The 103,575-nt window shown below is 41.5% G+C and overlaps 3 protein-coding genes across 7 annotated transcripts; all 3 read left to right on the forward strand.

Annotated features, from left to right (window-relative positions):
• Window positions 1-359: 359 nt before the first annotated feature.
• On the forward strand, window positions 360-78,581 carry LOC117272656 (protein phosphatase 3 catalytic subunit alpha). 4 transcript variants are annotated; one of them, XM_033651655.2, is made up of 15 exons: window positions 360-643; window positions 30,015-30,215; window positions 43,905-44,029; window positions 44,584-44,695; window positions 45,140-45,285; window positions 47,729-47,868; window positions 52,707-52,784; window positions 53,829-53,923; window positions 64,142-64,267; window positions 64,796-64,867; window positions 66,754-66,780; window positions 67,824-67,908; window positions 69,074-69,171; window positions 72,877-72,906; window positions 76,785-78,581. In XM_033651655.2, the coding sequence occupies exons 1-15, from the start codon at window positions 583-585 to the stop codon at window positions 76,985-76,987; spliced, it is 1,599 nt and encodes a 532-aa protein (XP_033507546.1). In that variant the 5' UTR covers window positions 360-582; the 3' UTR covers window positions 76,988-78,581. The 4 variants fall into 4 exon arrangements, with proteins under 4 accessions (XP_033507546.1, XP_033507549.1, XP_033507548.1 ...); XM_033651658.2 differs by lacking the exon at window positions 72,877-72,906; XM_033651657.2 differs by lacking the exon at window positions 66,754-66,780.
• Window positions 78,582-80,739: 2,158 nt separating this feature from the next.
• Window positions 80,740-92,722, forward strand: LOC117272634 (uncharacterized). Of its 2 annotated transcripts, XM_033651612.2 has the most exons (13): window positions 80,740-80,898; window positions 84,034-84,108; window positions 86,954-87,127; window positions 87,230-87,337; window positions 87,646-87,744; window positions 87,967-87,999; window positions 88,122-88,142; window positions 88,488-88,556; window positions 88,669-88,710; window positions 88,930-89,028; window positions 89,177-89,201; window positions 89,292-89,374; window positions 91,855-92,722. In XM_033651612.2, exons 1-13 carry the CDS (start codon window positions 80,838-80,840, stop codon window positions 91,866-91,868), a joined length of 903 nt encoding a protein of 300 aa, XP_033507503.1. In that variant the 5' UTR covers window positions 80,740-80,837; the 3' UTR covers window positions 91,869-92,722. The 2 variants fall into 2 exon arrangements, with proteins under 2 accessions (XP_033507503.1, XP_033507504.1); XM_033651613.2 differs by lacking the exon at window positions 88,669-88,710.
• A 6,849-nt stretch (window positions 92,723-99,571) lies between these two features.
• LOC117272825 (DNA damage-inducible transcript 4-like protein) lies at window positions 99,572-102,068 on the forward strand. The gene is made up of 3 exons (XM_033651905.2): window positions 99,572-99,705; window positions 99,931-100,075; window positions 100,620-102,068. Exons 2-3 carry the CDS (start codon window positions 99,985-99,987, stop codon window positions 101,108-101,110), a joined length of 582 nt encoding a protein of 193 aa, XP_033507796.1. The 5' UTR covers window positions 99,572-99,705; window positions 99,931-99,984; the 3' UTR covers window positions 101,111-102,068.
• The last annotated feature ends 1,507 nt before the right edge of the window (window positions 102,069-103,575 follow it).

Raw genomic sequence — 103,575 nt, forward strand, 5'->3', positions numbered from 1 at the left:
ACACTGGCACATTCTTGTTTCATCTTCTGGTGGAAATTGGCTTTCAAACTGAGAATGTAATTCCAAATACATTTTCAATAGATAATCTTAGTATTTTATCTGCTGTTGCAAACATATTTTGAGTAAAAACAATTCTTTGTTGATATAAATCTGTTCAGTCAAATAGTTACTGTGCATAGCCAGCTATAATTTTTTTTTATAAGGTATTCATACCAGGCCGGATTGACACAGAAACAGCCCTTTGATAAAAGTGAATGTACTAGCATAGCGGCAGCCTGCTGCTCTCCACCAATGGGAAGCCTTGGTGTGAGTTGGGGGCGGGCCTCGTTGGTCAGCAGGTTTGACTGCACACTGCGCTCAGACAACTTGATACAGAGTAACAGTAAATCAGACAGAGCAGCTCCTACAGCACCAGCAGTGAAATTGTAACCCTGTTGCAAGTATTTTTGGCCGCTGATAGGACCGAGTGAGATCACTGCGGTCTCTTTTCTCGGACAGACTCAAGAGTTGTTCGGCAAGAGCAACGCAGGGACCGTTTTCAGTCTCATTTCTGCTATATCTCAATATTATATCACACTGGAAATGTCCGAAAACAAGCCGAATGATGAGCCGAAGTTATCTACGACGGACAGGGTGGTGAAATGTAAGTGTAATTTTTCCTGCCACGCTCAAACGAGACGCTAGCACAGCCTGTCTCTGACCAGCAGAAGCAGACTTGGGAAGAATTCACGGTCGCAGCAGCAGCAGCAGCAGCAAATGTAGACGAAAATTGTTTGCTGGCTATGGAGGAAGAAGGGTGTTAGCCGAGCTATGACAGCAGCAGTCAACTAGGAAGTGAGGGTAACTCCAGTTAGTAGACCAGAGCAAGAATATTTCTCTAAATGTGTCACATTCAGCCTGTGAGGCGTGATACAGCTTGTCTGTACGTACACTGTTTTCATTAGCAACGCATACAGCCAGCAGTGTGCCAGATGCATGATCCTTTGATTCATATACACAGTGTACAGCTTTACAGTATGCATACAGATATTGCACAACCATTGCATTCAACCCAAGGGCGATTTTCCTTCATTTTGCATGCATCACCAAGCATAGTTTTATCAAGGCTCCTTTTTTTCACCATTGCATAATACTACTTGATGTCGCCTGTGTTTTGTAATCTCTCATATGGGGGTGTTCATCGTGTGCTTTAGTGCTCATGCCATATGGGGTGGTTCTTCCTGCCTTCTGTATTTACAGGTCTGACATTCCACCTTTGCAGTCTACCATAAGAATGCAATAAAGATCATAATCAAGTCGACCTACCCCTTGACACACACACACACACACACACACACACACACACAGAGTAGGAGCAATGTAGCCTGCCCAGTTTCATGTCAGCTGACATATTGACTTAAATGTGCTCTGCTTGAGTTGCAGTATTTAAAGCCTATTTCTGTCAGAATCTGAGTGCACTTTGTGTCATTGTGAGATCTCATGTTGGACAGCAAAGCCTGTCCTCTGAAGCAAGATGACAGAATGTGTTTATTTGTGCTTGCTGGTTGGGATCCAGCACTAGTTGCAGCCATTCTCCTCTCCAGCTCAAGTAGGCTACATCACAACAGGCATTTGCAGCGATCACAGTGTGCACAGGCACGGGAGGGAATCGTTGAGTGGTTTTTATTCAGGCTTAGTTGCGAGGGTTCAACCGGTTGAAATGATTAGATCATCGGTGACCATTAAACATTAAGATTTTGTCGAGAAAGGAGGCAAGGCACCGCTACAGTGTTCAAAAGACCATGACTGGAATCATTGAGTATATTAAAGGCAAGCCTGAGCTCTGGCTCACTAAGCTCTGTCGCAAATATAGTTTCACTTCAGTGCTTTCTCAGGCTTAGCTTGTGTTATTTGAGACAGAAGAAAATGTTTTAGCAAAATGATAACTGCAACTCTGGTAAGAGCAGAGCTAACCCCAGTTGTGTTATGGCTACATTTTGCTCAGAAAAAAAGGGGTCCAGTGTTAAAAGAGAGTCCCAGCATGTCTTGGGTGCTTTTTGTGATGAATATTTCAAGAGATCATCCCCCTACAGTCTCCACCAACTTGAAGGGTGATGAAAAATAGATATGACAAGTATGGGTTTTGAAGAGATTTAACATTATCACTGGGAGACTTGGCCAGTTGTGTTATACAGATCTACTTTTCCCTTTGTCACGCTGAGGGGATGCCATTGTATTGCTCAACACTGTATTTGCAGTACTCTGCCTAGTGTAGGTCTGCTATGGCCTTAATCAGGTTAAAATGTATCGATTAGTCATTAGAGAGGCTGTCAGGGAATCTGAGAGCAGCGTTTCAAGGGCTCACACTTGGATGTCGAGATCAGCAAAGTAATTTAACTCATTATTCATTCAAGTTTTGAGAAGTCAGTGTTTTGGTAATGCATCAGTATTATGACAACACGGACGCTGGCTGTGTACAAAGCACCTCTCCAAAATAACTGCAGGCTATAGGTGTGAAGTAATTTGTTTTCAGCTGCCGAGTTTGCCCCGCTACAAGGTGTCAGTCCAACTTATCATAAGTGCTTTGCATCCACCTGTTTTCAAAATGCATTATCATAATGCTCTTGAAAGCCACTGCCGCATAGTAATTACTCATAAGAGTTTAATCGGCTGAGGCAGGAGAAGTTGCGTAATTTTCATCATGTTTTCATCCTCGGGAGGAAGAAACTGAAATATATGAGCAACTTTCAGCATGTAACCATTTCATATGATAAGCTCCATCACATGTATGTTAGTCAGAGTTTGGTGTTGTGTAGAACTCCTGTTTGTTGGTTGAGCATTGCCGCTGTTTTGTGTTAATTTGGCTCACCTGTTTAAGCAGGATTATGTTGTGACTCAAATTATAATCCTGATTATTTAGCCAGATATTGTGGTCATCAGTTTTTACTACAATTACCAGCCATACAGTTTCAACTAATGACTACTTTTGTTATTTATAAATCTTTAGTGCATAAAATGTCAGAAAAAAGCAAGAAAATGCCCAAAAGACATTTAAAAACCCAAAGATGTTTAATTTCATAACATAGAAGATTAGAAAAAAACAGCAAGTATACACATTAGACAACCTGAAACCAGTACGTTTTTGGCACTCAGCTCAGATTAGTCATTATTATGCATCATTCATCAAACTTGTATTTTAAATCACATCATGGTGCAGCTGCTACAGTCTTTTGAATATATAATTATTGCCAGTAAACTGTTCCTACAATTTAACAGTTGTATCCTGAATGACAAATTGCACTAGAGCTACCCTCAGTTAGATATCAAATAAATAGACAGTTCGTAAAAAGGTTGTCATGGTGCGATCGTGACAACCACCATGCTTCAAAGCAGAGCGAGCTCAGTAATGGTGTTTTTCCGTCACCGGCTAAAAAGCAGGGCCCCCGAGCCCCCGATGGTGGGTCCTTCTCTGTGAGTGGGGATGGATAACATCTGACATTTGACTTTTGAGGAGGGGCCCCCATGCTCAGACATGCGTGGGTTGGAGAGATGGCAGTGGTGACAGCGGCGCAATGCCAGCCACTGATCCCAGCTGGATAGCCGAGTCATTTATAGAACAGAACATTAAGTAATGCCACATACTTGATCCTTGCCTTACATGTGATCACCTGCATCCTGCTTCATGTTCATAACCCGGCATGTGTGCTGTCATGGTGGGTCTTTCTTATCAGGTGCAAACACAGTGTAATACATAGATATAAAATAACCATTTGTCAGGAATGCCCCTCGGGGTGATGTCATTCTGAGCAGTATCTCCTCATTAGCATGCATAAACTTCGTCATTAGCTTTATTTTGATGGAAATAAGATTACTATGGGAAAGTTAAATGATTTATAATAACCACTGTGGGTGTTTGTGATTTTAATGCTGTGCCAGTCGACTGTGTCTGTAATTTGTAAAGCTAAAATTTCAGTTGAATTAGTGAGTCTGCCATATTTTGGTGAAGTCAGAAGTCCCTTGCTGTTACTAATTCTGAGGGAATCAATTGTCAGGAAATACATTCTTAGTTTGTTTTTGCCACATAATTTCTTATTTTGCTAAAAGAATTTTAATAGAGTGAATAATAACGCACGTGTGCTGCTCTGTGGGATGGAGACAAAGCCCATTAGATGACATACTGTCTTATGCATTTAGCTTTCCAGTATTCCTGTGTGGTTGCTATACAGTTTGACTGGCGGCCCAGAAACGTAAGCATTTAGTGTGAGGATATACAGTGCATTGTATTCACTCTGTTATGTTGTTTTTTCTCTGATGGATTGAATTGATCTCTGTGAGAGTTTCCTAAGAATTTGATTCATTCATGGTAGATGCTCAGCATTTCTCGACTTAGCTTCTAGAAAGTGTGAATGGAAGACAGGCTCAGAGGAAAACCACTTTGTGATTGTGGCATTATGGTTAATATTAATTCCAATTATTAATCCATCTTTGGGAACAAAATTGTTTGATTTTACCAGAACATAATGCTACATCTGAAATGACAGAAGTGGACAGAAAATATAACTTATTACTGTCAGTAATTTTACAAGCAAAAACGCCAAGAATTTCTAAATTGTGTTGATTTGCCAATTGGTCATCTGTGATGTGGACAAAACAAGCAATTTAAAGATGTCTTATTGGGCTTTAGGAAATTGTTATGGGCATTTTTTTTTTTTTTACATTTTATAGATAGAAAATTTGCTGCAGTTGTGACCACGTATGTGCATGCATCCACGCGTTGCTCCTTTTTGCCAATTGGCATGTAGCCTACATTCAGTCAGCTGTTCTTTGGCACATGAGCAGACTTTCCACAAAATTATGGGCAAGTCTGTGAATCCATTTGGAAGTTATGCATCTTTTTATGATAGGCCACTCCCATTGCCAACCCACCCACCCCTTTTTAACCTTTTTAACACACAGTTGATCTCCATGCCATATTTCAGCCTCCTACGTTAAAAACTGGGGATTCCACAGGTGTACAGGCTGTACAGCTCCTGGTTGCAACCAAAAAATCTCCAGACTAATTGATAATAAAAATAATCATTAACTGCAGCACTTTACAATATTAGTTATGCTAGTATTAAATATTATTATGCTACCACTTGATGCAGCTTAAATCAAATGATTTAGCCCTTAATACACACAGGTGAGAGGGTGAATATAATCTTCTGGCAGCTGCTTCTGTGTTTAGGGAGCAGAGTGGTTAATCAGAGCCTGTGATTGGCCAGACAGTTGACCTGTGAACAGGGGTTACTCGATCTGCCGCATCAGAGCAGGCACTTAAATAGCAAACTGTCAATATCATATCCAATCAAGTTTGTTTGTGGAAGGAAAAATCATGATCACAATTATCATTATTAATTGTGCATCATTGTTTGCTTTCAGCTGTTGGCCTCAATTGATTTTCAGTGTTTTCTTTCCTGGCTTCAACCTTGTCATGAACAGTGGGCCCCGCAAGATATATGTTGGGTGTGCAAGGCTGTTGTGTTTTAAACTTTTCTGAACAGGATAAAGTTAGTATGTCAGTATCATAACTCTTCAGGGATGCCCCCTCCCTGCTTGCTGTCATGTCTCCTTGGCATGTGAAGGAGCCTGGGTGCTGGTGGCTGGCGGGCCGGCCACCTCCTCCTCAGCATCTTTTGACAGCAGTCCACTCAAACAGCTCGACCTGGAAATGTCGCCCACAGCAGAAACTGTAAGTGACAAGAAGATAACCAAACAAGCGATCACAGCCTGTCATGTATCTGCTTGTCTAGTCCACCGTGATGCAAAAGATTCTTCTGGCGGTTTTTGATAACAGCGTATTGCATCATGGCATAGTGGGGAAGACGTGAACTACCTCTGTTGTGATGTGATGCTCAGATACACAGTCTGGTATTTTGAACCTGAGTAAGTGCACCTTTACCGCTCATTAGATTAAAGAGGAATTAGGCTCTGTTGTGGATTTAGGGCACAGCAAAGCGGCGGATTTGGACAGATTAAGCTCCATATAGGGGGATAAAGGCGGCTCTGCTCAGAGGTTGTAATCTGACTCCATGCATTAGCTGCTGCTCTTGCTAATTCATGTGAACAAATGGATGTTGGGTCTTGATAAAGCAATAGGGGGAGAAAAACTGTTTACCTACCATGGCACTTTTAGATTGTTGCTAAGCCTATGAGTACAGTTCGGGGATTTGCAAGCCTTTGAACTCACACTGTTGATACATTTGAACCAGTACAGTTGTGTCAGCAGCAGTTTTGTAGCATATACGTCAAGAGACGGAGTTTCACTGCAGCTGTGTGCTGTTGTTTCTCATCATAAGGTGCCTTACATGCACATTTTCCTCTTTAATCACCACAGAACCATTTTGCAGAGGACCAACCAGAAAAAATTCCACTCTTGATTGCCTGTACCCACAGTGGCATCCGTGAGCCATAGATCATAATACTGCCCTATCGTATTTGGTAAAAATCAGCCTCCGTATAAACAAACCCATAGCATTTCCCATTACATGGCTGGCAGACACCAGCACATGGTCCTTTTGTCGGCTACAGCGGCTAACAAAAGCGATTTGGAACAGGGACAGGAGTCGTATGTCATTAGATCCCTCTCTGGAGCTGGGCACAGCACAAATCAATCAGTACAGAGGCTACAACACAGTAACTACATGTTGGGCACCCAGTGCAGTGAGTGTGGGGGAGGAGAGGCTAACCCAGTGAACTGGGAGCAACTGGTTTGCTGGGTTATGTTTGAGGCCAGCAGGGTAGTAAATCTGCTTTCTCACCTCAAATCCCAAGACATGGGATTTTGAGGGTGTAGCGTGAACACAACGCTCATGTGCACATACATGCACACATTAGCAACAACATGGGTCACTTTTAGTTAATTTAGGAAGTGGATTTTCTTCCGAATTCATATATAGAAAACCATCTGTCACAGGGCTGTTGCCAAATGCTTTTTAGCAAAAACTGAGAGCAAATGCTTTGTCAAGGGCTGTGAATCATTGGCTTAACAGAGACTCAATTCAATTAGCAACTCAGTGGATGATGATTTGGTTCAGGAGCGTTTTGTGTGTTTTTATGCATGATTTAATTTTGTGAATTGCAATCTGATTTGGTAAGTGTTAGCTAAAATCAGCAACGAACATGTAGTAAAACATGCGAGGTTGTCGTTACTGTTTCACGAGGCGAATCGTAAAAAGACAGCAAAATTACATTTGAAACAGTAGGAAAAAAAGGTGTTACAATTAGGTGGCAATTTTTTTCACAGTTTTTAGAACAATGAAGATTTAAGATGAGTCTCTCCCTTAGAACTGTGTCAAGCTGAAAATTTACTTTTAAACATTTAACACCTGACGGCTTTAGTTCTGTTGTACTGTATTAATAACAAATGAAGGTAAACAAATTAAATTTTTTTGCCAGGTTTTGCAAAATGCTTTGTGACATCAGTCCACATGGTCTTCGCTTCACATTTTCATCTCAGCAGTGCAAATAATGTGGTAACAGTAACACGAGTAGTGGCAGTGACAGGACTAATTTCACCTTATTAGTACTAGTCAAGGGAGGGAGTGTGTGTAGGCGTGGGCAGGTTGGGGGAGTGAAAGCAAATACTTGTGGATGAGCAAGCTGGTTTAAAGCATAGACGGTATAAAATAATGGACGTAGCTACTGTGATGTCCCCCACTGAGTTGTGGACTCCTGTTTTGAGGCCTCGAATTTAGCATTTTGGCCATTGCCATCTTGGTTTTTTGGAGCCAGAAGTGACCAAATTTAGACAAGATGGTGGCCACTCAAAAAGCGCCCTGCCCTTAATTATGTGCAACTTTAAGCCTTGATAAAATGTAAATTGGTAAGTTATATAAAAATTTACCCACTGTATAGTTGTCATGAACTTAAACATTTTAACATGGGGGTCTTTTGGGATTGACTTGCCTTTGGAGCTAGCCTCAAGTGGCCATTTGGAGAACTGCAGTTTTTGGCACTTGGTGTTGCCTTAATTTTTCAGCCCTATAAGCTGGCCAATGGTAATACTGGTTCACCTTTACAGATATATATATGTATAGATTTAAGTATTCTGGCAACATAACATTAGTTTTGCAGAGTGAATTTATTTCAGGGACAGGGTAGTGTAGGGAACTCTACATTTTAGGGATGTCTTGGTAGCTCTGTTGATCTGTCATACTTGTTTGTAAAACACAGTGATTATCAGTGATTATGATTATGCAGTAACACCCAGGAAGAAGTTGACCCAGTGAGACAGTAAATGTATCCTTGCTGAAGCCACATTAATTCATTCCTTTTTTTCTTTCAGCAGATTGATGCAGTTAAATCTGCATAATTTAAAATCAATGCATCAATGTAATGAATGAATCCTTACATCTCCTAGCTGTATCATTAGCTAAATAATTGCAGTTTACATTTTAAATTGCCTGAATATTTATTTAACCTCAGCCCACAGGTATGCACACACACACAGCCACCTCAAACCGCACGCTAAATGAGAAACCATTTTAGTGACACTGAAAAATGCTCTCTGCCTCAGTAATGTTTTTATCGAGGACAAACCTCTTCAGTTTGAACACGCGCAGTATTCTGGCCTCAGTTGTCCTGCCATACTCGTTTCTGCTTTGAAGGAGGAGGTTCCTGGTGGTGAAAACATACCTGTGTGCTAAAAGGGAGACTTGGCTTCGTGGACTGGGACAAGCCCCTGCATGCTGCTGTGTGACAGATGCAAACATAGACGCACACTCCGGTGTTGTGCCAGGCGGTGGTTTGTATTTAAATATGGGTAAAATGAGTAAAGCCATCTGCGGGCTGCTTGTAAATGGTAGATTAGTAAGCAGAGAAAAGTCACCGCAGCAGGAGGGATGTTGTAACTCTTGTGTCAGCTCATCGACTCGGCACACGTATAGGGGGGACTGACATGGGAAGGGTGCACAATATCTCATGGTAACTGTCTAGTCGAGATTGCCTCTTCTCTGCTATCATGTAGGCATCAGTACTTGTTGACACACACACACACATTGGAGCTGATGCAAATGCGACCTGTTCCTATGAAGAACTGATGAATATGCAGATTTCTTTCATTTTCAGTACGCGGAGGGAATGTGTGTGAGGGAACAAACAACACAGGCAGTATACAACCTGTTCACTTTATCTGACATTAAAGCCGGACAGGTAAAGTCAAACCTAAGCTATGAGGGAGTTTGTTATGATGACCTCATTGTGCCTTTTTATTACCACAACCCAAGCACAGACAGCGATGCTGGACTCAAGAAAACAAATCTGCTTTGAAAACAGTTGCAGCCATCGGAGCGAATCTTAGGAAAGACAGTCAGTGAGGCCTAATTTTCTCATTTCAGCAACTTCGCCCGATCATTACGGTCGATTTTTTTAGTTTTTTGCGGTGTGTTAGAGCAGAACAGGATTTCTCACGGTTGTCCTCAGGTTGTAGCTCTGCAGCTTTATTTTGGCGGGGCTTTGGTTTGGCCGATCACTGAAGCATAGGCACGGAGAACATCGGCCAACATGGCATCAGCGCTGTGCATTCAGACAATTTGCCCAGTGGTTTCTGGCCAGTGATGGGCTTCAGGGCTTCAAATGCAGTTTGACATTTTTCAGGGCATTTTCAGCACTGGCAGTTTTCGACTATAAACCAGGAGACCTTTTGAAGTGAAGTATGTGTGGGACTTAAAGTGAATGTCATGTGTGCCAGCTTGATGGTTGTTTGCTGCACTATGAAAGAATGCAGGGGAGGGTTAACTCCCCGCATCCTCACCTTTTTATATACCACTTCATTATACCTCATCATTCAGCTGCGTTCCAAGAAATGAATCTACTGCCGGGCAGATTTTATCAGACCGGGGAGATCATGTTGTATGCACAGTTCCTTTTAATTATCAGACCAATCAATACTTTTAATCAAGTGATATGGATACACTTCATTATAGTCTTGAGTAACAGTGGGGGCAAGAGTAAGAGCAATTGAACCACTCATACTTTTTTTGTGGCTGTTTTGTAAAATGTGATTTTGTATTTTTAAGGCATTTAGGAAAAAAACATTTATTTTAACTCTGCTGCACAAAACAAGATTATTCTCAGGTTGTGCTTGGAGCATTTTAACAGTAAGGATCTTTTTTGTTTCTCAGCTCCATTAAGCAAATGAACAAAAATTAGCTTAATTGAGGGAAGCCCTAATTACAGATGGGTAAATAAGCGCATTATATGCCACGTTGTTTTTCCTCTGTTCATTCACCGTTGATCCTGCTTGAAAAGGACGACCCCGGGGGTACTTCTCCTTTCTTTCAGGTGTTGTTAGCTAAAGTACCCAGTGTGTGGACGAGAGAGAAACTCCAGCTATACAAATACAGCTGGAGGTGAGTCGAGGCCCCAAGGTTTATTTACACTCATTCACACGTGTTAATTATAGACCACCTGGCTGAAAATTAACCCTCTTATTCCTCGTGGTGGTGAATTTGGTGTCCGCTTGTCTTGGTTGATGACAAATAGTCTTTTCATTGGTTGTCAGCTTGTTTTATAATTGACCTGACAGGATGTTGTCTCGTGAGATTGGCATTTGTGTAAATAGATGAGACAGTACTTCCTGATGTTGGCGAACATGCTTGTCATCTTCATATTTATTTATTTATTTCCAGAATTTTAGAAATCAGGGCCTTGTTTAAAAATTTGCACTTGCATATTTTCAAGTTTAGGTCTGGATTATGATTTTTGATTTATGCAGGAATCCGTTTTTTTGGCCCTCGGCTAAACCCTTCTCGTGGATCTCTAAAAATGCATCATGAGACGACCAGGCAAACGGGTTAAGCTGACGATGGCAGGCCTCTCAGTCACTTGCGCCCACGTGGAGAGGAGAGGGAGGAGGACCGCTGTCTGGCCCACTCACTCAAAACATGCTCTGCAGAGGCTGTCCAAAGCCAGAGTCATGCCTGAGGTGTGTGTGTGTATATGTGTGTGGTGGGTAGGTAGGGAGTGGACATACTGTAGAGGTTGTGTGTATTTGTATTTGTTACCATGCCCTTGCTGTTTGGTCTGTTGAATCAGGCCAGGGTCAACTCAAAAGGGACCACCAGGTGACACCTCTGGCAGTTGGCCCCCAGCAGTTTTCTTCGGAAATAGTTAAATATATCTCGGTTAAAGTTAGATTGAATTTGCGTTAGAGTTTGCCCACGATGTCACAGTCACAGACAGTCACAACCCCCTGGAAGTAAAGCCGACTCAGAGTTGGGCTCCACAGTTGCCAGGCCAAGGCGACCGCGATGATAGTGCAAACTGATATCTCATCAGTCTGAGCTCACAGTGTGCCTCTGTTAGCCAGATTGTGGAGAGGTTAGTGTGTCCCAGGGCCCCGATTGATTTTGTGCCTGTCCAAACCACACCAGGGAGCCATACATTACAATGACCAATCATTTGAGCTTTAATGCTGTCCTGCTCCCTATCGGACCATTAGGAGGAGAGGGAGGGCTTGTGGATTCCTATTGTATCGTTCTGCTGTCAAGCGAGCCTGCTGCTTATGAGCAGTTGTATTCTGCTTTATTGATTGCATGTAGAGAGATCCTGTTTCTCAGTAGACTGTGGTAGCTGTCATTGTTGTGCGTGTTCATACATGTGTGTTTTCATACGATGACTCTGAAGAATGTCAAACTCAAGGAAGTTGAAGGAGCCTCCCATTCCACTGATTCCATTTTTGTTTGTCTGAAACTTGCTGAAAACTGAATCATGGGAGACACGTTGTTTCAACAAGCTAATCTCCACTCTGTGTTAACTCCTCGAGCCCAAGATGTAGGCCCCATTGTTGGTAATTAATGCCGTTTTGTCACACCCCAGTCCTACACACACGCACACAAACGCGCACTTGCTAGCTGTCATGTTTTTTGGCAGCTTGTTTGTTGCTTTGCTATATCATGCAAGCCTTTAATAGTGGCCCAGCCCCCACAGAAACTGGCAAGGTTGAGGAGTGACACATACTGGCGCTCAGTTACCGCTGTGAACACAAGTACGGGTATGTCCATGACACACACAGTCTCAAGAAGACTAAAGAGTACCATGTCTTTGACAGCTTTTCTACCCAGCCTCGACAGCTACTTACAGTCAGCGCTGTCTTTTTTTTCTGTACTGTAAAAATGTGAGACATACTCTACGAGGCCGCTTATTTTCTTTCTTTTTTTTTCACATGCTCAACTATTTTTTTGTCCCTCTGTCATGTATTCCAGCCACCCTCCGACAATATATTTCTTGTGTTTTTCCTCTGTTTAGTTTTAGCTGTGGTTCTGCCATCCCTGCTTTCAACCATGACTACAATGCTTCCTCCAGGCCTCCGTCTGCCATTCATTCAGCATTTTCTTTTATTCCTTTTTGCACACTCGCTTGCTCATGCTGCTGCTCAACTATGCCAGACCCATGTTGTAAGACCAAAACACCCATAATGCTGCAGGCCCGTCTCCCTGTATAGAACGTAATCCGATCCCCCTGGAGGAATGTGGCAAGCCCTGGGGAAGGCCAAATCGAGGTACAAATCTGCCGGTCAGCCGGCAGATAGTGTATCTCCAAGTGGTATTAAGCCAGTGCTTCGGCAGCAATTGGCATGAGTCAAATCAGTTTAGCATCCCCCCCCCCCCCCCACCAGCCCAAATTCATGTTTTTTTTTCTTTCAATCTTAAACACTTCATGAGAGTAATGTTGGCACACAGTAGTTGTAAGCTGCGTTAAACATTTGTTGAGCACTGTCTGTTTTGTAGACTGCAGTTTAGAGGGCAGGGACTTCTTTTCAGCCTAACAGATGATGTATATAGTACAGAGCTATGCACTCAAACAGTATTAGGCTGCAGAGTGCATGGGATGTCTTTATAAAAGCGTATTTGCTATTGATAGAAGTAAATATAGTGTGTTTTAGAATCTGTCAGGATTGGCAGCGTATGCTTTTGTCTCTGTTTGCATTTGAAGAAAATTGTTATAAACACTTTGTAACTTAAGATAAAATACAGTTCAATACAGCTTGTACTGCATATTCAGTCGTACATGTAATAGTGACTCTTATATAATGGTAATAAATGAGAAGCTCCATCTGAGGCTCAGGAGAGCTCTGCAGAAATAAAGTGGGAATGTCTTTAAAAGTTTACAGAAGTAAGGAAAGAAGCTGAGCAACAGTATCTGGTCTGTGACTGTTGAAAGATGCAGTATGTATTGTACAGCAAGGGCAATGCAGGAGGCCTTTGACCACAGCAGAGGAGAGTCTGGGAGTCCAGATTCCCTTCAGGCAGTCAAGCTGTCAAATGTCCCTTTCTGAGTCCTGATCCTACTCACTGACCTGATCCTCAAGGACACATGACCCTTGTAGCAGGCCTGTTTGGCCAGAGGGGATCAGGGTCTTGACCTCGGCAGTCCACTGCTGCTTGACCCACACTGCCCAGCAGCACCTAAGGTTATATAAAGGCCCTGGCCCTTACTTACACCTCTTATCTTTGATTGGACGCTGAATGCGGAGATGGCTTTCGAATGTGATGCTTTGACTGCCTTTAATCTCACGGCTGCTAGTAAAGCCTGCACAGATGGTGCCTTCAGCATAATACTCCGCTAGTGAATTTTTGAAAGTGCTTTCTCTGCAGTATGGAGGTCAGGCTGGCGGCAGAGAAGGATGATTTACTTTACAGTCACTTTTAGCCCAGAAGGGTTGCATAATAACAGCTACTTCAGGGGTTCCGTCACAGCTTCTCCTGATATATAGCGCTCCTCTGGGGTGGGGGGGCTGGGGCTGGGAATGGCGAGACAAGGAGTGTGTGTGTGTGGTTGGTTTGGAGTTATATCCCTTGCTGACTCAGGATTCCTTTGGTCTTTAGAGAAGTAATTCCTTTGTTGCCCTCCCTCCTGTCCTAGCCCTGTGTCGTTTTTTATTTTGCTTTTCTTTCTTGGCAGTCAGGTGCCCCTGCTGGCAGGAGAACCCACCACACCCGCGCAGTCATGGCCTAGATACAGAGATGGGCTTGAGAGGTGGGCGTGGGCAAGGGGGGAAAAAGGAAGCGATGGCAAAGGAAGGGGACTCTTAGGGGCCTTGTTGTCTTGGCAAGAGGTGGGAGGAGGTGGCTGGCTGCGCCATCCCATTGCCTCACCACCTGTCCCTCAGAAAAACCACAGTCAGTCTGCCAGGAATGAAAACTCAACCATGGATCTCTTGGACACAAATATTTGATGCCAGAAAGATGCTTTTTACAATATTAGATATGTCTTATTATACTTGAATCCTTTAATACTATTCAGAATTAGATATTTCATCTTGATTTATGTGTTTATTTTATCTTTGCTTGCCATTTGTGACCCTCCCTCTTCCTTTTAACACAGGATGGAGGAATGCCATTTCAAATATGTAATAGGGCTATTCTTGTATGGTCGGGAGGGTTTGCCCCAGTTCACAGATCATTGCGATAGTGGCAGAGAGGTATTTGCTTACATGTCAAGCAGGTGACCTCCCCAGCTGAGAGGAGCAAGGGATAGAGGGGTTAATTAATGATGAGAAATGTTATCTACAGTTCAGGCACTGTTTTATTTGGGTCAGCCTCAAGTCTTGTATGCTCCGTTTACCAAGTGTGGGTGCAAATATAGACTGGCCTCATCCCCTCTGTATGCGTCTAGTAATTGCATTCTGGAAATGCCAACATCTCGGCTGCCAACGAGCCCTCCTTGGGAGGTGCGATCACGCCTGTTGAGGCATATTATCTCAGAGGCAAGCTGTGAATGAGTACAGAAAACACTGAAGTCAGTTGGAGTTTGTGCAACGTAACAACATTTTTCTATTGATTTGCATACCATATTGTATCGTATTAGATAATGCGGTATTGAATTAGACTGTGTCAGGAGTTGTGTAATTACCATCTGTCTGGATGTCTAATTTGTGAGTTGAGATGTGGTAGAACAACTTGGGTCAGGACTGGTATTCATAAATATCTATAATTCATAAAGTTTGAGGCATTGTATACGGATGTCATCCTAGATTTTTTTAAGTCATTGTTATAGGCCATGAACAAGACATAATCTGCCTTGATAGTTGGAGCAAATGTGTTCTGCCAGCTGAAATTCCTTTTCATTGTTCTCTCCAGAGGGTTTACATGTGTGGATTGAAATATTTAAAAGGGGCTGGAAAAGAAGGAACCGCAATATGGCTCTTGACAGTTGTCTGTAGCAGGCAGCGAAATAGATAAAATCATGCAGTAGCAACATTAAAAAAAACGAATCTCAGGTGCAAAATGTAGAAATAATTCGCTTAGGGAGCTGACAGTTTTATGACCAACCAACATTTTACAGCACTTCTGCAAAAGTCGCTGCAAGGCTGTCCAGTTTAATTGTGGTAGCATACTGCAATATATTTTTACCTCTCTGTCATGGTATGATTATAGTGTTGAGTTTCACATGTTTGACTTAGTAGTAAAGCATTTGAAGTCAAACTTTTGGTTTTGTGACAACAACTGCAACCCCAGCTGAACTCCACACAGCCGATCTGTATAGTGTCCAGCCACCCGCCTGCATGTCACTACACACTCATAGAACAAGCCACCAACAAGAACGCTTTGTAAAGTGGCTGCCCGCGCTCTGGCGAAGCTCTCCAGGGTTAGTGGGGACATATGTTCTCGATAGACCTGTGTCGTCAGTCCTTCCCAATACAAGCGCCAGTTGACAGCATGATGGAGAGGGGTGGAGAGCTCGCACAAAGGTGGTTCTGTGCACGTGCAGGGCCAGGTTTTTGTCCGGACTGGAATCCAAATAGGCCCTCCTTATAGCTGCCTGACCTTTTCTGTTTACCATCTGAAGGAAAAGGTTGAAATTGTAGCCTTGAAGCTCTGAGGAAAGATGCCGTCATTGTGTCAAAGACCAGATACGTGATAGCACAGACTTCATGGATAGCCAGATTTACTGTCATTTGATTTATGAATTACAATTTAGAGTTGTGATCCGTTGTGTCTATTTGCTTTTAGGGAAGCAATTTAAGACTACTGGATTTTTGCCTGTGTATTTTTTTAATGGCAGAGCACATTCTTGATCTCACTTTGTGCTGTTCAGAGCACAAAGATGAAAGCAGACAGCCAGTTGACCTCAAATGTTTACATAAATTCTGCACATTGCTTTGCTCTGCATTGGTGTTAGCTCATGGTCTTGCTTGAATGGGAGCAATTAAGGATAAACTAGACTAAATTGGTGAAATGACAGATTCAGTGGTCCAAACAGCCAGTCAGATAGCATTTTCTGTCATTTTAGGCTACCAATAAGGGTCTGCAAATGCTTAAACAGTTGGTGTTGGTCATCCTTAAAATGCTCAATGGCAGCTCAATAGCACCTTATAACTACTTGTTATTGTCAGGGCCCAAACTGACAAGTGAAGCAATTAGCATGTCGCCTTCATGCTGTGTTTTTAATGACAGCAGTCTTTTAGGCTTCGTACATAACACTGCAGATAAGTGCGGCTATGAAAGTGTTATGTGCCACAGGTCCCATTTGTGGGAATAGCTTGCATACAGCCGAGCATGCACCCATAGCACCCCGTCTTCCAGATCCTTTCAGCCTCTTCCATTGTTCCGTCTCTGCTATGCTCCAAAGCTGATTACAGCGCCTTCTCTAATGAAAGCTAATCCTGTGTCACGGCATTGTGGAGGAGGAGGAGGAGGAGGGGGGGCAGGCCTCAGCACGGCAAAGCTAGCAGGGAATGTCTTCTTCAGGGCCTGTCAGAGGAAATGCCAGAGAGTGTTAATGTCTCCGCAAACCTGGAAATCTGCAAACTGTTTAACATTGAGATTGAGCTTTTTTTGTGCCGGTCTGTTGGCCCTTAACACCTTGCACACAGCACTGCCCAAACTTGTAATGGCCTGCAATAATTCACTTTAACTATGTTAACTCCAGCCATTCATCATAGCTTCACAGTAGCTGGAACAGACATGTCTAAATTACTTTAGTGATGGTACCTAGTGCTTGCTGTTCTGTTAAACTTCTGGTCTCTCTGACCTGTGTTGTGCCTTTACCTGCACTGAAATTTAACATCATTCTTTCTTTCTTTAATGTATATATAATGTGTTGAGCCAAGGACAAAGCTTCCCACCGCTCTTGATTCTTTGCACTTTTGTTTCCATGTAGTAAAAATGCAATCCCATTCTTTTTGCAATCATTTGAATTTGCCAAAGTCAACACATATCCTGGATGTATTAGCATAGCTTGCCATCTAGCATTTGTTTTAGAGTTTTGTTTCAGTTTTTGTGGCAGCTTGTGTAAAAACTGCAGTTGTGCAGACTTTATAACGGTAAAAACTTTGTCAGAATTGTATTGACACCAAAATAGGTAGATCTCTAGTTTTCAGTAGTAACATGATTTAAGATTGTGTAAATTCTAAAAGCACTGAGGTACAAAGAATCACTGAGACAGAAAGAGCCCGTATGACAAAATGCTTACATATTTCCATAGGTTTCTTTTATTTACTATACTTATCATTTGAATCCTAAATGGATATATGAAACAAAAGCCACCTTTGTTGCTGAGCGTCGTGGACAGTTGGAGAGTAGACCCTTTTAGATTACATCCAAGGTGTGTAAAAGCTTTCTTATCTTAAAGGGACAGTTCACCTCAAAATGAAAACTACATATTTTCCCTCTTACCTGTAGAGCTTTTTATCAATCCAGATTGTTTTTGGTGTGAGTTGCTGAGTGTTGGAGATATCGGCTGTAGAGACGTCTGTCTTCCCTCAAATATAATTGAACCAGATGGCACTCAGCTTGTGGTTTTAAAAGCGCTAAAAAAATACATTTGAAAAACCCAACAGCAATACCTCTTTTCAGAAATCATGACCCAGTTATTCGAGATAATCCACAGACTTGTTGTGAGCAGTTTCATATTGGAACTATTTTCTTTCTACCGAACTACATTTGCCCACCAGGAGGAAGTGTGCATCTACTCATGGACAAGAGGTTTGTGAGATGTAAATGTTAATGGCGTTGTCCTTGTCTGAGCTGTAACATTGGCTAGCTCAGTGGTGCTAGTAGAGCTAGGCAGTAGATGCACGCTATCTTTAGTAAACAGCTCATAATTTCTGGAAAGAGACATTGCTGTTGAGTTTTTTGAATTATAAATAAAACTCTTTTTGAGTACCACTGGCTGAATGCCACCTGGTTCCATTATATTCAAGAGAAGCCAGACATCTCTACAGCTGATATCTCCAGCACTCGGCAACTCGCACTTAAACAATCTAGTTTGATAAAAAAGCACTACAGGTAAGAGGGAAAATATTTGTTTTTGAATTTGGGCTGAATACTGCTCCATTTTGTCAGAGGAGAAATAAGAACTCTTTTAATGGTGTCAGTATTTAAAATGACTTTCTTGACAGTGGACTCACTTGACTGTCTGTCAGTAGGGCATTGCCAATAATTTGCTGTAGACTATAAATTGTGTGAGAATGTTAAATCTGCAGGGACATCCCATCAGTGGACTGGGAGCCAGGGAGTGAATCGTTTTTGAGAGATTGACAGGTGCTCTTTCCCCAGCACACTTCTTCTTTTTTTCTCTTCATCTGGACTCTTGATGCATTTTTATTTCATTGACTGATCTTTTCACTCTCCCTGACTCATGCACCTCCCCCACTCCAGCTCCAAATCACCGTAGTCATTTGCCAGCCGTGATCCAGGTCCCTGCCGGCCTCTCACTGTGTCATCGATCGGCTGTTACATTGATGGCTCGCCTCACGCCCCACCACCCCCGGAAAACCAGTGCAGGGACATCCCTTAGAAAATGCCGATCCACCCCCTCTCACCGCAGCATCCACCGCCTACTCCCATCTATCCATCCTTACATACATACATTTATCCATCCCTCCATTCACCCACGCCAGCCCTCCCACGCTTCAGCCCTAACCTCACTAATTAATCAGGGACTTAGTCAGAGTGCTGTCTGAGCAGCGGTGCATTTTGATCACCTGCTGCTGCTAACACGTTCTACATCTCTCATCTAAAATCTGTTGAGCCAGCAGTCGGATTATCGTTTGCTTGTCACTCACTCTCGCGCTGCTGTCGCCTGCGTCTCTAAAACTCTGCTATGGGCTATTTCCTGTCAGAGCTTGATGATCTTTGATAACCCTGACAGCCATGGCAGGTTGGATGCAGGTCTTGGGTGTATTGTTGGCTTGTTTGGTATACGACCTGTCTATCTTAATAATGAGCATCCCTAGATAACTGTCATTGATGGAAGCCTCTGCGGAGACAGCCACACGTGTTATTGAAGTCAGCAGCTGTAGTTTCAAATGCACCATCACACTCCTTTTGTTTGTGTTCGCCACATTCTTCTAACATATAATATATATGATAAGGCTTCTGCTCAGATTTCCAGCCTTGGATCACGTCAGTGCAGAATCTAACATGCTGCCGGCGACTCATTTTTAAGCCAATATTTTGATGGATGAAAGATTAAGACTGAGACTCTACAGCGCTGTTTCCCTGGCAACCCCTTTTACTCACTTGTATCCAATATCTCTCCTGTTTGTTGATGCAATGTAAAAGCTTATACCGCTGCAGCAGATGATGATGATGGCCAGCAACTCTTTAAAGTAGAGTAATAGTCCACTGGCAGCATTTAATGGAAGTTATGCTCATTACAGTGATAATTAGTGATGAAATTGACCACGGGCTGTTGACTGAAAATAGTGAAAATGTGCAGTTAGAGTCATTTAATATGTTTTCAAATCTCACGGTCTACATGCCAGTATAACATGACGCTAAAGAATAGAAACAGTATTCTACTCTGCAAAATAATAAAATGGGGTCACAAAGATAACGTGTTGTGCCAAAACCTTTAATATATATATGTTTGTTTGTTTTTTTTGCAAAATCAGAATAAAGCTATTAAACCAAAGTGACTTATCATAAATTATAAAGTTTGTTTTTCAACATTTGTGCCCCACATAGCCAAATCTGACCGGCAACAGTGCAAGGAGTGCTGAAACACCATCCAGCGTAGCTCCACAATCGTATAGGCAGTGTGCTATTAATTTAAGGAAATTAATTGAGTAATTTGAAGGCTCAATTTTGTAATTTTAGGGCATGAATTATTAATTACAGGGAGCAAATTAAGTAGTGCAAGAGTACAAATTATTAATGTGAGGGAACGATTGATAATTTGTGTGCACAAATGATTAAATATGTTATTCTTAATATCTGCTGGGCTCTGTAGAACTACTCATCTTCATGGCATAATACCTTTGATGCAGGCCCCCTGAGTTTTTGTTGACAGCTCTGCTCAGTCCCCTTTTGCATTTTTGTTTCCTTTGACGCAGCCAAGGTTTATTTTTCCTCTGTCGTCTTCCTTTTTTCTCTTTTCTTTCTCCTTCTGTCTGACTGTCTCTGGGAAAATGAGTGCCATTGGCTCTGCTCTCCTTCCTGCCTCGACCACAGAGGTAACCACTCCATTCCCATACTGCGCAGATATATTCGGTGGACTCAAAAGCAGTGAGCTTCAAAGCTGTGTCTGTTAAGCGTTTTCTTTCAGGGACGGCTTCTATCCCTGCTAATGCATAGTAAAGAGGTTCACGACAATTTATAAGTGACCTTTTCACCGTTAGCCCTAAAGCCTGCCGGCCTTTCAAATCTCTGGTCTGCGCTTGGTGGCCAGATGGGAGGCTTATACGTTATATAGGTTGACTTCCATTTTAAAGCATATTCATATAACACAATATCCTTGCCGTACTGAGTCACATTACAAATAATAGGTGTATGGTTTCAGCTGTGCTACTGCATCAGCTCAGTGATGGAATTCTGCCTGTTAACTCTCACTTCTCAGGGCTCGACATTATAGCCTGCCTACGGCAAATAAACTCTGTGTTCGGGCAAATGGAATGCCTCATGCAGTTGTCCGATTGGGGTAAGAGAAAAATAAATGTGATTTCTGATGTAACGTTTTCTTAAAATAAACTACGAAGCTTTTTCAGCCGAGTTGCGTGCTCGAGTCTGTCTCACCAGCAGCTGTAAAACAGGACTAATGAGAAAAATCAGACACTATGGAAGTTAACTCTGGAGTCAGTGACATTGTGTATGGCATATCATCACTACATTTTAATATCTCTGGAAAGTTGCATTCAAGAGACTTACTTTTTTTTGGAAAGAAGCTAATGTTAGCCATTGTGATGTTCCTCAGGGGCTTGTTGCAATCATATTCCTTTCAGAAGATTTTTAATCCAGCTTTGAACTACAGCGTCTTTTTGGAGACTTTGTTAAATAAATCCATTATCATACATCCAACACTGAACTTTCTAACTTTGGTACAGTACCTTGAACAATAATGATATTTGACACAGTTTTCGATACCACAGGGGAAAAAAAATTCTTTGAAAAAGTTAATAGAATTTAAAACTTAAAAGATAATTAGAGAGCTCATTTTGGCACTTTTCAGATTAATTTTGTCATTTTATAAAATTTTTCGCCAGTCCTGACATGCGTGCCAATTTTGGTGAGTTTTGGAGCATGTTTAGGGGGTCAAATTCCAGTTTAAAGTCGCGTACGCTGAAAGAAAGAAACAAAGAATAATAATAATAATAATAATAATAATAAACGCTACAAGAACAATAGGGTCCTCGCCCTTTCAGGCCGAGGTCCCTAAATATTACAGGGTATAACATGGCAACAACAAGTTTTCTTCTCCTGCTTAGTAGCAGGAAACAGCAGACTGACTTCATAAGCATTGTTGTAAAATAGGTATTGAAACCATTTCAAATATTCAGAACCGATATGTATCGAGAAATCAATATATTTGATAAAATTACCACTGCTGTGATATTTTTTTTTATCAGTTTTTCCATGTTGAAAAGAGTTATCGTTGTTAGCTGTCCAGTAGCCATCCTGTTGACCAATCAGAGACTGGATTTCTGACTTGTCGACCAATCAGAGGCTGTGTTCCTGGACACGCTGCAAAATAAAATAACGAGCAACCTTCTTGTTTTTGGCTTAAAATGTTCCTCCATTCATCTAAAACCACATTTTCCATTTTGGACAAGTAAGTTTGGCTATAGGCCAAGTAAAACAGGTGCAGTGTAGGATCATTTTGAAGGGCTACCTTCACCCAAATTTCACCTGTCATTCTTAAGTGCAATTCTTAACTTTCTAGTAAGATAAAAATATGCAACACACCAGCCAAAAAAACAATGGTAATCTAGTGGCTGGTAAAATATGGACATTCAGTAGCCATGTGGCTGGTGGACAAAACTAGGTAAATGTTGCTCCCTGAAATTGTTTCTATAACAAACTAAATGTGGAGAATATTGTATTCTGTGCTGACTCAGAGCAGTTTTGTTCAAAGCAGACTCTTAATAAAAGAAGGGAGGGTTTTTGTTTGATAAGCCTAATATTTGTTTCTGTTTTATGATTTCTTTGCTCAAGAATTAAGATGGCAGTCTCTTAAAAGTTGTTTTAAACCTTTAGATATTGTAATACACCATTTCTGCTGTGGACTGTGGGCATCATTCTGCAGCTGGGATTTCCATTGTGTTAATTATAAGTAAGGAATGCTTTATATCTATGAACTCATGAATTATTGATTGGCAGGTTTTAGGCTCCTAGATGGGAGGAGGGGGAGGCGGAGTTGCTGAAAAACCGAGGCGCCAGTTTCAGACCTGACATATAGATATCATGCTGGTGTATCCGGTGTGTGAGGTAGACCATATTGCAAATAATTTATCACCTCATGAGTGTAATGTGTTATGTGGTTCAGCTGCTGCAGTTCTTTGTTGTCGGCAAAGACGGCCATATCTTCTGCATTATGCATGTCAGGTAATCAGCTTCCAAATGGACTCTGTGGTGGTGTAATAATGAAGCAATGAAACTGCTGCCAGATGACATTTGAAGTTGAGGTGCTTTCTGATGTACAGTATGTCCTTTGTTTCCTACCGCCTACAGAGGCTCATGCATTCTGTTCATCCTGGACTCCTAAACATATCCCACTCTAACTGAATGCCGTTGCGTAATTAAATTAACAAACCCTGGCTATCAGCGGAGAGTGACTTGCACACTCTTGGTGCCCTATTCAGCACTTGGCAGTCTTCCTCTGTGCATACACCACACAGAGTTGATGCTTCATCACTCAAAGGCTTCCAACTGCAAAAAAAAGTCTGAGTGTGATTGAATTTCTTTCATTTCTGCACTGTCAATAGAAGATTCATCTCATCATATAGTGCAGCTCCATTATACTGTTACTCTGAAGCATTATCCCACATTCGTCAGTGTGCTTGTGGGTGTTTTTACTCTTTATGTGCATTGCCTATTGCAAACAAATACTGCTGCATGCCACTATGCTGTGGTAGTGCTGTCTTACCTATTGATGGATACTAAAAAGGGCCTACGGGGCACAGGCTAAGGGGCCTCTAGTCCTCACCTGTCGAATGTTCCAGACAGAAACACAAAACAACCACAAAGAGACACAAAACATCCACAAAGAGATGCAAAATGACCACAGAGAGACACAAAATGACCACAAAGAGACACAAAACATCTTCTAGGAGACACAATATGACAACAAAGAGACACAAAAAGACCACAAAGAGGCATAAAATAACCACAAAGAGACAGAGAACATCTAGACAGAGACAGAGAATGACCACAGATGACATGGCTGCGTGGTTTGTCATTGTCTCTTTCAGTCTGGGTGTTTTGCTCCTGCGTAGGAGTTCGGGGACGGGGGCTTTTACATGTCTGTGGCTGTGTGTCTGGGCCCGTCATAATCTGTCTTAGCTGGCTCTGGTGTTTACTTACCATTTGATCAGACAGTGAGTTTCCACTTGATTCATTACACAGAGATCTCGCTTCTGCTGCCAGCCCCTTACCTTGCCTGAGGATAAAGAGCACCGCACCGTCATTCGAAAAGGCGAATGCATCAAATAGTGACTGCTGTTTTGTGTGAGTAAGGAAGTTAAGCTATAGATCAGTATCACCCTGTGGATCAGACACCATACTGCCTTTGCATAATAACGTCTGCCCATGCAGTCAAATTACTTCTGGTATTCTATGCTTATATGAACTGACCTTTGTTGCACTGGCACATAGTTCAGGAGTCTTTGTTCTGCCTCAGATCCCTGTCGGTCATGCTGAGATTTCCACTGGTCATGCTGAGTCTTAGGGGAGGAAAATTGCTGGTGCGGTGGCTTGTCTGGTGGAAGGGGGCGGAGGGTTTGACGTGGGCAGTGACAACCCGAGTCTCGCCCACACTCCGCGAGGACTCCTGCTGCATCATGCACCATCAGCAATTTCTCGGGGGTCAATTCAGCATCTGATGGAAAGATGCTGTGCATCGCAGGATTTAGGTGTCTGGCCCTGGAATTGTAAGAACATTGTTTGGTTTTTTTATACATTTTTGCATTTGTCGCCAACCAGTCTGCTGTGTCTGTACAGTTTTAAAGGAATTCATTTGTTTTATCAATGCCCACTCATTGGCCACAATCCCAACACAGCTTGGGCCGTGCTGATTTAATACAGAGGCAGTTATTAGCAGATAGCTTGCTCTTCATGACCATCTGGGGCAGCCACAGTCAATGTTTGCTATAGGTATTGCTGTGCAGTTAATGAAAATAAACTGCCACCATGGCTGCCAGTCGTGGCACTAGTGAGATATCGATTGACTGACCATATTGTGTGAGTGGAGCTGGGTTATATCAATAATTTCTGGTGCTATATTGCCCACAGTACAGGCATGTTTTGTTGTTTAGAAGTCATTTTTTGCTCAGTTATCTTCTAAATTCCAGAAATCTCTCCTAAATATTAGTGAATGTGACTGTTACATTGCTTTTTTTCCCGTATTCATAATGTAAGGAGCAGCACACACAACTTTCAGACAGCTGTCAAGGCCAAGAAGGAAGATGATATACAGGAATTGTAGACATCTGGGCTGCCAGTTCAGGCAATCGCGGCTGCACTTCGTGTTCTTCACTAAATGAAGCCAGAGGCTGGTCGGTGAGCTCTGCAACAGTCTGTCTCACTTTCTCCAATTAAGCTGATTTGTCCAGCACCATATGACTGCGCACCTCCCGCTGTCTCACTCCTCAGAGAGATCGCATTAGCTCTGAACTGCACCAACCTGAACATTTCAAGCTGCCCGTTTCCCCCACTGCTTCTCAGCAGTTTCAGATGCACCGCGCCTGTTTGATTCAGATTTCTCAGGAATCACACCTGAATGTCTGCTATATTCTGCGGTAATTATTCTCCTCACACATGTTGCATGAACAAAGGCGGCTGCTGGGGGTGATGGTCTAAAGCTTTGTGAGCTCAAGACCTAAGACTCTACGCTAATTCACTGAAGAAGGAAATCATTAAATGTTGCTATAAACCTTGCTGACCAGCTCGAGATTGTATACTTTTATTAGATAAACTTTAAAGTTTATTTATCGCACCCTCCAGACATTCAGAGGTTTAGTGGTCTAGTAGTCTTTTAAGCTAATAGCTGATGGATGGCTTTAATTTGTATGTGGAAATTACAATGCTAATCTGAGACAAAATTGCCACGTAAAGTAAAAACCAGACTGCAGAGTTGTTTTCTGTTTTTTTTTTTTTTTTTTTTAATCCTCTCTGACCCTTTCTCACTCTCGTCATTTCTCTCTCATGCGAGATTCGAGGCTGCAGTGCAATTTGCCCATTATATAACAGAAGGGAACAGAGAAATGGTAAAATTAATGAAGGCAAAAGCGAGCGGCTAATGGAGACCATTTTTGAGTCATACTTAGGTTTCAGGCAAATAGCCTCAGGTCAGTTTTTGCTCTCACTGCTATAAAGCTCTGTATGAAAGGAGAGACGCAACAATTGCTGCGTGGGAATGTTCTCATATTGATGTTTGGGAGGAAAATGGTTAAGACTTTGTCATTTTTGTTCTGTTTTGATTTTAAGTAGCTCACGTTTGAATGTCTAAAGACTGCAGTGACTGAAAGATTTGTTGTTAGAGCAGTATTTGACATCGCCATTTATTTTCTTGCTCAAATAACCGAACACAACCAAAGTTTGATGCTTTTTCTTCCTTTGCTGAGTTGTTAATCCACACTGTGCTCGGGACTTTTAATTTTTGTCATGGGGGTACTGCCTTTTTCTGTAGAGCGTAGAACCTACCATTACAATGTGTCATGTAATGTTTTGGCAGAGGTGGGTGTTAACTCCTTTTAATAAGAGGGCTGTTAGAAATTCCGCAGGGGGAAAGTTCACAGTGTTTCCATTGTCATGACTGTAGGAAATGGAAGGATGATGTGCTGAAAGGATGCGAGTGCGCCAACAACCACAGCTTTCACACAGGTTATTTCTAAAGAATAATGTTATTCTTTAGTGTTTGAATTTTAGGATGTGTTGGGTTCTCTCACTTAGGGCTGTTGCGGTGAAGGAATTTCCCCTGATTAAGGGTGGCATAACAGCGCCATATGTAGTATTGCTGCCATTTTTTGTTGATTTTGCAAATTATTACATTTATCCTGATTTTAGTGCGATACAGATAAGCGTCACTGTTAGGTTTATATTAGGTATACTGTTGCTAAGATGACAAAGATTGTACATTGTTGAATGCTGAACAGAGAGGGAGCCACGTTTTTCCAGCTGAGACGCTTTGGTTACGTCTGGTTGCTATGATACAGAATATCCACAAAAGTAAAGTTGGAGAACTTTCTCTGGATGAAGACAAGGCTGAAGAACGTAGGGAAAGAGGATGGAGTCGCTGGTCTGTGTTGATTCAGTATGAATTTCTTCTCCTTTGCTGTCATTCAGCAATGTGACAGTTGGTCGTCGTGGTAGGCCCTATTTGTCTCACCCCTCCTCCACGGTGATGGTTGGGTTGTAGGTGTCAGTGACAAGCAGCCACGGCGTTTTACCCAAAGATGAGTATTTTTCATCTCTCTGCTATTGGGAAAAAATGGCAAATATACAGCAATCAGCGCAGAATAGAGGCTTAGCGCTTCGTCACACTGCTAGCATTCGTAGCAGACAGCCCTACCTCAGTGGGAGCAGATGTGGTCAACATCCACAGCTATGCTGTTGGTACCTCTGCCCTGTTTGTGGCAGCCAATCTTCTGCAAAATTGCTGCAAACTCAACTCACAGGCTGACATTGTGTTGCATCACCTACAGATGTGCATGTTCAGTATAGCCATGGAGATATTTAAATGGTTTGAGTGACACTGATTGTTTGTCACTGGCACAAAATCCAACTAAAAGGGCACTTGGGAGAGCGCAGACCTTCGCCAGGGCCAACAAGTCTAATCTTTTAGGATCTGCAAATATTAAAGTGCAACCACTATGTATCTGTCTGGATATGTTTTTCCAAAACTATTAGAATTATCAAGAGTCATCGTAGTTCTATAGTTGTCTATGTTTTGTCATGTTTTGACATCTACTGGATTTTAAGATTTATGGCATTTATTCCACCAAGGCTGAATGCCCTATCACGCAATATTACAAAAATGGAAAAATAATCATGTATTGGCCCTGTGATTCGCATCCACCCCAAAATTTAATGGGTTCTCCTTTGGCTTATGCTACATTCTTCCACCAAGTTTCAAAAAATCAGTGCCAGTAGTTTTACCATGATCCTGCTGACAACGGACAGCCAAACAAAACCGAAAACATAACCTCCTTCCTTGGCAGAGGTATCAACTGTTAAAACCATTTGATGTTGGATTTTCCAATGTACCGTCCTTATGAAAGTCAGTGTTGTTACCAGCTACCTGTTCACACACACTGAATATGTTTTTTGCAGAGATAGTTGAAAACAACTTGGTTTAGTCTCTAAAAGTTCAGATTCAAGAGCAGCATGTGGTTGTGGTAGACTGCCATGGGAGTTCACCTGCCATTGCAACGCTTAATTGGCCAACAATATTGGCTGAGGAAAATACTGTACACTGTACCCTCTGCCCTTACCTGACAGTTATATACTTTTACATAGTTTATTATGACAGCCAACTGAAGTCAAAAGCAATAATACTCAGCCATTCATGCTCTTAATCCATCAAGGGATATTTGTGACATAATAATGTTACAAATTCTTGACCCAGCTTGTCACGTCATTCGGTTCAGGTGGAACAGTTTCATAACAGTTCACACGAATGTTCACACTGTCTCTGTGCAAAATCTCAGGGGCCAGTATGGTGTAGTCGCTCAACTCAAAAGCCCCAAGGCCCTGGCCTCGGGCTAGAGTTGCACAGCAGGTGCTCAGGGGAGGCCAACCTCGGGCCTTGGGTAATTCAATCTCTCTATTTCTGAATGCCCCAGATAACTACTGGAGACATTGGGCTGATACTGTTTGAAGAGATTGTTTAAAGGCACATTGAGTATTTGTTTGGCCTGAATATAGTTTGTGTTGAGGGCCCATTGGCGTTAAGTATGCAGATGAAGGTTGCAGGAAAGAGGGAAAGTAGTGTACCGGCATCATAATGTTGACTTTCAGATATCAGAAATAGGTTTCCACTTCATTTGTTGGCTTTAGGCAATGTTACAGTTTAATCTAAGTGGATTGAGCAAGTTAGGACAAGTGTAAAGAAGTCCTCATTGGTCACATTGCCTGCCTCGTGTGCCTCTATTATTTAGACTTTTCAAGACTGGGAACATTCAGGGTACAAATCTGCAAGTCCAGTAAATCTGCAATTTCAACATACACCTGTTAGTAAGCTTTAAATACCGCCGCCTGGATCCCAAATATCGTCTGTCACTAAGCACAGTGTGACACAGATAAAGTGCAGGTCTGGTTACCACTGATGTCACCTTTGGGAAGGATGGATGTTAACAGAAACACTTGAGCACATAGCCACCAACTCAACAGCATTTGCCACTGGCTTAGTGCATTAGTCGCACCCGTGTGCTATGTGCAAAGTCTGCAAGTAGATGTTAATTAAGGGCATGTCTTTTTTTTATAGCAGCTGAATTGAAAAGTCCTCAGGATGTGGTCTTTAATTATGTCCTTTTAGTACCTTTGCTGTCAGTTAGTAATATACTCATCAGGGGGGTGTAAAAAGGAAATATTAACACACTGGGCTTTTGTTTAGGCAGAGGCCATAAAAAGTTCCTTTAAATAATAAAACCTCAAGTTCCTTTTTACCTGCTTGATGTCAGCTGCTGAAATGGCAGTGACATGAAGGCCATTTTAAAGAACTGCATTGTGGGGTTTCTGTTCTTTTGTTTGAAGACCATGATTTCCATTTAAAGTCTGTCTAAAGACTCATTGGGCGATTTGCATAGAAAATGTGCACAGTCTCCCTTTTTTCTGCTGCGATTAGATTGGAAAGTTCACTGTTTTAAATTAAAAAGTATGCAAACAGAATTCAGGCTTTTGAATGCATCTGTTGTATCCAAAATTGCCAGAGAGCACATTGAATTGCTGTGAAAAGCTATCCCTTTACAAGCCACTAATTAAATTGACAGTAACAGAGATTTGTTGTGGATTTGGTTAGTCTAATTTCCACGATGCCTTCAAGACCCTGCGAAATAAACATAATTTTACTGTTTTAAATAATTGTGACTGACAAATAAGTAAATGCACATCAGGCTGGAGATGATGCGTCTCTTCTTCTAATCATACACATAAAACAGAACATGTTTAAATATAGAGATGGTTACATATTAAACACTGCAAGATAATGCTTATATGAAAGGCTTTTTATGTTAATAAACATTTTTATTCTGTGCTTCATTTTCAAAGTGTAATCTCTTTTGCTATGAATATTGCCAAGCAAACTAGAAACTGTGTGGGTCTGTTATAAATATTGAAAACTGAATGACTCACAGATCATAGCAGCAATCTGGTAAATTGTCTCAGAGGGTGGGCTGGAAGCATGGGAGTGAACACTACCTCCCCCTCCTGTGGGGAGTAGATCCCCTGGAAGGTACAAAGTACCTGCTAATCAAACAGCTTAAATGCCTTTTGCTCAGTGATGTGGAATTAACTGCGTATCCTCATAAGCCTTTTGCCAATGAAGAGATATATTGAAGAACTGTAAATATGTTATGAAAGCAGCCATAATAATGCTTTTTTTTTTAACTCTTGCAGCTGTCCCGTTCCCCCCTAGTCACCGGCTGACGGCTAAAGAGGTGTTTGACAGCGATGGGAAGCCCAAAGTGGATGTGCTGAAAGCTCACCTAACCAAGGAAGGCCGTGTGGAGGAGTCGGTGGCTCTGAGGCTCATAGGAGAGGGCGCCGCAATCTTGCGTGCAGAGAAGAACCTCCTGGACATCGAGGCCCCTGTGACAGGTCAGCAGTCTCATGTAGCACATTAGGTTTGTCACCAGAGTAGAGCTTAAAGGGTAAGTTAAGTATTTTTCAACCTGGACCCTATTTTCTCATGTTTTTGTGTCTAAGTGACAAATGGGAACAACAGTTTTTGAAATTGGTCCAGTATTGAGCAAGACATCGGGCAGGCTGCAATGTAACGTTTAGGGGCATTTGTGCACTGTCAATGTACGCCCACTAAAAGTGCTTTTTTTGTACACTGACAGGCTCAGATTGTTGCTCTTTGTGTCTGATAACATTATGGAAAGGATCCTTCAGAGAGAGACCTTTATGTTAAAGAGTAAAATCATTTTTGTTTAACCAGAAACATCCCTGACATCGCTGTTGCCAAACCCACCGGACTCCATTTAAATAAACAAGAATTTTGTCATCATAAGACACACTTCATTTAAAGTGGACAGAAACAAAATAAAACTGTCAAAGCCATGTTGGTTCATCTTTCCACTGTTCCAACAATCATCATATCTGGTTTTGTTAAAATAAACCCGTAATCACCAAGTTTGAAATGAAAAAATGCTGGTTCTAAAATGTGCTAAAATTTCTGTTTATTTTAAGGGAGTCTGGTAGATTGATGATGGTGATTTCAGGGTTGTTGCTGGTCAAACAGTAAGGATCATACTCTTAAGCAAAAAGGTTTAACCTGACCCTGTCAGTAGCAAAAAGGAGCACTTTTGGTGGATATACATCAACAGTGTGAGCATGCTCCGAATAGTCACATTGCAGCCTGTTTGGCTGCTGGCTGCAGTGGTCTCACTCAAAAGGGCTTGACGCTAACTTTTTTCCCAAGGAGCACATGTTCTCCTAAGTTGAAAAAGTAAGGAGCGCACAAAGAACTTTAGGGGCACAATGTAAATTGATCAAATAATGTGTTTTCCGTAATAAATGTGATGCAAATAGACATTTACAAGCAAAATTATTTAATGAATTTGTATACAAAATGTACAGAAAGGTAAAATCATCAAGTTTTGAAAAAGTAGGCCTATTGCAATTTAATTTTGTATTTAATGTTATTATCTTATATATATTATCTTTGCAATATGATGATCTTATATAATGTTATTACTATCCTAAAACATTCTCCAGGTCCTCTGAAACTCTGCAGGACTTAAGCCTCTTTCACACAGAGCTTTCGCAGCGCCCACCGCAGGGTAGGGCGCAGAGGACAGGATTTGGAGGAGTACAGGCTCGTTCAGGAGCTACAGCTTCATGGTGACCGCTTCGCCAAGGTGTCGTCACAGCGCGTTGCGGTGAAATTAAAAAAAATTCAATTTGAGCACAGGCTGGCGGCGTGCAGACACTCGCGCCACTCAGCTCGGCGGCAGAGCGGTGCGCTCTTGCGCCGCGGTAGCACATACACAGTGAATGGGTTCGTCGGCGGAGGTCTGCACTTTGCGCACTCTGTGTGAAAAGGGCTTTATTTCCACCCTGCCCAGCAGCGGTACCGTGGCGAACGGTCCCTAAAGGCCTCTACACATGATCAGCTGTAAAACCGCTTTGCGCTGGCTGTCCCATTGTTTGTCTATGTTTGTCTACCCTTGGCGTCGCGCACCGCTCTGATTTTCCGCCCGAGCGCTGCGCTCAGAGTTGAAATTATTTGAACTACGGGGAGAACGGAGCAGGCTTCCCCGGAGATCCACCCGGTCCATCTCCTCCACACTTTGACTTATTTCCACCCTGCCGACAGTGGGACTTATATTCATTGTGCCGACAGTGGCTTGGAAAACTGCCCATTACCGTGTCACACGGTGAAGAGGGAAGGCTGCTGGAGTTCCTCCAACATTTACGGTTAGATTATCATATTTTTTTTACTGACAAAAATATAGGCTGCTTCGGCTGATTTTTTTTTTAATGCGCACATGTGCCCCTAAATATTTTTTACAGTTCGCACACACCTATTTTTAGTCGCAAATGCGAGTAAAACGCTCGCACTGTCGAGCCCTGCTCAATACTGAAACAATTTCACAAACTGTTGTTCCCATTAGTCACATAGGCACAAAAACATAGTAAAATAGGATCCAGGTTGAACAATACTGAACTTATGCTTTAAAGAATGAACCGATTAGTCAATTGACAGAATATAAATCAGCAGCTATTTTAATAATCAATCATGCAACTTGCATGTCAACTTGCATGATAAACACATTGCAGAAGACTGCGATATTGCACTTTGGATATAGTACTAACATATACAACTACTGTCTGTAGGAGGTGTTCAGTCTAATGTGCACTGTGCTGTTAACTCTGTGGCCCTTGCACGAGTAGAGTGGCCACTGAAGGCAGATGCAGCTTGCCTTGTTTACTACATAGATGAAATGGCAGTTAGTCCAAAACAAGAGAATAAACGCAAAAGAGCTCAGGCTGCCCCCTAATAGTCAACCAAACGTTAGTCAACCAGAAAGGTCATTAGTTGGCAAGATTTCATTGGTCATTTAGTTGCAGAGAAAAAAATAATAATTTGAAAGGACAGACACAGGAAGTGGCCATGCTCAGCTGTCAGACAAGAGTCACGTTAATTTCCAGGGCTGGTACCTGCGGTTATTCCACAGGCTAGTTAATAACATGTCGGGCAGGAAATCCAAAGTGTGGGATCATTTTGAGAAGGTGAAGGACGAACCCAAGGTGATATGTAAACTCATCTTCATTGGTCGACTACAAACATGACGTATCATCTGAAACATGGATGTAGCTACATGCCCATTAGCCACTTAGCACAATCATTACTGCTTTGCCGACAGCATCATTAACAGGCGGCTCGCTCGGTGTGTGACGTGCACTTGTAGATAAAATATAGGCCTATATTAATGAAGGTTCATCAGTACAGTTTTGTATTTCTCTGTAATGTAGCACAGTGTTAACAGTGTTACTGATACTATTCTTTCTCACACCTTGAACAGGTGAGTAGTTGACTAATAGCCCTAAATGACGACTATTGGTGGACTAGGAAAATTCATTGTCTGGGGCAGCCCGAGAAAGAACATTGACTGTGTCTTGGAGAAAAGCATACGTCTGTGTTGAGAATGATGACTCTGTTATAAGGGCAGCGTAGCTCCTTCAAGAATAGCTCAGTACGTAGCAAGTGTGTGGTTGAATGAAAGGGAGAGAGTGGTGGTGGATGCGCTCAGAACAGACAGGCGTTGGCAATCGAAACAAAGAAGAAATTAACAGTGAAGTTGTCAAGTGGAGATAGATGTACAGTGTTTGTCATGAAGTGTGGGGCTGCACACTTCATTGTTTCTAGCAAAGATACTGTGCTTGAGGAAATTTTGACAGAACATTTTAATGAATTGATAAATAAAATGATTGGTGGTTCTGCACTTTAAAGTCCTTTAAACTGTGTTGTATGTGCATTACTTATTGTGATCCTGATGATGCCATTAACTACGATAGTCGTGCAGCTCTAAGGGAAAACTTGACCAGCATTTGTGCTTGTTTTTCATCATTACCTTCACAAATGAGCGGTGATGATTCACTTGAAGAGACAAAAACAGTGTTTGCCTGCTGACATGGCTGGAGAAGCAAATTATTCTCCAACTACCCAGTCATTTTCTTTCATGTTTGTCACTGTGTTTTTCTAAAGTCAGCCTTTTGTAGGTCTACCATGGGAATCAGTCCAAATCACTCACCAAACTGCGTTGTATGTTAACCTAAAATAACCTGTGAGGCTCTTACTTGCAGACAACTCACAGAGACACGTGTTAGATTTGAAACACACTCCCTGGGTTCTTTAAAGAGACGACTGCAGGCTCACATTCATATCAAAACTTCATTTTCTTAATTAAGTGAGTCATTGCGCCTCCAGGGCCACACGTGGGCCACGCGGCTAGCCATAGCAGTGTGTTTTATTTTAGGAATCACACAACTTCAGTTCATCCAATTTGCCAAAACTAACAAGCTTGTTGACACTCACTCAGTTGGCTGCTTCATATATTAAAACACAGCTCTGACACAGAAAAGCTTGGTGGACTTTAAAAAAACCTGCTAACCTTGGAAAAAAGGACATAAGACTAATTTCTCTTTTTTATTCAGGTAAATTAAAGATAACAGCGTTAAAAGTGAAACATTTCTTTACGGCTACTAATTTTTCACAAGATTTATTTATTTATTTTACAGCCGAGCACTTATTCAGTCTCAGAAGCACCCTGGAGCTGGAGTTCATTTATGCCTGCCTTGGTGAAGGAACATACTGTAGTAGGAGGCTCGCTGATGCATATGCACAAATCTAGTGCATCTATTGTTGTCTTTCTTCCTGGTCAAGTGCCCCGTTCCTCCATTAGACTTTCTGATGAGGCTTCTTTGATGTTGTCATAATCAGAGGCACAGATCTACTCAAAGGATCTATGGCAACCCATCATTTCCTAGTGCGAGATCATTCTCAAAACAGAATACAGTCCAGAGAGGCCTATGCTCATATTTGGCAGGCGTTGCACTTACTTAAATTCATGAATGCATGGCTGTTTTGAAACAAAAGTGTGGGTCTCGTATATTTACTGAGGCCATTATAATAATAGAAAATCTTGTCTGGCTATTAGAGAGTGGGGAGAAAAAAGATGCAAGCAGGCTGGACAATCATAAGCCTTATTTGCTGCTTCTGTCTTTGTGTTTCCAGGCACATAAGCAAGGGATTAAGAGCAATCCTGTTTAACATAACGAGATTTCTGATTATTTAGCCACGTATTAAACATAACAAGCTTTTGAGTGATTCATGTGCATGACAAAGTACCGCTGTGGACACAAAGTAGAGGGGTAAATGGAAGAATGTGCACCTGTAGCCATGCTCCAGTGTATTCAAGCGAATTCAATTTCTCACTCAGACTGAAACCCAACCAAATTGTATTGATCTTCCTGTTTAAAGTAAACACCACTAAATAAGTTCATTTCCACAGTGAAACAGTGAGCTATTTATACAACTTAAACACATGTGCACAATAAGGAAAAGCTGTGATCTTTCTCAGAGCGTGTCCTCTCTCTGTGCAGGAGGAAAAACATCTCTTAAATGACAATGTTTATTATATAACACGTTCATTTAAGTACACTTGAAATACGGCAGTAATGGTTTGAAAATATGGCAGTGGGTATGAGGTGACATAGTGAGTTAGTGCGACATGTAAAAAATGTGTTGTGATTTCCTGCCTTAACCTGATTTTGTGTGTGTAAACATGCTGTAAACGTGACACTTCATTGCGGTCACATAGTCATTTAAATTCACAGAAGCTCTGTCATACGCTGGCATTAACAGTTCAAATGATGGTTCAACCAATAAACCTCTTTCTTTCATTGTGTTACATAGAAACAGTGGACAGCTCCTGTTCTGTGTGCAAGCCCAGGATCCTGAGGAGCTGTGTGTGTGTTTGTGTGCACGAGCATGGCAATGAAGCACTTCTTTCCCTCCCACTCAACACCCCTGTCTCAACCCCTCTCCCACTCAGTAGTCCTTTTCAACAAGGATTTCTCTGTTCCGCGTGCTCGTGATCCTGCTGTGTTTCCCTCTCGTGCATGCTCCCAAACTCACGCACCATTCTCTGTAAACATTTCTTTGTTTCTCTCTCCATAGTCCTCTTCCCTCTGTCTGCCATGTTTTTATTCCTCTGTGTCATGCTCAGGAGCTGCTTCTCTCTCTGTCTCTATCTCCCCTCCTAAGCACACCTGCAACTCCAACACGACACATGTTCGGCAAATTAGTGAGTAAATATTTATCATAGATGTAAGGCACCCTGACATGTCAGCCATCTCTCTCCCTCTCTCCCTCTGCTTCTCGCATTCACAGTCACTTCCTGGTTGGGCCAGATGGCAGGTGGGGTTTTCGTGGAGGGAGGGGTGCATGTGACGAACAGAGCTGGCTTAGGCCACTGAGTACAAGCTGCTCCCATGGCCTTCGCACACCCATCAATAGAGCTCCTACAGCCACATCACCAGGCAACAGCGAGCTTTTACACTGTTCATACACCTGTTAGCAGTGCGGGCTCCCGACCCTGTTGGAGCTTTGTCTCTAACATACTAGACTAGTAGAATCTGAAACGCTTCCAAGGCTCTGTCTTTTTAGCCTTAGTTGTTTGTAGTTTGATATTTCTTATGAAATTACGATTTATTCTTAGTAAGGAAACATTCAGACCTTGGTTGTAGAATTTCCTGTGTGCACCTTATAAACATCCTACTAAGACCTTGATTGGAAAAGTAGTTTTATCATTTTAATTGAGTTTTAATGAAGTTTGATTTCTCTGTGCAGCATTGCAAGGCAGCTAAGCCCTTCCAAGAGGTTGTTATACAACAGTCTTTCAATGAGAAATGCACTCAATAATGTGAATGTTTGAGCGAGACAGAAATGGGTTGAAGTCGCACATTCAAGTCTCAGACAAGTCCAAAGTGACTGTGGTGAGAATCAAGCAAGTCAAAAGTCAAGTCATGCAAAATTTTGATGATCTGGTCAATAGCTTTGTTTTTTTGACCAGCCAGTAACCTAAAAAGTCAAATAAAAGACACATTCACACATCCTTCATTGTGGGTTTTGTAGTGATGGATGGAGTTGGATGTTGCAGTGGTCGTGTCACTGATTTTTGAGCCATAGACCTTGTGTGCCGCTTGAATGCATTGCACTAGAAATCACCCAGTGGTATTTCGAAAACAAAATGTGACTGATCAGTATCTAGGAAAATGCAAAAATGTTGCAAAAAAAGTCCTTTCAAGTCATCTGTCTCAAGTCTAAGTCAAGTCTTAAGTCATAAATACCAAGTCAAAGTCAAGTCGATTCTGTCATCAGCGTAAGTCAAACAAGTCTCAAATCCTCAAAATTGTGACTCGAGTCCTCCACCTCTGCAGCTACATGGATAAATAGGCCTTGGTGATATTCGCCCCATGCAGATTTAGTGGCATTGGTAAAATGACGATTGGCGGATGTTTCATTACCAGATTTTTTTAAAAAAAAATTTTAAATCTCAAATATTGATCTTTTTTTTTCGGCCTCAAAAAATGCATTCTAGGTTGGGCTAAAATGTCACCACAGTTTACACCAATTGTTCCAAACCTGAAGGTCAGGACCCTCTAAAGAGCTTACAGAGTAAATCCAAGGAGTTTGAGAAACCATAGATGAGAACAAAAATATTTCTGTTGCACAAAATTGTTAATTTTTTTTTCTTTTATCAATTTTTTTGTTTATTTTTCTAAATGAAATACTGGGAAGATTTACCTCTTCCTGCCTCAAAAAATAAAACTGCTCAGAGCACATATATGACAAAGGGTTGGGGATATTACTTAGCTATAAATGGTCATTGGGTTGGGAGCCCGTGGTTTACACCAACACAGTAATTTAAAGTTGGTTGAGCTCTTCAAAGTCCAACTCAAAAGCAGAACATTTATTGTTGCTGCTGTACCGCTGATAGCAGCTTGTTAAACATCACATACAATTTGATGTTCATAACAGATTGCAAGCTCCACCAACGCATTTGCATAAATGCATGCTCTGCAGGATGTAAGCTCCCAGAGAGTGCCATCACAAAAACTGGGGGTACACTGTTATCATCCAGTCTCAATCAAAACATGATCTGGCACAGTCCGCCTCACCGTGGTTTTCTCTCGCTCAATGAGCCTGGCCTTTGGAGTGGCCTGTGTAGGTTCTGAAGCCAGGTTGTATAATGCCCACCACCCACTCAATAGCTGCTGCCCGCTGATATGCTGCTACTCAGGGAGATCACTTTAGCACACAAGCAGGAGATGGCCAGAACCAATTGTTTCTCACTCCAGATAATGTACTCCCACCTGCTCTTCTTATGTGGGCTCTGGTTCTCACCTCGTTTTTGTGTGTTGTGTGACAAGAGGGAGGGAGGCAAAGCATGTCTGTAGGTGTACTGGAGCAGAGCGATGGATGGATTGTGTGTTTGCTGTGATAAAGCAGCTCCCCGAGCTGGAGGAGTGAGCCATTGTAGCGCTTCTGTTTGTTTCGCATCGACCAGCATCGGCCACACTCTGACTACAATTTACAGTGACCATCACATCGGGTCCTTTTGGTCAGTGATTAAACTCTCGCCATCACCCTGCTGTTTTCTTCGCCAGCAGGTGACAGCTTTCCAAAAGGTCAGCTGGAGATGCAGTCCTCCCACACACAGTGTCTTTGACGTGTGCTTCAGGTGAAATTGCAGCCTCTGACTCCCTCGCCGGACTCCCTCCTGCAGAGCTGACTTCTAAAAACATGAAAAAATTGTTAATTTCCCTGTGAAAACTGTGAGCACTACACTTTCACAATAATTGCTCTCTTGGTGGCCATCCGTCCGGACAGTATTGTACTCTGGGGCACAGTTCTATGTGTTTTCAGAACAATTGCTATAGAGATGAGATGGCTGCCTCTTGCATCCATCTGTGTGTGTCTGCTCAGTAGATACATTGCAATGTTGCCACTGGTGATACTCACAGAGGTTCTTTATCAGGTCAGTAACAGCTTAGATTTGTTTGTTGTTTTCTCCCCGCCCCTTTCAGTGATATAAACTGCCATTGTTAAAAGGATTTGACGATTCGTTTCCATAGCAATCACACACATTCTACATAAAGCCACATGAATCACTTGGACTGCCTTACTGTCTTGTCCCCTTAAAGATAAAGTCACATTTTATTGCATCCTGTCGAGGGCTGCAACTAATAGTTATTTTCACTGTCTATTAATCTGTTGATTATTTTCGTGATTAATCAATTAGTCATTTGGTCTGTGAAATCTTCTGTATGTGCACAACCCAAAGATACTATGTAATTGTCGTAGACAAGTAAAGAAATCAGAAGATGTTCACATTTTCGAAGCTAGAATCAGAGAATTTTGCCTTTTTTTCCCCTAAAAAAATGACTCAAACCGATCAGTTGATTATCATATTAGTTGGCGATTAATTTAATATTTGAAACTGATCAATCCTTGCAGCTTCAATCTTGACATTGAATAGTGCATAACCCTTGATGTGAAGCCTTAATAGTGGCCAGGATGCAAAAAAAAACAAAACAGGATGTTACCGAAAAATACCTGCAAAGAGTTCCTTTTAATATTCATTTTTTTTCAGGAATAGTTACGTTTGGGTTTTAATAGGCTCTAAGGGTCGATGGAGGTCTTTAATTTTCTTCATGGAGTGTCTGACAAATACACAGTTTAGCCCAAAGTTAATTTAAAAAGTTAAATGTGCTTCATACCTCACTGCTCAAGTAAACCAGTTTGTTTGAATCTCAAATTAGATAAACACAGGCAAGTTATTTTGATCGTAAATTAGATAATGTCATAACTCAGCACATGGCCACATAAAAGTCAAAAGGTGAAGCATTATAATTTTGCACAAATTGAAGGCTTTTTTGTTGAACATAAATTGGACGAAAAACAATCAGGGCACTTGAAACAAAGCTTAACCCTTTGTTGTTTCACTGTAAAAGACAAATTATGGGCTATGCTGATCTTCTGACAACAAACTTTAACTGATTTTTATCAAAGAATATGATATTTATTGTAAGAAATTAGAGCATAGATAAAATTTGTCTTCATTGAAATGTTGTTTGAGCCATTTTGTTCCAATAAATCAATTTTCCTGGTACCTTACAACCATTTAGAAGTAACACTACACATCTGTACTGTAGCAGTGTTGGCTTGATTGCAAAAGGGAAAAAGGACATCTTTAGAAATCGGACACAAATAAAAGGCTCCTTTTTTTGAAGTCGGTCCCCACTGTGGATTTAAACAGTACACAGTGTGGGTTTAATAAAAGACAAATGGTAGAGTGGAGGTTTACGATACAGTCAAGGAGAGCTGATTCTCAGAGCTGTCTCACGAGGCTCGTAACTTGAGATAATTGCTCTCCAATGTTGTCCTCCAGCTCCCGCTAATTGGGTATCTCTCTGAAAGCCTTTTTTTTTAACAGGCTCTTATTGTAATTCTTCCTGCTAGATACAGTTCATAAAGCGACAAACAGCCTCGCGAAAAATAAAGTCTGTGTCCTTTTCAAGTTAGATTTCCATCTATTCACTCTGTTGTTAATTAACTAAATTAGCCGATTGCTTGAAGAATAGATAAATTGCGACACTTTGGCATTAAACATGGATGCCACACTTATCGCTGTTGTCGCTGCGATAGGGTTCACATTTTTAAATAGCTGATTGTTGTCTTTTTGTTGTTTGTTTGTGACAGCTCTCAGGTAAAGAAGTACAGAATTTTTTAATGAAGTGGAAAGGCTTTCAGTCAGTCAAGTCTGTTAGTGTTAATTTTTTGATCACACTCAATGTACAGATTTAATTCTGTGTGTTAAATATCTTGGTATTCGTTGCCCACAGTGACAACAGATGTGATGATAGAGGTCATGGCAAAACCTTATGATATAAGACACCATTTGGTCATTTAAATGAAATAATAAGCACCAAGGAAATATAATCAGGGCTTAAAATAGTAATTTAAAGAAGCATTAAATAGTAGTTAGAACGCATTCAGGTCTATTCCATCTCCGAAAACAATTCAAAGCATCTGTAAATTGGCCCGATTAAAAGACCGAGAGAAAGGGCAGTGCGACAGCTGCTGAATATAAATAAAAAGAATAAAAATTAGTTTCAAACCCAGACTAATACTTCACTGCATAATACTGTTTTTCGTGTGTGTGTGTCAGTGTCAGTAAAACTGATTACAATACATTCTGTGTTCACCTGTTGTGAGGTAAGCTATCTTCCCCTCAGGGAACGGCCGCTACAGTAAGGTTGAATGCCAGGAATTTACAAACATCTGCTCCCATTTCCCAGAAAAAATACCTGCGGATATAATATATATACCTGGGATTTTTAGGGGGTCTGGTTCGTGTGTGTGTGTGTGTGTGTGTGTGTGTGTGTGTGTAGGTGGGTGTGTGTGTGTGTGTGTGTGTGTGTGTACTGAACTGAAACAAAGACACCTTCTATAAACCTCATTAAAGCTACCATGTATTTATGGTGATATAACTGGATCTACTTTTCAGCTGCAGGTTTAAGCTGACAGCTTACAAACCAGCTGTGTGGCTAAATATTTTTCAGGACGACCGGTTGAGCTGTCAGGTACTGCCTCAGGTTTCCTAAATAAACGCTTGCACTAAATAAGAGAAAGCTACTCGATAGCAATAAATGCAGATGTCATTGGCTATCTCTGCACACAGGGCAACATATGAACGTTGGGTTTCTTCCACATGTAATTACCACCATAGGTTCATAATAAACAAAAAGGGAGTGCAAAAGCCTAAATACCTGTAGCCATCACACAGCAGCAGATTTAACTTGAGAGGTGCGCTGTATACAGTGGTAACTGTTTGTCTAACCACTTGTCTGGCAGCTGCTAGACACAGATTCCAAGTTTAGCAGTAAAATAATTCGTGACCGAGGAGTCCTGAGATGCGTCAGAGCTACCAAATAACCCTGCAGACATTGAGGCATTGAGACCATTGTCTGAACATCTAATCAAGACATCCTGTGGTTTAAATATAGCTTCAAAATAAAAGTTGTGCCAACTTCCACGATGCTATCTCGTTGTTCTTGCTGAGCATCCTAAAAATGTCAAAATACAACCTTACCATGACAAAATAAACTAATGTTGACCCACACAGGACTCAAACCACAGTCTCATGGGTGATAGCCTCGTGCAATACCCATTCATTCCCCACCATGTATTATCGATTGTGACTTTGTCGCTATTTGTATTACAGCTTACCGACAGAAAGCCCTAAGGGCCACTATTACCACGTGTGTTTAAAGACAGCCTGGATAGAGATTTTTGCGCTTACAACCACCACAGGCTCCAAACAATGAGACAGAAAATTTAATTTACAAGTAGATATATATAAATGGCATAAACATCATTTTTAGATTTAAAAAAATGGGAAATGAATAATACTAGTCTTTGGACTAGGAGTGGACGTCACAGTGTGGCCATTTGACACAACTACACAAATACATTTTCAATTAAAAAAACAAAGATACATGGATTCATAGCAATAATATAATCAATATTTATTGGTTTCTAAGAGAGGGTCAGGATGAACCATTTTGGACATGGAAACAATGGCACCATCTGACCATCTGCCACTTTTGGCCAAGGACACAACATCACCATGCAACCAATGGTTGCTGGGAAACTACTAAGTTGAATACATATCATTACAATGCTAATTTTATAGTATATGTTTTGAATATTCTTTGGTTTAAATCAAGTGTTATTTATATGAGAAATCCCAGCATGGACTCGTTGTCCTAAAGTGGACCCACCAGTTGGGAACCATCACAGATAAGGGGACTCTACCAACCTTTAGAGTGTCTCTGAATTGACCAAAGGCCCTCAAATCAAACGACCTCACATGCACCCTGTCAGTCAAAAGCAGCTAAGCAGCAAATCTCTGCTGGCCTCTGATCCTCTTGTCTCCCTTGAGAGTAATTTAGTATAGGGTCACTCAGGGTGATAGGAAACCAATCCAGGTTGAGTGATATGCGGTTCCTGGGCTTTGACGCGGATGGGTTCGTCCCAGAACGCTCCCCTGACACTATTTAACAGCTGCCTGCAGTTCTGTTGGGATCTGCACAGAGTGGATATGACAGGAGCTATATTGCGGATTTAACTGTGCTGAGTGTACTGGGATTCCTGAGAATACCAGCAGAGTAGCAGACCGCTAGTCGGATGAAATGAAAGTGTTCTCAGCGATTATCTGTTTGTAATCGCTATGACAAGCCAGATTTGTGATTGCAGTTAACAGCACGTGTTTAGAAATGGATACAAGTGAAAGCTTTGCAGTTGTTTCAGCCAATGAACTTTTAGTGTCTTTGGCAAATATAGGTGTGTTTGAATTACAAGCCAGTTGAGACACCTCAAGGTTATAAGGAGGCTGAAAGAGGATGTGGTGGAAAAGCAAGGCATGAAAATGCAACACTGACGCCAGTTCTTTGTGATTATTTGGACTTTATAATGAAAATAGTGCGCAGTGAAGTATTGACAGTTCGGGATAGTTAGGCTTGTAGGGAGATGGCGGTAACACTCTAACAGCAGGTTTGACAGATCTTGTTTGTGATGTGATTCATGACATCTAGCATGTGTCTGCTGCCATGGATACTTAAGGCTAAATGTTTGATACAGGCTGGGTTTGCAATTCCCGTTTTCTTTGAATAGAATGTATTCAGATTAAATGGCCCTATTTTAGTGAATATTGATTTAGGGAAACCTCCTGTTATTGGTCCTATTTGCTACAAACCAGTGTTGTTTTTATGTTTTGAGTCCTTTTCTTTGCATAATTTCCTGCAGCAAGCGTGGGCTGTGGAGCTGACAGGGAACAGTGGTCCGTCTATAATGATGCCTTTTTCAGATACAAATGAGCAGTTTATATGAATACATTTCACATCGTTTAATAAAATAAATGGATTAAATGTGATATAATAAACTGCCAGAGAGAATGTTGCCTCTTTAATTATAGATATCCACTGAAGCAGGTTTTTCCAGGATACTTATACATGCCGTCCTCTGTGGTCCTATATTCAAGGTTTACAGGGATATCATATACTGTCAGAGCTCCTCTCATCTACAGGAAAATATGGAAATAAGCAAATCGCCTCTCACGTTGTCATAGAGGCTTTCATCTGTTGTTTCTCAGCTGTAAAAATAGCAGTTATCCTGATGCGCCTTTGTTCCCTCTTTCTGCCTCATTCCAGTGTGCGGAGACATCCATGGGCAGTTCTTTGACCTGATGAAGCTGTTTGAAGTCGGAGGATCACCAGCATCCACGCGCTACCTTTTCCTGGGGGACTACGTTGACAGAGGGTATTTCAGTATTGAAGTGAGTCTGCATATTTGTTTTTGTCCTCACGAGGGCCTAATCAAGTGCGACACGCTGTATTTATTAATAGCTTTCTTTGAGCGGAGTTCAAATCAGGCTGCAGATATTGGAGTGGCAGTAGGCTTTTGTAATAACTTCAAATGTAGCCTGGATAGCAAATGTCAGGGTGGATGTTAGGGTTATGTAGAGAGGGATTTTTAATATGAAGCAAAATGCATGTATTTAATCTGGGACTGCAGGTTGGAATTTATTTAGATATGTATTTCCTGCCATCTCATCGTCTGAAACATTATACTTTTATTAATAAAATATATTGTAATGGAGTGTGTCGTGCCTGTCCTCTGATGGTTCCTCTGAAGGATTGTCATCTCTCCTAGCAAGCCTGAATCGTGCCACAAAAAGTACTGCATGAATGTTTCATTATAAGCAGAATTGCTTGTATTGTGCCACTCTGTGAAATTGACAAACTCTGACTTGATGGTTCATATTTCCAGTGTTATTTAAAGATGCTGAGCTAACTATTCCCCAATCCTTTCTGTGCTTCTTTGTTTCAGTGTGTGCTGTACTTGTGGGCCTTAAAGATCCTTTACCCCAAAACACTGTTTTTGCTGCGTGGGAATCATGAATGTAGACATTTAACAGAGTATTTCACATTTAAGCAGGAATGTAAGTAATGCTTTGGTACTTTATTTTCTTTTTTACCTTTGATCTAAATTGAGTCTAAGCAGTCTGCTCTGTGAATCTCTCTGCAGAGTGGAAGGAGAATTGAGTTATTCTTTCTAAAAGCTGTTTATTATGCGTCCAGTTCAGCCATCGACCTCAAACGCTCACTTAAAAGTGCCCTCTGGCCTGGTGCAGGATCCAGTCGGATTTTTGCCCTTCTTGATATTTACACATGTCAGAAGTATTTCTGTTGGACTCGGACAGAGAGGGGAAAAAACCACAAAAGCGCTGTGAAATTGTGCTGTTTTTAAAATGTGTTTGGGAAGTTTTCTGGCACTTTCGAGAACCTTTTCCGTCCCAGTCTAGCACACTGCCCCAATGTATGAGAGCCGTGTTGTTTGACTTGGCATGACTCTCCTCTCCCTGCCCTGTTTCCCCCCATGACAGGTAGAATTAAGTATTCAGAGAGGGTGTATGACGCATGTATGGACGCCTTCGACTGCCTTCCCCTGGCTGCACTTATGAACCAGCAGTTCCTGTGTGTACACGGAGGACTGTCTCCAGAAATCACAAATCTTGACGACATCAGGAAAGTATGTGTCTGATTCGAGACCATTTTCTCTGTAATTTCATAAATCTACAGTTTGTGTGTGTGTGTGTGTGTGTGTGTTTAACAGCAGGTGGCAGTTAATGGCTTTAAAAATACAATTGAAACTCCCTGTCTGCCTCATGTACTTCCTGCATTTATTCAGAGTTAATGAGAGCAAAGCTGTATTCGTTTTAGCATGATGTGTTGTGAAAATAACAACTTCAGTTGCAATGCATGAAGCGATTCTCCCAGATGTGTCTCAAATACTGCTCAGGACTTGGACACAAGGGAACGTAAGCACCGTGTCTGGTCCTCACTCTGATTAAAAAACGTTGAAGAGTCGGATCCTGCTTTCATACTAATTCAATAATTCCAAATGGATTTTGTGGCTGCAATCAGAGGGCATGCATAATAGAATTTGCTCTATTGAAGTGTCCATCATGCTACCCATCCAGTAATCCACAAGCTTTTGTTTGAGAAAGAGCTATCCTTGGCTGAAAGCAAAGTCATTTATGTTCATTGCTCGAAAAGAATGGCTGCCATCGGGTTTTTTCATGTCTTTCCAAAAAAAGCCTTCTAGGTACAGAGAGATGAGTCTTTGACACGTCATCCATCCTGTATATTATAAATATTCCCCTTGCAGTGTATCTGATATATCCAATTTATTTAAATGTCATTTTATATGCAATATGGCAAATGACAATATCATCATATCAAGATATTCCCTGTGCATTTTTAGTAATTTATTTATGCATTAAAAGCAGGATATATTTATGTGCAGAAGACCCGCTCTCCCTCTCGCACACAGACACAACACAGTAATCGGCCATGGCCACTAGTTTTACGTCAGACATTGTCCTGAGTTCACGTCAGTTCAAAATGGAGTAAGATCCCAGAGCAGGTCTGTCATCAGGAGGGCGGAACAGACATCATCCTTGGCAAAATATATCATGAAACAATTAATGTTAAAGGAAGTGGTACCAAAGACGAAAGACGATCAAAGTAGCCCCCACATTTTTCTGTGGTACATCGTCTATACTAGGCATTACGGTAAAGGGGTGTAAGAAGTGACTTCAAAATAAAAGTGGCCTTTTGGTGAAAGTGATTTGCATTTTCACATTCATTTAGTCAGTCTGTCAAAAATAACAAATAAATAAAAATACACAAATAAACTAGGGCACTCGGAGAACACAGATCTCTGCAATGGCCAAATGTCCTGTCTGACAATGTAAATAAAAAGGAAAAAAAATGTGTGTCCCCACCCCACAATTTGGATCCATGCCAAAATTTAATGGGTTCTTCCTTGGCCCATGCTACACCCCTCCATCAAGTTTAATGAAAATCAGGCCAGTAGTTTTTCTTGTTTAAAAACAGACAAACAGACAAACCAAACACCAACTGCACCAAAATCATGACTATATAAAATGTTATTTTATAATGTGGTTATAAAATGAAATAAGAAAAACATTCAATAATAAATAATAAAACATCATAATAACTACCAGCAACCATTTCAGAGAAAATTTTTTTAAACAATTTCACTTGTGTAAATAACAAGTCAAACTGAATAGTACAGAAGCATTGTCATCGAAACATTGTGTGCAAAGCGCGCTGAATGCCAAGGCCAGCTCGCAATCTGCAGCAATAGTATTGGTATCTGGTTTATTTTAAAAGCAAGCTGCGAGTGAATCCGGCAAGACATCACACTGCAAATATATTGTAAATGATATAAAATGTATATTATATGTGATTTAAATGATCTGACTGTGATAAATGACAGAATGTGCATCCAGTGCTTTCACATGTCTAAACAGAGCGAAAGAGAGACGAGCAGAGCCACATACAGCCACACTCATACAAACACACACAAGCAAACAAGACAGTGATCTACATATGATTTAAACAGAGCAGAGAACAGATTCACTTGCTGACCAGCGCGGTGAAATGTGCTTCTGGTGGAAATGGCAAGGCAACTGCTGACAAGCTGCTGCACTTCAATTAACAAATCAGGGCATCTGTGTCCAGTGTGAACCTGGCGTGACAGTACATCACCTCAGAGTGTCACTCAGACAATATTAGGACATTTGGATGTTGAATTTAAAAAATAAATCCCTCTAAAATGTAATAGGAGCTGTGTTCCCTCTAAATATACATAAAGAAGGGTTAAATCAAACAAAACATTGTTTTAGAGAAGGTCTTAAAATACCAAGATATATATATTGTGTATGGCGGCATAGCCTTGAATAATATGGAGACATTGTTCATAAGCCTTATCGCCTCCAGCAAACATAGAATTGGGAGTCATGATTTAATTATGATCATGGCAGCAGCAGCCAACACGCCTCACAGAGGGAGCAAAGATGTTTTCTCTGCAGCAGCGTGCGCACGCCACGTGCAATTTCTGCAGTCAAACAGGCTGACAAGTGTCCTGACATTTTCTTCTACAGCTAGACAGATTCAAAGAGCCCCCAGCGTACGGACCAATGTGCGACCTGCTGTGGTCCGACCCCCTGGAGGACTTTGGGAACGAGAAAAGCCAAGAGCATTTCACACACAACACAGTGCGAGGCTGTTCCTACTTCTACAGGTGAGTATTCTGTCTCTGTTGTGTTGGTCGTTTTTTATTGCTACTTTGTGAAATTACATAAAGGCACAAAGACAGATAACAGGCTTTTTTACTACTAGCATCAAATAGTAACTGAAACTTTCGGTCTATATGACTCATACACAGCCAACACTTTGTTTCATATTGGACTGTGGAATTTAAAAAATGATTTTAGTGAACGTATTTCAAAAAGCTTGTATTTTAATTTGGTGCTCTGACTACGTTTAGGAAAAATAAATCACCTTCTGATTAGTTCTGGCTGTACTATCTGTGGAAACCTTATTACCAAAGAGATTTTCAATACAATGAACGTTTTCCAAGACCGAATATTTGAACATAAAGACAGGTATGGATGTCGTTGAAGTGCGTCAGTAATCATCAACAAATGTTTTAAAACAAAAATGGAAAAGAAATAATCATCATCTTGTCAAAGAGTTGATAGATTAAGAGGCCCTGCTGCCAAATTTCCATTTGTCATCTTTTCATTTTCTTACCCCTGCAATCCCTCAACTGCGAGAAGGCGACCAACAGTTGTCAGAACATGGCGTGCATTAAAGTAGTCCCTAAGTCTCCTCCGTAGACAGTCGCCAGTTTTTATGTAACCCACATTACCTTCAATTGAGCTGAGTAACTGAACAAACAGAGGAAATGCTCGGAGCAGGCAGCTCGCACTGTCACAAAATGTAATGAACTGGCACATTACCACAAGGCACAGTCCTGTCTCTAAATGCGTTCGGCGCTCCCTCCGCTCATTATGGCCTGAGCAATGCTTGCTTGGCCTCGGCGTGCCTGGGGCAAGCAAGCAGAAGTACTCACAAATGTCCTGAGGCTCCTGATTTGTATTTCTTTCTTTCTCTGTTTTTTTTAATAGCAGGTGTTTCATAACTACTGACTTAATAGTATTTTAATGTCCGTGCTTGGAAATGAAATGAACTCCCAGCACTGCTGCTGTTGTGGATTTGAGAGGGCATTGTCTGATTGTCTTTACATCTCTATGCGTCATTACACTGCAGATCCACAACACTAATGTTATCAGTTTACTGCAGAGAGCTCCATCAGAGATGTTATGAAATGTTAGGTATGTGGCCTTTTCACCTCAAATGACTTGATTTGACTGTTTGTGTTGGACCAGTATCCTGGTCAGCCTTCTGCCATTTGGTCCAAATTCCTCCGCAGTCTTGTTTTCATCAGTGTCCCTCACTTCATCTGCCCAGGGTATGGTCGCTAATTGGCATCACACTGGCATTCAGGATTTATGAGACAGTCTAAACCAGACTGAGAGAGAGCCATTCCTCAACACCCCTCCCCAAAAAACCATCAGCCTCTTTGTTGCTTCTGTCTTGCAGCAACCAATAATTTCCCCCAGTGCCGTAGGCCCACTCGTAACTCTTTTACAAACGCAACTCAGGCATGAAATTGCACATGTTTGGAATATGGTCGCTTTCATTTTAGCCTCTGCTCAGCAGCATAGATGAATCAGCCTAAAGTGATTTTCCTTACATCTTTTTTTCATTGCTGTTAATCCAAAGCTATTGATATTTAACCAACTTTAAAAGCTTTAATTTTAACATGCAAAGTGCCACTTAGATTGCACGCGATGAAGTCATCTCTTGCACAACCCCTCATGTCGTCCAAGGAGCCCATCAACATCTGTGCCCTGTTGTCGGACAGATGGGAGACGCTCTAAACTCAAAATGCAAAACCGCGAAGGGAAAAAAAAAAAAAACTAGGCCAAAATGTATCTTGTCTACCGAATGCCTCCATATGGCACAGATCTACATCTGCTGCAGGAAATCAAGTGAGAAATAAAGCATTTATTCCTAATTTCTTCACCCCTCCCCCTACAAAAAAAAAACCTCATTGCATTTTTAATTCCCTCTCGGCAACTGCTGCGTCCTCTTCACATCCCTCCCAGCAGATGTTTGTTGTGATTGTCAGGAATGCATGTGTTCTCATGTCTACATGCACCAAGATTGTTAATGAACCTTTCCTGACTCCTTCAATTTCAGTCTCCCATTATGGGTTTTCACACAATTTAAATTTAGAATAATTTACCCCTGCACCAAGCATGGTATCAGATACCAAATTAAATTTACTTTTATAACATTACAAGCCTGCCCCAAAGGACTTTGCATGAAGGGATGCAATAAAGCTGCTGTAATAGTGAAGTCTGTCAATCAAACTTGGCCAAAACTCCACAACAGTTATGAAGAAATGTCAGCAGTGTATCGAGTCGATGATAAAGACAGATTTGTGTCTAAAAAGCAATTTAAAAACAGCCGATTTTGTTGTGCAGTGTTTGCTGAACAAAAAAAAAAAGAAAGAAATATCTCAGTACTTTTCCTGGGAGGTCGGAAGCTGCAATGTATAGTTGGTTTTGATTGCTGCATGTGGGTGTTGTTCATTGCTGTGCTGTGATTTTTGCAGGGGCGTTGAGCTAGGATTACAGAACTTAATACAAAATCATTACTTTTTTTTTTTTTTTTTTTGAACAAACACAATATACTTCTTCATTGAACCACATAGGTGTGTGTTTCTTTTTAACTGGGTAGAGTTACAACCGATGGAAGTGATCAAATGTTTGCCATTATACATTGAAATGGAGACTCCCAAAATGTCATGCCTACACTCTCAGAAATAAAGGAGCTAACTAGAACCATATAGGGTACTTCAGCTTGTCCTCATAGGGGAACCATATTTGCCTCGGGCTTCATGAGGGGAAGGGCTGCGGCTGATGTGGTCCAGCACAACCAACAACACTTACGAGCCACAGTGACGTTTTCAGGGGATGGAGATTTCATGAACTTCTACTACAGCCTTTACTTCTTAAGTGGTGCAGTAGGGTTAGGAATTGAAACTTAGTTCCAAATTACAGCTGTATACTAAATGCCAAGTAGTGGGTACCCACAACAAACAAAAACAGTGGGTTCTTCATGGAGACCTTAGACTTACAAGAGCCTCTTTCACACTGCCTCTTCAAGGCAGGAATTTCACGCCATTATGTTGCCGCACTATTTTGTGTAAAAGGAGAAAATGCAGACTGGTGGGACTGAGTTGTCTCACCTTAAAGCCAGCATTGGAGCTAGTGACAACACTGGGACAGCCGGCAGGACACGGGTGTGGCGTCTTTACGATGCGTTATGTGTGCGACCCATTGCAGGAGCTTTAGGTCCCATTTATTTCAACTGAAAATGGTAAACTTTAGTTGCGTTTTGGCCGATTGTTTACACGACAGTGACGTTTTGGGTGTGCAATTTTTTGTTATCAAGATGTTGTCGTCTAAACGCGGAACTTTTTTCAAAACGAAAATGAGAAACGATTCTGTTTTCAGTGGATCGTTTTCGTGTAAACATAAAGCAGCTGTTAGCAGTAAGCAGCTACCTCAAAGAAGAACAGCAGCCAAAAATGTCTGCAAATTGGGAAATCAATGAGGTCCAGGATGAGATCAGCCACTAGAAGGGACAGTAAATGATTGTTATCCCCACGTTAATACTACTGTTACTGTTAATAGAGCGCTTTCTATGAGTGTGTTATATCTCACACTAGAGGCCAATCTTGTCATGCCTGTCATGCCTTTTTTGCTTCTGTGATGCCAGCATGCTGTCTGAAATCACACACTGGAGTGGCAGCTGTTGTTTGGTTCTGTGTAAAAATGCAAATATAGAATAAAGACAGGACTTCTTAGCGGCCCTTTAGCGCAATTTTGTGTAAAAAGGACTAAAGAATCCTTGAGGCTTCTTCACAAGAAAATGGTTCTAGGTAAAACTTCAACCACTCAGAAAGAACCCTTTTATTTTCAAGAGTGTATTAATGGAGGAGCTGTTAAGTGACTTTTATGTTAATCAGCCAAAAATTCCAGAGATGAAACCACAAAAACAAGTTGAGTTTACCCCCTGTTATTGTTGAAAAAAATCCTCCCACATTCACTAAGTGTTTCAGATGTAATGCAAAGGTGCCAGTCATTCATCGTGAGCTGTCACTCACTTTGTTCATTACACAGCATCCCACGATTCACAAATCCTGGCGTCCACTGGGGTTTTTAATCATGTTTGTTAGAAGAAACGCTCAAAAGTGTTGCGTTGATGCTGTTTAATAACATCTTGTTTAACAGATCAAGAGATTTTAGTTAAGAAATGCTGCTTGCCAGCGACTCGTCTTCTGCCTCTCTCATTGTGAGCAAAGGAAATTTCCAGTGGAAGCTGGTGCTGGAGACTGAAAGGTTGTAGCATGGAAAACTCCAAAACCATACGGCAGTTTTGATAGTTGGCAGTAAGGTTTTTGGTCTCTCTGCACACAGACTGAATACATCAACTTGAGCATAAAACATGCTTTAACACTCCCCAGCGATCGCCTTTTTTTCTTGAAGAGACAGTCTGTTATGAATCACGTGTCATACTTGACATTTTTTTGAGTTTCATTCTGAAATAAAAATCCACCATTTGAGAAGGATCACACCCTCTCCCTTTACAGTATGAAAGCTTGTTTAAAAGTAAAGGCTTATTTTATGTTATTATTTAGATTATGAGTCATCAAACTGTTGCTGGCAAAAGTGTTTTAGATATTAAAGGGCAAAGTTAAGAATTGATATGAAAGCCTTCACTTACAGCCAACCTTTCAAGGCAATATACCTCTTTCTAAGCCACAGTTGGTTTGAGAACAAATTTAGCTTGAGCCCAGTGTTGTGTATCCACTGTTTGTCTGAGCACAATCAATAATACCCATGACTTATTTAGTTATTTCTATTGATCGTTCTTCTTGATCTTACTGGGATTTTTCTTGATGTATGACTAAACCAAATGTTTGTCTCCTTTATTCAACAGCTACCCTGCAGTCTGTGACTTTCTACAACACAATAACTTATTATCTATCATCCGGGCCCATGAAGCGCAGGATGCTGGGTGAGTGTTGTGGCATTTGGTCTTCTCCCATCACACTGTCACACAGCAGAGTGAGTCAGACCAGGGTATTAAATGAAAAGCTTCCCCAGTGCTCCAGGGGGTTTTCGCAAGCCTATCTGGCGAGCCGGTTCTGTGCCGTCTGAACTTTGAGAGAAGTAGCGTTAATCCGAGAAATGAAAATGAATCCAGCATGAGGAGTTTGTCGGCCAGATGTGATGTGACAAGTATGATTCACGCAGACCTCGTCAAGAACTGTGGCTTAAAAAGTTTGATTGTGAAGTTTTGTCATTATGTATTGTTTGCTTCACATTCAGACACGTACAGTGCAGAGCTTTATGACCAGCCAGCGCGTCTATTATTCATCGCTTCACCCTGGCTTTCTAACAAAGGCAGTGGAAAGCCTCTTTGAAAAGTTAGGTTCTTAAAAGGGGCAGGTGGGTGGATGTGTTGAGCTGATTTCCCTCTCAGCGAGGTGAAGGCGGTGGGATGCACAGCACACAGTTGTTTACCACTGCACTCCCACAGCATGGTCACATGGGGCACCTCACCACGTCTCAGGTGGCCCTAGGCCGCCTTAGACCACACATGTAATAGTGTTATTGAGTTCCATCCATGTTTTCTTTACACCTTTTGCTAAATCTCTGTAAATAGTATCTGCAAGGTGTGGTGCAGCAAATAAATCATCTGAGTTAGCGCTTTGTTTACCTAAAGCTCACTTCCATTCCAAGTATCCAAACCACCAAACACGGCACAGACACTCGCTTGGAGATCAGAGTAGGTGGGTTTGAATGCTGAGTTGGTTCAGTGTGATGACTACTTAAGGGCATGTTTAACCTGTAACACAGGGATTTAGTCTCCTGGGGCGATGCCGAGTTGCCCCCCTTGCTGATGCATCAGCTTCTAAGACAAACACACAACCACAGTGAAAACAAGAGGCCATAAAAACTGTCGCTGCTAATCACATCCCAAGGGCCGAACACCAATGATTAATCCACGAGTAAAATGTTGTAGTGTTTACTGATGCTTCCCTCTCCTTTTTACCAGATATCGCATGTACAGAAAGAGTCAGACCACTGGCTTTCCATCCCTTATCACCATCTTCTCTGCACCCAACTACCTAGATGTCTACAACAACAAAGGTAAGGAGAAGGAGATCGATCTTTAGCGGCTCATTACACAAACACCACAGTGTCGTATTCATGAGTTGCCTCAGGGTGACACATCACATTTACACACGGATGCTTCTGGGTTGGAGAATCACTGTTGGTCTCAGAGTTGTGCATTTTAGTGTCAGCTGTGGAGCATTTCTAAATACTCTTTTCATGCCATTATGACATCATAGCTGGAAATATTTGATAGCATTATGAATGGCTTTGTTCCATTTAAGAGTTTCAGCATGTTCATTGCACATGCCGACTGACATCGCTATCAAGGACACTTCAGTGGAATGGAGCCTTTATTAATGTTATCAGTAACATATGCTGCTCCTGCACTAACAAGTGGAAGTATTTGTTGCAAAACAAAAAAAGCCCACCCGTTATAGCTCTGGTTTAGTCCGCTTACTCCTGAGAAAAATGTCTCTGGGTCTCTGTTTTGCTATCTTTTGTCTCTTACTTGGGTTCTTCACCATTTAGCACTGGGCACACTGCAAACAAATTGGTTGCTGGAGTTTTGAGAGTTTGAGGACCAAAAAAAAATAAGCTGAAAGTGACTTAAAGCGGCACAGAGCTGCAGACTGGACTGTTGATTCTCAGTGGGATTGGTAGTGCTAACAACCTCTTTACATTACAGGAGACCTTTGTTTTAGTGTTGGTGTGAAAAATATTGCTTAATGGAGCTTTAGAACATTTGCTAACACTAACACATTTACAGTGATGTTGATAACTGTACATTGCCCCCTATAGAAAATAAATAAATGCATTTTTTATTGCTATCCTTTAAGAAAAGTTGATATCAATGCTTCACATTTATCTTTGAGTATAATTTATATTTAATTTGATATGGTATTAAAAAGGTCTTCAGGAGTCCCACAGTGTTTGCAGTTGTTGGACAACCATTTTCCCCTACATCCATTGTGCACAACATTTTGATTACAATGTTGGACTTGGCCAATGACAAAAAATCTCTGCAACAGGGATTTTGGTCAGGTCAATTCAGGGACGAAGCTGGCGAGAAATGAAATGGCCTGGTGCCGGTTGACTTGGCACCTGGTGGCACCCTACACTGCGCTACGGTGCCCACGCAGCAAGATAGGCTTGCCTTTGTGCTGTGAGTCAGCACTTTTTCCCCGGAGAACAGACAGTATCTGCCTTGGCTGTGGGGGCATGTTTGGATGGGGGTGGCGGTGGGCAAACCACAGGGAATGGAAATGGGAAGGGAAGAGTGATGGTGCTGGTGCACGCTGTTTTTTTGCTGTGTCTCTCATGATGGAAGGCCATAACAGAGCTCCATGCTGCAGTGCTGCTGGTGAGAGTGTGATTCACAAGGGAGCGAGGGCTGTCCTTTTTTTGTTTTCTTTTGGCCCATTTGCAGGTGTGTTTCTCTGATCTGAGATTTGGTTGCATTTGTTTACTCTTTCCCCCACAAGCTACCTCCGTGCCTCCTTCCCTGCATAATAAGGATAGTGAAGTGGCAGTTTGCCTGTCTGGATCGTTGTTTATTATTAGGACCCCATTTGTTCCATGCCAACTAATCTTCCTAGGGCTCACAGTCAACACAACACAATACAAACAAACAAACAAAGTGATGTCAAGCGCATGTTGTTTTTAGTTTTGGCAGCCAATTGCCTGGCAAATCACTTGCACCTCTCGAGCTCAACGTGGAACAGTCAAAAGTATCTAAAATGATTTGGTCTGTGCCCTGTTCGTAGCTGCAACTGGCTGACCTTCAGTTGATAAAATGCCTCCCAGAGTAAGAGCGGTTATCAGAAAGAAAAAAAGATTACTCTGTTTGTTTTTAGAGCTGCCGTCATTTAGGCACACAGATACATCTTACCTGGCAGGACTGCATGTTCCTCATTTCTCTCATCAGTCACTGTCTGCTTGAAAATGGTACACGCTTTTCTCTTCAGCTAAATCTTTCATAAAGTGGCAAGATCTTTGGCTTAAAAGGGAAATATAAGAGCAGGGGAAAAGAGCAACTCCCAAGCAAATAAACATCCCTCAAGCTAAAGGTTCTTGCCAGAGATTTTATGTTAAAGCTCTTAAAACTTCAACAAGTTGTGGTCATGTAATTACTTGGTTCCCAATTCACTTTATCAATCATCTGCTTGATATATTTTCCCCCCGCAGCTCCATAGCACAGGCACAGCTAACCAATTCAGCCCTATCAGTCCTGTTGATGCTCTTCTAATCAGTCATGTGGGTGGGGTTCACCGGTAGAACCAAAGCCTCTGTAATGAATCGGTCTGCGCATAGCTTGCCGGAGCTGGGAGCCCACTGAACATGTCCCGTGATTGATGGCCAATCGAGTGGGCACATAAATCTTGAAGGGGAGGGAGGAGGCATCAGCAGGTCCCATCAATATAGTGTTGGGAGTTGGCCAGATTAACCAATGAGACCTCTTTGTGTGGGGAGGGGGAAAGTAGTGAGAAGAGCCCCTCCCGTTAGAGAGGAGGAGGCGGAGGATATCTATGAGGCACCACTAATGGGGAGAGGAAAAACTCCTCTACTAGAAGTAAATGGAACTCAAAGCTGAGTCAGAATAATCAACACATGCATGATGCTTAGGATTCTATAAAGATAAAATCCAGCTTCAGGGTCACCAGCCATCCCCCTTTTTTTCTTTTAAGTCAAACTGTTGGCTTTGCAGTAAGTGTCAGGCGCTGACCAGCCGTCCATCGCAGCTCTGACCCCTGGACGCTGCACCCCTCAAGCTGGCAGGGGAGCTGTGTTAAATGAAAACACAGCGGCAGTGATTTAGCAATTTTCACTGGTTGAGCTTTTGAGTCCTGAAGTGACTGCAGTGGAGAGAAAGAGGCGGAGAGGAGGGGGGTGTAGTTGGCAGTTGCACACTTTGGAGATTGCTTGCGGTTTTGTATTAATGGAATGTTTTCTGCTGCATCATTATTGACTGGTCCCGAAAGCCAACAACTGAATCCTAATGGTTATGGTGCTTGGATGGAATAAAAAACTAAATGACAATGTTGTTGCCAGCGCCGCTGACGCTAATTTTTTTTATTTCAGCCTCGACACAGTGAAGGATTGGTTGGGTTAAATCCATCTCACACCTGTTAAAGCTTACATAACCAAATAAATGTCTTGTTCCACTCTTGTGTTATTGTTTGATGATGAGGTGGAAACAGGAACGGACTGATGGAGTGGAAAAAACTTAAATGCATTTTTCTAAAAGAAAGAGGAATGCACTGTTGCCGAGAGAAGGGGTCACTGTGGTTCACTCGCAGGTCAAACTGGACAGGGTTTTCGCTTTTTACACTGTTTCCTGCCGGCGGTTAGGTGCTGATGGGTAGGTAGCAGAGATGGGGGATTTGAAGAGAAAGGAAATGGAGTGGCATGATTGGCTCCTGGCCCTGCCACTGGAATAAATAGCAGGATGGAAGCTAGGGCAGCGATGACGCCAGCGCAGCAGGGAATTCATTTTTCCCCCCTCGTCACGAGTGCCAGTGAGAAGAGTATCCCTGGCTGCAGATGCCCACCCATCTGTTATCACTCTGGTCGTTACCGGGCTTCCCTTCAGTTTCCTGTAAACATGGTTCAGTTACAAAACTTTTCATGCCGCATCAAACAAGAAAAATTAACAGCGTAATGTCATGCAGAACAGGCACCTCTTGTTCAGACCAACTGGGATCTCAACCTCATTACAGTTTATTAAATGCCCGGTTACAGGTCACTGAGAGTGCGCAAGTGTTGGGTATTGTTGAGGTTTTATTAATTCTGATTTGACTTGTGCTTATTGATTAGAATCATTGCTCCCATTCCCATCATAAAACTCCCCAACATACTTTACAGGGTTCAACATTAATGTTTTTCTTCACATGCCCCGTTTGGCAAGTGGGTCAGAAACATACATGCCCAAAGTCCAGTTTTACTTGCCGATACACCAAGGGTGCTTTCACACCTGCCCTGTTTGGTTCGGCTCGGCTCAGTGGAACTCAAGTTTGTTTGCTCCCTAAGCGCAATTCCTTTGGGCAGGTGTGAACACAGCAATCGCACTCGGATGGGCACCAAAACAACCAAGACCTTCTTGAAGAGGTGATCTCTTTCTCTCGCAGGCATCATTATTATTATTATCTGGTCCGCTTATAAATGCTGCCATGAGATCTCAAACTAACTCTAGGCAATTATGCAACTTTGTAACAAAATTAGTCCCCGATTTGGACCAAAGCAAGCGAACTCTTGGTCTGAAAGCGCCCTTATTGTTTTATTTATTAGCTGTCATCCCATAACAAAAAAGACACCAAGGTAAAGGTAGGTATTTAACGAAGTTAAATATCATGTTAACTTGACATGCCTTTGACAAAGACCCACATTTTACCCACTTCTCAAACTTGTGGCTAACTGTGCAATACATACTGTAGTTGGAGTTTGACCCACATCCTCTAATGCCACCCAACTGAACTCTTTTCCAGTATAATTGAAATGCTCGCTTGCGCTTAACTTTGTTTTTACCTGCCGCCATTTTGTTGCCTGATCAGTATTGCAAATGTGCAACTCTGAATAGAGATCAGAAGGACGTAAGATGGCTAGCTTCCTTTGTTGTGTCCATCATCAGCTCCAGAAAAAAAACAATGTGCTTTTTTGTTTTTTTACCACTTGCCCCATCAGGCAAGTGAGTTGCCAGATTTACAAGCCCGACGTGGCATTTTACTTGAGCCCTGCTTTATTTTGAGCGATATCCATGACAACTGAGCAAATTCTGTCCACTGAAGAAGACTATGAGATGCAGTTGAAAGCTCCAGAAAAAGCTATTATTTGAACCTTGAGCTCAGTCCATAGGGACTTGGGTTGGGAACCGGAGGGTCGCCTGTTCAAGTCCCCATTCGGACCAAATATTGAGCGTGGACTGGTGGCTGGAGAGGTGCCAGTTCACCTCCTGGGCACTGCCGAGTTGCTCTTGAGCAAGGCACCAAACCCCCCAACCGCTTGGGGCACCTGACCAAGGCAGCCCCTTCACTCTGACATCTCTCCACTTAGTGCATGTATAGCTCTTGTTTGTGCATGTGTGTGACTTTCGGACCTGTGTGTTAATGACAAAAGAGTGAAAAAATTGAATTTCCCCTCAGGGGGATTAATAAAGTATATTAAAAAATAATAATAATAATAAAAAGTCATCAGAATTTTTAAATAAAAAACAACCCTCAAGATATCAGTCAAAAGCAAAAGCTTCCTTTGTCCAGACCGTGAGATGTAATTGAAAGCTCCAGCAGAAGTTAATAATTGAGTCAACATGTTTTACTTTCAAACCAAAATAATCTGAAATTCAAAACCACCTGTTGTCAGCTGTTCATTTGTCATACATGATAAGGTTTTTGTCCCAGCCCTATCTTTGTGTGAACATGGGAGCTGCAATTTTCTCTGCTGCTGCAAATGGTCTCATTGATTTATTAACTGAAAATGAATTAGAAACCATTCATGCATTGTCCAGCTGTACGCGGACTACATTCAGCCCCTACCATCCACATGTCTGACATCAAATGGAAGTAGAGCACTGAGCGTAATGGACCAAGAAGGTCTAAACGGTTGGCCTGGAATACTAATCCAGTGGAACTTGATACAAGAGGCCTTGGAGACAGATCTGCAGTCAGCATTAAGCGTCAGGGCAGGACGGTGGGAATCTCCCCCTCATCTTAAAGCAGATTTAACAGTCCTCGTTACCGGGGAAACCAACTCAAGGCACTCCCTCATGAATAATTAATGAGCGGGCGTCGCCTTGCAATATATGTGTTACCGTGACAGCAGGCTTGGCCTCAGCTACCCTGCCAACCACCATCAGAGCAGCAGAGACATCTAGTGGCTGTCATGCAGTGTTAAACACAGAACTCACAGCTGGTCGCCTCGCCACAAAGGCAGTGCCATCCTGCTGGAAAAGAAATAACTTTGCATATAATTGTGCATTTGTAGGAAAGCCTGTTCTGATAATAGGGAAGCAGCAAAGTGCTGCTCCCGTCACCCTCATCTGCATGTTTAATGCATTATCTAGGGAAAAAAAAGAAAATGGGCCTTGACCTGCTTGCACCCAGAGCTTGACGAGTGTGTTTGTTTGGTACGGGGGAGGTTGTCGGGTGTGTCTGTTCCTTTAAAGGGAATCCGATTTGAAGGAGGAACGGCAGGGGAGCTGACCTTCTCCCCCGCTCTGCCTTTTTCCCTCTGGGCTTCCATGGCTGCATTCAATCAAGTGCCTCGACCATGTTTATGCAGTATGTGATGTTTATGCAATGCCTGCCCACGCGTGCGACTGCTTTCATGCACGCCAACGCACACGCATAAACACCCACAGCCCCGTCTGAGTGGAGTGTGTTGGATTAATGCAATACTTTTCTTATTGGAGAGTGTTTTGTTGATATTGATAATAACAGTATAATAATTATACAGTTTGTGGATGTTCCCCTGCAGGAGAGTCTTCTGTTTGTGTTGGAGTGTGTGTGTGTGTGTGTGTGTGTGTGTGTGTGTGTGTGTGTGTGTGTTCATTTGTGCAGCCTGGGATAAAGAGGTGACAGCGGTGGAATGTAATGCTTTGCAATACTTAAGGGACCACTTTGATTGCATAGTTACTGCACTATATGCATTACCATGCCTCATTGATCTCACACACACACACACACACACACACACACACACTCACACACACACTGAGGCAAACCCCAGCCTAGCAGGATGTCTTCTGACCCCATTTGTGTTGCAACTGAGGTTATAGCTGCTTGGGATGCCAGGTTTGATGACTTGCTATTCCCGACCGGACAGGGACCGAGGCAGGAAAGTCCCCCATGGTGATCCAGCCACGGTGTCCGCTTTCCTCAGATCTGGGCCACCAGACTGGCCTTGTGTATGCAAGAGGCTGTGGGCCTCTATATACAGCACGGATATATTTATGTTGGGTGGCTCTCATGTTTTCCTCAGCACCCAAGTTCACACCGTGCCTTAATCATGGGTGAGGTCACAAGGGCCAGGGCATGCTGTGGTCAGTGTTTGGGAGTTGGTTTCTATGTCAGCATGGCACAGAGATCATGTGATTATGATAAGGCATTCTGTAAAATAAACTCATATACTGAATAGGGGAATAGGGCAAAAACAGAAAACTTTACACAAATCCTGTCTTGTGTTTTTTGGCTTTAATAAATAACACAAGACACAGCTTATTTGTTCTGCTGTTTTTATTCTGCTGCACTTTCCACCCCCTTGTGAACACCGACTGAACCACACCCGCTGGAGTCTCAACTCTTACATGATTAATATAACAGCCTGAATAATTTAAAGCCACTGTGTGTAGATTTATTTATGGTTGTAACATATTTTTAATTCTCCTGATGGGATTCATTTTAGTTTCTTACTAAAATTAAAACAAAATACATGTTTTAAAGGAATAGGCCAACATTTCAGAAGATCCACTGACTTGATATTTTCATCTAACTCTCAGCAAGAAAGCAAGTGCATTTGCAAACTTTTGAACTATTGAACTTTCTCCTGAAGGTAAACTCATTAGCCCTTTTTACACAGAGAGATTGCGCAGTAGGGCCACACCAAAGTCTCTTCATGACACTGCCTTTGCTTTTTTTATACAGACCCAAACAGGGCAGGCATAATGCCGCCTGATTTTATATAGCATGTTGCTGTTCCAGAAGTAAAAGAGGCGTGATGGGCATGATGTTCAACACAACAGCATCGACCTCTAGCATGACATGACTAGAGGTCCTGAACCTAATTGTCATCCTAATTTGTGGCCATTTTCGGCTGCTTATTTGAGTTAGCTGCTAACTGTTCTAGCCACTTTCTAAATCGCCCAGCAGGGGGTCGGACACATAACATGTCAGAATGTCACACCCTTCCAGCCTTTGGTCCCGTCCTGCTGCCCCCTTTACACACATAGCAAAGACTTCAGCCGATGGCCAACTGTACGTTCTTCGGCTTCATGAAAGGAAATAACTCTTCACACAAGCAGATGGCGGTCGTCTGTAACCCCCATTCAAAAAGGGGAACTGGAAGACTGACTTGATGCTAGTTAGCCAGTTAGCACATTTATTTACCATGCACCAGTGAACAATAACACAAACCATAACAAACCGTTTCTGCTAAAGAGCTCAATGGCTAAAGAAAACTAATCTTACTTTATGTAACAAAGTTGTTTTGGTCTTACTCCCTCTTGACTTCAGCTGTTTGTTTACTTTCCTCACTTCCGTTTCTTTTCTCCTGCATTAAGCTGAACTGCACAGTGATTTTATTCACCGACGGGCTCTGCAGTCACCACTACAACATGCTGAATTGGCAGAAAAAAGCCAACTAGAGCTGACAAGAGCCAGCAGTGCAGGGCACACCAATGCCAACCGACAACCCTCCATTGGCTTGGGCTGTCAGGGCCTTTTAAAGGCGAGACAAGTATGATATTCCTACCTTGAACAGGCAGTGTAAAAGGGGCTATATAAATTCTTGAAATGACGCAACACATATATTTTAGCATTTGAAGCAGCATTAGAAGGAACAAGTTGATGATGGCAGAAGCAGGTCAGTAGGAGTACATGGTTGCATCTCCCTGTCTCTGGCTACTCCCTCCCTCCCAAGGAATTAATGGTTTTCTGTTAACTAATGAAAAGTGCTCCGCCTATAGAGCCCAAATGCTGAGCCATGTGTTTCTGTGATGTTACTCTTTATCCAATCCTGTGAATGACAGACATGCTGCAGCAACTGTGAGCGGTAATCAATATGCAGAGGAAATGTTCCAGAGCTGGAAAAACGGGAATTGATTCCCCCCCCCCCAAACCGTGGTTACCTGCATTTTGATTCTTGTGCAGATTTAGCTCCTCAGTTTACACAGTTTATTCTACATATATATTAGTCCTTCTGTCAGAGTGAGAGATTGACAAATGCTGCTGTTACATAACCTTAAAACGTCTCTGTGTAGGAAGTTTTATACCGGATCCTTTTATTCACTGTCATCACCCAGAGGCTGACTGACAGCGTCTGACAAAATCTTGAGTGACATCCAGGCTTTAGTTCAGTCTTGGTGTTGATGACAGTGTTTTGGCCACTTTTCTTGATTGTTTTTTCAGCCAAACAGAGCTCTGTACTGTAGCAAGTGGTGATTTTGTTTAGTCACAGGTCTGCGCAGTACCTGCAGCTCATCAATCATTAACTAGGAAAGGTAAACAACAAAAACAGCCAAGGACTTTTCACATTTAAGTGTTTATTAATGTGACATTGCTCCATTTAAATGGGAAGTAAACGTATTTTTTGTGTTAATTTATCAAGTAAATGTCGATTTCAGAAGTCTGTCTGCCACCAGGTACGCTTTGCAGGGAAAATGAAGGTTCAATTTTGTGCATCACCATTTGCGAACAAAATGAGAAAGAGGATAGCGTTTTTGTTTTCGAAGTAGTTATCGGCAGCTATCCCCAGTTACCAAAGAGTATCAATGGAAGTTCTTTGCAGTTACTATCCCCAGTAGCAAAAATGGTGGACGTGGAACAACTGAAGTAACTGTGGAAACTAGTTCCTAGCCTCTACAGAAAACAGAAAGCGATCCAGTTACCTTTGTGACAGTAGCGCCAACAATAATAAGAAATGTCTCTGCCCCTCGGGGACTGACTTAACTAGACACATAAAGACACAAATTGCCAGTTTGTTTAAAAAGTATTTACAAGTGAAGCATATCTTGGTCGTCTATTTTCGTGCTCAAACTTTTATTTCCAAAACAATCCGTCTAACCATTGTTTTGATATTTCCATTTAATCTGCATCCTGTTAGCTCTTCAGACGGTGATGTTTTCCAACAACCATGCGTGTTTCTTGGTACTTTAGGCTGAGTACTTTTGTGGGTGACTCTCTCCGGGCTAATAGCATGTTGGGCTAAGAGAGGGATACGTACCTTGGTATGTGAAGTTGCTGAGACCACACAGTGTTTCTAAGTGGTGGTTGGGAACAGGATGGAAGCTGGTAATGGACCTGGACCTCATTCAGATGCTTTCTCTTGGTCTGTTGAAGTATGGATTCAAGTATCGATTTCAGACTGCTGTGTACGATCTGAGACTAGAGTTGTCAGTTGCAACATGTATTATATACACAAATGTTACAATAATCAGAATCAATCTGTACATTGAAGGTTTTGTGAATATTATTCATCTTGTTTGTACCTCACACATTTTGACATACTTTAACAACCACCTTCCTCTTCTTCTCTTCCCTTCCCCAGCGGCAGTGCTGAAGTACGAGAACAATGTGATGAACATCCGACAGTTCAACTGCTCGCCTCACCCTTACTGGCTGCCCAACTTCATGGACGTCTTCACCTGGTCCCTGCCCTTTGTCGGGGAGAAGGGTGAGTGCGCACACACATACAAGCTCAGTATGCTTTCAATGTAATATACATCAAATGAGAACATCGACTACACGCAGTAAGACATACTGGTTATAAAAAGTCTGTAAATAAGCAGTAAGTACAAGATGAAACCTTGCAAAACATGAGCAGAGGTTTGCGTTCTCTCTCTGCTTTGAGGATTGTTCCAGGCGTTTGGTTTTTAGGTCCCCCCCACTGTCATATCTGTGACAATGAATCACACAGAACTATGACTGATGCACTCACTCCGTGAAGCCTATTTTGGGTGTGACCTTTCCGCGCAGGGCCACTCCTAGCAATGTTGCAAGGTCACTCATGGACACTCCTCACTGGGTGTGTGCAGAGGGGTCACTTGGGTGAATCTGTGTCCGTCTAACTAGCGCCACATGACTTGGTGTGGCTGGACTTCTTCCCCAGACACATGCACAGATGTGAAGATTACTCATGAGGTGGCGATTTAATAAATGAGTGTCATGTTGTAAAATCTGTGTTTTTCTGATTTCTTTACAGTAACTGAGATGCTAGTGAACGTATTGAGCATCTGCTCCAATGATGAGCTGACGACTGACGAGGAGCTTGACGGTAAGCATGGCAGGCAGACTGCAACAGTTCTCACTGCAGTTTGCTTTTGCTCCACTAGAGGGAGTCCTCTGCTAATAGGAGCACCAGACACTCATTCGAAGTCTCATACACACACATTTCTTGGGTTTTTGCACATAGCATGGCTGCTTTGCTCTAGTTGCAGACTATTCAGTTTAAATATATTACATTTTTTAAACCTTCTTTAACAAAAAGGGACAATCCAGAAATGATTTGACTCATGACACAGTCGAATCAATAAACCTTTGTTGTATCGCTCTCAGCAGCTTGGAAATATTTCATTTCAACGCCTATTGTATCAGCAAATCCTCAGAAAGTCTGACAAGAAAAAAGTCAAGGCCTTGAATGTGTTTAAATGCCATAAATGCAGTTGTTGGTGTTTTGTTGCACTAACTCGATCACTCTCCTCCTCCTGGGTTCACACATCACAGTTAGTCATGCAGTAATCATGCTTTTATCATCATAGACTAGTGGCAAGTGCGAGTCATCTGTTTGATCCCGGGTCAGAGCCTATCTACAATGAGATGACCAGTTTCTCTTCACCCGCCACACCCTTTACTGCCAAACAGGAAATTATCTCACCAGTCCTTCCCGCTCCTTCTCTCTCCCTTTTTTTCTCTCTCTGTCTCTGTGTTTACTAATGCACACAGTTTGATTGTGTAAATAGCACCCAGGGGTGGGGTGTCAGGATGTGGACAGATTTCAGCTTTATTTTAAACTTTTTAAAACATGTAAATGCTACATTTGATAAAAGTTAAGCTCATGTGATTGGGGGATTAATAATCGGGGAATATAAGTAAGTAATTAAGGCAGTAAAATTTATTTATATCACTTACCACCCAGCAGAAGTGTGTGGTGGTGTATTTTTCTGCGCTTTTCTCTCCCCTCTGGCTGTATTTTCTGATTTCCCTCTTATTTTCTGTGCTGTGGACATTATGGGCTGCACCCCCACAGCGCTCAGATGAGGTCGGGGCTTTGTAAAAAATAAATAGCGACCAGTTGCCAGACTGTAAGCAGCAGGCATCCGAGACAAAACACCAGAAAAACACAAATATAGTGAGGCAAAGCGCCAAACGAGAGCGAATCTGGGGTTGGCTTATACTTTGACTTTTTCTGGCGAGCATGTGTACAAACAACAACAGATAATCCTGGGTAGTAAACCTTTAAATTCTAATTTTGAATACATAATTCAGGTTTTTAAATCTAAAGTCAAAGTATTTTTATTTGTACTTTGGCACAGCTCACACACAACACAGTCCCTTGAATAATTAACCATCCTTTAACATCTCATCATTTCCTGCCATCTCATCCACTCAGTGCTTTTAGTCAATTCACTTTATATTCTTTGCCCTCATTTTCACTTTACTGTTTCTTCTTAATCTCATTTATTTTTCTGTTTTGCAGCCATTTGCACTCATTTATTTTGTTTGTATTCACTCTGTTGACACTGGGATTTCTCTTTCCTTTGTCTCTCACTCATGATCTTGTTTTCTGTGCCTGTATAATCCTTTTGTTGCCCTGCTCTTTATCTGCTATTGTTTCCATGGTTTCCAATTGCCATTATGTTGATATTTCATTATTATATTTTTTTTCTCCACATATTTCTTTGCATTCTTCTCCTTTCTTTTTCTGTCTCATTTTCTGTGATGTTGTCACTACCTTGGTTTACCTCATCTAATTTCTCTTTTCTATGTTTTCCAGAGTTTTGTGTTCAAGGCATCGCTTTTCTTTACACTCGTTGTGCTTTCTTGCCTCTTATTTTTCGCCATCCGCCCCCTCTCCGCCACCTCCTCCTTTCATTCTACAGCCATCCACTGATCTCTCTGTCCTTTCTCTTGTCTTCTCTTCTGGGGGTGTTTCATGAGAAGGACAGCTAATATATCCCCCCAAAAAAGGTACAAACATTAGTCATGATGGTGTGTGCAGAGGTAGATAGACCTTTGTCCAGTGCTTGCTCTCTGCGTTTCAGAAGTCTGTCAACTAACGGCACTGTTTAAAGCACCCTCTAACACTACTACTGAGCCTTTCTATTGATCTCTTTTTAATTGGTTTCCTTGAAGATGTGTTGGTAATGTTACAATTACATGCTCCTGCTTTAGCTATGGCCAAATTTGACACACAGAGAAAAAAATGATTTAAAGGAAGGTCATTCACTTTAGCTAAATTAATGTCTTTGCTGTTTACATTAAAAATAATCTTTGCTACTACAAGGGATCAGTTGTGTTGAGACACACGTGTTAAAGTAGTAGTAGTTTATTCAATACACGATGAAAGGAAGAGTCTTAAACTAGACATGAGACTGTCCGCTCTTTCCTTTACCCGGCCTTTCACCACACATCAGCTTCATTTCCATCCTTCATACTTCATGCATTTTCCAAGCAGGCTCCCTGGGGCCTGTTATTCTGTAATAAAGGTCTCTTTAAACAAAGTTTTGTTTTCCAGTCCAGGAAAATTCCTGTTTGAGTCCCCGCAAACCCAAACACAGCACAGGAAAATTCATATAGTGTGTGTTCATCGAACGTACGGAAGAGACATGTTTGGACAAGGGCCAGGCCATTTACAGATGATGTAACATGGTTTAATATAACCTGGGGAAAATAGCGTGTAGGAGTTAAAGGGACTTCAATTGTGGGACGATACACACAGGCAGCATGAGTGTACTGAAACCCAGTTGTTGTGATGTGTGGATGGATTCAAACGATTTCATATGAGCTGAACCCTGGGCTTTAATAACCACACTGTGTTTGCATCGTGTTCATCTGATGCACTTCACGATGAAACTAATAGTCAACCAGACTCGCTCTGACTCAGCAGATTTACTTAATGTTAAGGGACACAAAACACAGACAATGGAGTCTATGTTTAACTTCCACAGGACATGGTTTAACATGCATGAGTCACAGTTTGTATGACTGTGTCTGACTTCTGACCCCTCCAGGTGCCACAGCTTCTGCTCGTAAAGAGGTCATCCGCAACAAGATCCGTGCCATTGGCAAGATGGCCAGGGTATTTTCCGTGCTCAGGTATGCAGACATGAAAAAACACCCTTGTGTGCTGTATGTTCTACCATGTCCCATGTTGCTATTCCATTACAGGAACTTGAATGAAATTTTTAAAGGTCCAGTGTGTAGGATTTAGGGGGACATATTGGCAGCAATGGAATATGACATAATAATAAGTATGTTTTCTTCTTTCTTGTGTTTTCATTACCTCAGAATGAGCTGTTTATATCTACATAGGGAACAGGTCCTTATTTATTGAGATTGCATGTTACACCACCATGTTTCTACAGTATCCCTGAACAGACAAATCAAACACTGGCTCAAGATAGCTTTATAGTTAGCGTTTTAGCCTCATCCACCGTAGTTAACAGACCCTCCATGACAAGAGCAATGGAAAAACACAGATTCTTTAATGTGAAATTGCTTTATTCCGTGTTTTTATTAGTTAAAATCACCACGTCTGTTTGCTCTGGAGAAGATTAGACCTCTGTGGATAATTCGGCTCACGGTAGCAACTTCCTGAACCATAAACACTGAAGGAATTATAACTGGGAGAAGTTTCAGATGATTGCTATCTGCAATCCTCACGGCTATATGCCATTAAATCCCCCTAAACCTTACACACTGGACCTTTAAAGCTGCATTAATCAACATTTTTATATAAACACTAGGTCAAATGACTGTTTGTAGTGTTAAAGGTGTCATTTGTTGGGACAGAGAATTATCACCCAACTGCAGCTCCTCTCAACCCTATGATTGTTTTATTGTATTTCAGGCCACTGTTGTGGTTTATGGCCGAGAATTTTACTGTTTCGGTTCAGTCTAATCGCTCTCATCAACTTGGCATGCGAGTGTGTTTGATAACCTCATTGTGTACAAACTGCCCAGCAACTGGCTTGTAAACATAGTGGAGCATTTAGCTGCTAAAGATTGATGCTATGTTTTCAGCTTGTTTTACTGCCCCCAGATGGCCAAAAAAAAATGAATTGTTACTGCTTTAATATAACGCACTGTAAGTGAGTGTGTTCTCACATTATTTTTTAGTTTTAAGCAGTTTATACTTAAGTTATTTAGTTTGTGTTAAGTTGTCCAAAACAATCACAATTTTGATTGTTCTACAGTAAAATAAGCTTCAAGAAAGTAACACCTAGTAGATAAAGCGTACATATCTGTGTTGATATTTCAGAGAGGAGAGTGAGAGCGTGCTGACACTGAAGGGACTGACCCCGACAGGCATGCTACCAAGCGGAGTGCTGTCCGGTGGCAAAGAAAAGCTGCAGAATGGTAAGACTATCACCAAGTGCCCCGAGACCCCCAGCTTTGGCCCCTCAGAACGGATTCTCGCACACACATAATAAATTCCCCTTACACAGCAATACCCTGAATGAAGTGCTAGCTCAGTGTTTAGGGAATATTGTATGTACAGACTCCTTCCCTTTTCCCTCAGTGATGGTCCAGGAATTTGAAATTGCTGCCTTAAAGTAATACTGTAAGTGTAGTTAAATGTTTTGGCAGCTTCACTCAGTATCATCTCTATACTGCATGTTTTAGTGAAATACTTGAAAGTAAAAGCAGCTGCTCTACAGAGCTTTCTTTCAACTTTAATGTAGTTCAGCATTTTTTCCTGGATAAACAACGATAGAATATTAAGTACCTATAGATAGTCCCCTCTTCCCAGACAATGCCAGATACATTCAGCAGATTTTCTTTGTCCCTTTGTCTTCTCTAATGTGTCTCCCTCCCGATGTCTCACATTAATACCCTGTCTCCCCGTCCCCGTCTCTTTCTGTATTCCACTGGTTTTATCTCAAATATTACCTGTATCTTTTTCTTTCTCCTTTCTTTCTAGAAACTGCAGGTATAATCGGTTGTGCAAGTATTCTGTTGTGTTGTTTTTTTTAAAAATTTATTTATTTTTATTGTGAGACAAGTTTAGAGTTCAGTCCACCCTCTTATGTTGAATTCCAAACACTCCCTAAATGAGTTTGACAAAGTTGCTGCAGCGAGGCTTTCTGGAAACGCCTTTACAAACTTCAAATTTAACTTGGGACTCCTGACGGAAATGGTCACTTTATTGTCCAAATTTGCTAGTTGCTAGTTGTGGATCTCAGCAGTGCTCCGTCGGGATAGACGCGGGACTCTCTGTGATTCAGAGGATGAATTGGAATTGACACAAGCAACTGTGAATGAAAGGGGGATAGCTGCTGTCTGCCTTTCCTTTACAAAATAAAGCAGAAATCCAGACAACTTCCCTCTCCTTTCACAGGTTCTCACACATCAGCTCGCACTTTCCTAAGCACACACGATGTTGCGTTGCACACATAAACACCATATGAAGCTATAGTTTTTTACATTAAAAAGCAAAATCTGTTATCTCTATGAGAGTAAGTACCTCTTTATATTAAAGCAAGTTATGTAACATTTACTGAACAGTGACCACTGTGCAAACAACTGTCAATCATCAATCAAATGAGAGTATGACTATATAGCACTACACAGAGTCACGAGTCATGTAAAGTTTGTTAACCATACCAGACCAAGAAACGCTATAAATGCAAAACCCCTAACTTAATTGAATTGAGGAAGAGTGTGTTTTGTCGCCTATGAATTCATGAATTCAATGTTTCATTTCAACATGAAAGAATGTGTCACTTTTTTCTTCCCAAAGTTCAGTAGTTTTACTTTCAGGGACAACAGCACTCAGATTAAGCTTTTGCAAATAGCACAGACTTGATTTAGGAAGCTGCAGGTAGCAGATAGAGTGATGGGGAATTCTTAGCTGCAAACAGCTGAAGAGTTAGCAGAGCATTTTAAAGTCTTCCGGAAATCAGTCTTCAGAATATTGGTCAGCTACAAACAGCGTGCAGACTCTGTGCCCATTTGAAACTGCATTGTAAGTTTTGATTTGTGACAGAGAAGTGACCGAATTGGAATGAGAAAACATCAATAACGTGTCTCTCAATAAAGGAGGCTGTGATGCTCTCCTCTATGTCAGCCCCACGGATTTAAGCTGAAAGGACAGGGCTACTTTTGTGTTCGTTTTGCATTAAAGGGATAGTTTGGATTTTCTTGAACTGAGGTTGTATGAGGTACTGCTCCTTAGTCAGTGTAGAAAACAGTCAGTGCGCCCTGAGTTTGGAGAAGCAGACAGGTGTACTGCCAAGGAAGCTAAGCAATGTACTGCTGTGTTTGGGGTCAGCCACAAAATGTAGTCAATATCAATTTTTGTGTATGCTACTAAGAATATTTTCACTGCTGTACTTTGCCATCAGTCAGTCCTTTCTGCCAGGGAACTGAAGCTGTTAAATCCCTCTCTTTGAAGCCACCAGACTCCATTGACAAAAACAGTGATTTAACATTGCTGAACACAGGAGTTGCTGGTCTATAGCTGACTTGTTTGGTAGTTTGTGGTATTGTGTGGCTTCGGTAAATTCAGATGAGTCCTTTAAAACACCAAAGTCACTCAGTGACACAAACAAACACACTGATAAAGGCAGCAGTAGACCAGCAGTGAAAATATTCTAAATACTGTAAACTCAAACTGATTTTTTTTTTAGGTAGCTAACGTACATTTTGCTGCTGTACCCATCCATAGTAGTCCATAGCTTCTTTTGCAGTACTTCTGCCCATTTCTCCAAACTGTGGGCATGTCGACCTCCATCTGCTGTAGGCAACACCCTGACCATGGATAAGTACCCTTATGCAGCCCCACCTTAAAAGATCCGAACTATCCCTTTAAGTAATAAACAAAGCTACAGCTCTTAACACAAACTCTAAATTCATAGAATGAAGCATGTCCAATTAAAAGAGACCAACATTAATTGTATTTTTAGGGGTTTGAAACCACTAAACACACTAGCACCTCTAGAATTATGTCTCTGCTGATGATCTGCGTAACAGTATATGGTTATGGAAGTTTAAGAGTATTTGTTTGTGAGCCGTGTGGAAGCAGCTGACACTAAAGAGAACCCCGGTGAAGGTAGAGTGATGTTCAGAGATTCCTGTTGCAACATTGGTAGAATCACATTGCTCTCCTCCTTCAAAGCCGACGCCAGTGTGCTTCTACTGAAATGTTGACTCCATCAACCATTCCGTTTACAGTCTGTTGCTCTCGTGCCTTTTTGTAATTTTTTCTCATCCTCATGGTAGTGTGTCCCGTAGTCTTCAGTACGGTATAGCTGTCACTTTGCTGTCACCTCCTGCCTCATCCCTGTCTTTGTGTAAAGCTGATTTTACACAGTTGTACTGTATGTTGATTTATAATCTCAAGGACGACTGTCAGAAATTGGTAAGTGGTTAAAACACCGAAGGTTGTTTTTTCCTCCCCTCGCACTTCACAAAAAGTAAGCCAGCATTTTTGATATCTGATATCAAAAGATGCTAATCCTGCAGTTCCAGATGCTGCTTCATGTCGCACACAACACAACAGTAACGCCGCTCCATGTGTCGACAGCGCTTCGATTTTACATTATCAATTAAGCCTCAGCCATGAAACCCACAGCCACATACGTATTTAAACCTTATTCCTGTTTTCCATCTGTCCTATTTCCCTCTCCATGTTTGCTCTGATATGCGTAGTAGTAAAGAACTAATATATTTCCAGCTTCAACGTCTTGTATTGGCTATCAATGTTCGTCCCCGCAGTATTCATTTTTTTCTGTCACTACATTGATTTCTTTGTCAGACTTTTTCAAAGTACCTCAAAGACGCAGTCCTCTCCATGAGGTCGTTCGCTGCCACAAACATGTGTCACCTTCCCTTTACAGATCTGGAACTCATCAAAAAGCTAAGGCTCATCCCTCTCCCTCCTCCTCCTCTCCCCTCTCCGCTAACATCCATGTGTCCTTTGTCATGAAATGTGGAGATGACGTTAACCTCTGTTGTCGGCATTGGCTGTCTTTGCTGCTCATTGACTTGTTCCTAGGACAAAATGAACTCCTCTGCTCACTTCTCTCATTCGTTTTGCAACCCCCCTCTTCTTCTCTTCAGCTACTATTGAAGCTATTGAGGCTGACGAAGGTAAATGGGTCTGGCTGCCCTCTTCTGTTGCTTTTCATGGCAATAGACAGGGGGTTTCCACTGGGTTTTCATCCATCTCGCTGGTGCTTGAATAGAGTGTGTTGGGTGTTTGGGCTAACAAAATGTTGCATAGTATTAACAGAGAAAAAAGAAGTAAGTAATTAGGAAATCCTGTGGTCACACACGTTTTAAAGGGGAACGGATTTCATAGCACAGATTTCAAAGATCGCACTGTGATTTTGAGTGAGAGCAAAGCAAATACTGCATATCATTTTGACCAGAATCTGCAGGTTATCCTTAATTATCATAAAAAGTGAAAATTTCTAGAAAGAAATCTACACATAGAGTTGTTCTAGTCTTAACAGCATGTTATTATAACACTACAGCTATACTCTGCCTCTCATTGTCAGAAGATTAAATATCACTTTTTATGCATCTTACAGGGAAAATGATGGGACAATCCAGGTTCAGGACAGAGATTGCACTTGAGAAAGTGCACATTCACACTCATAATGTGGGAGGTGTAAATAAATGGGCATCATCAGGTTGGCTGGCAGCTGTAATTTGCTTTTTACCAGATATTAGAGACACCGGCTGGATCAACATACTGCATCCAGCAGAGCTAGACCACTACAGTATCTAGAATTCATACAGTGCTTGTCTATATGCAGCATCCCTAATGTCCTGCAGACTGCAGACACAGAAGCAATCAGCAGTTTTGTGTACAATAATAAAGCCTCAGTATACAGTCACTTAGAAGGTTACACTTGTTCTCTTATCTGAAGCTTTGTAAGTTAAGAGAGAGGGGGTCCCTTAAACAAACAGTGTTTAATTAAAGTCACTCAACACTGTAATTTAAGTGTGGCTAAGATAGTGCGCCCCCTGCTCTGCCCTCACACAATCCAGTGAAGTCTTGCTATGAAAGCTTACATGGTATTTCCCCTTTGAAACAACCGAAGCAGTTGTGCATTGTTGTTGCTGTTGTATTAATGTAATAATGCTGCAGTTTTCTTTAGAGTTGAATCTGAATTAATAGCGACAAACGCTCCACAGGAGGCTTTGGAATCCAAATTGGATTCTCCCCCAAATTTGTTTCATTTACATCGCCTTTGGCGCAAGAACAACCTCAACTGCGAGCTAAATAGTAGTTTGCCAGCTGCTATTTACGTTGGAATTGTCCAGTACTTCCTCTTTAGCCCCATTAGAGGACAGTCCATTGTAGTGTCGAGACACTTCTCTGCTTCTCTCTCCATGTGGATCCTCTGTGGCCCTGCTGTGTCGTGTTCTTTCCTGTGAGCTGCTAATAACCTGTGTCTGACCTGTGCTATGCAGCAACACAACTACGCTACCCATCATGCCCCCTTTTCCACGCTCCCCGATTTGTCGTCTAAAATTACATCCTAGTAAAGGGTCATCTTCTTTGCAATCATAGTTATCACCATTAAGATCCCCAGCCCTTTATGAAAGGTGGAAGTAACAAAATGGTGTAATTTTTGGAGTTAAAGCGGGCTGAAAGGACACTGGATCAAGCTGAATATTGGAGCAACAAGGCGACGCTTATGAACCCCACTGAATCGAATAAAACAGTGTCGAGCTGACAAATGCGATGCCATTTTATCAGCTTGGTTTTATTCACCTCAGTGGTCATTTCATAAACCAGCCGCTATTTTTTCTCCTCATTCCAGTATTCAGTTCAATTGAATCTTGTTTGTCTTTAACTCCACTCGGTTGTGACCTCCACCCCTCATAACCTCAAGTGAACCCGTAATTGCTGCATGCTCCAAGCAGACTGAACAAGTCGTTAGCACCCCAAGTACCTCTGTAGTGTCTTTGTACGTGAGCTCAGTCTCAACGTGGTTCTATTTTGTGGAAGTGAATGTCTCAGTGGGCTCCACTCTAGTGTTTATTTTTCCCTCCCCTACTCCTTTTTTTTGTCTCTTTGATCATTCTCCTTCTTCCCTTTTTGTCATTTTTTTTAATCTGTGACGTGACGGGGCGATCTGGATGTTTGGGGTCCTCAGGTGTTCTGGAATGTGCCTGAGCTAAGATATTCTTTATTAGCCATTTATATATTCTTTACCTTTTACAGAGTGCACACAGTGTTTAAGATTAACAAAGCAGCAGTACAAGATGACTGTTAGACGGTCCAGTGTCAGCGATTAAAGCGTAAATCGATGGCACAGTGAAAACCTGTTGACCCTGATGCCAGGGGTACCCTCTATAGATTTAGAAGGATTGTTTAATCCTTTTGTCTGTGTAGTTATATCATTTGAAACTCTGATAAATGGTGTTAATGTGTTGTCATTTCATAAAAATGAGTTTGATATCCTTTGATATTAATTGTTCATCTGTTACTAAATGCTAAACACTCAAAATGATGAATATGTAAACATGCTGTACAATATATGCTGTTGTTCTTAAAAAAAAACACATTTATACAATTTTATCAAATGTTCAATAGCACAGATTTGTTTCACATCATACACTTGTATGTCCAGTTGAAGGAACTGGTGGGTATTTTGGGAAATATGCTTGATTACTTCATTGCGCAGAGTTAGATGAGAAGATCGATACCTCTCTCAAATCTGTCTCTTCATTTAAGGCTACAGTCAGGGGTGGCTAGCTTAGCCTCGCTAATTTCCAGCAAAGAGTTAAAAAGACTTGTTACTCCGCCCTGCCAAGGCATAAAATAGTCCCACATTTAATTCCACATACGGTCACAAAATTTGTTGTAATATGGATAAAACAACATAGTTCAGCATGTTAAATAGTGAGCTGTAGAGCTATGTTAGCTGTTTCCCCCTTTCCAATACTTACGCTATTTATGGCAAACTGATCTTCTCATCAAACTCCACCCAAGAAAGTGAATAAGCATATTTGCCAAAATGACAGACTGTTCCTTTAAAGTAAGGTCTGTAGGGCCCTGATACACCAAGCCGGTCAATCAGTGTCAGGTAGTTGGTGAGCATCTGTCGCTCTAGTTTTTGTTGTGTGTCCCGCACTGCTGGGCACTAGTCGGACCTTGTCAGCTTTATTCGACCAGTTTAGTGGCGTTTGGGACGGCAGAGCCTGTCAGTGACAGATATCACTCTGATTGGCAGTTCAGCTCAGTTCACAAGAAGAAAAACCGAAGTGAGGAAAGTAAACAAATAACTAAAGTCAAGAGGGCGTGAGACTGAAACAAACTTATTCTATTAGGTAAGATTTTTTTTAGCCATTGAGCTCTTTAGCAGAAAGAGTTAGTAACTGTTTGTGTTATTGTTAGTGTCACCGTAAACATCATTTGTTCTTTCAAAATGGGATTGTGTTGTTAATGTGCTAACTGGCTAACTAGCGTCTTAAATACGATCTGTTAGTCTAATGGTTTCCTTCTTTTAGTGACGTAAACATACTACTGCCACCTGCTGCTATGGAGTGTGTCCTCTAACACAGCCGCAGAATGTACGTGCTGGTTGGTGGCTGGCTGTAGTCTTCACAGTGTGGTCAGGCAACATGAGGCAATGCAACACTCAGGCTTCATCACCGCAAGTTCTTTGATGTTGGTTTGGTGTGTCTGGGCCCTCAGGGATCAACATGATGCAGTTATCAGTAGTGTTAACAGGCCCATCAGTTACTCATTTTTCATGGATGACTTGCAGTTTAGTAAGCCGGCAGCTCCACAGATGCTGTCTGTATGTTGTTGTGTTCTCAGTTAAACAAGTTTTCTGTCACAACAATTCCATGAATCGAGACCAAACCAAAGATAAGCCAAATCTGGTGATGTGTGGGTGAATGTGAGCAAGTGTGACCCCCATTCTTACAATCATTTCATCTCTCCCCTCTAAAACCACTCCTGATTTCTCCCCCGTTTTCCCTTTTTTTTTCTTGCATCTCAACAGCCATCAAAGGCTTCTCGCCCCAGCACAAGATCACCAGCTTCGAGGAGGCGAAGGGGCTGGATCGCATCAACGAGAGGATGCCGCCGCGGCGAGACGCCTTGCCCTCGGACGCCAGCCTCAACTCCCTCAACAAGGCCCTGTCCTCAGAGACCAATGGCACAGACGCCAAAGGAAGCACCAGCAGTGGCAGCAACATCCAGTGAAGGCCAGCAGCAGGCGCCACCTTGGCCGACGGGGCTGCCCTGCCCCCAGCCTCATCACGGCCCGCCACCGCAGAAAAGGGGCAAAGGGTGAAAGAGTGGAGAGGAGGGGGAGTGTTGGAGAGTGGAGAGTGGAGGGGGGAGGCATCTATGGCTCACACTGGGGGGACATCTCACTTTCTAGTCTTTGGATATGCCTTCAAAATATTAGTTCATAGTCAAATCTGCTAAGTTATTGCCGGGTCACATTTCTGAATGGTCAGGCCTTTATCGCGCTTGACTCCCCACCACACCGCAGTATGTCAGAGAGAAAGAGAGCGATAGAGAGATCTTAAAGGTGATTTATCTTTTCTTTTATTTCTTGAAAGACCCTTGCTCATTTACACCGAAACGGAAAGTCGTGTAACTTCTTACTAACTATTGTACGTTTACAAAAATACAGCACTAAAAAGGACAGAACATGAGATAATGTTTTTAACGTATAAGGGTGTACAAACTAAATAAGGACTATTTATTGATAACTTTTTGTTTTGCTACTCTTATAAAATAGCTCTGAAATTAATTAGGCAGTCTTAAAAAGAATGTTGCAATGTTGTCGAAATGCCAAATAATGGAACGTTTTATGGTTTTGTACATATTATGCTTACCTCAGGTTCTTTTGGTGTGTGCTTTGACCTGATTTTTCTGTATAATGGCTAAATAACTCGGTAATGAATACCTATTTTCTTGAGTTTCATAACTGGAATTTACATTTACCTATCTATCATTTGCAAATATGTTTATTTTTTGTCTCTTTTGGAAGGGGTGGGGGGGTAGATTTATCGTGGCTTGCTGGAATTGAGTGTTAATTTTTTCTCTTTTTAAGTATTGCGAACAAAGTAAAAATAGAGAAACCTATATTGTGTAAAAAAAAAAAAAAAAGAATACAATAAAGTGTCTGCCTATGCATGTTTTATAAAAATCAAACAAAGGAAATAGAAAATCTGAATACCTTGGCTGTGGAGGCCTGTTTTGAAATATATTGCGCTTTAGTGAACATATACTGGAAACGTATACCTGCATACTTTCAATTAACACCATGATGCTCTATGCCTTCAACTTCTTTTTGTAATTGAAGCATTTAATTATCTAAGATGGATGAGAAATCATATTTTTAACCTGCGCTTGTAAGTGCACACAGTCCAATTATTAAGCATGTTTGACAATTCTTGTGAGGTGTGTGGTTACACGTGTAACTCAAAAATGCATGATTAGCTGTTTGTGTCATATAACAGGTAAAATCGGTTTTGTTCTGTTTTGTAAATGTGCCACAGAAAAGTGTAATTTGATTATTATTACTATTATTATTTGGAACTCTGCTTTGTATATCAGTTACAGGTTTGATACTGCTCAATACTTTAAGATGAAACGGAAAAAAAAAAATACTTCGATCTTTTTTAAGAACTGCTTAAGTGCCCAAGTAATTCACTACACGACATGAAGCCTTGCTTTTGTAATTTAACTTCAAAACTGTTGGCAGATGAGGCATGCACTTGCAACTATGAAAAGTATTTTATATAACTGTTCAATAAAAATGTGCATGAATTTCAACTTGAAATGAAGCCGCTTCTCCTGTATGTGTGTGTGTGCGTGCGTGACTCAGGCTGTCCTACAGTCCTCCGCTACATGAATATGCAACCATGTAAAATAAAATCGACTACATAATACACAAAAGTCCTTCGGGCATTTTTTTTTTGTATCACGAGTTTATAAAGCTGTTAATAGAGTTACGTGATGGTTTGTGTTTTCCAACAAGATTACAGGAAATGCACTCGCCATTAGGCATAAGTCAAACCTGTGAGTAAACCAGGCACTAACAATAGAGTCACAATCTGAAAGTCACACCTCAGAGGTCGACAGGGGGACACATGCGTGAAAAGAGAGCTTTAAAATCCCTCCACATGCTCTATTCTATATGGAGCTGTCATCCTTAACACTGCTGCGAGTTCAGTCTCTGTATCGAGTCTTGTTTTGCTCCACTTTGTCCAGTTCCTCTCAAGAATTTGGCATTGACTTGTCAGTATGTCGATGGGAAATTGCTCCTTGGCAGTTAGGCAACAAAGGTGTTTCCTTTTCATCAACCTCAGTGACTTCTTTGATTAAACTACAGAGACTAAGCCAAGATTGTGCAAACATACCTGTGTACACAGACCAAGATCTGCCGCCTTCCTCCTTAATATGAGGATAAAATGTTGTATTTTTATGCGCAATATGTTTTTAGATTTGATTTTATGGGTGTAAACCTTTGAAATCTGGAGGGACATCACTTTTCTTGTGCTGCTTTCAGACACCTTTCACAAGTATTTAAACCTTTCAATCTTGCATAAATTGGTGCAATTTCTTTCTTAATTATAATTATTATTACATTTTAAAATGATGTTACAGAATTTTTAAGCACTCTTTCAGGTCATTTCCTTTTTATATCAGTTTTCTTGTTTTTAATTTTCTCTTTTTACTAATTACTTGCAACTTTTTTGGGTCGTTTCTTCTTTGGTTGCTCATTGCCTTCTGCCCATGTTTCTAAATGAAATCAAGCCAATTTGCTCAGGTTTCAAATGGCTAAAAATGTATTTCAGGGCAGCTCTTTCTCCAAGAAATGTTAGAAATTAAACCTCCAGTTGTCAAGCACATGAGTGGACAATCTATGCAGCTATCAGCAAACTCAAACCTTGCCTAGTGGTCCACATAAATAAAATACTCCGACATTAACTTCGCTAAGCAGCCTGCATTTTCTTGCCCTTGGCCTCTGAAGTGTCTCTTTTTGGTCTCTTCAGCTGAAATCAAACACAATGCTCAAATGAAAGGAAGTAAACTCTGGCATCCTGTTTTTTCGAGAGGGCCAGAAAACAGGAGCTAGATTGTTGTAGCCTCAGAGGAATAATCTGAAGACCAGCGAACACAAAAACATTGTCAAAGTGAAAATAAGACTTGCACGAGATGTTCGGTGGTAGAAAACAACTTCTTGGTGTTGTGTCCTCTGCGTTAAGATGGTAACTGATAATCCTATGAAATGATAAGATGTTTTTGTCACACCATCTGCCTAATTCATAAATAGAAACTTGTCAGTGCAACAGCCTGCACGGTGACCCATCTAAGGTCATCTCCATGCTTTCTGGAAGCACTGTTACATAAACAATGAAGAATAGTAAAAGCGTCATGGCTGGTATTTGAGCAGCTCCCCTGGGCTGTCAAGACTTGGCTCCTTGTCATCTGTTCCAATCATTATTTAACAAAACAAACTGCCTTGGTCTTTTTTTACTCTGTTTTGTTGGTGCAGTTGGTATGAATCTAAAATGTAAGGGTGTGTGCGTGCATGTAATCAAGTGGTCCCTGCTTCTGAATTACTATCCCAAAGTACTTTACATCTTTTATATCTTATCATATAATTAGTTACACACAGTTCTTGGATACCGTATTGTTTATTTAAAGCTCGATAACATCCTTCACCTGAATGATCCCAAATGAAATTGTTTTTGTACCAGTAAGTCCCAGTCTCCTCCCAACTGCTCAAGTGGTGTCAGAGCAGGAAAAAAATAAGAGATGGTTGTTGGGCAATGCATCCAAACACATTACTCAAAACTGAGATTCCAGTTACATGGACGTAGGTTTGCACCCACTGGCCTGAGCTTGCGCTGGTCTCCACAGCCACCCACTTTTACGTCATGAAGGGAAGCCAGTGTATTTCCTCCCCTTCTTTATCTAAAGGAAGTGCCAAAATAAGCATCAGCAGCGGAGCGCCCGAGCACCTTTTCCACTGGCCACTCAGTTGGAGTCTGAGGAAGAAGTCGGAGGAGTTTACGCCCGCTGAATCACCATGAAGACCATCAGGCTTCTTGTCCTCGTCCTGTTAGCATCCGTCCATGTCTACACATCAGGTGGGGGAACCATTCAAACTGCTTTTGGTCTGGATATCCCAGAATCAGAGCTGAAGGCCCTTTAAAGTCTTCATCTCTCTTTAACATACATGAATTGTTTCAACCTTGTTTCTGTGCATTGTCTGTGCAGAGAGTATTCAAGCTACCTTTAGTTACTGATGTATGAAACTAATTCTGATTTAATATCTTACAGTGTCAAACATTTCCATAGTTAGAGTTTCCTGTCAAGTTGGTTTGCTGCATTGTGAAAAAATACATTTGAATTTTTGTGTTCGCAGCAGCAGTTGTTCTAATAATGGATAACGAAATACGTTTTACTTGTTCCTATGTAATTTAGTTTTGATTTGGTATGTGCAAAGATAAAGATCACAGTGTTGTTCAAAAGACACTTTGAACGGTACCTTGGAGACACCCACTCAGTGTGCTTCCGTCAATTTAGGCTGAGATAAGCTCCTAAGTTATCCTTTGTAGTAGTTGGGAAAAAAGATATTATTCAGCCATATTTAGCCAAAGCGATGGTCAAACCTATTTTTATTATGAGCACAAGCTATCAAGCACAAATCGAAACCTAAGGAATGGAAAATGTAGTGACAAATGAGTGTCTCTTGGTTGAAGGAAAGGGAAAAAAAGGGTGGTTCTTGATTTGTTTGTTTTCCTTGTGCCAAGCCAAGAGAACCTTTATCTGTTCTGTGCTGGGCAGATAGGTGATCTAACAGCAGATAGCCAGTGGGAACAGAACTGCCCCCTCTCTCACAGAGACAACAGATCATTGTCCGGAGACTTAAACGTCCCAACTGGCAACAAATCGACTTCCAGCGTTTAGCAGTAAACATCTGGAGGAAACACCCTCGCCCTGGCCACTGCTCACCCTGCAGAGGCATTTTTACTTTAATGAGCTTTATTTTCCTCCACAGCACAGAAAGAGAAGCAACAAGGAGAGACTGAACATACATTTCTCTTGAGCCTGACCTTCCAGCACTGACTTGCACTTGGACTTGCACCAGAGGACTGTAGACATGACTCGAGGCTGTACTCACAGGACTTAAGATTTTAATTGACACTTGTACCGAAATACTTGAGACTTGAGTTGACTTGAACTTGTCTCGAATAACTTGAAGGACTTGTGACTTACTGAAGTTTTGCTTCAGGCCTTCACTATCAAATTACGTCAAGGACTTGAGACTTCACAGGTGACTTGCCCCTAAATACTTGACATAAAGACTTGTCTCAGATTATTTACAGGACTTGTGACTTGACTTGAGACATGCTGCAAAATACTGGAGACTTGACTCTGACTTGTTTCCAATTAATCAGGACTAGTGACACGATTTGGGACTTAGAAATACTTGAAGCTTGACTTGAAGACTTGTCTGTCTGTACAGGACTTGAAAGTTTACTTGGACTTGTTTTCAATTAATTAGGACAAATGCCTTGACTTGTGACTTGCTTAAAAATACTTAAAGCTTGACTTGAAGACCTGAAGACTTGACTTGGACGTGTTTCCAACTAATAGGATTTGTGGCTTGACTTGTAACTCACTCCAAAATAATTGAAGCTTGGCTGGAAGACTTGACTTGGACTTGTTTTCAGTAATTAGGACTAGTGCCTTGACTTGTGACTTGCTCAGAAATACTTAAAGCTTGACTTGAAAATTTTTCTCAAATGATTTATAGGACTTGAGATTTGACTGGAGCTGTTTTAAATGAATTATAGGACTTGTGACTTGACTTGCGACTTGCTCAGAAATACTTAAAGCTTGACTTGAAGACCTGTTGTGGATGGTTTACAGGACCTAAGACTTGACTTAGACTTGTGTCAAACAAATAATAGGATTTGTGGTTTGACTTGTAACTCACTCCAAAATAATTGAAGCTTGGCTTGAAGACTTGTCTCAAATAAATTATAGAACTTGAGACTTGACTTGGACTTGTTTTCAAATACATAGGACTAGTGCCTTGACTTGTGACTTGCTCTGAATACTTAAAGCTTGACTTGAATTTTTTTTTTTTTTTTTTTTTTTTTTGAATAATTTATAGGACTTGAGATTTTAGTGGACCTGTTTTAAATGAATTATAGGACGTGTGACTTGACTTGTGACTTGTTTCCAATAAATTATAAGAGTTGTGACTTGACTTGTAACTTACTCTGAAATAACTGAAGCTTGGCTTGAAGACTTGTCTCAAATAATTTATAGAACCTGAGACTTGACTTGGACTTGTTTTCAATTAATAAGGACTAGTGCCTTGACCAGTCCGTTACGCCAGGGATCAGCACGCCAGGGTGACTTGATCTGACACACTTGGAACTTGGTTTTGATATAGTACTTGAGGTTTGACTTGGATTTATCTGGAATTAACTTAAGTACTTGCGACTTGACTTGAGTCTTACACCAAAACACGTGAAACCTGACTTGGCCTTGTTTTGAAAGACTTAAAGTACTTGAACTTTATTTGGATATGTTCCAAATAACATAAATAACATTGAGATTTTAGGACTGTAGACTTGACTTGAGATCTGCTCCAAATACTTGGGACTTGACTTGGACTTGTCCCCATAGTCTTGCAGATGAAGCCAGACAGAGCTGCAGGTGGTCAGCGATTCAGCGACTGCTCTGGGAAGAAATATGTTGAATAGGATCGTAACTGACAGCAGTGAAGACAGGATGCTCTGCTGCTCAGGTCAGGGGACAACAATAGTGTGTCTGGGACAGGATGCAGCTTCACACTGCCGCAGCGCTTCAAGCAGAGGATATCCACCTCAACACGCTGCAACTTCCACCACTATCTTGACTTCTCATCCTTAGTCTGACACTTGGAGCGAGGGCACGCCTTTGTCTCAGACGCTGGGCTTTAAAGTCGTGCCAAACAGGAATGATGCAAATATGCAACTGTGAACCTAAAATAGAGAGTCTGTCTGTCTGAGGAAATGTTTTATGTAGACAAACTGATTCTAGTGTTTTCATGATGGATGCATTATGGCTTCCTAGATAGCACATTCGTTTTTAATGTTGCGCTCTGACATCAGACTGTGAGGATGTAAGGCTGCATGGTGGTTAGTGACTGCAGTGACTGATTACTGATTTAATTTGTCACTAAAAAACACAGCTCTCAAATACATGTGTTTCTGCTTTTACAGATGAATCAGTTGAGTCAAGTGACAAAAAGGACCAACAATCCACAGCAGCACCAGCAGGCACAACATTGTCACTGGGTAAGAAGAGCATTAAAGCAATAGTTTTACATTTTGGGGATTTTTTTGTTCTCCAATGGAGTGTAAGAGGAGAAGATCAAAAGCACTCACTTTTATTCGGACAAAGCCAGGCTAGCTGTTTCCTCCTGTTTCCAGTCTTCGTGCTAAGCTAAGCTTAGGTTCTGCTGGTTGCCTGGCAACTGCAATATACAGGGACACAAAAAAATTCCCAAACACCTGAGAGACAGGCTGACATGTTAAATATTAAGGTAACTTACTGGTAGGCATATTTTGTTATTTTGGGACAAAGCCAGGCTAACTGTTTACCACTGTTTCCAGTCTTTGTGCTAAGCTAAGCTAAGGTAACTAGCATCTCACTGTAGCTATATACTTAACAGACAGATACCTACTAGGTGCTTCTCACAGTCAAAATGTGTAAGTTAAATACAGTTTAAGGCCACTGTCAGTAGCCGCTTAGCTTAGCTTAGCTTAGCTTAGCTTAGCTTTGCTGAGCTTAGCTTTAGCTTAACACAAGACTGAAAATGGGGAAACTGCTGGCTTGGCTCAATGTGAAAAAGACAAAATCCTCCTACCATCAACTTTATTGCTCAGCTAACTAGCTTCTTGCTGTAGCATTATATTAAACAGACAGATACCTGGTAGGTGCTTCTCAAAGTCAAAATGTGTAAGTTAAATACAGTTTAAGGCCACTGTCAGTAGCCGCTTAGCTTGGCTTAGCTTAGTTTAGCTTAGCTTAGCTTAACACAAAGAATGGAAAGGGAACTGCCCATTAGTTCGACAGCCCATTGGTTCGACATCCCATTGTTCCGACCATATTAAACTCATTGTTCCGAAGTCCGTTCCGAAATCATCATGATGCCCTGTGGTTAAGGTCTGCTTAGGTTTAGGCACAAAAACCACTTGGTTAGGGTCAGGAAAAGATCATGGTGTGGGTTAAAATGAAAAAGAAAGTGACAAACACATAAGCCGTGAGCCTGCTTCGCCTCAAGCCGGTCGCGGCGCACCATATGCCCGCCGCGAGCCGTTCAGCACCGCGGACAGTTGGACTAATGGGATGTCGAACCAATGGGCTGTCGAACCAATGACATGGACCCGACTGGAAACGAGGAAACTGTTGGCTTGGCTCAATGTGAAAATGACAAAATCCACCTAGCAACAATTTTATTGCTCAGTAATTCATTTTTTTGTCTGTTGTTTAAGTCATACAAAACAAAAAAACAATGTAAAAACAACAGTTTGCAGGGTTTTCGAAGAGCAGTAACTTCAAGGAGTTTCTGCTGGTTGCCAAGTAACTGCACTGTACATGGACACAAAAAGAAAAAAAAAACATGACACGTCAAATTGCTGTTTCGGTGGTTGCGTAAGGACACCTGAGATACAGGCTGACATGTTAAATATTAAGCTACTGGTAGACGTATTTTGTTATCTTGGGACAGGCTAGCTGTTTTCCCTTGTATCCAGTCTTTTGCTAAGCAAAGCTAACTAGCTTCTCGCTGTAATGTTATATTTAACAGACAGATACCTAGTGCTTCTCCCAGTTAAAAATGCTTCTTTGGCAGGACCAAGGAAACTGTAAAAGAAAGAAAGGACATGATGTCAGTCACACCATTCAAATTTTGCATTGGAGCCAGAGTGTGGTGCCGATCCCATTCTTCTCCTGTTATGACGAATAGAGCCATAATCTATTTGGAGACCAATAACAAGGAAAACAAACATACACATTTAGATAAAAAAAATGTCATTCAGTTTTTAATCTGGTGGAAGCATTTTTTTAAGTCAAAGGTCTAACAGCACAGATATGAGAGGTCAACGTGGGACTTGCTGTGCCCGCCCCACTAACTTCAATAGAAGTGGCTCCAAACTCTGGCCCCGATGCAAAATTCAAACGCTGTCACTGACATCATGTCATTTTCTTCGTCAGTAGTTTCCTTGGGTAGGATTGGGTGCTCTTCAACTACTTTGTTGAAATGAAGGGTGAAACTGAAATGGAGCATCAGTGTGCTGGAGACCATACTGTCAGTGGTTTTGCCAACTAAGTGGGCAAGTGTGTAAAAAAAAAAAAAAAAAAAGGATTAATTACTTATGATACTCACTTAAATGCATATTGCGCTGTTGGCGATGCCGTCGCTTCTCTGTCGTTCTGTGCCATTTTTAAAGACAAGCATGCCCAAGAACCAGCAATGCATCAGTACCTTACAGAAGTCAGACCAAACATTAAATTAGATCTTGGTCTACATCCAATATGTGTGAAGTTTCAGCAACTGCATTGGCTCTTTCTCACCTCGAATTTGTTCAGAAACAGATCTTTACTGCTGAGCTAAATTAACGGAAAGTTTAGTAGCATATTTTTCTTGTTTTTAAATCAGGGGACAGGATCAACGTATCATGCGTAAAGGATTGTGGGTGCTTTAAGAGCGCTGAGGACACACACAGGCATTCTTCAAAATTCTTTGAATGAGGGACTCGATCCCTGGTAAAATTTGAAGGACATTGGAACAGTCCTTTGGCGGGATCAGATGATATAGCCGTTGAAATGCTACACCAGATCCTTCGTTGACATTGAGAAGAACCGATAATATGAGAGTGGTATCAATCCTCTCATCTCTCCACCAGAAAGCAAGTCATTTTAACACATAGAAAAACTGAACTGTGGGAACTTTGGTGTGGAGTCTCGTTTTTCATCGTAGATTCCAAACTCTTCCTACCATTATCACTGTAGTAGTGAGAGTCTGCAAATGATCATAACCTGGATTCTGTAGAAACATGACTAGAGTTGGGTTCTGGTTATATATTTCTACAAATCTCAGCCAACCACATCAGTGTGTTTCTTTTTGTATATCACCAGCACCGGCAGCACCAGTAACCCCAACACCAGCACCACGCGCAGGGCCAATAGCAACACCAAAAGTAGCACCAACAGCAGCAGCACCAACAGCAGCAGCACCAACAGCAGCAGCACCAACACACCCAGTTCTACCTCCCACTGCTGCTCCTGATGCCACCAGCAAATCTCCTGACAGTGAGTTTGCATGTAATTTTGGTTGACTGAGGATAAGTAGAATAATGCTCCATACTCAGGGTCTTGTAGACTGAATCGGCCATGATCCTCTTTATTTTCCAGAAAAAATTGAGGCTCCAACACCTACACCAAAGACTGCTTCACCTACAACAGCATCTAATGACCACAAGACTGTGACCGCTACATCTCTTGCCGGGATGGACAATGATAGTTAGACTTTATTTTAATTCATCTTACAATCCTTTAATTGGGTCAGTGATGATCCACAGCTGTATATCACAATTTTAAAAAATATTTTCTGTTGGACTTATGAATGAACAAGCATGTCAAAATGTGCACCATTGGGTCCATGTTAGAGAAATTCATTCATCTAACATCTGTCACGGAATTATGCCGTACATCCTTTTTGGAAGAGATATAATAATCAAAAGTTTCAGTAATACAAAATGTTGCAGATAAGGAGCAGGAGGTAATGTCTAAAATTAAACAAGAATAACATTTTTTTTCTTCTGTCTTAGCTTCGATAAATGACACTCTGAAACCAAGATCTCCTCAAACACATCACTATCCTGACCCAGGAAACTCCTTTGATAGCACGCCAGATGTGTTGACTCCAGGTAAAAAGAAATTTTGAAATTGTACATCACCAGAAATAAGCAAGCTTTTGGACTATAAACTTTTAATTTTCTTTTTTTACGAAACATGATTACAGTGTGTCAAACGTAATAAATGATGTATTTTTCTGGCATGAGACCAAAGCATGAACATTATGATTTTTTAAGCAACTGTTTAAAGAACTGTTTTCAAAGCTGCATTTGAACTATTTTGAATTTTGTTAGGGCCTCATGAGACCATTGAAAAACCAGGTAAAGGTATGTAATGAAACAGCATCACTTTTTGTTTTCATAATTGTGTTAAAATCATCTCAAAAGTTGTTTTTAAACAAATTTAACATAGACTCAAATGAAGGTAGCACTATCTTTATTTTCTGCAGGTGCAACTACTCCTGCACCAGGTACAGTATATCACTGATACATTTTCCTTCTCCTTCTTATTTTTCTGCTTTGTATTTATACATTAAATAAAATATATTGCCAACATACTGACATATGATTCCAAAGCAAACATTGTCTTTAGTTGATGCAATCACATTTGCAAGAAAATGTATATCTTAAAGTGCATCAGAACTTAAAGCTGGTTTCCTTAATGCATTTGTGATTAATAACTCCACAGTACTTCCATCTAGTTGGATGGTAAAACAATAAAACCAGCAGATTTTCTTTGCTGATGTAATATTGACCATCTTGTACTGTTTTTGTGGCTTTATTCATGTAAGAAATTATTCATTTCATTGTGACAGCATCACATCGAACCATGGCACCTCCAGGGATGCCACATGAGGCTGAAAAGAATAAAGACAAGAGTGCTGGTAAGTTACACTGTACAACCACACTGTATATAAATAAGCTGCATGTTTCATACTGTTCAGTATAATGGAGCAGGAAGCTAATCAGCTAATCAAAAATGCATTAATTTAACAGGTTCTCCACCTGGCACTGAGGAAAAAGCACCCCCAAAATCAGGTAATGCACTAAACCAGGGATCCTCAGCCTGCTTTGTTAGGGGGGGACTTTGCAAAATGACAGAAGTTAATAAACAAGCATTTATTATAGTTATATAGTTAGAAATGCTCATTGAACTGCTACATCAGTGGTCTGCCATTTGGGTAGACGTTAAAATTCAGAGACAAATCAGAGTGCACTGATGTTGATGACCGTCTCCTGAATATGTGACCCCCTTAGACAAAAGGCTGTGGTGGATTCTGTTGCCTGTCGTCCTGGTTGGAGCTGCTGTGGCCATTGTCTTCAAATTCAAATGCAAGAAGATCCACGATCACACAGGTACATATGCAGGCAGGCTGTACCACATAGTGTATCTAAATACTGTCAACTGTAGTGGTATATTGTTTGATTTTGAAATGATGAGATATTTTAGACACTGAATGAGATCAGCAGAAATAGAATAAGTCTCTCATCTTCTCTTCAACAGAAACCATTGACACTGGAACCGAGAAGTAAGTTTGAACCTTTTAGTAATGAGCTTTGTTTTAAAGGTGTGTAAACAGCTACAGTATTCATCCCTTTGTCCCTCTAACTCTCCACAGCGCATCTTTCCAGAGCCGACCCGAGAGCACCAAAGATGGCGTCATGCTCCTCGGAGTGAAGTCATCAGGCGGGGAAGAAAATGGTGAGCTGCCCTTGCGTCTATTTCCTGCTAGAGCCGCTTCCAACTTCATTCTGTTTGTGCATTCTTCCATCACTTGGTAAAGCTGTTTCTCCCAGACACAGACTCGCAATGATTGCAGGGAAGTTGCAGGCTTTTAATATCTCATTGTACTGTATGGGCTTTTGGGGCTTTGCTGGGCAACAGAAGGTGTTTCCTGTGATTTTGCCGCCCCCACCCTTGAACAAGCAGCAGGGCTTGAAAGATAGGGACTTCCTAACATAAACACAGATTATTTTGGACAGGAGCTATTGTGCAGTCAGTAAATGTCAATGTGGCCCAGACGCTGTTGGGCGTGTGCATGTTTGTTGGTGGGTTGAATGCATGTGCACATCCACGGGGGTGCGCATGTGTCATACAAGGTTTGTACACAGACTCAGTATCCCTTCACCCCACCCATGAAAAAAAAAAAAAAGCATTGGGCACTAAATGTCCTACCTTCCTTCCCTTAAACAATCAGGCCTCGATGACTTGGCTGCGAGATTCACAGGGAAATGGAGTCATGCTTTAGGAATTCTGCCGAGGAAGAACATGTTTATGTTGTTACAGATGACTGGATTTCTTTGGATTGTAGCTTTATAAATTCTCATCTGACTGCAAAACTTGTTACTCGTATATGCCACACTCCACACAGACAAACTTTATAATCCCACATGCAAAGCTCATCAACAAAAACTACTCTTTTTTTTACTAACTTAATGAACTTGAAAAGTCCAAATCAGCAAGTACTACCATAAAAATGAGTCGTCCTAACCGTCCTAACTTTAATATAATGTAATGATTCATTAAATTTATAGACAGTTTGGCCTCAGGAAAGTTTACAAACAGTTTCAGATAACCTTTTGGTTAGTGATGGAATGTAACTCTGTATGTTTACTCAACAGTTCACCCCTGCTATTTATCAATCTAGATTGCTTTGGTGTGAGTTGCTGAGTGTTGGAGCTATCAGCCGTAGACATGTCTGCCTTCTCTGGAATATAATGGCTGAAGGCACTCAGCTTGTGGTGCTTAAGGCGCACAAAGCGTATGAAAGATTTTCTTTCTACCAAACTACACCCAGCAACCGAATCACTGCGCAGAAGAAAGTGTGCATCTAATGCTAGCATACTTAGCATCACTGAGCTAGCTAATGTTACAGCTCAGCCAAGGAGGATGTTATCAATATTTAGATCTTGCGCTGCCACAAGCCTGAGCCACTCGTCCATGAGTATGCTTCCTTCTGGGCAGTGGTACAGTAAGTGGGTGTGGTTTAGTAGAGGGAAAATAGTTCCCACATGAATCTGCTCACAATAAAGTCTGTGGATTATCTTAAGTAACCAGGTCATGATTCTGGAAAGAGACACTGATGTCGAGTTTTTAAAATGTATGTTTTGGCACTTTAAGCACTACAAGCTGAGTGCCATCTAGTTCCATTATATTGGAGAGAAGGCAGACATCTCTCCGGCTGATATCTCTAACACTCAGTAACTCACACCGAAACAGTCTAGACTGGTAAATAGTGCTACAGGTAAGGGGAAAAATATGTAATTTTGATTTTGGGGTGAACTGTCCCTTTAAGTCCTCCTTAATTTTCATCATATTTCTACAAATTCTTTACTGTATTTTGTGAGAAACCGACTTAAGTGAACATCAGTTAGCTGAAATTCTTCATTTCTTGATTTTGGATTTTGGGGTAAACTGTCCCTTTAAATACAAATGGTAGCCTGCTTGCACTGTACATGAGTCTTTTCTTTTCATGCCACTCTGTACTTCTACTCCACTACATTTATCTGCTAGCTTTAGTTACTTTAGAAATGAAGATTTTTGAACACAAAACATATGACAAGTTCATCAAACACACTATTTTCTTAGAAGAAGAAACAACTCCCAAATTGTTTATACAAGTGCAACTGAAACCATTAGTCAATTAATCAGTTAGTCGACTGGCAGAAAACTAATTAGCAACTGTTTCTGTCAACTCATTTTTCACGTAAAACATTTCAACTTGAAAATGTGCCGCTTTTCCTTTTTATTATTTTTAAATTCATATTGGAGACATTTTTCTTTACTTTTAATGCCTTAACTACATTTTCCTGATTACATACTTTTACTTTAGTATAACATTTTCAATGCAGGCCTTTTATTTGTAACAGTGTTTCTACAGTTGCATTGTTAGTTTTACTTAAGAAAAGGACCAGAGCACTTCCTGCACCACTGGAGAAGGAGGAAACAGCAGGTACCAACTCCTAACCATGGTGACATAACATCCTCCACTGCATGCAGTCAGTGCAGCACTGCCGTCTAGTGTTGCCTTGACAAAAAGGCACACATGATCATCTCAAAACACAATTCAGATCTCCATCTTGATCAGTTTTCAAGTTGTATGAAGGTCTCTTTTTCATCGCACAGATGTGGTTTTATCTTAGCATGGTTTTATCACTTGTCTCTGACTTTATGTGTTTCAGCTGCTGCCAGATAAAAAAGAAGGGCATCGAGATGGGCCAGTGGATGACTCACACCTGCCTCCCACACGCTGATGGTCTGGAGGAACTGTTTAGATGTTTGAGTTTTTTTTTTTAAAATATTTCTCTTGTAAATGTTGTGAAAAATTTGGTGAAGCAGAAAAGTATGTTTGATTCTGTATGCCGAGAGCAGTTTTATAAGGCACGGTTTGCGACTGTGATCATAAATCTCAGAGGAAGTGAACTTATTTTCAACCACAACTGACTTAATATAGTAAATCTTTGAATAGATAGCACAGGTGAAATACTGTAAGCAGATTAATAGTTGCCTTTGGAATATATGAAATGAAAACTTAATTTAGCCATCCTTTTATATCAGTTTATTCTCAACCAGGACCAACCTGAGTAGCTCATTTCTGTCTACATGTTAGGCCACAACACATTTCCTGTACAGTGCACTGACCTCAGATCCATCGCATATTTGATGTAATAAATCACTTCATTTCATAGTTTCATAATTATCCATTGAGTGTGATGTCACCCAGCATTTAAGTGCCTTGAATATTTTGTAGATTTTGGTGTTGCTGTTGTTTTTTATTTCTTTTTGTGTGTGTAATTGAAATTTTGAAGATGGTATAAGAACAGATTCTTTTGAGGTGTACTCCATTTTTACCTGTCACATATCTCAGTAAGCATTTCTTAAAGAGAGGTAATGGGGGTTTTAAGATGTTTTTGTCAGTACATATAACATTCAAGCATGAGGAATAGATAAAGCAGATGCAGGAAACTGTATTTAGAGACACTGGATTTTTTTATGGCTGGACTTTGTTGCTCTCAACCTCAATTTCCTCAATAAATCACTGGAAAACGGTTTAAGTTGTGCAGCTTCAGTTTTTTAAATTTCATCTTAAACTTGTTTTTGTTTGTTTTTTGTTTGTCTGGTTTAATACGACATACATTCAGTAGCCACTTTATTAGGTACACCTTGCTAGTAATGGGTGGAACCCCTTTTGCCTTCAGAACTGCCCTCTTAGTGGCACAGATTCAACAAGGTGCTGGAAACATTCCATGATGCAAATCTCCCGTTCCACCACATCCCAAAGGTGCTCTATTGGATTAACCTCTGATGACTGTGGAGGCTATTGGACTACAATGAACTCATTGTCATGTTCAAGAAACCAGTTTGAGTTGATTTGAGCTTTGTGCCATGGTGTGTTATCCTGCTGGAAGTAGCCATCAGAAGATGGGTACACTGTGGTCATAAAGGGATGGACACGGTCAGCAACAATACTCAGGTAGGCTGTGGTGTTTAAACCATGCTCAGTTGGTACTAAGGGGCCCAAAGTGTGCCAAGAAAATATCCCCCACACCATTACACCACCAGCAGCAGCCTGAGCCGTTGATACAAGGCAGGATGGATCCATGCTTTCATGTTGTTTACGCCAAATTCTGACCGTACCATCTGAATGTTGCAGCAGAGATCCAGACTCATCAGACCAGGCAATGTTTTCCCAATCTTCTGTCATTCAATTTTGGTGAGCCAGTGTGAACTGTAGCCTCAGTTTCCTGTTGTTAGCTGACAGGAGTGGCACCTGGTGTGGTCTTCTGCTGCTGTAGCCCATCTGCTTCAAGGTTGGACATGTTGTTGGTTCAGAGATGGTCTTCTGCAGACCTTGGTTGTAACCAGTGGTTATTTGAGTTACTGTTGCCTTTCTATCATCTTGAGCCAGTCTGGCCATTCTCCTCTGACCATCCTCTGTAAACCCTAGAGATGTTTGTGCCACTTGGTTGGCTGATTAGCTATTTGCATAAATGAGCAGTTGAACAGGTGTACCTAATAAAGTGGCCAGTGAGTGTATGTTGAATGACTTGAAATATCATCGTCTTTATTTACCATTAGTTTTTTATCTCCTGTGGCCTCATTGAATGTAGTGATTCTGACAGACTGAGAAAAATCTCCCATGTTGCCCTTTGTTTTGCTGTCAGTTCAGTGATTCACCACCAGAGGGAGCAGACAGTCAACACAAGACTAGGACAGTAACCGCAGCTCTGCTCCCAGTTCATAAGCTGGTGTTTATTGCAGAGAGGTTTCATGAGTTTGTTGACAGAGGAGTGAGATGTAACCCACCGGTGTAAAAATCACACACTGCTTGATCTTCATAACACACACTCACAGAGAACAGCATACACTCATAACCTCGATCTTTCTAGTTGTTTCTGTGGAGGTAACTCAGTTTGATCGCATGAATTCAAACGACTTTTACCATTTTGCAGCCATGACCTTTATTTTGAATTGATTCATACACAGCAGGGTTATAGGGCCCGGCTCTATCTGTGGCTTGTGTAAACTGAGACTGTGGGCACATTTCCCTCAAAGAGACAGCGAGCAGATTGGCACAAGGCCCATCACAGACAACTATAATGCCAGCTGTGGAAAGATGGGCTGAGTTACATTCCGGATGTCATGCCAGGCCTTTCTCCTTCAGCGTCACTCGACAACTTACTGTGTTAAGTCTCTGTCTTTGGGCCAGATATCTACTCATTCTCATTTACACTTTCAGAGTGGATCTGAGCCTCTGACAGTGAGAAATCAATAGAAATGCTGCCCTTTGAATTCATTTCAACAGAGTGCCTTTTTCTGAATATTGCCTTTGTAAGGCAGCAGTCTCATTGACTGAAAACTACTGTGTGCTTCAGGGAACTAATGGAAGTCTTTTCGACATATTAAATCTCTAAATCTGTAATGTTTGCGTTAAGAATTTGGAGAAATTCATGACTTAGTTCAAATTTCCATCAGAAAATGGCATCGTCAAGTTTAGTCATTGTCTTGAATTCATAAGTGACACAATAACAGGACCACATGACGGCTAAAAAATGACATTTTATTGTAGCTACTACATAATCCGTTTGTAAAATGTGTTATTATTACACAGAAAAGTTTTATCAGTATCAACTAAACAAAGTCTTGAGGAAACTTGCTTCTTTACTTAACGCATGTCAGCTGTATGCAAGGCTCTGACATGCACAAGGAGCTCACTTGCACATGCAACCAGTGATCTCCTGTGGGAGAGAAATGCAACTCAGCAAGAAGGCTCCTGTTGTTAAAATTCATGAGCGAGGGCGGAGGGTGCAACCAGAGGCACGTTTCACTGGCATAGCAGGTGTCTGGAAGAGGGATAACACAAGGTTTGTGGATGGATTAGTAACCTGAAACACAACAGGTTTTATCTTTTGCTCCAATAAGGGAAACAGGAGTTGGCACATGGCAGAAATTCAGAGGGAGATTTTGGTTACCGACAGAGAGTGAAGGTCAAAAGCTGAGTTGCTTTACATTACACAGCCTGCTCTCTGCTCTGCTGTATCTAGTGTTCCCATGGCAAAGATTAATTTTACTTCTATTAAATTCAGTGTAATGAATTCCAAATGAGAATCCCAGTCTTTGCCAGTGTGACAGGAGCACAGAGACAGATGGGGCCACACATAAAAAAGCAAAGATAAAATAGAGGCAGAATGTAACGCAGAGGCATGGGAAACATCTGAAGCACTGACAGCAACAAATGGACTGATCTTCCAGAGATCTGACAGTTGCTGTAAACACATGAGCTCTCCTGAGCTTTTAGCTGCACAGTATTACTGTATGCATGAGTTCAGAGATTACAGGGGCTTTCTTTGTGAACTCTGTTTGAGCTCCAAGGAGGGCAAAATGCAGTATGGGACCTCAAACTAATACTGAGCTCTTTACAGTATCCAGAGCAAAGGCAATCTATGATTCAAAGGCTGTCTGCATATGGTTGTCAACATGGAGGGGGCTGAGCTGGTGGCTAGCAGCTAACAGTGCTAGCAGCTGGGGGTGCTAGCAGCATAAAGAGTGCTAAAAACATTTACTAGGGGGGAGTCAGACAGCACACTTTCACTCTGACCTTGTCCCATATCAACGTTTGGTCATGGACTTTACACGTCCCCATACGACATGTCAAGTTCTGCCTGTTACATGCATTGTTTTCTTTCAAAATACACTTCCACTTTCACAGGAAATTGACTGTTTCATACAATCTCTTTCAAAATAAACACACTACGTCGGTAAAACACCGCAAATTGACTTTTTTTTCCTTCAACAACAAAAACACTTTATATTACAAGATGTGAACACCACTCTCCCAGGTGAAAGTAAATATTTGTTGGACCCAGTCACCACACCTCCCACCCACCCCACTCAGACTTTTGCCGCCTTAGCTTTTGTTCTTGTCCCGCTGCGCCATTAAACTATAACAACGACCCGCTACATATAACTCTGACTTTAAAGCACAGCTTTTTTCGTCAGCGTCTGACACCAGAAAGTCACTGCCCAAGCGTCGGATTTCGACGACTTTGGAGTAAGACCGGGTTGAATCAGAGGGGGGATGTTTCGCTTCTGCCATTCTGATATCAGCGGTTACTGCCACATGAATGCATTGCAGAGCAGCCGCGATTAGCTAGCCAGTGGGATACACACACAGGACTCACATGCACAAACATGCATGCTCGCCGGCCAGGCTACCACAACAACTAACAGAGAAGCTCGAATTACAACACACACAGAGGCACCCTGACTCTGCTTAGGACGTCATTACTCTGCCCTATCTTTACATAGCAAATAGTTGTTTGCTGCTATGCTCCGAGTGTTGTTAGAGCTCCTGCTGGGATGGTTGCATGGCAGAAAGGCTTCACAACTGTAATGAAAGTCAATTTTTCTGCTTCACCCTCAAGATAGCATGTTGATCCCAAATTATATTCAGTTGTATGAATGTGCTGCAGTCTGAATTTGATGCTTTATATATGACTGTATGCATCTGCTGTAGAAACTGCTGTAATCAGTGCCATACTATATATTAGCCCAGTTAACCCACATGCATTATTGCAACTTATGACAGTTATGACTGTAGATAAGGGTTGAAATCTACAGGGACAATTTACAGACGTTGTGTGGACTATAAAAGGTTTTTTCCTCTTCACAGCAAATGTTTAATAAAAGGCTTCGATCTGTACGTGAAGCTCACTCTAAAGATTTTAGGTATTTATCGGAGAAAATAATTAATCTGATAACATTTTCAACTTTACTTGGCTGACCTGCATGGACATTATTTTTAAACATTTAACAAGCATCTTCCTGCTTGTTAAGCTTTTATGATACAGTATAAAATGTAGGCAACTGGCTCTGAATACAGCTTCCTCAGCAACTGTGTTGACCTTATATGTTCAACATAAATTTAGGTCAGAAAGCCTCATTAAAACCGCAGTGATAATGAGAGCTGATGCTGTGCATTTCTGAACTGTGGTCTCAACACCTGGTTGAGAAACGTGCTCTTTCTTGCATACATTGCAGCTGAAGGATGATCAAATAGCCAGTATTGCTATTACTGATTTTTAATTATGTCAAACAGGATGCCTTTAAGGAGACTGGGTGCAGTGCATGACTGTGTCTTCAATGCTTGTGCCTAAACCCTTGATTTCTTGGCAACACCAAATTTCAGGATTTAAAGTGCAGTACAGTTTACATAGAAGGCAACATGCACGCAACTTGCTTTGTCTCTTTGTGGTGAAGAAAATCAATTCCAAAAGCAAAAGTCAATTCCCTTGAGAAAGCTCCTTGTGATTGAAATGTCTACTCTTTTTAAACAAATCAATGCAGAGGTGATAAGCATGTGCAGGAATTGACTTTTTCTTCACGCAGTATATGCCTGCACTCACAAAGGCAGTAACACTAGCTAAAGCATGTGACTTTTTTCTGAGACATATCTAGTTCTCCCCATGTGACCGGAGGAAAGCACTCTCTCCTGCTCTCTCGTCCACTGGATTCCATTACACTTAAGCCAGCAGAGCTGCTGGGGGTAAGACAGGCAGATCCAGTTACTGGGAGAAAATTTCTGTTGAGACAGTGTATGATGAGGGATAAACTGCTGATGAGCTGAACAACTGTGCTCGATGTTTACCTGCCAAATGTACAAATGCATACACGTACATATACAGTATACAGTAAGCTGAGACATTTTGGCTCAGTAAACCTGGTCAGGCAGGGGCTTCCTCTTTCCTCGTGTAAATAGGCCACAGGTATTTGTTTGGATTTTTTGAGGACATCGATCTAGGAAAATGTTTTTCTTATTTTGCTCATGATTGCGTGCATAGATTTTACTCTCTTTACTCTCTGGGCTTCTATCTTTGAGGTAGTTTTTCCATATGTCAACTTCTAGTAAAGTTTTGCTGCAGACCCCTGAGCCCTCTGGGATTGGTTGGTATGTGACAGTTCCAAAGCAATGCTCTCGAGGTCAAACTCCATGTTCATGTTTCTGCTTCTTATTTCAAGACCAGCCCCGAGTTTGAATGTGTTAATTCTGTTGAAAATGCAGTCATGCTGAAAATAAAGACTGTCCTGACTGACAGTTCATTGTTAAAATTTGAATAACTACAACATTTTATGGATAAGTCTAGTTGTCTAATCAAATGTGTAGGTCGGAAATATGAACTTTACTTGGTTTCCCATGTGGTTTCTTTAATCAGCAGCACTGAAATATGTTTTTTGAGTGTTCTGACTATAATAAAACCTAATGGGGATCTAATACAGTAGCCTACTTGATAGAAAAACATCTTTTTAACAAAGATTTAAAAGAAAAATAATGATTTTTTTGTGATTTGACAACAACATAGCACACTGCCAAAGCCTCATGGGTGATGCAATAGCCCTGATGCTGTAAGAAATAATAGTTTTGTCTTATCTTTAGTTTTATTTGTGCTTTAAGAATATGAACTTCTGTCAGGGATGGATTACTGAACTGGCCTACTGGACAGTGTCAGGGGCCCCCCTGGCCTTCATCTGCAAAAACATCACTCACATTAACACATACTGACCACCAGGAAGACATTCAAAATGACCACAAAGAGACACAAAAGGACAATAAAGTGATACAAAGGGACTGAAAAGAGACACAAAAAAACTATGAAGAGGCACAAAACCACAAGAAGTTATATATTGACTATAAAGAGACACAAAACAACAAGTAAAAGAGGTAGCACCACAGAGTGTGTCTTGCTCATCTGTAGTACAGATTGTGGGTTTTATTGCATATCTGTGCCCAGGTGCCCATTGTCTCATGATCCACCCATGACTCTTGTTTTTGCATCTCAATCATTATTATCTACTGCATGGTTGTACTTCCAAAATGTACTAAAACCATCATGTTAAGCACAGAGACACAAAAATAAAATATGAATCTTATAGGTTGCAAGTTTTTCAGTAATGCATTTGAGTCAAGATGGACTATTTTGAATATCAACACTGACTACTGACATTAAGTGGGTCACTGAGTTTTCATTCAACATGTAATATGAGTTGTGTGTTCTCTGTTTAGTTTTAGTCGGCTTCATGGTGTCAGTAGGCGACTGCAAATCCTGCCAAACAGGTGGATGAATCCCTGTGTGAGAACAAAAACCAGCGTTGAGGTGGATTTATCCCACAAAATCCGCTTTGCAAAGCAAATACCAAACTTCACTTCCCCATCTTTATCCAGCATGTTGCCCCTTCCACATAGCAACAGAAGAATCCTCCCCAATTAATTGGTCAATTATTTAATTCAAACACTATTTCGAGCCAATCAGAGAAGAGCTACCTTTAACATTGAGAGGCGCGCTCTGATTGGTCAAACCCTCGGGTCAGCTGAGTTGAGTGAGGTATAAATGTTGCTCAGAAGTTTTGTCAGCTGCAGTGTGTATGTATGTTTGTGTGTCTGTGTCAGTGTGGGAGAGAGAAATTGGCGTGCGCGTGAGAATTTATTTATGAGAAACCGTCTGAACTAAATTATTTTGCACTAAATAATATTTAAGGTAAGTAATTTAACACTCCGAACTATGTTTGTTAGCTTAAAATGAGCAGCTAAAGTTGTTAACTTGTTAGCGGGTGACTTGCTGTAGCTAACGTTAACCTTGCATTTTAACCGTTTGAAGCGCTGACGTCATATTGTAGCTTCCTTAATGAGCCACCTGCCTCTTAACAAGCTGAAAACAACCCGCTTCGACTGTTGCACTGACTCTGCTACGTCGTTTTTTCAGGCAGCTTTGCTGAAACCACAGGAAAACACCCCTGAAGAAAGCCGGACTGTCACCATGGTCGCCACAAGCACACTGAAGACCAAAAGCAGCGAATGCATCTCAGAGCTGGTCGACAGAAGATATGATCCGGCTTGCATTGAGAAAGGTAAGCGTGCTGGCTGTTTCTGTGTTTTCTGTCTGTATAGATAAACCTGCTGGTTGCTGGATACTTCCAGTTGTGTGCTTGTTTATCCCTGTGTGGTGCATGGCTGCAGCAGTGAAGGGGAGGGGTGATGGGAGAGGGGAGTCAACAGAGGATGAAGTCATCCCTTTAGCCTGCCTGTACAGTAGCAGCCTGCATAATAGCAAATATAGCAGCATTTCTCTTGTCCAAAGCTACAATATTGTATGACAAAACTTATTTGTGATTGGCCTGATCTCTATCTTAGGGTTTTTGGGAGGTGTAGCAGTCTGTCTGTGATGTTTATCCACCTTTTTCTCATGTGAGTGAGAGAGGATGCAAAAGCAGATCAATTCTCTCAATCACCTTTTCATTAATAATTAAGGACTGGTCAGAAGTAAAGGAAAAACTGTAGTGTTATTTGTGCATGTTGTCATCTTGAAATAGCCACTGATTGCCCTGTAGTTGTTTAGTTAAGTAACATATCAGGCACTGGTCCCTAAACGTTCAACCTGACTTGTTTTCCCAGAACTGGATTTCTGGGATCACTGCTTGGCAGAACCCCAGAGGAACGCAGATGTCACTGAGGACAGAACTTGTCAACAGCTGGCTAAGATGTTTGAAAACTGCCTGTCACGAGCAAAGAAGACAACGCTGCACTGCTCCTCTGTGCTGGTACCAGAGAAGCTCACGCGGAGGATAGCTCGTGAAGTCCTGCGGCTGGCATCTTGTGAGCCCTGCGGCCTTCGAGGCTGCGTCCTCTACGTCCACCTGGAGCTGGACAAGGGCTGCAAGCGGCTGGAGCGCATCGTGTACGATGCCACTGTGGTGCCCACATTCGAGCTGACGCTTGTCTTCAAGCAGGATGGCACTGCCTGGCCCAGCCTACGGGACTTCCTATTTATGGGGACTTGCTTTGCACCGACTTTTAGACATGCACTTAAACTGAGTCCAGGTTTCCGGCTCATCAAGAAAAAACTGTACTCCTCCTCGGCTGGCACCGTGGTAGAGGAGTGCTAAACTATGGGAGGGATTAGAGTGGGATATCGGGTTTCCTGTGGGTAAACGCACTTCTGCCCAAATGTAAATGACACTCAAGCAGTGTCATGTTTTCTACAATGTTTTTGTACAATACTGTTTGTCAGTTCAACTATTAGTAGCCAGTCAGTTCAGTTTGGAACTTGGGATGTAAAGTTAAAAGCTTAAAACATAAATGAGCCTGATAGTTCTGGGTTTGGCTTCAGTGTTTCTAAGTGCATTTTTTTAATCAGCACAATTGTAATATTCTGGATGTTTTTCTCCCTAATCAGAGCATTTGTTGCTCAAACACAGTTTTGAATTGTACATTTTGCAGATGAATGTAAAACAATGTTCACTTCAACATGTTTGAGAGGGACATACTGTGGGTACACTTTTTGTTAACGACACTAGCCACTTTGAATGTGTTCAGCAGCAGTAAACACACCGAGGCTTGAATAGGAGACTGATATTGTAGCTTGTTGTGCAATGCTGTATTTAGGGCTGCGGATGTTTTTTAAAGACTGAATGTCTTGTGAAGATGCTGCTGTCATGGTGTGGGCTCATCACACTAGGGGAATGTGGATGCCTTAAATGTCATGAAAATGTACTTTTTTTTTTTTTTTTAACTCAGATCACAGCTGTGTTTAGTGTAATTGTTTTATTGTATTTTTATTTTTATACCCCAACCCTTCCCCCAGACACATCTTTTCAATGCAGAACCTTTAAAGGTTAGAGGTGTTTCACCCAAATGTAAAAGCTTATTTGTTTTTGTTTTTTTTTTATAATCCGTTAACTCGGACACGCAAAGAAATAACCAGAGGTCCAGCGAGTAGTTTGTGATTTTTGGTGAGCTCCCGAAATTTTTTTTTTTGTTCATTTAATTTTTTAAATACCATTTGAACCTCCTGTTGAAGGAAACTAGTTCTTGTCTATTTGACAATAAAAAATTTAAACTTCATTTCACAGTTGTGGACTTGATTCAGTGCAGTGGCTCAAAGTGAGAGTCATTTTGTTTGTCCAGTCACAGAACATTACTGTGTGTGTTCTGGAGCCATGACTGAGCCTGCGAGCCTGGAGTGGGCAGACAACAGTGGCACAATGCAGGCTTTCTAAACCGGCACAACAAGAGCTCTACAAGAATGTGTTGTGTTTATTATGCGTGGTCCTCGCTAGTGTGGTGAAGAATTTTCAGCTTGACATCATGGAGGCCACCAGCAGTCACTTCAGAACACTTTATACTGTTTATTTGGCTAATTCATTTAAACTAAAACTTTGGTAATCGCTTTACATTTCCAACTACACATTCCTGAATCATTCAGTTACTGCTCTTGGCATTATTTTGTGAGTCCCCACACTTCCCAGTATTAATATTTCATGGATCCCTCCTGCGATCCTTTGGGGCTGCTGAGAAACATTCAGGTAAGATCGTACTTCAGTAGCAGTTTGTGTGCCGCTGAGGCTGCTTATGTAAGCGCATCAGCTGCTTGTGGTGCGAACCTGCAGAGTTTGTGTGACATTTCTCTCACTGTCTTTAATGGAGGTGTCTCCATAGTGATTTTGAGGGCCTCTGTTTGACAGCTGTGCCAATGCAAGGCAGATGAACCAAGATTATGACACTTGTGTGGGACATTTGTAGTTGTGACATCTGTGCCTCCAACTCAGCCTCTCATCTTTGTAAATGCATAGTTTGAGGCTTAAGTAAGCGTGTCGATTGCATAAAGGTATTGCAGGTTATAGTGTCACGTCAGTCTTGCACAAACTGGTGAATGGGGTCACATGGTTACAGTAGGTTAATGACAAAAAGGCACATGATCTTGTGCAAGACGCGTCGCCGTCATTGTGAAGGGACAAAGCACTAGTGATCATTTACTTTGTCACAGATACACAGCCTCGTCTGACCCCTTTCCCTTGCTGTGCTAATGTGGGTCAGCATTACAAGTTGGCATTGTGGGGCCCGTGAAAGTGTAGGGTCTGTCTGTTTATGTTTATATATAAAAAAAAGGCTGCATGGTAAATGCCAGCATTATTACCATATTTAAAATCCCTATATATAGTTGATAATAAATGTCAAACTGTTCCTTTAATAACCAGGAGTTTCTTAAGCCCATTCTGCTGATTTGTTAATTGGTTTAGATTCACTGACAATGTGACATTTGTAGTTTCTTTGGTTTATGCTGTGTGTCCAAAGAAATGCAGAGGGAGCAAGTAGTCCTACCGAGAGACACATCAACGTAATTAATCCAGCCTCCTCGAGCCTCTTGGAAAAGTACTGAAGGCCCTTTCACACTGCTGCAACCAGAAGAATCTGAGCTGCAGGCTGCACCGTACTGGCTTGGCAGCTCATTCACTGAAGCTCATGAATCCATCGGTGGTACTTGAGATTCTCACTGTCAACGTGATTCATCTCAACCCCACACAGTGTGGGTTTCAGTGACAGCACCGTGTTGTGAAGCGGGCACTCCCCT

Source organism: Epinephelus lanceolatus, chromosome 22, assembly GCF_041903045.1.
Source record: "Epinephelus lanceolatus isolate andai-2023 chromosome 22, ASM4190304v1, whole genome shotgun sequence".
NCBI lineage: Eukaryota > Metazoa > Chordata > Actinopteri > Perciformes > Serranidae > Epinephelus > Epinephelus lanceolatus.

Coding starts and splice junctions, on each gene's coding strand:
- LOC117272656 (XM_033651655.2), top strand. CDS start 583: ATGTCCGAAAACAAGCCGAATGATGAGCCGAAGTTATCTACGACGGAC. Junction 47,869..52,706: donor GGCTGTTCCTACTTCTACAG/GTGAGTATTCTG, acceptor TTTATTCAACAG/CTACCCTGCAGTCTGTGACT. Junction 69,172..72,876: donor CAAAGAAAAGCTGCAGAATG/GTAAGACTATCA, acceptor TCTTCTCTTCAG/CTACTATTGAAGCTATTGAG.
- LOC117272634 (XM_033651612.2), top strand. CDS start 80,838: ATGAAGACCATCAGGCTTCTTGTCCTCGTCCTGTTAGCATCCGTCCAT. Junction 87,338..87,645: donor TGCCGGGATGGACAATGATA/GTTAGACTTTAT, acceptor CTTCTGTCTTAG/CTTCGATAAATGACACTCTG. Junction 88,000..88,121: donor CATTGAAAAACCAGGTAAAG/GTATGTAATGAA, acceptor TATTTTCTGCAG/GTGCAACTACTCCTGCACCA.
- LOC117272825 (XM_033651905.2), top strand. CDS start 99,985: ATGGTCGCCACAAGCACACTGAAGACCAAAAGCAGCGAATGCATCTCA. Junction 100,076..100,619: donor TCCGGCTTGCATTGAGAAAG/GTAAGCGTGCTG, acceptor TTGTTTTCCCAG/AACTGGATTTCTGGGATCAC.